Raw genomic sequence first — 110,439 nt, forward strand, 5'->3', positions numbered from 1 at the left:
AGGCTGCACATCCTGGGGGCTCACATCCAATCTCTTTTGCATCCTCATAATGCACATGCACGTGTAAATGCACATACCCAGGTTGCACACAAACACATTTACCTAAAGCCATGCAGTGAATTGGCTGTACAAAATGAGTGCGGATGCATGCTGAAGAGCTCACACACTGTACATCCCATGGCACTGTTTCCATTCTGTGAGTACATGCAGGCAGAAACTCATACGCATGCTAACACATATACAGGGTGTGCTCTTATACTGACATAAATCATGGTGTACCCAGTAAGACAGGAGGCTGTATAACTACGCATAACCAAACCGAAACACTTTCCTGGAGTTGATGGCTTTCCACATAACTCTCATTCCCTTGTTTCTGGCTTGCAGTTGATAAAAATAAACCCACATTGTTCTCCTAAAGACCATCTATGCCACAGATATGGTGGCTCATGGGGCATTCATTAGCCAGTTCCTCTCCCTTAGGATACAACTTACAGGTTCTGCACAGGAGGGACTTCTCAGAGGATGGAGACATGATCACAAGGTCCAGTTCACAATACAAAGTTTTAGGAACAAACAGTGGAGTAAAGGATGAAGATAAGAAAGAAGAGAAGAGCTGGCCTTATAATTTAGAGGGACTGAAGTGCTGAGAGTCAAAATCAAGAGATAAAAGGTCAGGTTGAACTGTCATCCTGGAAATTGCTGACCCTGATTGGGGAAGCAAGGGCTAGAAGGAGAAAGAGAGGACAAGGAGAGCGGGAAATAGGCAATGCAAGTCAAAAGACAGCTATCAAAAGAAAGAGGGAGTGAAGGAAGGAAGGAAAGAAAAAGTGAAAGAAGGAAAGCCCAAAAAATTGAAGTAAAAGAAATGATAAAAGCATCTGCCACTATGTTGAGAAATGTGCATGCTGACTCTGGGACAGAAGGTCTGCTCGCTTACTGTACAGGGAGGCCTCATGCAAGCCAGACTCCCCACGGGTGCTTGGGTCTGCTGGCTCCCATGTCTTTGGTAACAGGGACTACATGGCTGGCTTGTCACTTGGCTTCCTTGGTGAGAGAAGAGGCCGGCCACTGGGAAGCCTCCCTACACCACTCACCACAGCTCCCCAGCTCCCACCTCGGCTTTGGGGGCTACCACGGTGCCTCCCCAAGGGTCCTCTCTGCCGTAGCCCTGCCAGGGAGGCAGCGAGAAGGCCACTTACAGTACGGAGGTGTGCTGTGGCCAGGGCTACAGATGGATGATGGCAGATGGAGACAGTGAATAGTGATCCATGGCTGAGCATTAGCAAGGGACTTGCTGCCAAACTGGTATCACAATTGGCAGGAGATGAGCACCACTCAGACAAAAGTTGTGGTGGCAGACTCACACCAAGGCTCCGATGACTACCAGACACAGGCTGGGGTGTTCAAAGGTGCTGATATGGAGTTGTACCCCCAAACTGTCCTGTGCCTCACTGGTTCTGTGTGCAAAACTTGCCAGGGTAGGTAAAACCTGCAGCAACTCAACACTTGTCCTGCAAACCTCTTCCATGACCTCCCCCTGCTCCTAGCAGGGCCTGCCCGAAGCTCTGCACCCATCTCAGCACGCATCTCTCCTGGTTGCTGTGCTTGTGGCAGGTGAAACCCAGCCTCACAGTGACATCTAGTGAGGAGAGCCCTTGTGGCACCATGCATCCCCACTAGAAATGGCAGCCTGGCCTTCTCTCCCACTGGCGTTTGTTCCCCAGACTTCAGAATACAGAGGCAGAGCTGGACATGTGGCCTTGGAGGAGAAGGCAGCCTGGCCCAGGGGGACTCATGTGCTGGGTGCCTGGTACCCAGCACCTCCAGGGCTGCCCCTGCACCCCGAGAGAGTGGGGGTCCCCTGAGCACATGCCAGTGGATTTTCAGTATTTTCTAAAAAGACTGTGGAGAGGAGAGGAGAGAGGAGAGGAGAGGAGAGGAGAGGAGAGGAGAGGAGAGGAGAGGAGAGGAGAGGAGAGGAGAGGAGAGGAGAGGAGAGGAGAGGAGAGGAGAGGAGAGGAGCCAGCTGTATAATTTAGAGGAACTCAACTGCTGGGAGTTAAGAACAATGGTAAAAGGTCAGGTTGAACTGTCACCCTCCCACAGCCTCAAAAATTGCGGATCCTGGTTGGAGAAGAAAGGGCTACAGAGACAGCAGTCAAGGAAACAGGGACTAAGACAAGGAAAGACAAAATACAGCTATTACAGAGAAAGAGTAAAGGAAGGAAAGAAAAAAAAAAGAAAAAAAAAGAAAAAAAAAGAAGGGGAAAAATGAGAAGAGCGCAGGGAAAGAAGTCTGGCACCATGCTGATAAATGCAGCATGCCAGCCATGGGACAGAACATCTCCTTGATCTGGACAAGCCTCACATGCTATTTTCTGGGGTTCTGAGCAATTCTGGGAAAAAAAAAAAAAAAATCCCCAAAATTAGGAAATCACAAAATGTGCACTGTGGCAATAAGCATCCAGTCCCCTGCTGCTTACAGCTAAATCCACGATGCTGCCTTGCTCTCAATTCTCACATCAGAAACAACTGGGGAGGGGATCAGTTGATCTGACCCGCTTCCTTCCTATGCGTGCTGGTGGTCTGGCTCTCCCCTACCTGCAACACCTTCATGATCCCGACCTTCCTCCGCTTCCCCCCGTTCTTCCTACTGTCTCCAAATGGCTCCCTCCCAAGCTTGAAGGAACCGGGTAAGAGGAGCACACACGACGCACCTTTAGCCACTGAACCAGGGGATGTGACACACCTTTAGCCGTGGGAAGATGAGACCGGTGCCAGCACGGGATGGAGCAGGCAGGAGCTGCAGCAGCAGGCAATGCTGCCCCCAGCTCCACCAGCTCTGCTCTGTGCCCAGCAGCAGAGACATCCGCTAACAAGGCCTGCCTAAGGCAGCAAAAGCCCGTGACAGCCCCAGCCCATCTCCTGCCTGTCTCCAAACCCTTAATGGTTGGTGACAAGCATAACTAGCTAAACTTTGCTGCATCCAGAGCCAGCTCTGGGGCTTGTAAACATTTTAAGGCCCTGGAGCAGAGAGGCTGGGAACAAAACACAGCCTTCCACCTCTTTGTCACTGCTTTGAAAGCAGCCATGTTCACCAACAACTGATACTCCCTAATTTCACATCTGCACAGCATGAGGATACTTAAGCTCTCAGCTCTAATACAGCCGCTTCTCTGTGCATTACCAAGCTCTTTACCTGAGAAATCATTATTTCCATTGTAATCTTCTTCCTGGAAGAAATGAGACTCTATTTCATCAACTGCCACAATATTTCCAGAACTGAGAACCACCACAAATCCCTCCAGTTAAAAAATGTTATACTCAGAACCTTGTCTCAAAATCCCTATTTCAATTTCTGTCCATTTTCTGTGTATTTTGCAGGGGAATATTTTTAGAGGTGAATTTCTCAGATTCTGGCATGGAATACCTATAGTGCTGACTAAAACACAAAAGAAAGCTACAAAGAGCAAATCAAACAATGTAAGGGAGGAAATAAAGAGTTAAATTGAAAGCCAAAGGTGAAACAAAAGAAGAAGGTGAAGTGTCAAGTCAGGGAGGCCAGTCTGCAGTTGAAAAGGGACAAACCAAGTCTAGAAGCACAAAAAGAAAAAGAAAAGATAGGCTGAAATCCAGAGGGAAGTAAAGGAAAAAACCTAAAGTCAACAGGCAACAGTCCAGCTAGTTGAAGCTGATTTGAAAGGTAAACAAAGCTCCTGGTAAGCTTGGAGGCTCACACACTGGTAACTGAAGTGTAAGTCTCATCAAGCCCATCGCTAACTGTAAGCTTCCAAATTAACAAGGAAAGATGTGCTGGAAAATTATTCAAGGGCTTCCACCAAACAAGTCATAACTTCTGGAAGCTACGCTGATCCAGCACTGCCAGTGACACAAACGCACAAAAATTAACAAGTCAGATCCCCAAAAAGCAAGATATGGTCCCAAAGCTCTCAAGTGTTTTCAATAATCCCCAGTGTGTACATACGGCAGCAGGTGTTGTCCAGCCCCTGTACCAGTCCTGCCTTTGCCCCCCTCCTGTGTCTACCATGTTACATCTGTTCTCCAGCATTTAGCAGTTCGTGGTCCACAGCTCCCCCACATTTTGTTCACTCGGGCCCATTCCTGCTCCACCAAAGGATCTTTATCCTCTTTTCCCAGGGTTTTAGGGAAAAGGAAAAGCAACTACAGTGGGATACCTTTTAACCTTCTAGACTAGAGGGAACAGTGGCAGTAAGTTTTGCCACTTCCTCCCAGAGCCGATGCTGCAGGAATGAAGTGGGTGGGAAGGGAAGGAGGAAGACCCAGAAACCATCTCCATGGTCCACAAAAGTAACAGGGAAACGTCAATCACTCTGAGCCCTGGGATCCTTCTACTACTTCCTCCCTCTCCTGACATCTAAGGATAGTGGGGGGAAACAGAGAGAAATCATTCTCCAGCTGCAGACCTGTTTGCCTGTTCCACTCTAGGAGGCATGCAAGAGCTGCAGATGCCCTTTGGAAAAGATTTTTCCCTTCAGGCAAAGACAGAAGGTACTGGAAGTTCAGGCATTTTTGTGAGTCTGGATGCAAACCCCCATTATTTCTGGCCACAAAAAGCTTGAGAAACCAACTCTGCATTATATGCAAAATATTACTAGCAAAGTGCTTTCTTCTGGTATTCTAAGCCCTGAAGAAGGACTTATATGTATATGTTATAAATTTGGAGCCAAAAACCAGCAGGTGGAGAACATGGATGTGTTTTGGTCTGAGCCTCCACACTGTCATTGAGAAGATCTAGGTTGAACATTCCTCCTGTCTCAGCTACTTTGCGAATTGCTTAATCTTTGTGCCTCCTAATCTCATCTGTGTAAGAGGATAATAACTCTTGCCTTGCTCAGGGGCAGAGTTCATTTCTTACTACTGCATCTAGTATGGTGGGAAGCCGGTTTAATCTTAACCTGTGCCAACGTTATCTGCAGAAGCTGTGCAAGGCAGAGCCAGCTTCTTGGTGACCTGGAGCAGGCTGAAAAGTGCATGGAAGAGGGAGGTATCTGCACTAGACTTAAAAAAAAAAAAAAAAAAATTAAAATCAGAATAAAAGACTTTCTGTCAGTCTAAAGTAACTAGACACTTACCCATGCAAGTGTATGAATCAAGGCATTGTCCAGCCCTTGTTCAAATTCAGTAGGCCAGAAAGCCAAATTGCTTTTCAAAGGCATGTCACACAGTTACAGGACAAAGGTTCCTATGTACTTGAGGTACAGAGCAGGCAGTGATCCATGGTTCTTTGCAGGAACAGTGACCACAACACAAAGTGCTTCAAGTTGGCAAACACAGCTAAATATTAATGACAGCAGCTTTGAATACTGCTGTTCAAGAGAAAATACAGAATATGGGATGTGGTGAAACTGGACAGCTGTCTAAAGCAAAGATCCATAACCCACATGTGAAGAAACATGCAGAGGTGAAAATCTGTTACAAATCAGCTTAAAAATCGGTCTGATTCATTTTGGAAGAGAAAATACAGATAATATGTGTCAGTGTGGACAATACCAAGCGTTCAAACATGAGGATCCTATGTCCCATAATCATACGACTGTTTTTAAAAAAGCCCTAAACTAAATAAATGCTTGTGATTGTTGTATCTTACTTCTAATGCTGCCCTCAGCTTCTGTTTTCTAACATTCTTCACAATATTCCTTCAGACCAAGACTCCTACGTAACCCCCTGAATCCAGAAGCTGGAACATAAAGCAAGAGCAAACAAACAGCTATTATGAACTGCCACAGACAGCAGTATGATTAACCGTGAATATCATTAACGTCTCTGTTAGCACACAGTACAGAATAATAAGGTGGAACAGGCCAAATGTACGATACTCTCAGACATCTTCCAAAGCCTAGAGTTTTTTTTTTTTTAGCTGTGGATTTTGCCATCCGAAGTTAGATAATTCAGGCTCTAAGAGAGCGATTTATTTGGATGTTACACATTTAAATGAACATCATTTGACATTCATTCTGTCCCCACAGCACTTCAAAGAGCTAACTGCACTGATTTTTGAGGGATTACAAAGTGATGAAGTTTTCTCAGATGAAATTTTAATTTGAGGAGAGGCCTTCAAACACTACAATGAAATACTGATTATTTTTTTACTGACATAGACACAAAGTCTCCTAACATTAATTTTTTAATAGTACATACTAGTCTGGAAAAAGCTATTTTTAGGGTCTGCTCAGCTGCTTTCCACAGTGACTCAGGTAAAAGAAAGTGCTAGTTAAATGTATATATCATGATGAAATAAGGAGCGTATCATCACTGTGAGAGTGATAAAGCCATAGAAGCTGCTGCAAAGAGAAATACAGCATTTTATATGCTGTACTCAGCATAAAGCAGATTTATCAAAGACAGGTTAGTTGACTTAATCTAAGGTCAGCGGAGGATATTTTACAGTTTATAAGATGTAGAAGAAGAGATTATGTGATCCAAAGGCCTAAATTCTACATCTATACAGATCTAAAGTAACATACAATACACAGGCAAAATCCAGTTCATATTAAGAGATGCTCGTACATTCCTAATATAAGTCAATAACCTGATCTTGTTTAGCACTGCAGGGAGGAGATGTAAGCATAATTCTCTATTAAAATCAAAGAGCAAGGGAAGACTCTGCACTTGTGTCTGCAAGAGCGTGACAGGTATTAGTTGTACCAAAGTCATCCGGACAGAGACATGACAGACGCTATTATCACCATGTCTGGCAAGACCAAGCACAGATGAAGCCAGAACGCAGTTAGGAAAAACGTTAATGATCATGCCCCAAGAAAAGCTGCCATATCCTGTTAAAGGGAGCTGAAGATATATAATGTATTAATAATAGGTACATGATTTCACAAAGTGTTAAAAAATCCACAGCCCATGTTGGACTGCAATCTTTGGTAAGGGATCCAAACCTGGGGAACGCGCCACACCACGAAGCGCGCATCCATTTAACTTCTTGGTGCACTAACTAGCTCCAAGAGCCCGACCAGACTCTGAGGCAGGCGACTGTGAATAGAGTCAAAGAAAGTGCCTTGCCTTCCTTCTTTCCGTAAGTGACCCCTCTGTGCTCATTAAATTTTATTCTCCAGGTAATTGCTGACTAAAATCATAGCAAGTCTGCGCTCAACCTTGCTGGTCAAAGGAGGCGTTGCCTGTATTATGGTTTCTTGCTACTGAAGGTATTTACTAAGAATGGAGTCAGATTTTCTGAGAGACCTACCTAATTGAGAGCTTTATTAATTGGCGCAAGAGAAGTAGAAATAGGGTAGTATTGGTAATGGTTTACTTTTGAGGTAGAAAAGGGCATATATTTTCCATCAATGGGATAATAAATCAGTGCAGCCTGTACCACACTAATTTGTTAAACATGTTTTGTGGCGTTGGTAACGAAGATGTTTTTTGCATTGAGTGCTTTCATAAGGCATTTATGAGGTTGCACGATTCTGACACTAAGCATGTGTAACAATGTATTAGGTGATCCTAATAAAGTTAAATGATGCAAATGTAGTGTTGAACCAGTAGAATAAGCTATCTTGCATATACTATGCAATATGTAATCATGAACAGCTTACAAAGAACCTGTAAATTGTATTTTAGGGGCTAAAAGAAAGCATTTGACTGATGAGGTATTTTTGGAAATGCTTTCCTCATGGTAAGATCACTGGCAGCTATCATTTATCTCACTCTGACCAAGATAAAGATAATCTGAATACACAAACAATAACAAATCTTCTGCTGTCTAGAATGCTCTCTAGTGCTCTCTTCAATTTCAGCAATAGGCTATTAACTCGTTGTTTGTTCAGCTTCTCCTTTGCAAAACTACAACCTCCTCATAACTTGATTAGCTTTCACACAACTGGAGGGACAAACCTGCCAGGGAACTAAGAGTTGAGCAACCTCCGTCTTCCACTACCTACTAATAGAAAACAAGAAAATGGAGAAGTGCTCTGCATTACGCACCCAGTGACTCATCCCTCCAAATCCATCAAAAAACGGTTCTCGTTACTGTAAGAGGAAAATTAACAAGATGCAGTAAATGGTTAACGTTCCCTAGCCCTGAAGCCAGGAACGAGCACTGAGTAGCTCCTGTCCAGAAAAACGTATTCACCCCATCGCGCCGGCAGATACTGACACAGGATGCCAGGAACCATCCAGGGAGGGAGTCGAAAGAGAAGGAGTAACAAAGAGGCAGGCATTGAGGTGACATCTGCAGAGGCTGGAGAACAATTTCCAGAGCGTGAGTGTCTTTTAATGAACCAAGGTTTAACTGTTATCAGTCCCTGCTAGAGATTGTTACTATGAGAAATGAGAGCTGCTTGTATCGCTTCCTCCCTGCAGGACATGTCTGAGGGACAATAAACCTCTCTCCTCCTTCTCCAGTGTCAGCTTGTTACTGCCAGCACCGGCTATAATTGAGTAAGCTTTATTCAGATGATAGCTAAATTTAGTAGATATTAGCATCAAGTCTCTAGAGGGGTGAAAATGGGGGAGGAAAGCTTTAAATAAATAAAGTAATACTGAATAATAGATGCAATTTATGGTGGAGTGAACCTCTGTGCCTGAGGAGCCTGGCACAGAGTTAAATCTGGATTTTGGGGCCTCGCTGAGACAAAACATAACACCACTGCTGGCCCTGAGACAAAACATAACACCGCTGCTGGCCGTCCCCTTTCCTCCCGGCCTGTAATTATTATTATCCCTGTGATGGCAGGGGCCCCTCAGAGCCCATTGCAGTGGCTCCGTGAGGGTGTAACCCAGGCGGCCTGTGGGCTGCCGGACTACACACAGCAGAAGGAGGGAGGAGATGCGGTAAGGAAGGGCCACCCGCAAGAACACGGTACACTCGGTGCGGGCGACCCGAGCTCAGGACGAGCCTCAGAAAACCTCCACACAACATGGCGACACAACATGGCGGCACAGCCCTTCCCGCCCAAACCCACCACCCCCGCACTCCCTCTGCGCATGCGCGCCAGGTCGCGCACAGCGCCGGAAGTGTGGCACTGGGGAGACGGAAGCGCGTCACGTACGGGCGGAAGTGTGGCGACGAGACGGAAGTTGGCTGCCGGCTTGCGGGGGTGGGGGTGTGCGGTCATGTCGGCCTCCCTGTTGCGGCGCGGCCTGGAGCTGCTGGAGGCGCCGGGTGGGCCCGCGGGGACCGGGGGATGTGGGGGGGCGGGGAGATGGGTATTCCCGGAGCACGGCTTGAGTAATCCCGTTCCTCTTCCCGCTGCAGGCCGCGGAAAGGCCCCGCAGGGAGTCCAGCGGGGGCGGGACGGCCCCAGCGCGGCGGGAGCTGCGAGGCGGAGGAAAAGGGCGCCGGAGCTCGGCAGGAACAAGGCCACGATCAAGGGCAGAGTCGTGAAGTCGGCGATAGGTGAGTCCCGGCCCGCCTCTGAGGGAGGGGGAAGCAGCTTTGCCGCCCTTCACAGCCCTCGCTCCGGGTCCCCTGGCGGTGTCCTGCAGCCGTTCTCCATCCCCTTGTATCTATCCCTTCCCATCTTCCTGGGTGCCCTTCTGGTGTCCCCCACCGAAACACAGCATGAGCTGTGGAAGCACCTCTGTCCCTCAGTTGTAGCAGTGTTTCTTTCTCCCGGGGCCTTGCTGATTCCCCTGTGTCTCTCCTTGTGTGCTGCCTGGATGAGCAGCTGATGTGTTTTGTCCCACTCTGCTCTGACCTAGAGGAGTATCACAAGAAGAAGGCTGTGAATCACTTGAGAGCAAACTTGCAGTACATGCTGAAGGGACGATTTGTTGCAAACAAAGCCATCACAGAACAAGTAAGTCTGTCACTTCTTTGGGAGTCTGCTTCTGCTGAGGAACACGGGTGAATGGGAATCATCCCCACGTCTTCCAGCTTAGACCCTGTACAAAGAAGTTAAGTCCAGTTTTTGTCTGGAAGTGGCCTTGAGGAATTTCTGTGTGCACTGGCAAAGCAACTTACTAAGCTTTAAGCTCTTTTTGATATGTTGTCCCCTACGATGTTCTCTGATACTAGTTAAAATCCACTGACAACTGTTGGCTTTTCTTAATTACCAAAGATATTTCATAGCTTCATCTGGCAAAGAAGCCCTGGTTCAGACCTTCTCCTTACTGTTGATTGATTTCTCCTTCTCTGTAGCTGGAGGCTGTTTAGCAAGGAACCAGATGTGCTTCTGCCTCATGCCGTAGGAATTTCATAGCCTCTTGAATGATGTTTCTCATAACCTGAGAATTTAACCAGTGATCTTCCCCAGAAGGTAGTCCTGTGCCGGGATTTGAAGAGAATAGCTGGCAGAGCTAGAATCTTGGGCTATTTTTATGAGATACGGGCTTTTAACTTACATAAACAAACCAAGTGGTTTAGGCTAGTGTTTCTCAAGCTGGAGTTTGTGAAAGGAGGTGATGGTGTATTAGAAAATGCCAAGGGAATTCCACCAGCTTGGTGGGGTTTCAGGTTGTCTTGAGGAGAGACATGATAAGGTCACAGCTTCAGAAATGTCTGAATTGAAATCAGTGTTTCTATCTTTGTGACAATTACCAGAGAGTAGTTTTCATACTTGGCTCCAAAATAGTAGGTTGATATTTGCTGTTGTCCCAGTGACCTGCTTTGGTTAACATCAGTGATTGCCTCTCACTTTTCTTTGGTGGTGTTCCAGGATATAGCAGGGTACCAGCAGAATAACAGGGATGGTGCAGGTGAGCTTGAAAATCACCATTTTGTGGTTTGGTCTGGATAATAATGACTGTTGGGTTTTTCCTTTTTCATTGTCTGAAGGTTCTTGCTCAGAACAGAGGGAGGAAGTCCAAAGATCAGCCTCCAAAGAAGGCGGCAAAGAAGAAGCCCGAAGGCACTGTCTTTACTGAGGAAGATTTCCGTAAATTTGAGAGAGAATACTTTGGGAGACCATAAACAATGTGACAGGGATTCTCGCAGCTCCAGTCTCTCTGCGGCTGAGCATTCAGCACATAGGACTGGCCGTTTCCTCAGCGTGTTTGAGATGGGACATAGGAGATGTGCCTCTGTCAGCAAGTGCTTTAATGTCACACTTGCAGAGCAGCTCTGCATCTGTGCAGAACTTGTTACTGGCCAGTGAGAGCCATGGAGGTTCTCTTGGCTCTGACATGTGTTGTCCTTATCTCCAGCCAATGTGTCTTGCATTTTTAATGTAGAAGGGTGGACCAAGCCAAATATAAATCTTGTTCCCCTTCCTCAGGATGTAAGGCTTCTGCTACCTGTGTTATTTGGCAGGAAGCATTTAAGGTACTGTATCCGAATGGAGAAATGGTTTGGACCAGCAGTAATGAGTCATCGGAAGGGAAAGATGCTTTGAAAAGACTGTTAAACCTGAGTAGCCTTGCAGTTTCTGTTCTTATTACAGCCTCTGTCGCGTTTTTCAGTCATTCCAAAAACTTTGTATATGTCGTTTGATTAAATAACTGTTGCAGACACTACCTATCTTTGCCTTTGTAATAGTGATTGTTATGACAGGCTATGATTGAAGACAAACCGTGTCACTATTCTAATCCAAGCATCCCTCTCTTTAGAATGACTCAGTTGTGTGAATGGCCTCTCTCACTGATTCATGTTGACGTGTATTTAATCTGACATGCTCAGGCCTTCAAAGAGTGGAGGATGGAATGGAGATGACTCCTCTTTTTGCCTGTTCATGGTCTCCACTCTCCAAGGAAGAGCTTTTACATGGAGAAAGTTGTCCTTTGGATGTTCATACCCGAAGCCTCCCAGGGAGGTACCAGCCATGCTCGGAGGGCAGTGCTGCTGGGTGCTGCCAGCTCCTGTAGCCAGGAGGGGTTGTTACCCAGATGTTAGTCTTGGCATGAAGTTAAAATCTTCTGAGCCAGAGGTTGTGGTGCTGGGTTGAAGGGAATTACTTTTTTCTTAGACTACTGCTGCAACAAATAAAGGGCCCAGCAGGTGGGAGTGTTGTTCCAGACACTTCCTTGCTAAACTACTGTAAATATGCTTCTGGGGAGCTGCTGCCACTTCCCTTTCCTGCCCCTTACATAGGAAGAGGGGAAGTGTGTTCCCCTTGGGGAAAGAAACCGGTAGGGAGGACTAATGCCAAGCTTCGGTTGGACTCAGGAGTTGATTACAAGGGGCCAGACTGACCTGAGCGGCAGCTGTTTAGATGTCAGCACTGCAGGGAATTTGCTATCCTTTCCCTGCCCTCTGATTGTAATTTCTGGTGCCGTCCTCTTAAGTCTGCGCTGCCTCTGTTGTGTTCTTTCCCTCTTGTCTGCGTGGGAGGGAAGGTCACCCAGATGTACAAGGTCAAACCAGGGGAAATTGTGAACATACTGAAGTGTGTGTACCGGAAATTGTGTAATAGCATGTGGGAGGAGATTTCTTGTAATAGGGTCAAGTTCAACTATCTGCAGCCAAAAGTGGTAAATATAGAACAGTTCTGTGCTGGTTTTGGCTGGGGTAGGGTTAATGTTCTTCATATTAGCTAGTACTGGGCTGTTTTGGATTTGTGCTGAAAACAGTGTTGATAATACAGTGATGTTTTCGTTACTGCTGAACAGTGCTTACACAGGGTCAAGGCCTTTTCTGCTTCTCATACCACCCTGCCAGTGAGTAGGCTGGGGGTGCACAGGAAGTTGGGAGGGGACACAGCCAGGATATTCCATACCATATGATGTCGTGCTCAGCATATAAAGCTGGGGGAAGAAGGAGGAGGAAGGGGGGGGCATTCGGAGTGGAAGCATTTGTCTTCCCGAGTAGCAGTTACGTGTGATGGAGCCCTGCTTTCCTGGGGATGGCTGAACACCAGCCTGTTGATGGGAAGTGGTGAATGAATTCTTTGTTTTGCTTTGCTTATGTGTGCAACTTTTGCTTTACCTATTAAACTGTCTTTATCTGAACCCACGAGTTTTCTCACTTTCACTCTTCCAATTCTCTCCTTCCTCCTTTTGGGGGGGAGCAAGCGAGCAGCTGCATGGTGCTTAGTTGATGACTGGGATTAAACCATGACAAGTTCAAAGACCAATTCCCTTCTTTATCAGTTTGTTCTTGCTCCCAAAGTTAAAAAATATGTGTAAAAAAAAAAAAAAAGACTGTTTGCTTCTTGAAAGAATGGAAACACTATTGTTTGAAAAAGTAGTTGAGCAAAATATGTGTCCAGCACATGTCTCCCTACAACCTCTGCACTCTGCCTGCTGCAGAGTGTGTGTGTGTGCTGGTCCAACACACACAGCTCTATGTGAAGCTGTCATGGAGACAATTAACAGTGTCAAAAAGCTGGCTGTGCCACAAGGCTTTTGAAAGCGGTGTATTTCTGGGGTGTTGTTTTGTTTTAGCCCTCATCCTCGGTACTTGGCAGTTCCTTCGACCTTACAGAGGTCCTTCATGGCACACCCTGTGCCTCCTCTACTAGTTCCTCCTATGCACCCTTGTTTCTGTGGTTGTTCAGCTCCTGGGCCCTTCTTCTGCAGGCTGAGGAAAGCGAAACCATCCTTGTTGCTCCAGAAAGGATCACTAGGGTAATGTGGTTCACTCTCTCTGTACAAAACCCAGCTTGTTTGCTTGCAAATGTAAGCAAACACGAAAGCTGTTCTTTCGAAGTTAATGAGGAACTTTAAAGTGGGGCCCAGAGCAGTTTTCCCCAAGAATAACCCCCAATCTGTGGAGTTTTAAAGTTGGATGGGAGCTCTCACTACTGGCTGGAAAGACTATTAGGGCCAACACAAGTAATTGACGTACTTTTTGTGGCTATATGCAATGAGCCATTGTATTGTTGAAGAGGGTAAAGGTACCTGACAGGCTGGATTTTGCCATCTGAAATGAAACTTGGTTTTACAGCCAACAGAATCCTTAAATAAATTAAACTTTATCTTGCAGGAGGAAAGAAAACTGAGCAGAAGGGAATGAGTGGCTCTAGACAAACCATCTTTTGCAAGGGCAAAGATCTGACATGCTCTAGCCTTGATTTTCCACCTCTCTAGCAGAACTGGAGCTCCTATAAAAGAACAGCAGTGCCACCTGCATACTGGGTAGATAAGGACAGGGGCTGGCCCCTGAGAGGAATGTCTTCAAACTAGGGAGGTAAATAGGTACCAGCCTGTTGCATGTCCCTAGTGGTAAACTAAAGCTAAGCATCTTCTTACACTCCCACCTGCCTGTGTTATGGTCTAGCCATGCCTATAGCATGCCAGCTATAGGCATCCTCGGCCATGCGGGGACCCCAGGAGGAGGCCATCTTAGAGCAGCTTGTGCCGTTTCTCTGTTCCTTGCAGCCAGACTCTGATGCCCTATGGAAGAGCGAAAGGGGGTCAGGGAAGGAGCAGCTGCCATAGCTGCTTTTCCTACTTGGTCTCCGACCTCCGGTTCCCACGCTGGAAGCTAACATGCTGCAGCCCGCAACTCTCGGACCTGCCGGATGGCGTTTCTCTCCCACGCAGCTGCGAGCGGCGGTGCAAGGATGCATTTTGCCTCTGCGGGCCAAGGGCCGCGTGCTGGCTGAGCTCATCGGGCTGCTGGCTCTCTTCCCAGCTCTGCGACACTGGCTGAGCATCCTGCAGCAGAAAATAGAGGCAGCTGAGCTAGGGAAGAAGGAGGAGGGTGCCATCTTACAGTGCATCCCCACCCACATGCAGCAGGGAGTCAGAATGGGAGGCGGCAGCGGCTTTAATATAAATGCAAATAAAAGCTCTGGAGCGTTATTAATGTGGCAGAACTTTTCCAGGGAAATGGTTTAGAGGAGGTAGAATAGTTCCCAGATGCTCAGTGTTGAGCTAGCTTGTGAATAAGATTCATCAGGCCGGTTAATGACCTATTGCTCCCTCGTTATGTGAATGGAAAGCAAACAGGAAAATTTGTTCGGATGGGTACAAGGTAATGTAAGCTGATACAGCCTCTGCTGCATCAGCAGGTCTTTGCTTTTTTAGTGTAGAAAGCAACAACAGCTAATATCAGCATTATATGGGTATTGGGAGAGGGGAGGACTGCAAATGTAAATGAAGAAAACGTGTTTGCTCAGGACACTAACCAACTTCTTGCCTCTGAAATGACCTAGCAGTAACAAACCTGGCTGCGAATGAACAAAGACAGACTGTAAAACTTGCTCAGGCAAACAAGACTCGAAATGCTGAAAAAGCTGTGGGGGAAAACCAGGAGGGAAGAGTCCTAAAAGCCTTTGGGAATCTCAGTCTCTGGTTTCTTTTTCATGACTGATTTCCCTATCAGTCTTGCCAATGACCAATGTGACATCACCACCTACAACGCTGATGGGCTCCTGAACACCTTGGGTAAGGGGCTGGTTATTGTAGAAAGGGTGCACAGCAGCAGTGCTCTGAATAGCTCACAAATGAAAAGTTACAGCAAAAGGAAGTTTCTCATTTTGAGACAAGAAGACCCATCAATTCAATTAAAAATGAGGAGTGTAAAAGGCGGCAGGCTGCCTAGTGCCTGCTTACAGCTCAAAATGTGGAACTCCAGCCAAGCCAGGCTGAAGGGTTAGTAGGTTTGAGACAGATTAAAGGTTTGCATATCTATCCATAGTTATGTTAAATAGGATGAACGGTGCCAACCACTAACTGATGGGGGCAGGGGAAATAAAAAGCATGAAGGTTGCTCTGCAGCTGTCTACAGGGTTCCACGCACCTTTTTCTGAACGAATTAGCTGTTGGCAGGGCTAACCAGTAATCTAGCCAAGCTGGTCTGTCCTGAGCTGCGCCGTTTGCGTGCCAGCAAGTTCATTTATCTCCTTTAATGGGAGGCAAAGACAAGGTCTCTTTCTCCAACTGTCCGCGTGCTGCAATGGAGATGCAGAGGAGTTACAGAACTAGGAGATTCTTTGCTCTATATAAATTAAGCTGACGCATCTGCCGCGCTTGGAACTCACTCCCTGCCATTTTTTAAAAGGGCGTGTACGCGTAAAAGAGAGGAAAAGAGCAGCTGAAGGAGAAGTGAGAGGCGGCTAGCCATTACTTTAAGAACATGCACCTATGTAATAGGGAAATTGGAGCTTGTGGGTAGAGCCGGTTTCGTTCGGCGGTTTGTGACGCTGCGTGAGTGCACTGAAAATAATGCAAAGCCAGCATACCTGGGATGCCTGAGCAGCCAAAATAGTATCGCCTAGGTTGGAGGAGCGAACTCTGTTAATTCACAAGGTCCAACTAAATAGCCTGAAGCATTTCAATAGGAAAGTCAGCAAAGATGAGCTATTTTTTGGCCCAGCAAGGGATGCTTATGGTAAGATCCCAAGACTGTCTTTGCACTGGAAATGAAGTGTAACAGGAATATATGTGCTGGGCTGCACAGCAAGGCTGTGAATGCATCAGGAGAACGGAGGATGGTAGGTCTCCAGAAGCTACCTGAACTGTATGAAGAAAAAATTAGTATAGACAAGATGGAAATTATGCATATAGGAAGGACAATATAGATCCTTTTGTTTCTGAAGGCCTAAGCCTATGGAAGGATAAAGAAAACTGGTGTTATTCTGACCAAAAATGTATAGATTCCCACCCCAGAAAAAGGCTTTCTGAATTAGAAACAGGTTTAGTAAGTGGAGAAGAAGGATAGCTACACTGCAGTGGAGGGTTGAGAAAGCAAGGGACATCTCAAAACAGAGAAAGGATATGGATATGCCAAGGACAGAAGCTGAACCATACCTAAAAAAAAAAAAAAGGTGAGGCAATACTTAATGAGGCTATGGGAAATGCAGGCAAGACAAGGAGTGTATTTTTCTCAAGAGGCACATAACTCCTCGCTGGAGATGACATGGCTTTGGGGCCAGGGGCTGTGACTGGACTACCACTGTGTGAAATTGTTTCAATCAGAATAACCTACATTTTCTTTCTACCAGTCCAGTTCAGCAGCGCTGAGGGAGCATTCACCTCCCAAAGGACAGCCTGCCCTTGCAGCTATTTCTGGGCTTTCTGCCAGGGCAAAAGCTATTCGGAAGATTTTATCGTCATTCTTTCTTCATTCTCCAAAGCTGCAGCTGCGGATTTATTTTTGTAAGCGCCCTGCAAAGGTGCATCTGGTTCTCCACACAGGCATGCGAAGAAGTTGGCGGCGGTGGTGGTTTCCTCTTTTCGTTTGCAAAGAAGAGAAGTGCAACCACCTGGGTCTCTCTAAAGGCAGGGCGAAGAGGAAGGCAGTTATAAATATCGTGACAGCAGCAGAAACAAGCTCATGAGAAGACACTGTATGTTGTCAGAGCAGCTTTGCAAGCAGTGAACCGCCGGGGGGTTGTTTGGTTGTGTCTGGGAATACTGGACTCTGGTTTACCACACAGTACAAAATCAGCTAAGGGATCGGCAGCCTGGAGGTCATGCATGCTATGAGTGTAAAGTCCACTTCACCGCCCTTAATTCAAAGGAAAAAATAACCAAGACAGAAATCCCTTCAGCCATGCCAACTTCAGATTCAAATAGCTTTTATATAACGTAGATTTGGGGAATTCTGCTGTTTCCAAATATGCAGAAAAGAACTGGGCTTCTCCGGGGGTAGGTAAAGCCTGTATTTCATGCACTACTATCTATTTCTGGACATGGTATTCCGCTGTATGCAAGCCGCAAGGATTTGCTTGAAGGACATTTGTTCTGAGAGGCTGTGAGGGAAAAAAAAAGACAGCTCCTGCAGTTTGCAAAATGTAAAATCAGTCACCAGGCAGGAGGCTATCAGACTCTTTCTCCCATGGGCTGGGGTTTGTAATGTGACGGTGTCCTCCGTGTTCTCGTGGCAGGCTGGACAAGCTGCTATGCTGTGCCTAACACAAGCCTGGAGGAAAACGCTAAATGAAAAACGCAGAGGAAGAGTCAGCCCTAATCTCTAGCCAGTGTAAAATCTTAACTAAGTTACTAAGTATGGAAACACGGCGTCATTCCAGGAGGCGTTGTGTAAGGTTGCCATGTTGGCTGCCTCTGCAAAGCTGCAAGCTCGGAGGCTCAGCAAACAGTCACGCCGCCAACCGCTCTTCAAGGGCAGGTTTCTGGTTCTCCTGCAAGGAGTCCTATAAAACGCACACACAGACACAGGGCAGAGAGCAAAGCAGCACGGGTGCATCATGCATTCCTGGGCTCCTGTTCCAGCGCCGATCTTCCTTCCCTGGAGTGAGTGTAATTTGGTAAATCGGAGCTACATACTCTCTGGAGGGCTGTAGAAATCAGAATCATGTATTTACTGGCCAGCACAGACACTGCCTTGTCTGCCTGCGGAGCGTGGACTTAAAGGAAAATTGATTTTAGTCAGGGGTGGCTCACAGACGGCCCTGCCATGGGGTGGGATGGGGGATAAACGTGCTGACAATCTTTACAGGCTTTGGGTGAGCTGAGTAAGGGCTGCAAAATACACCCACTGCCCCCGCACCCTGGGCTGCTGCCAGGTTTAAGCAGAAGTTGCAAAGGCTCTAAGGGAAGCGGAGGTGGTCACCATGTGTTTGGAAAGGGGGATCAGTCTGGGGAGGAGAGGAGGGGTTGGCCCTGCACAGAGAAGCCACTTGCTCATACACTCATACCGGTTACCATGTTTTCTGTGGCTGAGCACATTAAGTGTCACCTCAGGTGCAGATTTCACCCATCAGGGCAAAACTGTCCTGCTTACTGGGCTTTCCTGCCTCTAATTATCTGTGTCCCCAGCCTTGCAGGTCCAGCTGATCTGAAAGAAACCTATTAGGTTGCTTTACCTCCCAAAACAGTAACAGTCCCTCATCCCTGCGTGCGGTCACCAATAAGCTCTGGAGAACAAAGCAGCACTTAAAGCAGGACCTCGGTGTGCGTGCCAATTTGCAGCACTTCACATTTGTATAGTACATAGTGGTCAGAGCACTTGCCCAGGAGGTGAGAGATGGGCAGATGCTTCCATGAAGGTGAGGAGTCCAGGCTGAGACTACTCAAACAACGGGGAACTCGCTGTCTCATGAAACCCAAGGTGAGGGTCTTGGTTACTCACACCGCTTTCGATGCAGCATGAGCCCCAACTCCTGACAGAGAGTCTTTTTGCTGTAATTTAAATAGGATCCATGTCACCCTGGCATCAGCTTTAAGCACAGACAGGTCAAGTCCTCACTCCAGCACTGGCTGAAGCCCAGCACCGGCTAAGGCCAGGCCTGAAGCCGCTGCACCACGTGTGCGCACCAGCCAGGCTGGGACGTGCTGGGCAGCTTTCTGGGTCGTGTCAGTGCGAGTAAGAAGGAATCTGAACTCCTCCTTGGGGAAGGATGTGCACATCCACATGCCAAAGCTGGCTCCTGCAGGCCAAGCAGGGATTAGGTGCTGCTAAATCTGGGTATCAGCGGCCAGAAAAAAAAAAAAAAAAAAAAAATCGCACACAAAATGACTAAAAATGGCACATCCCTAATCCTGAAGCTTCTGTTAGCAGAGTAGAGCCACACTGGATGTGGAACTTCACTGACATTCAGCACCTCGCAGCAGCAGAACCAACCACAAAAAAAAATTTCCTTGCATTGAGTGGCTAGACTGAAAACTTACCCACTAATAGAAGGGCACTAAACCACCCAGCTACACAGGCTCCTGTGTGTCATCTTTAAGTTCTCTGCAGCGTGTAATAGACAGACACCATCACGGCAGGGCTGGGTTTTTCCATCCCCATTACATCTTTTCTGTTGCCACACCCCAGCACCAGATCCTTAACTCTCCTACAGCAGCCCCACCGAAACGCTACTCAGGAGCCTGGCTGCAGCTCGCTGTATGCATCACTGTACACTGCAGCCCCCAGCCATATCCCCAACACACTAGCACCTCTCTGGCTGCCTCAGGACTAGAGCTGAACTTGCCAATGCATCTGCCCCCTCGTAGAAGTCAAATTTGTGTTTACCTTAAAATTTTGACTCTTCAGTGGCTGGCTGAAGCCTCCCAAGTCTTTCACACCACATCTTCCATCCTTATGAGTAATCCCTCATGTGACTGGGTTGACACTGCAGTGCGAGAACAGCCCCTAGCCCAAACCCCCCAGGTCAGGAACCACATCTCCCCACCTTTTGGGACACACTTGGGGACTCACAGGGAGACCAGAGACATCAGTGCAACACCAGCATTACTCACTCTGTACTTCTACCAAGGTGCTCATTTCTTGCACTTGTACCGGTTACACACTTCACTTCTATACTCTCCAATTTCAATCTTTAAAAGGGATTGACCTTGCTACAGAAAAGTTGGGGCACTTCCCTGCATTCCCACTCACCTTATTTATATCCAAGTTGCTGTGGGTGACAAGCCGCTCAATTACCCGAGCACTCAAAGCACTTTTTGTGCACTTGCACTGCATCCATTGCCCAGCAGTGGATTGCATCTCTCCGCAAGCCCAACAGCTGATGGCACTTCTATTTACACCTAGGCATGGTGCAAATTATGCATTTTACAGACACCCAGTTATCACACACCAGAAGTTTACTATAAAATAATTTATTAGACAACAATGCACAGCTTCAGCAGCAAGCTTATATACATGCACAGGAAAACTGCCGACTACCCTACTCAGGGACTCTAGCTCTTTTGCCCTTGGCCTTGCGGACCTCTTCAATCAGATCTTTTAAGTACTGAATTTCCTTACTAAGGGAATCTGCTTTCTCCTTCAGGGCCTGATTCTTCTGCTCCAACTCCCTGCACTCGCCGGACAGTGCCTCCTGTTCTGCTCTCTTCTTCTGCCGGTAACGTGTGGCAGCCGTCTTATTCTGCTCCATCTTTTTCAGTTTCTTATCTATTTTCTTTTCCCCTTTTATTTTTGCCGACACTACCTTCTCTGCAGGATGATCATAGGGTTTGGGCCGCACAGAGCCACAGTTGGCATCTGTAGGGAAGGGGTTGTCATTAGGGGATCCAAGTGAATTGGTAGGACTGTGTTGGGGTGTTCCCAGGTAGGAGTCTGGGCTCATGCATATCCCACTATCATCGGAATGGTTCTCCTCCTCTTTCTCAGACTTGGTGATCACTACTACAAAGGTGGGGCCCTCCTGTTTTCTTTCTCCTTCCAGAACATCCACTTCACTGCCTAGTTCTAAACTGAATGAATGGTCTGGAGTGGAAGTCAGAGACCCTGGGGAGAGGGGAAAAGACCAAAGGGAAGCCAATGGGGCCATTGGATCTGCTCCAATTGGAGATTCGGGGAGATGGGTGATTAAGTCAGTTATCAGTGGAGGTTCTTTGTGGTGAAATTCCTGGATGGTAGGGTTAAATAGGAGATCACACGTGTCTTCCAACGTGGCCATCAGCTCGTCTGGTGAGACGGTGGCTTCCAGATGTTCCATACCTAACAGGGCATCAAAATCAAATTCTTTCAGATCCATCTTCTCCACCATCCACTCCATGCCAGAGAAGGCATCCTCTGCACAGTAAAAAAAAAAATTACCATTTCAGTAAACCAGCAGCAAATGCAACTCAAGCTTCTGAAAACAAATCTAGAAACTCATCTTTTAATGTCTTCCCTTGTACATTGCTATGTAAAAATTCAATCAGAAAAAAATCCCCTGCCATTTAGCTGCAGGAGACTGCAGGGTACAACATAAGCCTTCAGCTGTTCAACATTCCATCCCTCTTACTCCAAGGCCAGAATTCAGGGCAATTTGAAACATACAGCCATGCTTGTTTCTTGTGACTTCTGCCAGTAGTAGTACTGTAACAGCTAGTATGTTATTAGAAGGACAAAGCGTCGCTTTACCAAACACCAGTCTAGTAACCAACAATTCTGTATTGTGTAAGCAGTGTAGTACACATGCTTTCCACACAGAGGTACGCATGTGAGGTTGCCTTCATGTTTATGAAAACCTACTAATTTAATTTTTAATCAGAATGTTACTAAATATATTATGTGCCATTGTAATTGATGTGCTTTATGCAAATAAATGATACCTTACCCTGGCTGCTATCTATGGTGTTGCCTAAACTGTCCACAGCAAGCCAATTGGAGGAGACTGCCTTAGCCTTGTCGCTGGAGAACCCATGCGAACCGAGGGGCTCGGCCACCTCCAGGTAGTCATCTAGGAGTCCCAGACTCTCCTCAGCCACCGAACACGGCTGGCTGAAGGGGGATAAGGAATCCCCCAACAGCATCTCGCTGTTCAAGAGGCTCATCTTCGTCAGTTTTTAATGCTTTGATGTCAAAGGATGTAGACAAGTAGAAGGTCTTTTTGTCGACTACAGCAATGCTGCTGTGCGGTGCCTTGAAAAACCTGCAAAGAGAACTTTAATTCATCAGTACCTGTTCGACCAGCACAACGGTTTTTTAAAAGCAATGCCCCTTCAGGAAGTACGGTGGTACCCTCTAGACTTGTATGACCTTTCTGGTTTTGGGACTGTTTGTCTCCAACATAACATCTTTGCTCTTTACATTTCTTGCTAAAGGCTCGCCAGAGCCAGCCACATGCTCCAGGTGCAAATACCCCACTGACGGCCACCCGACTTCCTCACACCCAAATATGGGCACGGCCTCCGCCGGCCCCACCCCTCCGCTGCCATGACTCACGCCCACGCCAGCAGCCGCAGCCATTTCGTGATCCTGCCGCGTCCCTCTCCCCAACCCCGGCAGCGGCCGCCATTTTGTATCCTGCCACGTTTCCACCGGGGCTGCAGCACCAGGCGTCGCCGGCTGCCGCCCAGGCTTTACGGGGCGGGGTCGTGCTCGATAGCGAGGATGTGGTGCTAGAGACGAGGTGGAAAAGCACAACGGACCTCTCGGAAATAAACCTACTTACAAAACAGGGCGTTTATGTGAGGAAACGAATCGATTGTCTCACACACCACCTTTTCCGGAGTTTCCAGGAGGTTATGAAACCCCTCCAGGCAATCAGGGCAGACTTATCGTATTAAAGGATTACAGTATAGCTGACAGTTTTTGCACAGCCTCCATTTATCGACTCGGGACGATATACCAAGTGGTACTTAGGCTCTCAGACCCCCGATGCCTCCAATACCCCATTTCCCCCCAGCGACAGCAGCATTCCCCCACACACGGTAAAGAAACCCTCCCTTGGAACGTGCTGCTCTGACTCCCATGAAAACCCCATTAAATGGAAAAAAACCCAAACTTTTGTGTTTCCAGCTTTCCTGAACGATATAAGCTACAGCGATTTCTCATTATTTCTTCCGAAATGGCATTTCCTGCCGTTTCTGACACCCGCCGCCCCGGGGAGGTTAAGCCCCACAAGGATGTGTGTGTCCTGTCGTCGTCCCCCCATCTTATTACCCAGGTACTTTTCACCCCCCACCCCCCCCCAGGAGATACCATCCATTACCACACGGGTGTTAACCCGCCCCCAAAGCCCACTTAAAGGGGAGAAGCGGGCGACTAGCATCACACAGGAGAGGGAATACCCGTCCCCCACACACAATACTCACGCCATGGTTGCAGATGCCGGGGGTGTGCTGAGGCCGCCGCCGCTGCTGCTGCGCCTGCTGCACTGGCCGATGCCGCCGCTGGCCCTGCCGCCCTTAAAGAGCCATGGCGGCCAGGGGAGGGGAGGCTGCTCCGGTCCGCGCGGCGCGGGAAGGCGATGCGCGCACAGACACTCACAATACCTCTGCTCCCAGTAACAGTCACACAATGAGGTGGCAGTGCCCGCGCGCTGTATTTATACAGGAGTCGTCGTCAGCAAAACAAGATCCGGCTGCGATGTCCTTCCGCCAAGCGTCACCTGCCGCTCGCCAGCGCCCGTCAGCCCGTAGCTTATCTTTCTGGACTTCTCTCCTGCCATGCTGCTACAGGTTAATCGCAGGAGACACCGTCAAAAGCTACCACTCCACGACAGAGCAGCAGTGGTAGGACTATATCGTCTACATCCGCGACCGCCGCGCCTCCCCGGCAGGCGAGGCCGCGTCACGTGATCGGAGCAGCTGAGGACGCTCCCCCCCCCCCTCCGGGAGCGTTGGCGGAGGACGGGGAGGGGGGGGCGGGGGGCTTAACCGCCAACAAAGACGAGGCGCTCGCATAGGAGGCATCACGCAGATCGCCACGTGGGAAGGGGGGCGCTCATTGGCTGGAGGGGAGTTGTTCACGTGCACTGTGAGCTGCCATTGGCCAGGACCTGAAGGAGGCCAGATGCTGAGGGGAACGGGGAGGGGGGCGAGAAGGAGCACCTGGGCGGGGAAATGGCGCCCGGCGGGAGCGGTGCCAGCGCCTCTCACCGTAGCCCTGCGCCTTCGTTGACCTGTCCTTCTCGAAGCAGAATGTGTTTCCCCCACCCTTAATTTCCAACAGCCCCTTTTGTTCTCTACACAAAGTCCTGCTGAGCTCACGCCGGAGCTGGCGGCTGCTGCTCAGGCCAAGGCACTGGCATGGCTCCCCTGAAGGAGGGAGGCCGCCGTGGGCTCCTGCTCCCTCAGATAACGTGTCTGCCCATGGCAGCGTCACCTTCCCTCCCTGCCTGGCCCCACACGTGCAGAGCTCAGATTACGGCAGCTTCAGGGCACGGGCTGTGTGTTTACGTGCATGACGGCACCTGCATCTCTGGAGCCTGCCAGTCTCACAGCGGCCATGGCGCAGTACCAACCTGGAGTGGTTCACATGGAGCTTCGCTGGAGAGCTGTACTGCTGAGCAGCAAAGAGCATGAGTCTAATTAGCGCCTCAAACCTATGCGAGAGCTGAAAATGAGGTTGGTTATTCCCTACTGAGGAACAAGAACTTCTTCTCCTGCCGTGCAGTTTCATGCTGACAGTTGCTTCTCTGTTCAGACATTACTCAGACTGATGTGAGCATGAATGGACCACCTACATAGCCTCACAGCTGTAAAGGGCAGCATCGCCTTGGAAAGTGTTAAAAGTGCAGTTTCACATTATGTATTATCTGATCTCAATCAATTTGCTGCTAGGAAAGATGGCAGCCCTCTTCCCCCACCCTATTCCTGGCTATACAGTCCCCACCAGCTGGTTTGGCCCTCAGTGAGCCAGCTCAGCCACCTAACCCAGCGGCAAACTCACAGGAGTCAACAGTTTTTTCCTGGTTTCAGTCCCTTCATCATTCATTCAGGTCAGACAAGCGTCAGCCAGCCCTGGTGAGCTGGGAGAATCAGTACCTGCGTGCTTCTTCACCGTGCCAGAGCAATCCAGCTTCAAGCAGTTGCTTTTCCACGTTGCTCTTAAAGCTGCGGTGAGTCCTTGCTTGCTCAAACATCATCATTCTGCAGGTCAAATTGCTCTCAGCTACTTCTGCAAAAGGCTCCACTGTTTTTCCAATTAGGGCCTCAGTAGTATTTGTGTAAAGCCATGGCCTTCACTCAGTTTGCTCAGGTGTAACTGCCTGGAACTTATTAAACAACTTGACTGATGATTTGCAAGGATGGGCGTGACAGGTTCTACTTTTAGCAGTCTGATGTTACCATCATCGCTACAAAGCAGAGTACGTCACTCCACGTCTGTAAACTGAACGCTAGCTGCTTAATGGAAAAGAATTTTTCCTCCATGTTGGTTTGTTGGGAGGTTTTTTTGTTTTGTTTTGTTTTAGAAGCGAGCACAGATATTTGAATGACTCATTAAAATGGAGGAGGCAGAGAAAAATGTCCTCCAATGCCAGAAAACACCACAAACAATTGAGCGATCTAAGATGATTGCTCTGATAAATACACCACGGAACAGGCAGATCTTGCTTCAAAGCAAAGTTTGGAGGATGCAGCAGCTTTTAAAGAAGCCAAGTGGGTGATGGGCTGGGTGGATGGACAGTATCTCCATGTCCTCACTGGCTAAGGGAGAGCTCTCGCATCCCCTGCCATTCCTGCTTGCCCCTCCTTTAAGTGAAAAGAAAAGGGTGATTGTACAACCGTAATCATAGCTAAATAAAAAGAAATGCTATACACACCCAATCCTTCATCTTAAAAAGATAATTATAGATTTCTCTGAAAGGACTCTGGGTATGTGTGAGCAAGAATCACGCAAGCAAAAATGCAATATGCGATGAGGAACTTAGCCCAGATCTGCCTGTTTCCTAGCTGCCCAGTTTCCATTTTGTGTGGAAATTTGTCTGTGTTACAAGTTCCAGACAGAAATTTTTTAACAATCCTCAATCCAGAAAGTGAAATCAAGTAAACAGAAGCCAGCCATTTAGTGAACAGCGTATTTTTCCCTGTTTCCTGAAGGACTGCAAAATTACTGTTGTTACATAATGTCATGAGCTACAGCCCCAATTCCTTTATAAATCATCTCTCTGCATTTGCACATATTACATCAGAGGTTCCTCCTTCATGGCTAGAGTTTATGACCAAGGTAGAAGACACTTCTTTAAGCCCAAGTAACAATTCCTTGGGAATTTTTGTACAAAAAAAACACACAAGTATTTTCTAAGCAGAGAACTACAAGCTACCTGCTACTAACTCAAAACTGTCTAAAAAGCATTCCTTTCCAGTATTACAGAATATATTTGTGGCTCAGAGATTGAGAAGTCTGGCAGCTCTGAAGAAAATTGAATTTACAGTGCAAAAAGGTGGCTTCTGAATGAAGATTAATTTGTGTGCATGGTCAATGAACTGCTGACACGTTAACAGCTTCAGCACCGTGGATGTTATTTTCCTGCCCTGGGTACCGTACCTCAGCAAAGAGAGCTCCTGGGATAAGTAAGATCTATCCCGAAGCAGGAGCGAGGGGCCAGGTGCAGGCGAAAGGAGCCGCTTGTGCAGCGCTCACTGCAGGAGAGAGGCCAAAGTGACCTTGCTGGCGAGTGATGAACTGCCCCGATAAATACAGCACTGCAGAAAGCCACCTCTGGCCAAACAGCAGCACCAGCAGGTGGAAAACTAATACTCCTGCATTCACCATCCTCCTTCATTAAGATGGAAGGTCAATATATGGGCTTTATTTATTTTTTCTTTTTTTTTAAGTTAACATTGCAAAGTAAAAGAGGTTTTCTTTTTCTACCAGCAAGCATACGGGAGATAAACATGCTGAATGCTATCTTATTAACTACACAAAAGCCAGGGAGGATGTAAATGTTTCCATAGTAACATCTCCTCACACAGTCTAGACCGTCTGTATAGGATGCTCTCAGGGACTGTCAGTGGGGGGGGGGAGTACTTGTGGGCCTCCATAGCAGGGAAGGAAGGTGGGGGGGTACACATTGCTGGGGCCAGGAGAGTATATCAGTGAAAGTAACGGAGACGGAGATGTTTGCTCTTTCCTGGAGTGCTGGGAGAGCCAGGGAGAAGGGCTGGCAGACGCTGCATCAGGCAGGTGCAGGACCCCCGTGGTGGCACCAGGCAGGCGGCTTTGGGCCCCCAGCGAGCCTCAGTGCAGTGGGAAGGGACAGATGGGCTTTTAGCTGGTCCTGGGCTCTGCTGGGGTTGCTGGGAAGGAGGGGGCATTGCCTGCTTTGCAGAAGGATGAGTGTGAGGGCAAGTCCCCGAGGGGATTCTTGTGATAATTTCTGTCCTTTGAACCTCCGATCAGAAGACACGGGAAGCCTTACCCCACACTTCAATGAGCAAAGCATTTCCAGAGACTAGCAGGAATTTTTCGTGGAGACAGAGTGCCGAGGGAAACACGATGGAGGAGTGAAGCAAAGCAGCTAGACATTTAGAGCAATTTTGAGGGAGAATTAGCTACAACCTCTACGGCACAGGCTAATTTGCAGTGCTTGGTTGCTTCTCTCCTCATGCATCACAAACAGATATCTGAAGGGTCTTTTCTGCCAGATTCTCATCGTAAGCTCTTTAGGGATTGCTTTATAGACGTTCCATTTTAAAACTAGATTGAAAAGCAAATATATGTGATTAAAGATCAGGCTGGGAGGTATTAGCGTCCATCTTTTATTACATACAAAAAGAAAATAAGTTAGCCATATGCTCTGTCTCATTTGTTTTGGACTAGTACACCAAATGGAATCTCTAATAAATCATTCATTGCTTACCCACCCCCTCACTGTCTTCTGTTTCCATCCTGTTATGTAAATATCACTGACATTTGAAATGAGACTAATAAAAAGGATTAAATCTGCAATTTACATTTGCAACTTACAGTTCAATTATTTTAGACAGACATGGAAACAATCCTGATTGTCCACCTACATTTTTCTTACTGTACAAATGTGGGCATGCCAAGCACATGCTGATAGCTCGCAAAATACGGCTCTCCAGTAATGACTTAGTTACTCAGAATCAGCCAGGCTATGGCCAGCAGCCACAAGTAAAAACATTGTGCAAATCTGGTAAGAGGGAGGTGAGTTTTAACTTGTAACTTGCCCAAGCATGAATTTCCTGAGCAAAGCTACAACTGGTTAAAAATGATGTTTAGCAAAAAATATGTGTGAAGGAGTGGGGGGGGGAGGAGGTGCTGACTTTTGTTCAGACCATCGGGGGATTTTTTCGGTTTTCTCATCATCCACCCTTATTTTATGATGATGAAAGGACTCGGGGGTCAAGAATAATCCCTCATGTGTATTAGCACATGTGGGAGCAGTTTAGCACACAAAGAAAAGCCTTCCAGTTGTCCAAGCAATAAAAGAACAGAAAAGTACCTCATGGCAACTGTTGTTCTTCATGAGGTTGTAGTTAATGTGGCCCCCAGCGCAGACTGTGAATTGAGTGCCTGTCAAAATGTACGTATCTGTACGTTATCAGCATCTGCTGGAGTCACACGTGTGCCAGGTGCCTTGTGCCTTTCTGTGCATGTTACTTCTTTTTCTAGCAGAGCAAAGTTAGCAAGAGCTGAGGCCTGACAAGCGGGTGCGGATTTATGAGACTGCAGCATCTCAGACAGCTACAGACACCAGCGGATGAGTTAACAGCCCGTCACCGCTTCAGTGGATTTGTCTTTCACTGTCTCAGTGCCCCTTAGACTTGCCAGGATGAGGACACCTTGCTGCATCACACTGCTCTCCTGAACCTGGCATCTGAACTAGCAGCTTTGTCTGAAGCATGTGGGAAAGTCATTTGAACTTGAGTTATCTCAGCCTCTCTCTTCAGTGAGAGGGGGATGCACAAGGAAAGGCTGGTAATACCAGACTATGCTCTGTGTGCTCCATCTGGGGATTTGTTTTTGACTTCATGTAACTTCAGAATGTCTTAGTATGGCCAGGAAGAGAGACTGTGAATGGGTATATCCTATTAATGAAACAAAACAGGATGCTGGGGATATCTCGTGTGCGTGTGAGATCTCTTTGTCTCTGATGCTGGCAGGCAGCTTCAGCAGGAGCACAGACAAACCAGGTAGATCAGATGAAGCTCTGAAACTCATTTGGGGATAAGTCACCATTGAGGATGTAGCTCCCCAGGTGCCTGGGGAGGAACACTGTGGACATTATTTCATAATATTTCTCCACTCTTCATAGGCAGCAGCTCCTTGGTGGCTGGAATTTACCAGCAGACTTTGATCTGTTTTAATATACAGTTGTTTACAGAGGAGGAGAGAGAAATTCCTGGCAGATGTTGACACAGTTGTAGTATCATTGAGTTTATGGCTTTTTCCTGAATGACTGTCATTTTCCCTTCTCAGGTCTCTGTGTTAGGAGACTTGGCAGAGGGTGCCAGAAAGAAGATTCTTTCAGAAGACTTTGAGACTGCCCTGCTCCCCACACCTGTGCATGGGCTTGTGGGTGGCCTCAGCAGAGCCTCCCCGGATGTGTTACAGGGGGACTGGCCATGGGCAAGCTGGACAATAGTCCCCAAAGAAGACTTTGTGGCCAAAGTATTGTATTGACAATACTTCTCAACCCACTGCCCCCCTGACTTGTACCACTGTGTGGTGCTTGGTGAGGGAGGTTTGCAATTCTCTTTGCAGGAGGAGGTTTCTGTGCCGCAGTGTGGAGAGAGCTGGTTTGAGACTAAAGCCAGGTCTGTCTGAGGAACCAGCCACGGTGACCCAGCTCTGCTGGGGAGGTCTGGCTGGCCTGCTCTTTTGGCACTCAGAGGGTGAAACTTTGTTGAGACGATGTTGTCCTGGGATCACAATGACGGTAGACATCTCCTCTGGGTCTGAGGCAACGTAGGCACTGCTCAGGAAGGTAACATTTGAGCCTTAGTTCACCTTAGTCATGCAGTCCCAGTGAGACTGATTTGGACACTGAGCATTTATCAGAAATATAGGTCTCCCCCAGGCAGGGCAGGCTCTGTCTGACCACAACACAGTGGAGCCTCTCCCAGGCCACAAGATTTGGGAGTCCAGTCTGCTGGTGACAACAAGCACCTTCCTTTGCAGTGCAAAGTGATGGACTAAAGATGCATCATTCCTCTTTTTATTAACTTTCTCTTCTTACATAAGAAAGAAATTAAGGTTCCTAATCCAAATCATTAGCAAATTGCTCAAGAAAAGGCACTGGACTATATGCTTTCTACTGTCTCTCTCGCAGCCACAGGCAGTGATTTGGAAAAGAGAAGGTCTGTGCCTTGGTCATGCGCTTGCCTCAGCAAAAAACCACCTCAATTTGAATGCCAGGAAGCTGGGACCCCTGCCAACATGTTCTCTAACGAGCAACGTGGGAGCTGCGGCTCTGTGGCCTGTGGGACTACTGCGTCTTGTACTACCTTTGCTTCAGTGTATCACCACTGCTATAAACAACCAGGAGATGAACGTAATTCAGATTATATTATCTATATAAGTGGCAGTAGTTATTATGTCCAAGGCCGTAACTATCCTCCGTGCTAAATAAATTCAAGAATTTGAAGGCAAAAATGTCTCTCTGCTGTACTGCTTCCAGGTGTGATTGCTTCTTGCCTTTCAGATGGGTTAAGGAGTCTGCCAGGGCTTTAGGAGTTCTGAAGTAATGTCTGTCGTGGGACAGGTAGAGCCAACACAGTCCATCATTTGCCATCTATGCCCTTGTGTCTGTTGCCTGTTAAGTCTCTGTCCCTTGCAATGCTGAGCAGAATGAGACAAGATAGTCTTATGGGACCGGGATCATTGTAGTACAACGTCTGATGGGACAGCATATCACGCCTGTGCTTCTGTGGAACAGTGACAATTCTACCACAGGGAGAGGCAGGGGAAGGGGTTTGTGCTGAACCAAGGGAACTGTTGCCTATAAAAAAGAGAATCCAAAACAAAACCAAAAACTCAAGCAAGCAACTTTTGCCCATTATTTGTATGGAGAAGGCTTTTCATGAAGAATGTGGTTAGAATTGATATATATATTTCCCCTGAGAAGCTTAGCGCTGAGTGTTAATAGACAGATCAAAGAGCTACTTAGCCACTGGAGCCAGGGAAATTGAACCAGGGCAATCAATCATCTGACTTTTAGTGTGTTTAAAGTGATTTTGTTCAGAACTGACTTCTGTGTGAGTACTTAGGAAAGCTTAAGATCATGAAAAGTTTGAGTTCCATGAGCCAAACTCTGTCTCCTGCTCTCCTGCTATTCGTAAAAGGACAAGAACACTTTCTATGTACAGAATGATCTTCCCTGCTTACTCGTTGGTCTGACCATCATCTTTTGCCTTTTTGCAAGATTATACCACAGGATCACATACTATAAAGATATTATTAGCCTGCTCACCACCACATTTCTAGTTCTGTGACTTTTGAATAATGCTATCCTTCTTCAGAGTATGCTAGTAAAACTTTTACAGCGTGCTAGCCCTGATTGTGTAGGGGACATACTGGTTACATGAGAGCTATTTTAAGAAGGTGTTGAATCTTGGAAAAAAAAAATAAAAAAGAGAGGGGAAGGACATTTCTTGAATCCCTCAGATCATAAACTCAGATAATAACTCAGCCTGACAAGGGTAAAGAAGATAAAATCCAGATACCTCAAACAGTTCCCCAAGTGTCTAGACTGCAGCAGTCCTCCTACGGCTGGAAGCCAATACTGGGTTTCACTGGTAGGAGGGAGAATCTCCCATTTCTTGCTTGCTGCATCTGTGAATAAAGCCCAACATTTCAAGATCCAGTCCCAGATTCAGTGAGCCATGCTGGAGCCATTGAATCATACCTTGTGCAGGTAGTGGGCCAACATATTTTATCTTATCTGGAGGAGAAACTCCTCGTTTGGAAGAGGCTCCTCTTTTTTCCATGAGACTAAATTTAAAAAGCAGCAGCTGTTTGCAGCTTTTCTGCAGTTCAGAATATTAAAATAAACCTTAAAAAAAAAGCACAGAGGTGATTAAGTATTTGGGGAAAAAAAGAAACATTCATCATACAGTTCAACACTTTAGCATGATAATCTCAAATTTGGGGTACAGTCACCCTCTCTCCCTCAGCCTAATAGTAGCTACAGAATAGTCAGGCTGGCATTTACTTATTTATTTTTAAAACGAAGAGATGCAAAAATAAGTAAGTAAAACGTAAGCTCAGCTACATTCATTTCCAGGACAGGACTGTGGTTATATAACAAAGCACGCAAAACATTTTGCTTTTTCCAAAATTCACCTTCCTCCTAAGCTGTTTATTCCTTAGGCTAGGAACAAAATTGACGCTGAGTCTTTGCAGCCTGGAGAACCATTTACGCTCTTCTTCTTTGTAGCAAACTTTTCCATACTTGAAATAATTACCATGACTCCCCTCAATTATTTCTCCTCTACATTAAACAAACCCGTATCTTTTGATCTTTCCTCCCTATTCATGCCGGGACAACTTTTATGCAATGGTGCAAACCACTGCATGTATTAAACATGTATTGCAAGCTCTAGGCTTTCCAGGGGCATTAACTTGCGGGGGGGCAGGTGGGGCAAAAATACCTGGCAGAGATTCCACAGAGCAACTCATTTTACTGTTCCCATAAGGCTCCATACAAGGTGAAACGTGCTTGATCGCATCTGGTCTGTTTCTACCACAGAACAGATTAAAAGTAAAAAAAAAGAAAACGACATAGGCAAGGGGTATCAGCAAAAAACGTTAGAGATGTAGACTCCCTTTGTATCAGAACATATCCTCCAAAAGAGTTAAATGTTAATTGCTGAGTCCTCATTAAAACAAGTCTCACAGGAGAACGCTGTCACCGCAGCATGTCTTCCCAGAATTAAGGAGCCCGGGATCCATCAAAAGCAGCATCAGTTTCATGCTTTACTCAGCATCCAATGCTTCTGCCCCACTTTCCCAAGTAGGCACATAAACCCAGGTCTTACTGTGAACAGACACAGGCCCCTGGCACAGCAGCTTCCTTGCTGCCTCAAGGCTGATGCTTGGACAAGAGAGGAGCACATTTGGCAGGGGAAGAGGATTGGCACATTGTGACTGAGCAAGGGTGGGGGAGCCTGCACAGGAAAGTTTAATATTAAAGAGGCACGGAAGCCTGTGAAGTCTAGGGGAGCCACATGAAAAGCAGGTGCCTGTCCGGGCACGCAGGCTATTGGAGAAAGGATGGGAGGCACGGCACCGCAATTACGCATCATCTTGTGACTGGTGTGAAGGCTGCCAGGAGCCAGCATGCTGCCGTACGAAGCTGATTGCTCTCTCAAGACAAGTTGCAGAGCGCTGAGCACCCAGGGCTGCAAAGGGAAAGCAAGCGAATCAGCAAGGGGCATGGCCGTCCCCAAGCACTGGTGTGGTGCAGAATTCTGTCAGCATAAAGGTGATGCACCGAGACAAAAGCAGAGAGATGCTCCTTTGTTTATAAACACACCATAAACAACCAGGTTACTGTGGAAAGTCATTTTATTTCAGAATTTCACGCACTCTGTCACAGACCATGCACTTAGACTTTCCCCTTTGCAAATCCACAGCCTCCAGGCCTGGGAGAGATGAGGCATCATCGCTTCACTTCTCTCTGCGAGTACCCACATGCTAAGAGTGAGGGCCTTGATGGCAGCTCACCAGGAGGCAGAAAGCAGCCTCTTGTTTCCATAATTGCTTTTAAACACGGGAAAAGAAATCCATTTAACTTGAAGGATTAGCGGTGGAGCAGTGAAACCCCACAGCTGAGCAAGTTGGTCCTCGCCCTGTGGTTACAGGGAATAAGATGATCTCATGGGAAGCTCGTGTGAGCTAAGCTATAGCAGAACACACCGAGGCATTCCTGGAGCCCAGGCAGCAACCAACCAAACGCACACTCTGGGCCTCTTACAATCAATTCGTCTCTGAGCCGCCCTGCCAGGAAGATGGCTGGGAGCTGCCCTTTTCACATTCAGCTTTAGGTCCTCCTGCTCTGTGCTACAGCTTTGACTAGGAAGGAGCCTACCTATAGGGAAGGCAGCCCTCCGGGCTGTACATCAACACATGTACTGCAGTTAATACTGAAAGGTGCCAGTTTGAAAGACTCTGCAACAGTATGCTTGACCCACAGGCTGGGTGCAGCGCTACTGTAAGCTTCCTCCATGCCTACTTTACCCCTCCTTCCCTGCCTCTGTTGCCCCTTATGCCTGACCCTGCTCTTGAAATACTCCTAGTTGCAGTGTCCCTGTGACCTATTACATCTTTGGCCTTTGCTGAGACTGCCACTGCCAGGGCAGCTATTGCCCGCTGTGGTGGCTGCCTGTAGGAAGTGAGCATTTGCCTCCCGAGAACGGGCTTGTGGCTAGCTCACAGGAGGGCAAAATTGAAGGGATGGAAGTGATTCAAGTGAAGTGGAGCAAAGTCTACACAAAAGGCAAAAAGGCAGCTTCAGTCTCCATTTGATACACAAACTGAGCTCAATAGCAGCAAGAAATGGCCATAAAATATTAATTCAGTAGGTTGCCAGGAAGAAGTAAAAGCATTCGTGTAAAAAATTCTATATACAGATATGTACGTGGCAACTGTTCTCAAGCCAGCTCAGACTGGCTTCCTCCTGTTTATGTCTCACCTTTCCTTGTATCTATAGTTTTGATCATTCCAAACCATGTTGCCGTGCAATTCTGTGTGAAGACCATGGTATTGGAGTCAGCACCAAGTAAGGGGTGAGATCACACTGAAGAAAAGAACTTACAGGGAACTCCTGACAACCCAGATATTTTAATATTTTTGTTGACCTTCAAGTAATTAAGAGAATGAGGAATTTCCCCCAGTTGCCTATAGGCTCCAAGTCTCATCTGTCTGCTTTTAGGGTAAGGGAGGCTGACATCAGAAAGGCAGTGGAGGGCAGGGAAAGGAAGAGGGGGAAAAAATCTGGGAACCAGAGTGAAGAGCAATCAACAGCTGACCAACACTGACTGCTGCAAAACTTACAAAACACAAAATCATACAATTTCTGTTAACCTTTTATAGACTACAGACTTTATATACACACACAAACTTCAAATTACGCATCTGGCAGTCCAGAAAATACCAGTACCCTAAGGATTAAATAATTTAAAATGTAACATTGTGTTACCACTGTATATGGAATACTATCTGACACATTGGCTAAAATGGACGGATTGTCCGAGAAAGATGTTCCCTCCCTCATCTCACCAGCACTGCCTCTAAAAAGAAAGCAAGGGCTAAAGACTCCCCTCAGTGGTTCCATTCCTGAAACTCACCTTGAAATTTCTCTGTCAAAAGGGGGGTGGGGGGGTGGAAGCCCTGAGAGGAAGGGAGGAGAAAAGGATTCTTGCTCCCTCCAAACTCTGCTGCTGCAGTACCCTCTCCATCGGCTGGGGAGGCTGGACAGCAAGGGGAAAAAATGGTGCTAAAGCTGGGGAAAGGCAAGTATGTTTCTACAAGGAGAGAGACAGCCCCAGACTCGAGAGGACACCCTCCCTCCCCTTTTCTGAAGGCAGGAGGCCAGAAGGCTGAATGCAGAGTATACAGAATCCATGTGGCTAGTGTAGGAGATACCGACCATGCAGCAGCTGCCCTCTGAAAGCCATACTGCAGTCCAGCAGCAGATGGGAGGGCAGCCAAGGGAGAATGGCCTGACAGCAGCCATTAACAGGAGTGGGCAGAACTGCGTTACCAATGGGTCCAGACAGAATGGGAAACTGTGCCCTCACCAGCTTTCTAAGAGTAATGACACACTGGGAGCACTGGAAAGTCAGTACATGAGAATGAGGAAGGGGACGGACAGCCTCAGTTCTGAGGTGGCTGGGGAGGGGACTAAAAACACACGCTGAGAGCAGATGGCAAAGCCAACGTATCTCTCAATGCCAGCTCTACATATGTATCCTAGTATGAGTGTATGGGACAGAAACTTGCTGATGACACCAGTTCAGTCCTATCACCTTCAGAGACTTATAGCCGGTGAGAATCTGGCTTACATGTCCTTATTACAAAGCCCTTTGAGACATGCAGTCTTGCTCCCACCTCCTGTAACAGAACAACCATAAGCTGTCAGGGAAAAGATGAAAAAAAAAATAACCCTCGTTCCCATGTGTGTCTCCCACCGCTCTCCCATAATCAGCCTCTCTTCCTCTAGGCCAGAGACATCTAAGGAGCCACCCTCTTCTCCATTCCTGGGGCCATTCCTACCAGCAACACCCAGCAGATCTAGCCAGGCAGGAATGGCAAGCCCTGCTCCTTCAGCCTCATCACACGGCCAGACCACAGAGGTTTCTTCCTCCCCTGCGACAGCTTCAGTGAGAATTGCCCATACTGGAGATTGTGTTTCAGCAGACTGGACCAGCTATAGCCCTTACTCCTGAACCCAGCTTGCAAAGGATGAGAAGGCTCCGTAGGAGCAGGAGCCATGGGCATGGGTGTTCTCCTCTTCCAAGCTCTATAGCCATAAAAACTTCCAGTGTAATCATTATCCGCTCAGAAATACAAAACCCAACCCTATCCAAAACATCTCAGTCTGCCCTACACAACTGGGTCAAAGGGACAAAAAAAAAAAAAAAGAAAAAAGAGAAAAGTGAGACAGTGTGGTACAGCAGAGAAAAAGAAACACGGGACAAAGTCAAATTGGAGGAAAGGAAAGGACCTCAATGCAAGTCTGCTAAAATCATCACTGGATTTAACCAGCCCAGTTCCACCTTCTTCAGACCAAAATGGACTCGCTGCAGTAAGCGTACTACAGGAGAAAGAAGTGCATAGCTTGGCTTATTTTTTTTGGTAGACACTTAAGATCTCTGCATAAATTCTGCTGATGTTTAAAAGCTGCAGTTTTAGCCTCTTTTCCCTAGCCAATGGGTACCTGTTGGGGCAGAGATGGTGGAAATGGACCAGTAGCACCAAGAAATTCAGTGGGAACACCAACTCCACAGCAGGAAATAATAATGAACCAAAAGGAGACAGAGAGAGAGAGGAGTGGAGGAGACATATTTCGCAGTAATCAAAGTCCACCTTGGCTAAACCCTATCAAGATATCCCTACGTAAGGCCCCATTATGTCTGCAGCAAGACCTCTGGCTCTGACAGAGAGCTGTAGAGGGTATAGCCCAACTCATCCACTTCCTCGGGGGTGAGCTCTGAAAACAAGTTCACCTTGGGGTTCAGAGCACTAGGGAGGACACCTGCCTCCAAGTAGCGGATCAACCCCTTCAGTGCCTGCAAGAAGCGATCAGCCAGCATGTCCTGGGACCAGTCGGACTCCTCTTGGGATAGGTGCAGGATGACATTGGTGAGCTGGCTGGCAGTGAGGTGACCCAGGGCTGGGTTTGACTTGCATACTGCTTTGAAGATCTTCAGGCACAAGCAACGGCAGCCAGAATCACACTGGTCCAGGGCCCGGAGGCGAGCAGTTTCTGCTGGCCGCAGGCTCAGTCGCCACAGGTTGTCATTCTGGGCCAATCGATGGGGTTTGGCCACAAGGATGATGTCACCCAGTGTCAAGGATGGTAGGAAGTCAATAAAAAGATGCCGTTCTGGATCATACTGGACTTCCAGTGTCAAATCTGCTGGGGGAGCTGCTGGACGGATCACATAATCCAAGAGAGTCCCAATTGCGGGCCAGTTGATGGAGCCAGCTACAACTTTCTCAAAGGTGTCTGCTACAGCTTTGGGGGAAAGGTAACCTCCCACCACACAGCGGTCCCAGTAGCTGCTCCCACGGGGAAAGTACTCTGGGTTTTCCCGACGCACCAAGTAGAAGCCAGGAATGTTCATGATAGTGTCCTCCCCGGGAATGCACGACCACAGGTTCTGCTCCAGCATCAGAGGCACAATGAGCTGGATGTGGTCAGCTGTCACTACCTTTCACAAGAGAGAAAAATGAGTAAGAACAAGCTTTCTCTCTCCACACTCAGTTTTATTCACCACCTTTAGATAGCCTTCTGCTCAAAGTAACTTTGAATAAGGATGCAGCTGTCTCACTCTCCTCTCTGTGTGGGATTCACAGCCTCCCGTTGTCAAAAGACATTCTGAAGGACTATTTCCCATTGTCAGTGGGATAACTCCAAGGTATAACCCAAGCTAGTGCTTATACAGCATGTACTATTTAGAGATCTTTAAATACTTCAGGACCTCACATGGACTGCATATAGACGAATCACTCTGCCTTCCTATTGCTCTAAGTCCACTCCTTGAATGTGAGATGCAGCTGGCCCAGAGCACAGCCACACCACATGATAATTTAAAACAGGAGGCAGAGTATTAAGTTTCTAGAAAAGCTTAAGTTGCCATGGTTTAACTATCCCATGCTACAACAAGGTACTGCCCTCACCCTGTCTGTCACATTGTTTGGAAAAAGGTCATTAAAAGATCCCTCTTCACCAATGTGATTAAGACCCCAGATCTAAGTTTCACTGGACACTCGACACTCCATTCCAGAGCTCTGACACAAACAAAAAAGTGTGCCTCTGAATCACTCACTATAGCCATGGGCATCTCGCCATCAGGGAGATATGCAGCAGGGACTGCTGTCCAATCCAGGTCTGTCATGCATTAAAAAACAAAGAGTAGGGAAGACCTACATGAATACACAGGAGTTCTAAGGGAAGATTGTGTATTTGGAAGGAGATAGAAGGGATAGAAAAACAAAGATCTACTAGAGAAACAGCAAGAAAAACAGCTAAAGGGAGAGACAGAGGGGAAGGGAAAGGAAGGAAAGAAGGGCTGAGATAATCCAGAGAAATAAAACAGCAAAAAGCAAATTCTTTGCTGACAAAGCCAGAGCAGCCTGGTCACGCCTGTTGAAACAGTATTGCAGAAATCAACGCCTGGCTCCACAGTGGGAAAGGCGACACCAAGAGCCTTATTACGGAGGAATGTTGTGCTGAGCCAGCACTGCCAAGAGGGAAGCCTGAAATGCCCCTGCCTAGTCAGCCTTCTGAATAATGACCCATCACGCGGCCCCAGGAATTACCTGCAGATCATCGTACAAGCTGCCACTGAGGTACATGTCACGCAGGGGCATGTCCGGCAGCTTGGCACGTAGGAAGCTGCGCAGCTCAGTACAAATATCCACAGCTGCTTGCTTGGCCCGGGCCTGCTCATCCGCTGGGATAGCTACCTTCCTCCGATAATAAGCAAAAAGCTTTTCTTGCAGAGACAGACGAAGGCGGGATTTTTTCAGCTCCACTTGACTCCTCTTGGCAGATGGCTTGGGCTTTGTGGGTCGGAAAAAGTCTGCAAGACAGAAGGAGAACTGTTGATCGTCTGCAGTGTTTCTCTGTGCATGAACTGATCTGCAGAAGAAAACTTGCAGCGTCAAAGTGCAGCCTCCTAGGTCTCAAAAAGCTTTCAGCAGACATTTTGCATGCATTACACAGGTACCAGTTAACAGGGAGGTGCTGAGAAACTTCAAAAGATACTACTACATGAATCACACCAGATGAAAACAAGTTACTAGATTTGGAATTTAGCCAGAACAAGACTAAGATTGTGTACAAGGAAGTCATTTTAATGACTACGTGGGCAGTACCTCAGTTCGATTTCATCAAAAATTCCGCACCGTTACCAGTTCAGAAGCTTTTAACATCATGCCAGACCAGCAGATAAAACGCTCTTGAACAGCCATCACTATCTCATTAACTTTTTAGCATCATAATGGACTCTTACAAATTATTAGGAAAACCCGGTCCTGACTAGGGTATGAGATCTGAGAAGCTCATGCCGCTTGGAAATGAAATAGTTGTCAGGACTCTGATCGACACTTACCAGGATGGTAAGCTGATAGATCTTGGGGCCAGCAGAACTCAGGCAATCATAGCCCCAGTAAAAACCTCCCTCAGACTTTCACTGGCCAAGGAACAGAGCATACTCTTAGGCACCTATCAGCAATACAACGCTTTACGCTGCAGCCTGCATTATTAAACAATGTCTAACCTGCACAGATTCTCCAAGTCTTTTTTTTTCTCACTGGTTTCCTAAAGTCAAAAGAAGTCTGAAAGATAGATGCATTAATACGGACCAAGATTTTCAGAGGTTATCAATGAGAATTAAGGAAGAATTACAGATCTCAGAGATCTTTGGAAGAGCTGTGGTACTTAATGGGTGCAGGAGAAACCCCCCAGGTCAGTGGCCCCATTAAGGCAGTCAGCTGTTGCACATTTGTTTGGCAACAGGCATTTGGCCATGCAGCACATGCAGAACGGCTGACCAAGATGCACACAAACCCATCTTGCCCAACCTCAGCAGCTGCTGTCTCTTGTCCCACTAGGGTCTTTTGGACAGATTTGAGGGTTTGTGTGAAAAGGAAATAGCCCACAAAATCACAAAGAACCAGACCTCATTGCCTGTTCGTGGAAAAAAACCAAACTTATTTTTCCATCTTAAGTTTTAATTTATTTTTAAGTCAAGAATGCAAGATGCCATCATCAATGGTTTTATTCCTCAGTCCTCATCTTTGGAGACTCCAATCAAATGATCTAGACCCCATTTAACACAGCTGTCTAATTATTTAACATTTCCTCAGCAGAAAATCCATTGCCATCCTTAAGCCGACTTTCTTGCAGACAATCTGGAAGTCAAGTTAAAAACTTGATCCTGATTTTTATTTTAAATCTCCAAGTGTAAATCTCCTGAAGTGACCAGGGACAGAAAGTAAAATCGATGAGAAAAACCAACCAAACACATACAGCAAACACTGACCAGCACTAAATTACTTATTACCCCACTCAGAAAGAGGAGTGCAGGTCACTTTTTATAGCCCGATGAAGACTAACTCAGCAATAAGCAGCACTAAACAGGCAAATAGCATTACAGAAATTGTTAGGAAAACAGTAGAAATAACATAGGAAATACTGTTATAAATTGCTAGTACCTTCACAATTTGAATATTCCCCTCTTGAAAAAACACAAACAAACTAGAACAAACAAAAGAAAGGCAACAAAGACCTTTAAAGAAATGGAATGGCTTTTCCTGAGGAAAGATTGCACAGGTAAGTATCGATCTTGAAAGAGAAAAGACTGAGGGACAATAAAGCTTAAGACCATGAAGTCATGAGAGGAATGAAGAATGCAAATAGATGACTATTATTCACTAGTTCCCAATGTGACTTCTAATTCTAGGAGTTACCAGCAGACCTGCTTAAAAGAAAAACATCAAAATCTGGGGCTAGGCAGAGTATTCTCTTTCCTGCATTCCTTTTAAGGAATACAGGGTTTATGGGCCTGGATGATTCTGCAATGCAGGAGTATCACCCTGCTCCTTACCTGTGTCTGCAGCCGAAGGATCAGTGGGAAGGGTCTGCAGGGAGCGGCTGAGGTTAGTCTTCATGTCCTGGGTCAGTAAGCGTGAGGAGGAGCCCAGCCAGTTTGGCTCTTCCCAGCTTCTCTTTCCCGACTGGCTCAAGCGAGTAGGGCTGCTGGGAGCACTGATTGCCCGGTCGTACATCTAAAGCAACATCACCAGGCACGGTTTGAGTCACTAAGAGCCCAACGTTTGCATTTTACCCAGCCTAGTGCCAGCATCCCGTGTCTTTTTGTTTCCCACTTCTCCTTTCCAGTGCCCCTGTGCTCAGGTCCCACCCCGCTGTCCTGCATCCTCACCCGTTTGACGGCCAGTGTGGCGATGCCCAGCATAGCGGCTCCACCCACGCCCAGCACAAGCCGGGCGTTGGACAGCACGAAGTCAATGGCTGTGCCGATGCCATTGTCGTCTTTTTTTCCTTTGCGCTGCCCAGCGCCTGCCATCTCACCTGGAAGGAGCAAGAGCATTAAACAGGTCAAAACATGCAGCCCTAACAGTTCACTCCCTTCTCTTCCACCTCACGCTCACAGCTCTTGGGGTCTTAGCACAGAGCCACGGGAAGGGACCACCTAACCCTGTCGCCTCTTTAATTATCTTCCCTCAGGGAGGTGCTTATTCCCAGACACACCAGAACAGTACTGACCAAGCTCTGCAATGACAGCATTTCTTTGGTTCCAGCTCTGACCTGGTTTCTGACCTGAAGAAAAAAATCCCAAATTTGATGTGGGGCTTCTAATCATTGAAGCAGGTTTAATTGTGCAATCACCTAATACTTCTTAAAAAAAGAAAGTAAGATTTACTTCAGCAATATTTTGAAAAAAAAATCCTGTATATTATATAAAACTCTATAACCATTCAGGTCTTTTAGTTGGTGTTTCTCAACCAAAGCACGGTACTTTTTATGCCAATTTATTTTCTTATTATCAATCTAATGTGTGTAACTTTGCTCACAGTCAAGGCAATGCAGGAATGGTCAACTGCTTGTCCATAACAAATTGGAATCTTCCTAAGACTTGACAAGCACTCTCAGAGCATCCACGCTCAGACTCATTTTTGGACAACGGCTGGTCCCAGACACTTCAAAGACACCCAAGAATCAATAGTAGAGACCACAACGGGAACAGCTCCCTTGCTTTCACTGGACATTTATTCCTGCTGTCAAGGCTGGTGGGTTTGACTCTCATACAAGCTGTATAATAAACATTAATATTTTCTTACACATGTGCTTTTGTTTTCTCCAACTTCCATTTAACCTGATCTTGATGTTTAAACTTAAGAGTCTCCCTGCCCAACTACAGGAGTAAAATGCACTTTGCCACTGCTATACCCGTAGGTGGATCCTCAGTGAACCTACATGAAAACACCAGGAAACTCTTCCAACCTGACTTGAAATCTGTTTTCCAACTCAGTTTCAAAGGTTCAGACCCTGCCTGACTTGGGTGGTTTAAAACTGCCCTTCAGTTTTTCTAAGGCCAAGTTACAATCTCAGGAGGAACATTCCTGCCTTGATGAACCAGGAATCCCATCACTTTTCGCAAAGCTAACTGTAATAGTAGCATGAAGAACATGGTTATATCTTTGTAAATGACCTACCTGTGACTTACTGCATTTGTAAAGAGAACAGGAGAGCCCTCCTGGAGTGCCTGTGGAAGCACCTTCTAGACTTCTTCAAGAGAGCGGTGGGCAGGGAGCTTTAACCATCTCTTTTGGTTGGTGAGGGGATTTTGGAAAGAAGAGGGAAGTAAATGGAGCCAAAAGGAGCTACAGGGAATCTTTAAACCAGGCCCCCGAGTTTGCTCTGCAGGAAAGCTTGCCCCTTCTCCAGCTGTCTTTCCTTGTCCTCTAGCCGCTGCAGCCCCCGGTTCTTGCGGAACTCACGGCGGATGAAAGCGAGGTAGAAATCCCGGTCGGTGTAGCGCAGCCCACGGCCCTGGCGCAGCAGAGCCCGATAAAGGGTCAGGACAGCCTCCCGGGACCACGCTGCCATGGGGGACGGTGCGTGGATGGGTGACCTAGAGAGGGGTGACGAAGTGTGGGATGTGAATCAGCTTTTCCCTCCCCCAGGGACGCACCGGCCGCCGCCTCCCCCTCCATGCCTGGCCCCACAGACCGCTGTCCTCCGCGACCCAGGAAGGGACGGGACAGCCTCTCTAACGGCGCACCGTGGATAACGGGCTCTCTAAGGGCACAAGGCCGCACGCCCTGTTGTGGGGGAACCGGCGGGCCCCGCGGCCTGGCCCTTCCCATGGGGGGCTGCCCCAGGGCCGCTCGCAGCTCCCGCTCCCTGCCGGGGTCCCGGGCTGGGGTCGAGCCCGTGGAGGTCCCGCGGGGACCGGGCGCCTCCCACTCACCGTGAAGGGTCGAGGAGGAAAGGAGAGGCGCTCCGGGTCCCTCACGACAACCGCTTCCCTTTGACAGACCCCGCCGCCGCCGCCGCCACCTCCTCCCTCCCAGCACCGCTCCCGGGGTCACCCGGCAACATGGCCGATCCGCTTCCGAGTCGTGACCCCGGCCCCGCCAATCATAGAGCGAACTCACCGAGGCCCAAACCGTCCCTCGGGCGGAGGACTTCCGGCTGGCGTGCGCCCGCGCGGGGGCGGGGGCGGCGCAGCTCTGTCTCCCCCTGCCGGCGGGGCGGGGCGGAGCGCCCGCCGCGGTACGGCCAGCGGGAGGGGACGCTCCGCGCCGGGAGGCTGCCCCCTGCCGGCGGGGAGGGGCACCGCCGCCCCCAGTTGCTCCCAGTTAGGATTGGGACGGGGCAGGCTGGGCCCGGCGCTGGTCTGAGGTTTGAGGAGGCCGTGACCATCAAGGGGTGACGACTTCGGTGATGAGCCGGTTTCCTCAGCGGAGATGGCCGTGGGGAAGAGGCCGGGGCAGGGTGGGAGTCGGGACACACCCTGAAGGGCTGTGGGGAAAAGGGCTGAGGGGAGCAGGGGGCGAGTGGGACCCCCACGGTGCGGCCTGGAGGGGCGGCCCAGAGTGGAGCAGCTGCTTCCCGCCTCGGCCTCAGCTGTCGCCCCGGTGGAGATGGGAATGTCCCCTTTCCTTGTCAGACTTGCAGCTGCCCTCAAGGCCGGGTTGGGCACCCGCGCTGAACCCACCTTGGGACACCGGGCTTGTTCCGCCATGGAAGGTCTTGTTAGCAGCCTGGGCTTTGTGTGCTGTGGCGAAATGGGCCGAGTTGTCGGCCTCGATGGCTCCACTGCATACCTGCGAGCACGCTCCCCAGGGCCCAGAATAGCTGGAGCACTAATAGGTATTTCCTTTTGTCATTCTGGCTTTGACAGGCCTAAATGCCATCAAACGGCTTCATGTGAGAAGGGGGGAGTTCAGCACGCCGCAGTGAGCTGACATCCACAGCGCAGGCTATCACGGCCGTCTCCAGCTGTGAGTGCTGGCTGCCTAGGGTAATGTGGGGGTAAACAGAGAAGGCTTCTTCAGTGCTTCAGGGTAGGCAGAGAGCAGGGGGTTAATGCTGCATGTCTGAAGGTACCTCCGACTACCCTGATGCTTTTTATGGAATAACATCAAATTCAAGCTCCTTTATCTCCAAGGAATGCCAGGGCCTGGTCTGGAAGTGCCAAGGGCTCTGGGAGAAGGGCAGTTGCTGGCAGCCTCTCCGGGGTCTGCCTGAGGAGATGGAAGGAGCCACCCAAAGTCAGGTCCTTCCACCTCTCTGTCCAGCTGCAAATCCCCCTTTTTCAGCCTTGCCTTCTCTACTGTATGCCTACTCTGGGAAGTTCCTCCTTAGCCATCTCCTCCTCAGCCATCTCCTCCTCAGCCATCTCCTCCTCCCCAGATCCTTCCAAAATATAAAACATGACCGCATGTGACGTGCCTCCCATGGGCGAGAGGGTGAGAGAAAGAGCAAACCGTGTGTGACAGAGGAGAGCCACATCACTTCATGCACTTCTCAGCGACACCAGATATGACAGCGATAGAATTGAGCAGGAAGAAAACCAGAAGCTCCGGACTGGCTCGCTCCATGCCAATCTTCTCTTGTTCATTTCCTTTCTGAGATAAACAACCCCAATCATTTCGATCTCTCTTTGTGAGTGAGTTTGCCATGCCCCTAATCAGCCCTTTCTGAGAAATGCTTACTTGAACTGCAGACAGTATTCCCAGAGAGGCCACGCTACTGATTTACATAATAGCATTATCATATTTTCCATATTATTCTCCTCTTCTTCCTTCTGCATGCTAATATTTTGTGTGTGCTTTTTTTTAACCTGCAGCTACTCACAGAGCCAGGGTTTGTGTGACATCCAGATCCTTTCCTGCATTGCTCGAGACTGTCTGGAGCTTTGTAATTCTTATGTGCAATTTGTTTTCTCTTTTCTGACTTTGCATGTGCCCAGTTAAACCTTGGCAAATGTGTGTTGTTACCCATTTGCCACATTTGCATTTTACTTACAGTCCTTTCTGATCTCCTCAAGAGGCAATAGCTTTGAGTCATCTCTTAAAAATGTTTGGTATATTGTTCATCTTTGTTTCCAGATCATCTTTTCATATACTGAGCTATCCAGGACCTCGGAGGCAGCATTCATATTCCCTACCGTTAACCTTCTGCCAAAATGAAAATCGATCTTTGAACCTTCGTCCTGGCTTCCCTGCCTCCTCCTTGGGTTGTTGATCCACAGAAATACTTCACTCCTCACAACAGGGCTCTGCCACTTCTGGGCAGGTGCACTCATGAGCCCAGTCCCTGAAACTCACAAGTCTGGATCAAAACTGGCAGAGTTACGTGCCGCAAACCCCAGATGCGCTACGAATGGAATCTGCTGGATCAGGCTATGCAGCGATGGCCTTTTGTTGCTGCCCTCCTGCCACGGCACCCAAGGACTATGCGATTCCATAGGTGCCCCATCCCCACCCTGGCCCCCTCGGGTTGTGCCTGTTTTAGTGTTTCTTTCTGTTTTTTTCCCCCAGGCTTGATGCCAGCTCCCGGGCCCCTCGCCAGCAGCTGCATGTGCGTGCTGTGGATTCCGGCCACGCCACACAGCGTGCCTCCAAACTGCATCGGCCCCTCAAGGGAGGCCGCTCGCTGGCTCGCCATGCCCGCTGCTTGCCATGGGCTCCTCACATCCACACTACACGGGCAGGTGTTCAACCTGCCCTTTCTGTCTTGCAAAGAGAAGAGCGAGCACAACAGCAGAGTGACCTGTGACCAACGCTGCCCCAGCTGCCATGTGAGCGCTGGACCTCTGGTGACGTGCTGGGAGTTGTAAACTTGAACTCTGCCTTGAGACAGTGAAGCAATATCCCCCCTCTTCCCAGTGTTTCCCAACCCGGCTGGCTCCTCTGCTGACCTGCCGCACGCAACCGCCCCAGCAGGGAGCCACCCCAAAGACTTGTGCTGCCCTGATGGGATGTGGCTAGGGCGCCCTGTTGCCCACAAAGCCCTGTGGCCTCATAACTTCTTTTCCCATGGACCCACTGGAATGGGATGCCCCCCGTGCCTCCAGCCTGCATCCCTGCAAGAAAGGGAATTTACTTGCCCCGACAGGGCGAGGTGCAGGTGGAGAGGAGGGAGCACACCTTAACTGTGCAGCTGGAGAACAATGACGACCTTTGTTTCCCCAAATGACTGAGCTTGCGAAATATCAAAGCCAGCATGGGTGATGGGGCACAATAACCCATGCTGTTACCCAGGATAAGGCACAGACGTCCCTCCGTCCCCCGTCTCCCTGGGAGTCTCCGGAGCTGCCACTCCTCTGCCGGTCTTTTCATGTTTGCAGCTGGTCCTCCCACTCAAGTGGCCGCTGCCACGGGCTCTGATGACCACCGAAAGCAGCGAACTGTTGCCTCTGAGCCCAGTGTGCAGCCTCTGCTCCCGGGAGTCGCGTGCCATCCCTGGGGCTTCCCATTTTGCAAGGCTAGGATGATTCCCAGCCAAGGAGACATCCCTGTGCTGCCCTTCACCAGCCAGCAAACCCTCCCAGGGAAGTGAATGTGACCTGCTGAGCTGCAGATGGCCTCTTGGAGGGGCTCTGCAGGGTCAGGAAAAGACCCGTGCTTGGAAACAGAAGGCTGGCCTCTAACAGGAGCCAGAAAACAATCCTGAAATGCAAGAGGGAAGATGGGTTGTGACCCACCAATGCCATTTGAACTTGGGCTTAATATTCTTAATATCTTCTATTATACATTACCTTGCAAGAGGCCTTTTGGCAGTCTAACTCCATTCAACAGCTCTTTTACCGCAGCCCTATTTCTTTACTTTTCTTGAGCAATCGCAAGGAATAGTGCCATTTGGGCTCCTGCTCTGCAGCTGCGATGAGCCAGGAGGGGCGGAGGGCAAAGGGTGGCACAGGTGGCTTCTTTCCTCAAACCCCCAGCAGCTTTGATGTTGAGCACATGTAGGAAGGAAGACGGGTGCTGAGGGAGGAGAGAATGCTGGTACGGGTGCTGAGGGAGGAGAGAATGCTGGTACGCAGCTGCCTTTCAAGGGGCATTCCTGATTTACAGCTGAGACTCAGATTTTCGTGACAGAGTAAACAGCCACTCCAGAGGGTAAAACTCAGGGTATGTTTTTGCCAGAAGGGGAAGAAAGGAAAAGTTCGCAGCCCAGCTGCTGCTGAAGTGGGGCTTTTCAGCTCCCCAACCTCCAGCCCTGCAGCCTGGGGGACGAGAGGTCTCCTGTGCAATGCAGAGCTGTTGCCTCTGTGAGGGTTTGCACTCATGGTCACTGAGGAAGCTCAGTTTTATTACCAAACAAGTTGAAAATGCTGCTGTAGTATTTTTGCAATTAGCCCGTGCACACCTTCATTCTCAGCATGACTCATGTTTCTTCAAATTTCCCTGTGGCTGGGTTTTTGGGGACTTTTTTTATTTCCTGGCTAGTAAGATTTGCTGCCCTTCCCTCTCCCCACCCCCCCATTTTTCACTTTGCATGCTGCAGATTTCCAGAGCCATTCAGAGACCCCGCTTTTGTGAGCGCTGTCATCCTTGCAATTTTGCATCATTCTGACAGTCTCGTGGGCTTTCCGCGGTAGAAGAGAGCTTGCAGCTGGTGGCACCAGTCCCCCAAGCAGGGCTGCACACGCTGAGTCCAGGCTTTTTGTACCCCACTGCATGCTGAGGTGAGGTCCTCCCAGCATGAACATGGGATTTTGGTTTGTGTAAGGGGAGTCTGGACTCCCAGCATGGTATGGAGTTTGGTCCCATGTACATATACAGAACCTAAGAAGGTCAGAGAAGCTGCTATATCCTCCTGCTTCTCTTCTTTTTCTAGGTGAAGGCACCTATTGCACATCTTGTCCTGTTAAGTCACAGGTCCTTAGATAGATTTATTTCTGTCCCATTTGGGCAAATCTCTCTGGCTTTGGTTTTGCAGTAGTTTGACGTTCACTTCTGGGTAACAGTTTGAGTCAAATGCTTTAAAAATACAGGGAACCAAACAGGAGTGGATAGATGTTTTCTACATTCTTTTATTTTTGCGTGTGCGCCTCGTTCTTAGTAAGTGTTGGGGGGGGGAAGATATGACTGATGATATGTTGCTCTCTCTTTGGAAAAGGTCCAGACTATACAACAGGGCTAAAATGCCAGGAAAGAGTTTGCTGCATGGAGGCAGGCTTATAATATTTGATTTTATACATTCTCTGGGTAATATATTTTCTTTTATTTGAGATCCTGGAGAAGTCATTTTAGGTTGTTATTCAGCACAGCTTAGTTGCTCATCTTCTCAGTTTTCCTTATTTTTAGAAAGGTGAAGTGTGGTTCCCAAATTAAATCGTTACTGAGATGGACTTTGGCCAAGAGGATCCATGGTTCAAGCCGTAAGGCACAGGAAACATAAGAGTAAAACAATGAAGTTTTATTCTGTATTTCATTTGGCAGGGTGAGGAGAGAGATGGCCTTGAAAGATTTGTATTCTTACATAGCTGTAATGTATTTCAACAGACAGTAAGGTCTATTTTCTCTTCTCACTTTGCTTAAAAACAAAAGCACACCCAGAAACACTGGAAATGTCAGGATTGCCAAATTTTCCTTCCTTCCAAGTAAAGGTTTGTGTTTGGGGTTCTTGGAGGTGCTTACAGTAACATCCCAAACATTAGCTGAAGCGGGCTGATCATTTAACCTTTTGCTGATGTGCTTGTTGCTGCTGCAGCCACAAAGGCAAAGCTTGTAGCAGCCTGGCCCCAAGCCAGGCTCCTCTCCCAAGCGTCCATGGGTTATAAACCTCATGTCAGCCTTTCACTTCAGTGAGCCAGAGCCCTTGCTCTGCATGAGATAGTTTTGCATGGCTCCTCTGAGGTTGTTTTTCAGCGACAGAGCAAAGCCCTGCAAAACTTGCTCCCAAGTGAAGGTTCGACACAGCTGGGGTATGAGCGTGTCTGTGGGCTGCAGAAACAACGTGCCACTGCCAGGAGCAAGAATATGCCTCCCTTCTGCCATGGCTGTGACCAAATCCTCCCCGTCGTGGTGCTCTGGAAAGCAGGGCAGCTGGCACCTGCAGCTGGGGGCACGTGAGCATGAAGCCATTTGCTGGTGACGCTCTCCAGGGCGAGGGCGATTCGCTCCCTGGCTGCTCCACGGGCTGCCTGCCGGCCAGCTGAGACCTCATCACTTCCCCAGCTGAGCCATTAAAGCAGCGACATTTAAAAAAATATATATAAAAAATTGGACTAATAATTAAAAATTAACTGTCCCCTAAACAGCATATTAAGCTGTGCCCTTACACAGGGAACAAATGTATCCAAGCAACAAAAACAAACAATCAGCAAGCCAGGCTCTTGATATCCCCCCTCCAGCTTTCTAAATGGTGCTGTAAGTTTATATTGAACTCGCTTTTGTTTCCAGGCTCCCCGGTGTTTGGAAACAGCATGTCCATCCCCCAGCCAGCAAACCTGCTGCAGGCATCTATCAGGAACCAGCCAGAGCAAGCCCCTCCGCGAGCCAGAGGGTCTGCCACAGCCTCAGTCCCCACCGAGCGGTGTTGCACAGCACCTGTGACAAGCACTGGGCATCCCTGACGTACAGTGAGAGCTTGGGGGAAACGGCTCATTTCCAGGCAGGTCATGCCAGAGCTCCTCTGTGGTGCGTTTTCCTATATAATGCCTGTTGGGATACTGAAACTCTGCAAAACACACGGGATTTACCTGGCGTCGGATGGCTTGCACGCTCCTGGTTCAATACGGTGCTTAAGGTTCCATGTCCATATCCAGGATGCATGCTGCACGTACCAAGATCCCTTTTGATGTCTTGAGGGACCCTCTGAGAGATGGTATTCAAGGCTCGTGGTGAAGCCACGTGTCCCCTACGCCCGGCTGACTGTCAGCGCTGCTCCTGCAAATGAGGGTCTCTGCTGGTTTGTGGAAGAGTAAACCCCTCGCTCACAGAGACGCTTCGAGCTCCCACAGGAGAGGCTTGTGCTTTCTGGGGAAAAAGGTCCTGGGTTCTGTCAATGCCTTCTTTTAAAACCTCATAAGAAACTGAAGAAATGCCATTTACATTACTTCTTAAAATAATATAAATGTCAGTAAAAGATTTTGTGTTGTAGGCAAGAAAAATACATGGGAGAACCTTTAACCTAGCCAACTCTCATTTCTTAAACTGTCTTGCTAAATTGCTATTGGCCTAAGCTTATATATTTATCTTCCCCTCTTGAAAAACTGAAAGTTTGGGCATTCTGGCAATGATCTATTTTTAGATTATCCCCTATTCGGGCGCAAAAATACAACGAACACTAAGAATACTAAAAATTCCTAATAGAAAATTTTAATTGTTAATTTTGAGTGGCATGTTTATTCCAGGCCCTTTGTTCAGGAGACAGAAGCAGCAGAAAGGCATTAAGCAATGCACAGCGTACACCTCCGGTTTGATGGAGACCCTTCCACAAGAGGAGAATTGAAAACATTAGAATGATGTGGAAGAGAGAAGAGGGAACATGCCAGATCTAGAGATCACGAGGAAACTAACCTATGATGTTTACAGTCAATATCTCTAAATGGGACCAGGAAGGAACCTGAAGCTCAGGACACTTAAAAAAGGCAAAAAGTGAAATGGCTGTAGATGGCACGTGGGCTTGCGAAAGTCCCTTGCCAAAGGCACTGCTGAGGCCAGATGCTTAGGAGGATTCACAGCAGGACCAGGCTTTGATAGTGAGTAATGGGAACAGCCAAAATTACATGAGACAGGTTTAAAAATAAGCTAAAACAAGGAGGTCACGTTCTCTCATGCAGCGTGCTGGAAGTCAGCCACCAGAGAGACATTTCTGTAGTGGGGAGGTTTAATTTGGGGCTCCAGGGTTTCCAGGGTTTTACATGAAAAAGCATATGCCTGCAAGGGGGGGGGAGATGGTGAGGTGAGACCATTTCATGGGCGGCAATGCTGGTTTCCCCCATCCACCAGCTCTTCTGAGCACCGTTTGGCGGCCATCATTCCCTGCTCATGCGCCTGTATGTGCTCATACCCACCTAACATATAGAAGATGAGGTCTGATCTGGGCCCACAAAATCAGGAATCATTCCCCAAACCAGCCAGGCTCCCCCAGTCTCCCTTTTTGGGAACATGGTCCTGCCAAGGTGGGAAGCAATTTCCCTCACACTCTTTTCCAGCAGCCCCTCTGCCATGTGATCAGAAATAAAAGCTGCCACACAGACACACCTTGGTTTCCTTTCATACTTTGTAAATTTTTTTATTTTTATTATTATCTCCTCCTTTTAAGCATCCCTTTAAGGGTGAAATGAAATCCAACCATTTACAGAGAAAATGATTTCAGAATGTACATTTGATTTATCCTTACAAAAAGTTCATTATTACTTGCTGTTTATAAATTACAGAGTGGAAAGGAGCTTTGCAGATGCTCTTTTTTTTTTTTTTTTTTTTATTTTTGGCAAGTCCACGCATTCTTTTGCCAAAGCAGGGTGTTCTGGGGCCACCCCAGGGGCAACACCACCAGTAGATCAAGGTGGACCCCAGGCTCAGAAGTGCTGCTGGACCACCTCCAGGATGATACTGCACCATCATCCGCACAGGAAGGAAAAAAACAGTGGTTTGAATTCTTAGTCTCAGAGTATTTCAGATCCCTTCTTAATTCATTATCTGTAGTCCCCAAAACTTTAAATGTCAGTGTATTGCATTAGAAACAGCTCACCTTTCTTGGTGCTGGATCCAAGCCCCTCCTGCCACCCCCTTACCTCCAGCTCCCCCTCTTTTTCCATAATAAGAACAAGTTTGCCCAATGTCTCAGAAATTAGAAGGGAAGGTTTTGGGGTTTTTTTTGGGGGGGGGGGGGGGGGGGGGGGGGGAGAACACAACCATGAAGGGATTCAGGATCCATTCTCCCGCTCACTTCCCTCCTTTATCACCAAGGTTTAAGGTCAGTGAAGCCAGGACGAGCCATCCCTTCCCTCTTCACCACCAGTGTTCACTATTCAGACCAGGAGTGACCCCGGACGGGTGTCTTCACAGTGCAGAGGCATAGCAGCCGCAGAGATTGCTGGCAGGGGCTGGGACACAGGGATAGAGCCTGGGGGACGTTTAGGAAGGGGAGAGACACTACCATCCCACAAGGATACACCAAGGGGGGCGGAAGGGAACAAATACCCATTCTGCTCTGACACTCTCCCTCCATCCCGACTCGTACATTACCTGCAGGCCACAAGGTCCCCTCATTTACCCGCCACAGAGACACAAAGAGCAGGTGGGCCTGAACTGCACAACAGCAAACACCTCAGCAGGACACAGGGATCGGAGAAAGCAACAGCGAGAGTGGACTTGAGCGTGTCATCCTTCATACCAACCACACAGGCACAAAACCACACGAGCTTTTCTGTCCGTCACTTGGGTACGGCATTACCCTCAGTCTTCCAGAGGGGCAAAGACAGCCGACCTGCCCTGTTCCCTCTGCTTTAGCAAGCTCACCTGCTGCAGGTCCACCAAAACCCATGTCCTTCCCTTTACTTGGGGTGAAGGAGGAAGATGAGTTCCCCACTCCAAAGCCATGCATGGGCACACAATCCCTTTTTGAGGTGGGAAGCACAAATAAAGGCAAGAACAGAGATGGGCAGACAGAAAGAGAAGAGCAAGGCTTGGGGATGCCACACACTGCTTCACCTACTACCTGTCCCTCCTTTGCACTGATTAATTTGAAGGTGGAAAGGTCTCGGGGAAGAAAAAGCAGAGAGCTGAAGAGGCTGCAGGAAAAGACTGGCAATGCTTTCCTTCCCTCCACCAGACAGCTTCACTCCCAGAGAGGCAGCGAGCACATGGCTTTGCTTCTCGTGGCTGCAACAACCAACAGACATCGGGCTCTGCTGGTCTGATCCCAGGGGTGGGACGAGATTTTTTTTAGTCCTTCCCTTCCCAAACTTCAGGATCTGGTTCAGACAAAATCAAGGAGCCTCAACACTCAGAGTTCAGCACTGGGAAATGAAGATCTGCTACAAACCTGCCTCCTCCTTTGCCTCTCCCACCAACCCATGCACCCACATGCTTTTGGGTTCCCTCTTGTGGAGGTTGTCTGGGAGGGTGGCTGTCCCATGTGCGCTGGCCCTGGCACCGCGGTACAGGCAAGGCTGGACAGGGGACAAGCCACCGCCTTGGGAAATCACTGTGCAAAAGTCATCTTGCTCGTCCCCGTCCCCTCCAGAGACAAGAAGGAAGATTTTTAATGACAAGCATTCTGGCTCCCTAAGGATAATAAACACAGGGTTAGCCAGACAAATTAGACAAACATTGACTGGTTTGGCCTTAAATCAAAAAATGTTTAAATGATTCTTGACAAAGAGAAACAAAAAAGAATGCATTTTATCTGTAAAGCCCCTTCCTCCCACCACAACAGAAGTCTGTTTTAAATTTAATTTCCTAAGAATAAGGAAGTAAGTCCAGGAGGAGGATAGGGCCAGAGTCCTGCAGAAGAGCCCCAGTGCTGCTATTCCAGCAGGACCTTCTCTTCCTGCCCAAGGGGGCAGAAGGGAGAGGCAACTTGGAGGGAGAGGTGGAACATGATGGAGCAAATAACGGAGGACAGGGGAGAGAAGGCAACAGGCTGTACTTCAGGAATAGGAGATCCATGTATTGCAGCTGTGGGCTCATCTGAAACTCCCAAGAGACAAGGGCCATACCTCAGCAATGAAAATGTGACTTGCAGTGCACTAAAAATCCCCAAGGATGCCCATGCACAGGAAGGGCTGGTATCAGAGGAGGGGCTGCTCCCAGTGTAGAAGATAACGAGGTGCAGCCCCAGCATGCGTGCACTTTAGCCCCTGCTCCACAGGGCTCTGGTGCTGCCAAAGCACCCATGCAAAGACTTTTTCTCTCCTGTCTTCAGCAAGGCCTGGCACTGGGCTTGTGGTGTTGTCAGCGAGATAAGGGAAAGCCAAAGGTCTGAGAGCAGATCTCGGGCTCCCTTCCAAGACTAAAAATGAGTAATAGCTTCTTCCTTCCGTACTTTTCTGCTACTGAATCCCATGAGCTAACACACCTGCTCTCTTCCGGCTGTCCCTGGGGAAAGCATATTCTCCTCATGCTGCAGCCTGAGTGCTACTGCTCTCATCTTGCTCAGCACAGGCACCTCCTTTCTCATCTGGGTCCCCATTTCTCTATAATCTCTCTGCGCCCAAGACCACCACGTACCCGCTTGGCACAAGGACCCTGTGACTGTGACAAGACTCCCTCCTGCTGCATCAACAAGTCTGGATTTAGGCAAGCCACAGCTTCCCTTTGGGGGAAGAGCATTCTGCCTACCAAAGCTTCTTCCTCCACTCAGTTCCCACAGGGGCTTTGCTACCTGTGGGGAAGACACAGAAGTGAGAACAGTGATTTAAAAAACAAACAAAAACAACAAAAAAAGAGGGCACTTCAGGTCTTCTAAGCAGGCATTATGGCATATGAGATGTGGAAATAGCTAAGATTAACTCCATCTCGGTTTGATCAGAAAAAGATGTTCATCTTCATTCTGTTCCAGTCTCAGTCTTGTTAGGCAATCAAGTTATTTTTGTTGATGCTTTTCACTTCTCTAGAGGGGGGAATAGGAGGGAAAATGAGAGAGATACAGAGATAGGAATGAGGCACAAAGGTGGGAATAGGCTGGGCAACACAGGAATACGGAGCCCTCATGGACTGAGTTAACAACAATGGAAACCCTCCTGCTTCAGCACAGCTGGCCTGATGTCAGGGTCACTCTTCCTTATGCCAACATTTTCCTCCTCTTCCATATGATCCTCACTTCTCTGCTTGGAACATGAGCCAGTCTTTCCACTTCAAGGCTAACAGAGCAAGTTCATCATGTTTTTCACCCTCTGCCCGCTACAGCCCAGGCTCTGGGCACCCTGACAAGCCATCTGCTAAGGAAGGGTGGTAAGGGTGGAGACATGGATCTGCCTCCTCAATGAGCTGAATGAATCCAATACAACGGCAGGCTGGATCCTGACCACCAATTCCCGTCAAACTCTGAGCAGACACCAGCCCAACCAGCTGCAACTAGTGCCCTCCTAGATCCCCTCTCCTCTGGAGAGTCTTGTCTGCATGGCCCAGGCTGTGTGTGGGGGCTGCACATGCGCTCTGGATTGCACGATGGTCCCCAAAGAGTCTCTTGGCCCCAGGGGGAGTCTGCCCATGGCCCATTTCTCCATGAGCTCCCTCACCTAAACCTAAAGCAGACAGATGGATCCTGTGCCTTGACAGGCTTTGTGTTTTCCCACAATACCCGTTGCTGGCTCAGAGCTTTGCCCTTTTCCTCTCCCTTTTACCCCATGGCAAGAAGGAGCAGGTAGCATGCGTAAGCAGCAACCCTGCAACAGGCACAGCCTGCAGGGCTGCACAGGCAGCCAGAGAGGCACGCAACAGTCCCACATGTGTGGCACTGCTAAGCAGAGCCAATGCTCTTCCTGGCCCTCTACTATGAATTCCCCAAAAAGTCATTCATGCTGAGACAGAGATCACAGCTTCTGGATCCCACCATTTCCTGAAAGCACATACCCCCAAGCCCAACTATGTCCCCTTCCCCCCCCAATACTGGTAACGAACGCCCACGTGCATACCAAAACCATGCATGTTAGTACTCATGCACATAGGAAACCATGCACTTGTAAACATACACTCCCACCATCTGATTAAGTCCCCTGCAGCTTATCCCAGCTCCAATACAAGCACGTGCTGCAGGGAAGATGCTTCAGCTTCTGTGGGCCAAACCAGTGCAGTGTTGTGGGGGCAGGGGTGAAAAGGAGTTTAAAAAAAAAAAAATCAGCTTTCTCCTCTGCTTCCCATCTGCCTGCTCCAGGATTGGTAGAGCATCAGGGCAAGACACAGCCCAAGACAGATGCATTAAGCCTGCGGGAGGAGGCTGCATCTTGAGGAGAACACCTTGGAAGCAAACGATTTCCCTTCCCCCAAATACTCTTTGAATATAGAGGTATACAAAAAATAAACGCATACTGAGATGCTTTTGCACATTCACTCATCCAAAAAAATGCCTGTGACACACATCTGCACACGTGACCGCTCGCATTGGTTTGTGCCTGCTGACTCACACACTCACTGAATAGCCCAGGCTCGCATCTGTGCTTGCTCCGATCCACAAAGGATGAGGGTGAACAGGAACAGCTGCCCTCTCTCCCCATGGGACCCTTCCAGCCTCCCCCAGAGGAAAATCTGCCAGCTGGCTGCAGAGATTCTCTCCAGCCAGCAGGAGAGGTCTGGAAGATGCAGGAAAGTCTTTATGCTACTGCCAGAGTAGGTCCCCAACATCTCTTCTCCTCCTGCCCTTCACACGACAGGAATTTGTGTCCCCAGGCATCACCCTGGGAAGGGAAGAGAAGGGAGGGAGGGAGAGAGGGCAGAGACCCTGGAGAAATGGCACACCCCATCCAGAACCAAAGAAAACAAACAAAAAAAAGAGAACAGACGAAAACACCCGACTCTCCTTTTGTTGTGAAGTTCTCATTTCCCACGCGAGCCCTGGTGGCCTCACCCAGCACCCTCCACTTTTCGGTAGGGGTTCTCCAGCAAGTAGCGGAACCGCTGGTAGTTCTTGAGCAGGTACTTGGGAGCGTACATCTGCTCCTTGGGGTCAGCGGGGGGATACTCCTGCGTAGTACCATCAAACCAGCCACCAGTCCGGATCAGCTCCCGGATATAATTGAGGTCTCTTTTATCTTCATAGTCACCCCAGCGGGGGAAATCCCCGTTCTGGGCTGACACCAGTTTGAAGTAGATCCCTTCTGGGGTGAAACACCAGGAGCAGTGCCAACCAGCAAAGTGAAGGGGGCTGCCCAGTGACCACTGCACCAAGATGTGTCCTGTGCTGTTCTCATACTGCCGAAAGCCAGGCATGGTGTAGTACTCACGGCGCCGCAGACGGATCCCGTCAGTAGCATAGACAGCCTGGAGCATTCCCATGGTGCAGCCCGAGACCACCTCCAAGGTGCCTGGTTGCTTCCAGAAGAAGCCGTAGAGCGACTTACGCATGTGAAAGGCAAAGGGCTCCGTCCAGCCGTCATAGAGCTTGAGGAAGAGCACACCATCACGGGCCGGGATCTCATCAGCATCATCAATGATGAAGACATCGTCCGGGCGCAGGTTGCGGAGGCGAGAGATGCCGTCCCGGGTGAGAAAGGTGCGCAGGTAGTCATCAGCAATCCAGCCGTCCTGGCGGCCACCGGCGGGGAAGTGGTCCAGGAAGACGTAGAGCACCTTGTGGCGGATGTAGTCGAAGGAGCCGTTGAGGAGCATCTCACGGAACTTGAGAGGCCGTGGCTCTCCGTAGGCTGTGAAGTTCGACTCACACACCACGAAGGCGTCCACCACGTCTCCCAGCTCGTGGAAGCGGACGTCCAGCAGGTCAAACTCATGGTTGACATTGATAGCATTGATGACCCGCCGGGGGATCTCCCGTGGCACAAGGCGATCCTTGGTGGGCAGGTTGGAGTACTGGACCACAGTGGGGACCCCACAGCTGGGGCCGTGCCAGCCTGGCAAGCACACGCACTCCACCCACTTGCGCCGCTTGGTCCCGCTGGCACTCAGCGGCTTGCGAGCTGGCCGCCCCAAGGCTGCACCGTCCACTCGCTCCTCTGGCCGCCCTCCCACTGGTGGCTTCTCCAACACCTTGGTGCCTGGTTTAAAGCAAACGCCGCCGGCTTTGGTACGGACAAAATATTCTGTTGTGTCTTCCGGCAGTGCAAACTCAACTTTGTGCAGCTCTTCGCTGGCTCTGCTGGGAGGCAGGGGCTGGAGCAAGGGGGAGTGGGAGTACAGGGGTGTGCGGAGGACCTCTGCACCCCCTGGCTCAGGGCTGACCTGAGGTGTGACGGGGGCATTGTTCCAGAAGAAGCTGGAGACGAGGTTGGGACTAAGCGAAGCCAGCTCCCGGGGGAAGGTGACATAGGAAAGGGCCTTGAGGAAGTGCAAGAAGGAGATGAGGCAGAGACCAGCCATGCAGAGAGTCAGAAAGAGCTTATGGCGTCTCATCTTCATCCTGTGGAAAAGCCATGAAAAGGAAAGTCACATTCAATAGTTACTGAGGTGTAAAAAGCTTACCACTGCTAGAAAGACAGGTTGGGGATGGCAGAAAGCTGGTCCAAATTCAGCATGCATCTTTTGCTACTTGAATACAAGAACTACTCCCCCCACCCCCTACCATTTTCAGTGGGGCTTTTGCCTTGGCTGGGTTACACCAAGCTGAACCTCTTGTAGATCAGTCACAGTCTTATAAACTCACAAAGACAAGAAAGGCACTGGTGACAGGGGAGAAAGATGGGAAATCCACAATAACAGGAATTCATGATCTAGTGAACTCACCACACTTGGCTGATTTGTCCCTATTAATTGATGGAAACAAAATGAACATAGGCCTCCTCAGGCCCTGCATCACCAGAGGGTTGGGGGAAGATGAAGAAAGAACAGAGAGCAGAAGGAATGAGAGGGAGTAGGGGGTACACAGTTGAAACATGACCAGTGTAAGAGAGGCAGTTTTAAAGGACCGAGATCATTAGCCAGGTTGCCAGAGCCAGAAAAACACCTACACTCCCCAGATCTTTTCAGTGTTTGCTCAACACACACCCTAAAACCCACCCTCGTTCCTAGGAAATGCTACCCCAGTTCACATGGGGAACATGAAAAAAAAAAAAAAAAAAAGGATTCTGTCACTTACTCTTCTCCTGTCCTTCTCAAGTCCACTGTATCTCCAAATGTTGCCCTTTACTTTTCATCTTCTGTGGACCAGATGCTGAGCATTTTTTGCATCTGGATCAAGGTGACTAAAATAAGCACCCAGCTGTCTCCACTGGTAATACTATACCATCATGATGGATCCATGTCATGCCAGCAAGAGGCCAGCGGTGCAGAGCCCTTCTCTCCAAACAACACAAAATATTGCCTTCATCCTCTCCCTACACCACCTCCCCTCCTCCAACCCAGGCAGGGAGTACAGATCTGCTGTCAGGCAGAGAAGTGACTGAAGGCTCTAATCCAGAAAAAAAGAAGAAAAAGCTAAGCTCACCCAAGGAAAGGCACTCACCTTCTGCTGTTTAGGGAATGGAAGGTTGGGGCAAAGGTAGGCAGGGGAACAAGGTCACCCAAAAGCCCTATGCAACACAGAGACTGTCCCCTCCTCCCTGGAGGATGAAACCCTCCGTGCAGCAGCAGGCAAAGAAGCAGAGACCCCCTCCGAGCCCCACGCACGCGACACGTACTGATGTGCCCTCTCCGCAACACGCTCCCCCATGGTGGCTCTCCGCCCCAGCGCCGCCGTCCTCCTCCCAGGGCCAAAGTTCCTGAGAGGCACCACACACATCCTGTACCATTGCTTATAAACCCTCACACCCAGTGTGCAATGGGGCCAGCAACACCTTCGCAGGTGGCGGTCCCCCCTCCTGGGGGGGCATGGGGGAGCCACCCCACACCACCAGCCCCATGCAGGGGCTGTTCTGGGGCTCCCCACAGCCGACATGGGGGGGGAAGAAGCACCCAGCCCACTCCCACTGCTTCAGAGGGTATTAAGTAAAATACAGCAAAGCGCGTTTACTGATTAACTTGGAGAGCATTTAATACTAAAGTGAAAAGCCATAAAGCATGTAGACAGATGGCAACTGCCCAAAGGAAAACATATCTGGCTCTCTACAGATGGCTCCGATACAGACTTTGGTAGAGGGGTTGTCTGCAGTTATACCTTACAGCTCAGTGACAAACATTTCTGGACGCTTTGTGGTCACCTTTTTAGTGAGAACCACCATCCACCAATGCTGTCCCCTGTGCTCGGATGGCAGGGTGAGGAGTCCCATGTCAAGCTCTGAAGGCGGGCCTGCAAGCTTGAAGCTGGCAGAAGAGTTACAGCATTGCCATGGGAGGAAAAAAAATTAAAAGAAAAAAAACAAAGAGATAGCATAATCTTATTTGTTAATTTTTTTTTTTTTTTTTTAATACTTTGACACAATACAGGTCAGTGGAGGGGCAGGGTCCAGGCTTTGTGCACCTCCAGGAAGCCATCTTTTCAGGTTGGGAAGGAGGAAATGTTGGCTCTTCTTAGGGGGCCACACCAGAGCAGGCCCTCACCTCCTGCACCCACCTGCCATGGCTCCACAGCCCAACCCCACATGCCTGGTCGTGGCCCAGCTGGTGGGAGGCCATCTTTGTGGTGGCCCAGAGATGAAGGGGATGGATGTTCTCCTGTTCAAAGCCATAAAGGACTATTTGGGACTTGCTGTCAAGCTTTCTTCATGGGGGCAAACAAGGGGCTGCAGAAGCCCCCAAGAGCATCTTGTTGTATCCAGGGTATTTATTTTTCTTTTTTTCTTGAAGCTCTGTTAATGTCTTGCTGGAGCAGCAGTGTCACTTGCTAGGTGGAAGAGTATCCAGTGCCTTTTCCTTGCATGTCACCAGTTTCTGCTCTGTCTTGAAGTCTGGGGAAGAGAAGGGCGCAAGGAACCTGAAAACACTAAATTAGCAGCAACTGGCTGTCAGAAGAAAATGTCCCTTGCTGGTAAATTAGTACAGTTTCTCCAATCAGGTGTCCTGCGCTCTCTCCAAGGCATTACCTCCAGACATCAGGTCGCGCTCTCAGACGTTGAAGCCCAGGCGAGATGAATGGCTGGCCTGCTCCAAAAAGGCAATCCCGATGGCTGCCAGATAACGCTGGTTTCACTCCAGTTCCTACAGGACACACAAATGCAGGGCAGCCAGCTCTCTCTGGGCCAGCCCAGGACAGAGGACAGGTGCTGAAGGAATCACATAAGGCACATCATCATCTTCCCAGATGGCTGTGATGCTCCACGTGCCACGGGAAGTTCCCAGATAAAAGGTTGTAACATTCAGTGAAGTGCTTCACTTTCTGGGATGTGGTGTGCCATGTCAATGCAGCAGGACACGTGGTTTTAGGAAGTAAAGCATATTTTCCTCACTTGACATTTACAGACATCAACATCTGTCAGGCTCAGCACACGGCTCTGCAGCTCTTCACCCACTGGCAAAACTGAGTCCGTGCGTGGCTGCGTTGCCTCCCCGTGATTGCAGTCTGCGCCTGGGCACGCAGCCCTCCCCTGCAGCTCTGCCCGAGCAGGCTGGCCCTGCAGTACCCTCTGCTGTTTTGCAGCTGACATGTCCCAGGAGGCAATTTTCACCATTCAGTTGCCTTTGTTAGGGAGTAGGAAGATGAATCTATTTCCTATCCCCTCCTAAAAGGAGGCGGGGGGGGGGGGGGGGGGGGGGGCAAAGAAGCAAGCTCTGTCCTCTTCAAAACCTCTTCCCTGGGAATCACCTCTGTTCTTACATGCCAGGAATTCCTCTGCCAGGGAGTGGAGAGAGCTCATGCACCCTTGGGTGGGCTGAGATGCTAAAAAAACCATAAGTCACATATCCCTTCCCATATCCTCTGATCAGCGCTGCAGTGAACGATGTGTCTTTGGGTGATAGCTAATTGGAGACAAAGGCCAGCAGGGGAGGAAGATGTTATTACCCACCTTCCCCATCCAGAACATTTATGTGTGGTAGAAATGAGAAAGGAGGTACCAGTCAGGGAGACATCTCAGCTTGTCATAAAAGAGCCCAGCTGCTCTGCCACAAAGCAGCCATCAGTTAACAGGAACACAGAAAACAGCAAGAAGAGATATTTCCCTTCTGACAATTTTGAATGAGGAGGGGAAAAAAGTCAACTTGATCTCAGGAAGAGTGATCGGGTTGCTGTCAGGTTAAAAACAACAGCAAGAAAAAAACTTTAATGCTCAAGCAGACAAAAAAGCCAGGAGTATGGACAGTCAGCTCCATTAAGACAAAGCTCTTTAGGGAACATGCAGTTATAAACTGCTTCAGCAACATTCAGTCTCAGCAAGAGAAGCTGAAAGCTTCTTTTTGTAAGGGATCCCTTTGATATTTCCTTGCTTGAAGAAGTTATGTCTCTACCATGCAGGGGGAAGGGCTTTCAGAGAAGGAGGAAAGCTAGAAGTGGTATTCATGTGAGTTATCCCCAGGCACCTGTTACCATTTTACTTTGCCATTATATCAAGTGACCAGTTGATTTATACCATCCTGAAATCATATCCTGATTTTCAAGGAGCCAGAAAGATATGCACCACTAAGAGCTGGCAATTCACCAGTCCTAATGTTCTCTTCTGGAGGACACTGGCAAAAGGCCATGCAACAGGCTGCTGGATGCACAACACCTTGCACTCCATCTCATTAGGGTACAGGACTTGAGACGCCCTAGACCTCTCCCTTGGTTACAGGAGAAAAGCTGCTGTGAAGGACAAGTTGGAGTAGAAGCTTCTGTTCCCCCCCCCAACATAGAGATGCTCATCTCCTCTGCCTAAAGTTATCCCATAACACCCATGCAGTAACATATTTCCCCATCACTCAAACTTCAACACAAAGCAACAATTCAAATTAGAATTGCTTTCACATGGCAGATTAAAATCCAGCATGACTTCCATCCCCCACTCCACACTGAGGGCCAAACTCTCTCTGCTCCAGCTAGAGACAAATGAACAGGCTCCACACTTCTGAAGTACTATGCCAACCTGCTATCCGCAGGGCACAGGCATCACACAACACATCAGGGTCACAGTACCTCAAAACACTCCAAGATCTCAAATTACTTCTCATGCAAACGCCCACAGAAGTAAGGAGAAACCATAAAACCTACTATTTGTCTACAACTGACATGTGACTAGCTCAGGGACAGCAGGACTGTGCTTTGCTTAAGGATAGGAGAAGATTATCCTACAAAGCTGGACAGCAGGGAAAGTGGAGAGAAGGAGGATGTACCAGACAGTAGCTAGGGCTCAGCATTTCTGTCACGTGAAGGATGCCCTAGTGTTTTCAGGGACTGCAAGCTAGGATGATGTCAGCAGGAAGTTCAGGCAAAGTCACAGTACAAGGTGATTTGAATGCAAGCAGGTCCTTATCGGCTTCCATTCAAGTTTCAAGGTTGGAATACAACCTTCTTCTGCGACCTTTATCAAGAGCTACTTCCTGCAGCGCTGATGCAAAACAGCAATACCTAACACTATGCGTTTCCTTTATGGCTTCAAGGCAACTGACCACAAGGTGCCACTGACTTGCTGCCAGTACCACCAGCTGGAGCAAGCCATCCAGCACAGTCAGTCTTCAAGTAAAGGTCAGGCTGAGGGACAGCCAGTCTCTGTTCTAAGCATCTTCCCTTTCCTTTCAACAGGGAGGTGAGCAGAGATACAAGGTGACCACTCTCAACAGGGTGCCACCACAGCGTCCATTTGACTTCCAGAGCTGCCATCCACACACTGTTAATGGGTGCCATCAAGCCAGGAAGAAAACTGAATGGAAGAGAAAAAAAAAAAAAAAGACAGCTAAAGGGTGAATCTGAACAGGGCTAAGGTGAGGTTGGCCAGGGAAGGGTGAGAGCACAGCTGAGAAGCCAAGGCATTGCCTTCCCACTAGAAGGCAGACACATGATGCGCATCATGTCAGCCACAAGTCCCAGGGTTGTGTGCAAGGCCTTGCTAGGTCTCAGCTGACCAGAAGCATCTGTGGTCAAAAAGGAAACAGGTGTCTTCTGCACACTCTTGTAGGAAACCAAAGTGCTCCATGTCAGTAGCTACCATCTGCTGCATACAGAAACCAAGACAGAGGCAACAAAAAGCTGGAGGCTTTTTAAGTACTGCAGGTGCTCACCTATCCAGCTCCTGGAAGCACAGTACCTTTGGACTCCATGCTTTCCACAGGCTTTCACTGTTTCTACTGTTCTCTTAATTGTCCCTTTGGTGGACTAAGCCTTGGTTATTTTAGATACCACACCTCCAGCCACAGCAAGATAGTTGTACACTCTGGGACAAAGCAGCTCTTAACCCTCTGTACAGAGCACATGGGACCTGGTGATAAAGCAGTCTTTGTTGATAGGATTTTGGCTCAAGACTGATCTTCCAGAAGTCAGCAGAAAAGACCAGCATCTCTGAAGGTGTTCAACACTTTCAGAGTCCATTATAAAACCCTCCACTTGAACAGATTGTTCTTACTGTAACTACCATAATACTAATAGCAGCATAATTATATAATTCTCCAGCCCCCGGTTTGAAAGATCTGCTCAGAGAAGACTAGAAAATTCTACTGAAATCCAATAATGGCCTGAGACACCAATTTAATTTTATCCAAGAAGTACTTGGACATCACAAGGGTACAGTACTGCATGCTAAAGAAAACTTCAAGCTGGGTTTCCAACTCCACTGGAATCTATCAAATTTTCTTCTCAGTATCCTTCAGCTGTACTGGGCTCCCTTGTAACTAATCTCCTCTCTCCAGCTAAAGCCAGTCTCACCATCAGTATTTCCATGGCTCCAAGAGATGTCTCAGCACACTCTGATCCTTCAGATGCTCTCAGAAGCCACAGTTTTAATTCCTTAGCACCACTAGTCTAAGCATTCTCTCTGCTGAAGGAGAAGCGGCACTTCTCCTATCTTTTTCTCTCCTTCACTTATGCCTGATATCCTGGAAGGACTCTTCCTCAAACCCTGCTTACTGCCTCCTCAAAACATCTGTTTCTAGGAAGACTGCTGTGATGGCCCTGGAGATTGCATCACCACTTGGCTCCAAGATCGGGTCTCTCAGGACATCAGAGGGTGAGCTGAGGCACTGCTCATTACACTCTGCAGTACACACACACACCCCAAGGATGCAAGGCCTTTCTCCCAGCCAAATACAGTACTACTGCTGCTCACCGCTTCAAGAGTACGGCGGTTACAGCTGAGCAGAATGGAGTTGGCTGGTTCTTTTGCTTCTTGACTTTGGTGTCTTACAGGGAACGAATGCTCCAGCGTGAGATGAGGAATAGGAAAAGAAAAAGGGACAAAACTACACAAAAAAGCAACTTATGTCCTCAGACAGGCCGTGGGGTAATCAAAGAAGTATGCAAGAACTCCCAACTAGTCTTGGTGTCTGGCAAAGAGGGGCAGGACAAAACCATTTTTTCTAAGGATGAAAAGAAAAATCACTCTTTCAGAGGCCTCAAGTGAGGTGTGTGGTAATACAGGCTGTTTCATAGGTTCTCTCCCCTCACTCACCACCTTCACAGCTCACCACCCCTCAGTTGTCAGTTATATGAATTCAAGTTGTCAATCGTATGAAAGTCTGCTTTGTAAAGCCAAATCAGCAGCAGATCTAACTGGGTTAAAAATAAACTTCAGGAAAAGTGCCTAGGCATAGGAACAAGCAGCTGACCAGCAGAAACTCTCTCAATTATTTCAGCAGTTCACTTTGCACCAAAACTGCAGTATCATGTAGATGCATCCTCAGACACTCAAAATTACAGGACTTTAAGCACTGCTCCACTACCGCGAGCTCGCTAACTCCTCCCAGCAGCATCAGGGAAGGTGCAGATCTCAAGGAGGGATCTGGAAGCATCCAGGTAACAGCACACCAGCAGTCTGTGTATGCCAAGCAAGCGGAGCACAAATCACAAGTCCTGAGAGCAGCACCAAAACAGGACATCAAGATTACTCTGACGGCCCATGGGTGAAGAAAACATGGCAGACACATGCCAGACCATTCAGATAAACCCTGGGCAAAGGAAAGCAGGAGAGTTCCTGAGGACAGGGTGACAGCCCAAGCAACAGGGAGATGCAGGTTGAACAACCTAGAAGGCGGCGAGGTGGGTGCCCCGTGGGCCCGGAGCGAGGCAGTTAAAGAAGGAAGGAGGCAAGAAGTGCTTGATGCCATGGTGATGGGTAGAGTGCACAGACCCACGCAGGCAGGCACCACGTTGCCTCCAGCTATTTTTGAAGCGGGTGGCAGTTGTTTGTGCATCCCCGGGATAAAAGCTCCCCAAGACAGATCGAGGAGGGGAGTAATTAAACCCCAGGAAGACAATAAATAAAGAGAGGCCATGGAACAGCAGCAAGATCCTAGTGGCCACGGAGAAGAGCTGGCCCTCCATCCCCGCCCTCTTTCCTCCCCCATCCATCACCAACCACTTGGGGTTTGGCAGTGTGCTCACTTTCCCACAGTAGCCAATCTATTACTGTTTGGAAGAGCATTCCCAGCCTCTTCCTTCCCCTCCTCCCCTCCTTTCAGGCCACAGGGGTCCCACTTGGCAGCCCCCAGATCCCCCTCTTCTCCGAATGTCTGGTGACCAGCCAATCCCATGCAAAGAGCATTAACCCCTCTTCACCAGGAACAGCCGGAGAAACCTGACTCCATGCTGAGAGGTTTCTCCAGGGTGTCTCTCCCTCCTTCTCTCCTCCCCATCCCCGACCGCCCCCCTCCTCGTTCTCTCGCCTCGTTCCCCTTTCCTTTTATTTCTCAAAAACTAACTCCAGCCCTGGGAGTGTCGCGTCTTCCCGAGAATGTTACACGAACCCATGGGAATTTTTCTTGGACCAAGAACAGACCCTTATTTATTTGTCTCTTCTGCCTTTGTTCTTCATTTCCTCTTTCAAGGCTGAGGCAAGACCTCGACACAGTGCCGCCTGGATCCCCCGCTGCCACTTCACTTTGTTATTATTTTCAGAAAGAAAGCGCTGATAGGCAGACAACTCTTCAATGCCTTGCCCCAAGGCAGGAGTAAATCAGCCCAGACTCCCACCTCCGAGGTGGACAAAGGGCAGGGGCTCAGGGGCTCTACAGAGGACCTCTGGCTCCGGCTTGCAGAGACAACCCCCTGCTTATGTAATCCTCCTGATTGCAGCATCACAGCCCCTCGGATTAAATCCACACGAACCAAATCTTCAGTAACGGCTCTATGCCGGTAACAGGCATATGGTACCACAAAAAGGGGCAGTTTCCCAGAATGAAATCAAAAGCCTCCTAATGCACTTAACTCAGGGTCACATAAATCTCTCTTCTGCCTCCCACAGACGGCTGGATCTTGTTTACAGGCATTGCAGCAGGCCTGGGTCTCAACAATATGTTTACTACTTCTGTACAAACATTCCCTTTCACTAAGCAAAGCAGTACCCTGATCTCCAGATTAAACCAGAAGGAAAGGACTGGGAGCAGGTCTATGGGGAAAGAAGGAGAGAGCTTGCCTTCATCAGTGAAATCAAATGCCATCCTGGACATCACACAGGCTTTGGTACCATTTATCTTCCCACTCTTCCCTGAAATTGCCTTATTTCTTGGGAAGGATGAGAAGGAATTTTGCAGTTAGCCAGTTGCCAATGTCCCTGACAAGCTAAAACCATTCCATGAAAGAACAGGTTTTGTTTCAGGCTGAAGAACCTGAGAACCAGGCCAGGGCCAGGTGGGACAGTGCAGCTGGTGATTGTCTTGGCCAGCTCTTCTCCAAATACAAAAGCCACAAACTGACACTGTGCAGATTAAAAACAGGGAAGCTGAACATTTCTGCTCAACAGTAGACAGAGTGGTTTACTGCCACAATCACCTGATTACAGGCCAAGTTCCTTTCCCTCAGCCCTCCCCACCCCCTTCAGGTCTTCAATAACACAAACATTTATATTCTGTTTCTGAGAAGTCAGCTGCCACAGCCAGGTCAAAAAGGAAGGAGAGGAGGAAGACAAAACTAATGTATAAGCACACCAGGAAAAGCAGTGGTGAACGAGAAGGGCGTGCAACACAGGGGGGAAACCACGGTCATGTTGATGCCATTAGGACAAGCAGGGCAGGAGCAGGACAGCCCATCTGCATGGTACAGCGACCTGACACAGTGAGCTTAGTGCCCTCTGCTTCACACATAGCTGGGGTGGGTGCTCAGCCCACCCAGCTCATCATCACAATGCTCCTCTGCTGCAAGAGCCTGTAAAAAAACCTGCCCCAGTCTCCCTCTGCCCTCAACTGGTTGCTCTTGAGGGCTTAATCACTGAGAAATGATGGGAATTTCAGCTGCACAGTTTGCTGCTCAACCACCTGATCTTTCAAGTCTTCAGGTCCTGATGATCTCTTGTAAAGTCCAATGGACCGTGTCATGCCAAAGCTAAAAAAACCACAACACCACTTTGGCAGGGCAAGACAGGCTTTCGAAAGAAAAAAAATGCTCTCAAGCATCTGAATATTTTAGAGAGCAGTCCCAGTGATCCCTGCCCCAGACCCACAGCATAGCTCTGTAATTGAGTAAGGGACCATATCCAAGCACAAGATTCACCACCTTCAGCTCAACACCATCTCTTTACTGCAAGGACGAGGCTCTGAACTCAGGAACCTCTCACACAGTCTGAAGCCATGGAGATGCTCTGCAGTACCACACATCTCAGTGATGTGGAAACCGGAACTGGATTTTCAGGGCAGTTCAGCTGCAGAGAGGCATATGTGAACAAACATGGACAGAAAGGAAACCCACAGCACTTCCTCATCTCTAAGTGATAGACTCTGGATGCCTGACAAACTCCCCTTCCCTCCCCCCTAGCGCTCATGGGAAGTGAGAAGACTCTGTTCCAAAGCACAACCACACTATAAATAATTCAAGAGACTGCTAAATTATGCAAAAGAAATCCCGTCGTCCCCTTGGCCAAGCTGAACACAGGTGTGGTCAACCCTTGCTCCAAAAATTGCTGCTAGATAGGGATTTCAAGGCCACAGAGGCTCTGTGCCAATAGCACGTATCTGAGAGCACACGGCCACTTGCTAAGGCAGGCCCGCACCAAACAGTGCGACAGGAGGTACTTGGGGACACAGGGCTGATGAGGAAATAGCAATTCCTTTAACCCACCTCCTCTTCAGAGACCTCACATGGCCCCAGGGAAGGAAAAAAAAAAAGGGCAAAAAAAAAGCAGCAGCAAATCATGTCCCCCTTCAAGCAAGGCTGCTTGGTACATCTTGCCTGTATCGATTGTGGTTAGCTGGCGAAAGCGGCAGCTGGACAGCACTAGCACAGCGAGGTGGGGAGGAGAGGACTGCTGGGGCAGGTGGGAAGGAGAAAAGGGACCTGAAAACACTCTGGAGGCAGTAAAGAACAGTTTTGCTAGCACAAATAGCGTACAGGGACAGCTGAGCTTAAGCAGAGAGAATGATGGTCTGCTTTTCTGCCCCACTCCTTTGCCTTCGGGAACCTTCCCGAATACCAGGGCCATCAAGGTTTCCCTTGGCAATGGGGTCATTAAACAAGAGCGTGCAGCTCACGCTGGTCACTCCAGGGCATGTTCTCCTGATTTACCCTGCCCTTTGCTCTGCCTCAGGGCTGGCCCTCGCACCACAAGCTCCACGAAAACAGGACTTCCTCTTACACAGCGAGCACCATCCGCTCTCAGCCCCTATGCGGGCAAACCCTTCTCTCAAAGCCCTACCTTTCCCGGCTCCCGCAGCCTCCGAGATCCGTCTGTGCCCAACGTGCTCAGTCAGCACAGGCCTCTATCCTCCTCTTTTTCCCTGCTGCCCAGGTAGAAGCATTCGTGCCAGGGGAAAGAGGAATTGAAAGCTATGGTAGACCATAGCCCTCTCTTCAGCCTCAGCACAACCAGCTTAAAATCTCAGGGCTCTAAGAAGGGGAAGGTAAACTAAAGGACTCAGCATCTAGGGGAGAGATTCCCGTTCATGTCTCTGTCACGCTGTCTCTCTTGCTTTCTGTTCAGTTCCAGTATCTGCAGGCCAAAACAGGGGATCCTAACACAGATAGAGTCAGCGTAGCAGATACCTGCGTTTAGATCACAGGTTTCACAGTTGCTGAAGCCGTTATGCAGCGGGTCTAATTTGCATTAGTCTTTTGGCATGCTTCAAATCTACTTGCTGCAGCTTTGGTATCATACAAGACAAATGCAGCAATATCCTGAGATAAAAATTACCCCAAAGCCTTAAAGAGATGACAGTCTGAGTCTGCTTGCTAACCCTGGCCCAATATGTAAGGATTTACACACCGAGGGGAAAACAGCACTCCTAGGGAAAGGCAGCAAGGAGCTGGGATTATAGATTAGGCAGCAGATCAAGAAGGAGGCAATATCTGCGGTGAAAAGGGCAGCAGGATCCAAGCAGTGACTAGAAAGTTATCGATAACCCCTGGCTCAGCACCCGCACCTGGCTGTCCTCCGGGATTTCCATGATGGCCAGCAGCAAAGCAGGTACGCTTCAGCCGCCGCTCTCCTGCTGAGCCCCTGCGCACACCCCAGCCTTGCTCCGTGCCTCAGTTTCCCTAGGTGGGAAATGGGAGAGACACTTTTCTACCTCCAGGTAAGGGGCTTGCCTAATTAAAAGAAGCTTACATGTTGCTTTGAGGCCCTTGGAGAAAAACTGCCATGAAGTGCAACACATTGAGATGATCCGCAGAAAGAAGAGCTGCCCCCGCTACCTCTCTCCCTCTGAACAGCCACATCCACCTCTTCTGCTGCTTGCTGGCTGTGCATTAGAGGCTGAAAAATGCTGCTGGCAGAGCTCAGTTTGGTCATATTCCACAGCCATTGCTGATATTTTTTGGGGAAAAAAAGCCTATTTAGACACAGGCCTAGCTGGGGAGACAGGGACCGTTAAGTGAGCTCATCAAGCTGCTTATTCAACCAGGGGGGGATCTCAGTATGAAAGGCCAAAGCCCCCACAGGGAGCAGCTCAGGTAGCTTTTGCTATGCTGAAGCAGGGAATAATCACTGTTTAAATCATGGCTCAAGAACAAGCCCTCGCTTTTTGTAAAGCAGCCAGTTCCCCTCATGCTGGTTCTTCCCTCAGCCTGCCTGATGAGAGCTCGGCGCGCAGCGCTACACTCCCTTCACCCATCAGCTCTACCAGGCAAGTTTCTGAGCACAAAAATACACCCGCCCTGTTCCAAGCGTTCAGAGGTTTGAAGAGCAGGAGGTACCTGTTGTGCTTCAGGAGGAGCTTGAGGGTACTAAAGGGTTTGCACTGCAGGCAGCACAAAGTCAGAGAAGGAAGGTTAAGAAACCGTGTTTCTGCCTTTCTGAGAGCTGCAACTAGAGTCCATTTCACATGGACAGAGGCACGAGTGCTCTTGTGCACCCTACACTGCTGCTCCAGCGCATGACATCTCTTCCCACCTCCTCCGGGAGAAGGTGGAACTCGACCGCTCTGTGACTGCAACCCTGCCCTAGCCCCAGCGACAAGCGCCTGGTCCTGGTACCCCGCACAGCGCTGCTACTGCGGCACAGCTCTGACCTCCACAGCTCAGTCCTAGCAACACACTCGCCTAACTATCAAAGCACCCCAAACCTGACCCGGAGCTGCCCACGATCCCAGGCTTGCTCCCTCCATGCAGCTCTGCCAAGGCCCCTCAAGGCCAGCCTGCAGCACTGACCTAACAGCACAGTCCACATGTGCACTACAGATGTGTCACCTCCTTTCCAAAAACATCCAGGATGGGGAACAGCGGGCATTCCTCAGACATACCCCCATGTCCCCTTGCATTGCACTGCCCCATGTGCCTAACTTCCCCGAATTTTACATTCCACTGTAATACATCATTGCAGTACCACAAGATGCCATCCTGTCATCAGGACAAATGCAATGCAGCCTGACCTTTTGTTGCAGACCTGATGGGTGACAGTATGGAAAAGCAGGTGGGGACAACTAGCCACACTCTTCTACAGTCAGGGCTGATAACGTGAACCAGTCCTTTCAAGCACCTTACACTGACCAAAAGATGTAAAGATGCCTCTTGTGCCAGCCAGTACCCCCTCCGCCTCCCTCTCTGCCAGAGTTATTGTCAGCTGTACCAGCCTTCGTTAGCACCACCTCCTCCAGCTACATCCCACTGATTGGGTCACAGACTCCAACAATGTACAAAGGGCTCATTTTAGAGCCACTAACCTCACCTAAAACCTAATCACCCTTTAGGAATGAATGCTGGCCCAGCTCGCCCCATCTATCCATCAAATCTCCCCACTTCCTTCCTCCACCTTTATGATCCAATGAAGGGGGGGTGGGGGGGGAAGATGTCAATTTGTGATAGCAAGTGCACCTCAAAGATGCTATTCTCAAGCTAGGAGGAAGCTCAGACACAGCAAGCTGAAAACTCAGCTATGAATCCTGGCATGAGACAGAGTTTATCTCTGCTTGCTGACAGGTCAAAGCAAGGGAGGAACAGAGAAAGAAACTTGTCTGTCGTAAGATGTCCTTCACACACCAAACGTGCACAATAACATCTACGTGCACTGTCCCGAACAACAGCTGTACTCGTGACTGCTTATACACACCACATTTATTGTGGGCATAAACTCTACAAAAGTGCATGTGTTCCGTGGTAGGCACACCCGGCAGGACCTGTGTGCATTGCTACACGCACCCAGCAAACACCCACCCATGTTTGGCATAACATGCTTATTGTATGTCTTTAAGGGATGCTTGTGTGACAATCTTGCAGACCAAAAGTCACACCGTACTTAACCAGTTGTGCGTGGGAGAAGGAGGAGAAAGGTAAACACAAGGCATACGGGAAACACATGAGCACACAAACTTCATAGGCACGGTCCCCAAGCAAACACACCGAGTATATCTGTGCTTGCTGCCGTGCACCTGGCCTAGGTTGAGCAGGCTCCGTGACCGCAGAGCAGCCCCAGCAGTCTTCCAGACCAGCTATCCCTGTCTCGTGTTGGGCACAAGTACTCTAGACAAATGGTTACAGTTGTGAGCATCCCCTGAAGCTAACGTCCGTGCAAATAAACACGCTATTTTCCACCTCCTCTTCTTGACCTCCTTTGCTAAGGCAACCCCTGCGTGCCACACAGGCAACTCTTTTTTCCAACGTTACCAACATTTGCAAGGAGGCAGACAGCAGCTCAGCCCCTGAACCCAGTTTGGAAACGGTCCCCATGCCCTGGGCACCTCTGATAGAGACAAGCATCAGCAGCACCTCAGACCAAAGGTGTGCTAGCACGAAAGGCAGCAGCTGGGCCACTGCATTAGGAGCAGGGCAGGAAAACTTACCTGCAGCTAGCCAGAATCCCTCCCATCTCCTAAGGATATAATTGCCATATCCAGGGCATCACTAAACAAGCTGCGCAGGTATAACCGAGAGTCCTCGCAGGGACAGAATGCTATAGCTTGCAGTAGATTTCTTACCACTACTGCAAAATCACCTGAGGGTGTAGAGGGGCTATAAATCTTCCAGGGACTTTTATGACATGCAGTGGCAGCGTCACAGCTTCACTCCTGTTCTGCAGTTTGCAATGGCTTTCATTCAAAGTCTGCTTTATATCGCTACAGGGAGGCTCCCCGGGAATAGCTCTCAGGACTGTTCTCCTCCCACCCCAGCTTGGAGTATTGTTACCAGAACTACTACTGAGACTGAAAAAACCCAGCACAGGTACTATGGCTGTGTTTAGGGGAGGCTTTGGAAACTGGAGGTCTGCTGGGGGGTTGAGGAGCCCATTGGTTTTTCCTCCCCTCCGAGATGGCTCTCCACTGTCTGAGGGTCAAGCAATAGCAGGTCCTGCTTGATTTCAGCTCTTCCCAGAGGAGCTAGCAGCAACCAGGCTTCAGCAAGAGGGACTTGCAAGTGATTCCTAAGTCACAGGCTCCACCTGGACTCAAACACCACTTCTGCAGGTGGGATCTACAGAGCATGAGGGCCAGCTTTTGGGGAGGGGGCCTGAAGAGTTCCTGCTGACTCACACCCTGCTGCGGTGAGTGAGACAGGGGCAGGAGTAGGCAGGAATTTGAAATTCAGTTTGCACAGGGCTGGGGGTTCCTGGTGACTCAAGTCATACTTGTTAGCAAATGGTGCCACTGAATGTTTTCACGGGCTTGAACTTCCCACTCAAGGGGAGGGATTTGGAGTTAACTGGAGGGCCATTCTCTGGGAGGGGAGGTGCTCGGCACCCACGACGGATGGGAACAGGGGCAGGCTCTCTCCTGACCCAAGCTCTGCCCTGGTGTGGGACACCAGCTTCAGCTCTGGGAAACAGGCAGGGCTCCAAGTGACCCAGGCGCAGCTCACAGAAACACAGCCTGTGGAAATCCCCAGAGGAAAACCACGGGCTGAAGCACGGAGAGGAGCCTCTCTCCATCCCGCTCCGCACTCCCTCCCTTGCTGAGCTGTCTGAGCAAGTCTAGAGCTGCAGCAGATGCTGTGTGCCCCATCACCCTTGTCACGCTCACCCAGTAAACGAAACTCTCACAAGGACAGAGCTACACCAGCCTGTGCCACTCCAGCAGGACATACAGCTATTTCCAGCCCACAAACAACCCAACATCCCTGCAGGAGCAGGGAGAACTTGGGTGCCCGCATCCCTTCGCGGCCAGCCCCCAACAGGGGGATTGTAGCGATCTGACACAGAGACGGAGCAGGGGGACAGGGGATGTTTGATGATGAACATACACATGTATTTGTATGTATGTTTTCCCTCCCACACACACACTCCTGTTACTCCTTCTCGCTTGCTGCAGGCTTGGCACACATCCCCAGCCCGTGCCCTCCTCGCAAGCCGAGCATGGGCAGCAGATGGGCCTTCGCTGCAGTGCCCTGGCCAGGGGGTGCCTCCATCCCCGGTGAGCCGGCATCTGCGGGCAGGGGGCTAGCAGCATCGCCTCCCTCCTCCCCATGGCCGATGCTCCCTAGCAGGGGATGCCGGGATTATGGGGGGAGCGTGGGGGGAAGAGAATAAAAAAAAAATAACACTAATATAAATAAATAAGGAGCGGGAAGGTGGGGGCTCCGCGGGGGAAGCCTCTCCGGCAGTGCCCGCAGGGGATGACGCCGCACCCCCGGGCCGAGGCACAACTTGCAGGTGGCGGCAGCGGCGGGGAAGGGGGGGACGGACCGAGGAGGGTCCCGCCGCCGCTGCCCACAGCCCCTGTCGCCCCGCGGCGGCTCCACCGGGCAGAGCGGGTGTGCGCTGCCCCCCCCGCCGCCCCCAGCCCCGCCGCCCTCCCGCTCGCTCGCTCACTCACCCCCGGCCGGCGCAGCGTCGGTGCCCGCCGGGCCCCCGGCGGGGCGAGGCTGCCGCTCGCCCCCGGCCCGCCCGCCGCCCCCCGGCATGGCTCGGCGCCGGCCGCGGCGAAGCGAGGCGAGGCGAGCTCGCAGCCCCCCGCCGCCTTCCTCCTCCTCCTCCTTATTCTTCTTCTCCGCGGGCCCGGCACCTCCTCCCGGCCGCGGGAAAGGATGCGATGCAGTACCGAGACGAGACGAGCCCCGCCGGCAGCGGCGGGCAGGGCTGCAGCAGCCCCTTTTGTGCCGCCCTCCCCGCCTGTCTCCTCCCCCGGCGCGCCCGCCCGCCCCCCCGGGCCGCCGCCGCCGCGGGCCGCCGCCGCCCGCCCCCCCGGGGCACGGCCCGGCCGCCCCCCGCCTCCCCGCACAAAGGAGCGCCTTGTAGGGGGGGTCCGGCGGGCGAGGGGGCCCCGGCGGTCCGTGGCAAGGCCGAGGGTGCTTTATTGAGCGGGCTGCGGTAGCGAGTGCTGGGCCAGGCGGTCCCCCCCCCCAAGGATGCTGCGGGGTCGAGGCAGAGCCGCGGTTCCGCCTCGCAGCCCTACGGCAGAGCCGGCCCCCTCCGCCGGCGCAGCAGCATCCCTCCCGGTGCCCCGGCGGGCGAGGGAGGGCAGGAGCATTCGTTGTTCGGCGGGAGGGAGGCAAGGCGAGGTGGAGATGTGCAAGCTGCCATGCCCAGCGACATCCAGGAAGTTTTACTGCGGTGCCAGAAATAGAACCTGCGCCTGCTGACTCTCGATCCTGCGCCCCAACCGCAAAAGCTGCCTTTTCTTAATTCAACTTTTCCCTGCCACCTTCTTCATCAAGCCCATCTTTGGAAAGGAAAACAAAGCCAAACCAAACCAAAACACCACCACCACCACCCCACCCGAATGGCACCGCTACAAACATGCTGAAACGCAAGCGTGGGACCTCACCCCTTGCAGCCAAGAGCTAACGAGAGGTCAAAAGGAAGCAGAACCAGAGTACACCCTTCCTCACGATTTAATGGGAATTTAGAAAACCAGCACATTAAAAACAAAGCGTCGGTGCCAACACCACTCCAACCTGCCGTTTATCAGATGGGCAAGCTGGGCAGCTTGCTGGGGAGACAGGAGAAGTGGCTCTGTTAAACTGCCGCCGCCTGTTCTCCCGAGCAGCACTTGCGGCAACCCAATGGGGATGCACAAGGGTCTGCCCTACGGACTGATCTGCCTGTTCTCCTCATTTTACCTAGCCAGCACCAGAGAGGGCTTCCTTGGGAAAGGGCTGTCCTAATTTTGAGTTTTAAGGCCAAGATGGAGACAGTGTCAGAGCTCAGGCAAAGAGCATAAGTGAAGAGGGAATTTTCCCCGCTGCAAACTCAGCTAGAAGGATGACTAAAGACAGCCAGAGGTCAGCTGGATTCAGAAATGCCTCGGGAATATTGCAGAAGTACCGAGGGAAAGGAATGAGGATGGAGGAGGAAGAAAACGATACAGAAAGTGAAGTTCTCACCATATGAGGGACATCATTTTGTGGCAAGAACACAATACCACACCAGCACAAGTCCTTGAGGACACTGGAAGGCTCCATCTCGATGACAGCAATAGCATATTGATGGGAACACGCTGGCAAGACAACAGCATCCCTATCTCTGTGGGTCCGGGATGAAATTGCTCACTCACGGGACAATGCTCTCCAGGACAGCCATGGGTCCCTAGCAGAAATCTGGGCTTGAAGGGAGCTCTCAGCGCCTGCATCTGCAGGGGAATTTGGCAGACGTGATTCAATTTGCATCGAGTCCATGACTGCTGGGGTTTTTTTGAGAGGGCTGGCAAGTGACGGCATTAGCCTTGCTTGTGCGGGTGATTTCAGCTCTGGGAGTATAAATCCTATTAGGTATGGGCAGCAATCACCAATTCATTTCCCCCAGCCAGCAGACACCCATCACAGGAGGAGTGGTTGGTGCTAATGGGAAGAAAGCATCACCATTTTGGACCTCCTTCGCTCGCAAAACATTATCTCTTTGCTTCACATATTATCCCTGGAGCGGTTTGAAGACCACCAGCACTTTTCCATGTTAATGTGATAAAACTAAAGGCTTATGGGCTCACCCAGAGATTGCAAATGTTCAGGAACATCAGACCACAAATCTAGAGGCAAAGTAACATCCCTGCGCATGGAGAGGCAGCTGCAATGCCACAGCTGCCCTGTCCTGTGACAAACAGCGTTTGCCACGCTGAGTACTCCTAACTAGAGAGACAGGCTCCCGCAGCCTCCCTGGAGGTGTTTGCCCCTCTATTACACCCTGCAAAGACTGAGGGGGAGATTTTAGCTTCGTCTTTCAGTTTCTGTGTGAGGAAACACAAGGTTTTGCTCTTCTTCCCCAGGCCAACCCCGGAGCAGAATGATGCGTAAGGTTGTTGTTTCAGCGTATGCTAGTATGTTACCAGATGCAATAGCATGCTGGTACCTCCTTCATCCTGGCGCAGGCATATCTGTACCTCCTCCCAGGTGGGACCTTGTTTCCAAACCCATAAGGTTCTGGGTTTGTGGGCCCAGACAGCAGAAGACTTTTTTTTATTATTTTTGTAATGGTATTATGTGCTTTGGTGGCACCAGACTGAGGCTGTAGGCTTAGATGTAGTATCCAAGCACCTCTTGATTTCTAATTTACTTAGCCATCATACCCTCTCCAAAAGGTAAACCCCTCAAGCCTTTGCCTCTGTTTTACACAAAAGAAAACAGAGGATTAGAAAAAATTCTATGATTTACTGGAGGCCAAACAGAGAGGCTGTGATAGGGAAGAAATTTGACTGGATCTCGAATTAGTACCCATTGCTGTCTGTGTAGCGTTTTTTCTCTGCTTTGCATACTTCAGTCTGAGACATGCTGGACAAGCTCCCTTGGGATAAGGAGTCATTTTTAGCCTGATTTCTTACAGAAATGAAGCTCTCGCAATCATGTTGTCTATCTGCCTGTCTATCAGCCACCCACGATACAGTTTGAATCCACCGGCCAATTTCAACCGAACCCAGCAGCAAGGAAGGGATCTTACAGCAAACCAATTCGGATGAGCTCCACGGTGAGCAGAAACAGGGGAGGGAAGACAGGGAGAAAGCAGAGCGTGCTTCTGTGTACCTGCGGGCCGTGGGGCGGCCGGACACCGCTCCTGGCATGGCGTGTGATGCTTCCTGCCCCTCTCTGGGGCAAGAGAGAGGGATTGAGCTCAGGGCGTGATGTGCGGGGCTGACGAGGCCGGGAAGGAGCTGAACACGCTGCAGGGATGTGCAGCGACCCTGGGCATGAATGTGGCAGAGACTGTTCATCCTGCCGCTGGCAGAGCAACTTCTGCTCTCTGCGCTCCCTAAACCCCGCCGGCTGCTCCTCCGGGAAAGCAGCCGATTAACATATTGCAATGAGTTAACCTTAAATGGTCTAAAAATCCAAACCTCTGCATGCAAATGAATTCTGATGGAAGAAGCGAGATAAAACACCACCCAGCCACAACCGAGCCCTCGGCTCAGCTTGTTTGCTAACCGAGGCACTTCTGTGTTTGCAGGTGAAGCCAAGGTGGACTCCATGGCGATGTGCTCAGCCCCGTGATGATTTGAACCTCCCCACCCCATGCTGTTGCCTTGCCAGGTGCAAGGCTTTGAAGAAAAACAATGTCTTGTGTGGTTTTTTAGGTTTCAGTGGCTGGGATCTGTGACATGGCCCTATTTTCTTCTGCTTGGGCAGTGCCAAATTGTGGGTGTCGTGGGCAAGAGCCTCCAGGCAGGGTGTCAGGCATGCGCTGGGCTTTACCAGCCCCAGCAGAGCTGGGTAGCTCCAACCCACCAGCCAAAGGCAGGAGGTGGAAAGGTGCTTCTCCATCACTTCTGGGTCAACCTGTTGCACATCCGAGGGGCTGTGCCTAACGGTTTGCTGCTACAGAAAAAGGTAACTCTGCCAGTCCCTTTACTAAGAGGAATTATAAACACCTCCCGCTCAGTCGCTATTATGCGATCTGTTTTTCACCGTGTGGCTATTGCTGATAAGTGAATCTGGGGCTCCCTGCATGCAAGTCGTTTGACATTTGGTTAACTCCTTCACACTGAGTTACAGGGCCGAGTTAATGGTCGCAGAGCTGAACTTTCACTGTCGCCCTTTCCCCAGAAGATCGCCAAAAGGTCACCTCTTTTCTCCCCCCTTTGGGACTACAGTCCTTTTAACGCCCTTTCGAGCTAGACTCGGCAAACAAAGTCCTCCTTTGAGCCAAACAGTCTTGAAATCCGATGCCCTTGTTCATTTTGCACTGCTGGTGGCAGGGAGGAAAGCAACCAAGTGACATTTCTATCCTCGGTCACAAGGCAAATGGCATAAGACAATGATACTTATCTTTTCCTTGAGCGCTCTGAGGCCTCAGATCTGAAAAAAAAAAAAAAATTACAGTCACTGGCAATCATAATTTCCAGCAATCAGGCTGTAGCAAGCAGGAAGATGAACAAGTGCTGGTACAAATATTCAGGGACTAACCCTAATAACAGGATCCACCCAGAAAAGATGCCTTGTGTGTAACAGCAACAAACAAATGCCTTTAAACTTGCACTGGTCTTAAGTAACCTAAAACTTTGCCAGATAAGGATTGTTTGCTCTCACTTAGGGGTTTCTGGCAGCTCTGCTCCTTGGATTATTTGCTGAAATGCATTTGGCTTTTTTTCAGTTTGCGATCTTAAAGGCAAAGCGATCAAGTTTCATCCTCATCTGCTACTACAGAGCGATTCTGGGTAGCATGAAAAATCTGATCTTTCCGCAGCTGGGAGGGCAAAGGAGGGTGGCAGCTGCGGCGTGGTTGCCCTGGGCGGTGGACACGGAGGTGAAGGTGCCTGCTGCCACCAGCGTCCTGCCTGGGCCAGGTGACGCCACTCGTACCTGCTAATGCCGTGCCTCTCCAGCCTGCAAAATCTTTAGCGTGGTGCTGTATTTTGCTGTATGGTTTTAGACTGCTTGATGTATTGGAGCTTCCATCACTTCCTCTAAGAACAACTGAAATAGAAATAATAGCAAGTCAGTGGTGGCTTGTTAGAAGAAGGCTAAAGGAAAAGTTGAGCAAAAATTTAGCCTGGCAGCAACAGAGTATGTTTCCACATATATTTGATAAAAACCCCACTGTGCAGTCAAGAAAAAGCACGTGCAGAAGTGGCTTCAGAGGCATTTTTGCGGCAAGGCAGACAAGGTCTCTAACAGCAATCGCATATAAGCAGTGGAGGGCACTGGGAGTCCTCGTGTCACTGGGTGCTCTTATTCTGAATCACCTGTTTTGAGTGTGACAGCAAACCCCTTCTTGCAGAAGAAATGCTGCCTGGCTGGGAGCTTTCTGGTATCTTCCCCTCAGGAGCAACGGCAAACAGAAAAGGAGAATGTTGCCTGCCTTCATTTCTCTAGTTCTTGTCACTGTTTGAGCTTAGGTTAGCCTGCACCATCCAGATTGCAAGGGGTCAGTACCCACCAGCTCTCCCAGTGATGGATGCATGAGCCAACAAACCGTCACCATTCAGCCTTGGAACCGAAATAAACCAGAGAATTTTATTTTTTTTTCCCAGTGTGCAGAATTGGCCAAAACAAAGATAATGGAGAAGTCAAAAGGAATGAATCTCTACAAGTGATGCAACAATGTGGGGTAGAAGGAAGGGAAGATGCTGGATGCACAGATTTGGGTGCAGCAGCTCTCCTTCGGGGGTGCACAGAGCTGCTGTTGTGGTCAAGGAGAAGCAGGTGTCCTCCTGGAGGGAGGCAGTTTTCTCCTGCCTTCCCAGGGCTGAGTTTTGCTCTTCACACTTAAGAGTGTTAATTTGATCTTGCAAACATAATTATCACAACACGAGGGGAAAAAAACAGAGAACCACGCTTCCCTCCTCCTCACGCACAGCACCCCTCAGCTATCACCTGTCAGCCCGCTCTGGACCCCAATTCGCGGTGTGGCAGACACCTACAATGTATTTCTCCCCATTTAACCAGGCTCAGGTCAGACTGACCCGCCTCCCCGCTTCTCTGAGCCCGCTGCCTCCCCATCTTGTGTGTCACTCGCATCTCGCCTTGCTGCGGTCCTGGCCCTCTGGGAGCTCCCGAGGGAGGGCTGAGAGGTACCGTGGGGATAGCAGGGGCAGCACGATGCAGCAAAGGGGTTTTTCTCATTTGCCACCTGGGTATAGTTTCCAAATCCCCTAAAATGGAGTGTGCCTACACATCAGAGAAGGAAGCCTGGTCCCACAGGGATGCTGAGGGGGAAGACAAGACCAGCGTGTGCTCTCCCCAGCCTTCCCGGCCTCAATACTCACGGCAGGACCTCTTCCAGACCTGAGTTTCAGCATCTCCATGTCACATTACTCACCAGACGCGGTGTCTCCAGGCACAGCATTCCTTCCCAGCAGTGTCCCAGGCAATAACCACAGCCAAAAGAAGGATATGTTGAGAAACACCACCTTCTTTCAAAGGCCCATCCAGTGCAGCAGCAGCCACGTGCTTGAGTGTATTGAGATGTGGCTTAGAGCCACTTTACCAGCATGGGAGGGAAGGAAAATGGCATGGTGGTATGTTTCGTCTGGTGGCCGCAATCTGGACGGGTTTTGTTTTGTTGTTTTAATTCACTCCAGATGAATCTTCACCTCCATCAGCCCCTAGGATGATGCCCGGTGCTGCTGATGCTGGCCACGTCCAGCACCCACAGCGGAGGAAAAGCCCCGGTGCTGCAGCACTGCAGTGCCACGTGGGTGTGAGCCCCAGGGCTCTGACCCGGGGCCGGGGGCTGATCTCAGTGTTTAACACAGTTGGTGGCTTCTGGGGCCGAAGGAGGAAACCTGGGAAAGTGTGGGAAGGTGCTGTCGGGCTGGACATGGCCAAATCCTGGAGCCCACGTGCTCCCTGTTACATGAAGCCCGAGTCATAGCAAAACAAAATGTGTGTACTTGCAGCTCAGCCGTTTAGCCGCAAAGCCACTCGGCGAGCAGCGTGCTCTCAGCATGCACTCAGGAGGGCATGCGGAGGGCAGCAAGCGGGTGAGAAAGCAGTGAAGGGATGAATGGCACACAGTGCAAGCAACCACAGGAAGCTCGCTGTGGCTATGGCGAAGCAGCACTTAAATCTTTGGTACATGCTATACGGGCTTAAAGTGCTCGCCAGCAGCACAGAGAGCGGGAGGGATTTGCCTTCAGGCACCCAGGAAGGGATTCTGGGCATTTTCGGCAGGAGTTGGTGCTGTTGGCCAGGAGCAGGTGGGCTCATCTCAGCCAGTGGATTTTCTCTGGCTGCCTGTTGCATGGGGATGGCCCCAACGCCTTCGAATTGTGACTTTTTCTCCCACGAGTCAAAGGTGGGGGAGCCACATTAAACCACAGCCATCCCCATCCACTTGCAGAATTGCTCCTGGGATGGCATTTTCCAGAGTTTGTTTTGAAATAATCCCCATGGAGTGATTCCCACCACAGCCTCCCTGAGACCACGTACTTGCCTTGGTGGTCTCGAGTAAGGCACCAGTCCAGCTATCCCTTCTGCTTTCCCTTGCCTTCCCCTCTTAGCCCTTGATGCTGATCTGAGGCTCCCTTGATTCAGCATCTTTTTCGGCATCTTTTCTTGTCTCATCAGGATTACATCTGTGGAAAAGCCACAGGCTGGACTTTAACCCACCCAGCCATGCGGAGACATGGCGAGTGGATTTGGGGAGGGGATGAGGGTAGGACTAGGAGCACTGTAACCCCCCATGAACACAGCCCCATGCAAGGAGAGGGAGGTTCGCATTGCGGCCGACCTCTCCCCGGAGCACAGCGGGCGCTGCTGCCCCTGCCTTCCCTCATCCAACCTCCGACACAGGCAAAGGAGTGATGGGATTTGCAGCCGAACGAGTTAAAATACTGCTGAATGAACACGCTTTGACTGGGGCTGGATTGATTTCCCCGGCCCCTGCGACTGATACAAGCATGTCCAGCCAGGGAATTGTAAAGAAAACAGGCTTGAAACCAATTTCATTGCAACCAGCACCAGCTGCATGCGTTGATAAGGCCTTTGATAACATTGCAGAGAGGAGTTATCGATGTTGGACAGGGCTGTCTCTCACTGCTGGCAAAGGGGAGCTGGAGGCAAGTATCAGTAAGTGCTTACAGCACCCGAAAAACATCCCTTGCAAGTAATGAGCAGCCAGGGGAGCCCCGTGCCCCGTGGCTGGGCTGGGGCAGTGGTCAGGACAAGGAGGGAGACCTCAGCCTGTCCCACACCGTGCTGGCGAGCTGCTTGCTTCATCCCTGCTTGCACCTGGGTCATGCTGACTCACTCAGGGCTCCTCCACCCCGGGAGAAGGTGGAGGCGTGGAACAGAGGGATATCCCAGAAGGACAACAGCTGCCCATCCCTTCAAAGGGGACCCCAAGGAGGGGGCTGTCATCTATGTGTGGCAACCGGCAACCACAACACGTGCGCCATTTGCTCTCCCCTTGCGTGCCTGTCCTGTCAGCCCCTCATCTTATTTTATTGCTCTTTTCTGAAGTACCTGTGAGATACAGAGGCTTATCAAAGCACCCCAGAGAGAAACATTCAGACCGTCTCGGGAGGGGTGACAGGCGCAGGCGGAAAGCCAGTCAGCAGGACTGCCCTGACCCCGCAGCCTCTTATTTGGCAAAATTTGGCTGCATTGGCTTAATCGTGATGCTCACCCTGGCTGCAGCAACTGAACCACATGGCTGGGGCATGAACCAGATCAGCTCTCCCAGGCTCATTAATCTAACTAAACTATTAAACCCTGCTTGGGGTGACAGCTTATTGCAGGGTTAATGTGGTTACGCTGCAGTGAGCTGCTCACTCTGCCTGGCCCGGCACGCTTTTGCGGAGACCCACGGTCTGTGTCTGCATGAGGGCTCCGCACCCCCCTCCAGCTCGCTGGGGAGCTGTGAGCGGGCACAGAGCCCTCGACAGAGGTTTCCTCATCTTCCAAGCCGGGACAGATTCCCAATGGCCCAGAAATGCAAAATTAGGAAAACACCCTGAAAGCAAAATGAGACCTGGAAAAGAGATGACACCTAAAGGTCTGATCGCATCTGAGCTGCCTGCAGCTGAGCGGGGTTAAAAGGTAACCGAGCCCGACTAGCTGTCACCACCAGCCTCCCCTCCAGCCAGCGGGCTCGGCCTCCTCCCGGGCACTTTCAAAATTCCTGGCTCAGCCTCTCCGTAACCCGTTTTGCTCAAGTGACTCAGGTTAACTGCGACCATTTCACCAGCCAGCCTTCACTCGCCCAGCTCGCGTTGCCTGTGCCGGTGCAGGCGTCAGACGGGCGACGAGGAGCAGCACCATCCCGGCCAGGGGAGAAGAAGGAAGCGGTGGCTTTTTGTCGGGGTGCAGCTGCCAACAGATCGAGTCCTGCAGGTCACCTAGGGGTGAGGAGGAGGCTTCGGTAGGTATGCATGTTCCAAAGTGCTACAGAGGGCTTGGTCCGTCTCACCCCTGCTAGATGTGGCACCAGAATTAAATGGCGTGATTGGGGGCACCTCGGTGGGAGCAGCACCTAAGAGGGTGCTGCGTGTTACCCCTCCAGCTAGTTCCCATGGGAGGGACACCTGGCTGGGAGCTGCCGGGTCCCCAGCCGGCTCCATGGTGGGGATGACCTGGGGGTCGGGACAGCAGAAAAGTGCTCCATGCAACCGCCGTCCCTCCGGGTGCGACATGCACTGGCACCGCCGGGCTGCCACAGGGCCAGGAGTACACTGGGGCAATTTCCAAAAAGGTCTAGTTGCCAAAAAACTCCTGAGTTTGCAGAGGGCTGCGTGCTCTCGGTGGTGGTGTTCCTGCCCTCCCCGGAGAAGGGCTTTGAGGTTCGAGGAGAAAGTGGTGGCAGCACCACATAGGCACATATTCGGGGAGCGGGGCCGGTGCCCTGACCGGGTGTCAGAGCAGAAGAGGGGGCTGGTATCGTCTCCGGATGCAGCGCCATGTAACTTTAGCTCCGGGCCATTCCTATTTGTCTTTGCTTCTTGCATGTTGTGAATAGATATTAGCTCAAGCTCAATGGGCTCCACACAGGTCTTGGAACTAGATGATTCAAGCTGGGATTTGTTCCATATCTCGGGTTTCACATGTTTTCTTTAGCTGCATTTTAATTGTGGGGTTTTCCTTGTCGTTTGGTGAGATGTTCTACCCAGGTGCCTTTCCTTTGCAGCTGTAAATATCCCAAATAAATCTCACTCCTGGATTATGCAAGGGTGAAGAGGAAATGCCCTACAACATAACAGGTTAGGTTTTTATCATAGCTCTTCGTCTGGAAAGCCATTGGGAATGTGTCCACAGAAAATGTCTGGCGCTAGTCCGGAAAACAATGTACAATGTCAGCAGAGCCCTAGAGAGAGGAGCGTAACATGGTTAAACAAAGCCTGGATTGGGTTTAGCTCACCTTTATTTCCACCTTGAACCAACAAACCTCTCCTCTGAATGCAGCTGAGCTCGGGCCTGCTGTGGATGGGAAACAAAATTCTCCTTGCTTTCCTAGCTGCCTGATTTTTTGTGGGTCAGTCCTGACAGGCTGCAGTAACCCCCTGGGCTGTTTTATACATCCTGAGCTGCGAGAGGCCGGGAAGAGGCTGGCGGCCAAAAATGAGGTGGTCTGGTCCTATGCGGACCTGTCAAACCTCATGTAATTAATTCCCATTTACTGCCGCTCCCTGCCCTGACAGCCGTTTGTCCCCACCAGCTGCAGTGGTTGTGTTTGGGTCATGGGACAGGAGCGGGGCTGGCAGGTACCTCCAAGGGGGATCCTGTACTTGGAGGACTCACCCCTCCAAAACAGCACCTTTTTCATCTGCAGGTTGGTGTTGGGAGCCCTCTTGCCCGGCGAGGGGTCTTGAGCCTGGGAGACAAGGGTGCTCAGGAGAGCTATTGACTCCTTCCCTCGGCTGTTTGCCCATGCCAGCACCAAAACTGCTCCGTCCCTGCTTGCCACAGGGTGGAAAAAGCAGTTATCCAAGTTGTGTGCATGCCCTGTAGGGAGACAGCGGCGTGTTTGGGCTGCCAGCCCCAGCTCCACATCGCTGCATGGGGTCTACGTCCCATCCCGGAGCCTGCTGAGGACTTGTCCTGGCACGTACAGGTGTTACCGGCACTGTAAGACCTTTAGGAGGGACTGGTTTGACAGGCCGCTCCTGCCTTTTGCTAACTCCCCCTCCCAAATTCATTTGGGGCAACTTGGCACGAGCTGGGTTACATACCGTCAGCCGAGGGCCAAACCACTCGACTCCTTGTCGCTGGGATGTTTTAACGCCATCCAACGGGATAGCAGAAATGTCACAGCCCGGGGGAGCGGAGGATGGTCCCATCCCCACGGGTTGCCCCAGCACCACCCATGCAATGGCATTCGGCTTGGGAAATCATGGCTGGAGTAAGAGGGCGATGCATTTCTGGGGTGCTGGGGGGTACATGGGCCCCTGCTTCGCCCGCCCTCGCTGCTGTGCCTCTGTGTGGGAGAGAACCCTCCCGAGGAAGGCGCTGAGCGAGGAGGGCTCTGCATCCCCCCGTGCCTGCGGTGCCCTTGTCAGCCCGCTGGATCCCAGCTGATGGATAGCTGCAGGCAGCAAATTTGAGCAGCGTCTCGATGCCAATTTAAATAAATAAATTAGTCCGAATGCTTCACCTTGCAGAATGGCATTTCATTCAGCCATTCAAGCATCAAATACCTCCGGGATTCTTTGGATCTCAATTTGCAGAACTATTTCCCTTTTGAGCCTTCTTTTATTTTTCTTTTTGCTTATTTAAACCTGTTTTTCCTGTAGCAAACGGTCCTTGCAAGTGAAAGGAGGCAGGTTTTAGATTTTGGCAGAGCTTTCCTCCAGATTTAAGAGGGATCAGCAGACTCTATTTACAAAGATCTTCCCTGGCCCCTGCTTCCCCGGTTGCAGCTGGTGGGGATGCAGAGGGACGTTCCCGTGGCTCGGTTTCAGTTTGGGTCCCCCCCAGGCTGTCGGATCACTCACATGGAGCCCGCTGCTCGCAGCCGGGGCCGGGCAGATGTGCTGGTGCCGAGGGGAAGCGCTCACCCACCCGGGGCCAAGCAGCAGCTGTGGGAGCTACTGCCTCCCACCCAGCCCCTTCGATGGGTCACGGGAAACGGAGGGTGGGAGGAACGTGCATGTGTCCAAAATACCACGGATGCCTTAAGGACAGAATAAGCTCAGGCTGGGTGAAGTTGCCTTTAGCATGGGGGAAATGGCCGAGCTTGGGAGGAGGGCGAGGAGGCAACATCGCCCGGCTGCATCCCCCCCTGCTCTGCCCCTGGCGCTTTTCTGGGAGCTTTGGGCCATGGGGGTTGCAAAGAACCGCCTGGAGAAATGACCCGAGGCACCTCAGAGGCTGCAAGAGCAGAACACAAATGGAAAGGGGCTGGTATTATTTTCTTTTTATTTTAAGCCAAACACAAGAATATTAAGGGATCTAATTCATGGTGTTTGAACACCTGGGAGTGATACACAGCAGAGCCTTCTCAGAAGCACGAAATTTTCCCTGCGTATAATCTAAAACAAATGTCTTCCTAGCCAATCTCTAATCAAGGCCTTATGGATCAGTGAACAAATATAGGGGATTAGTTAAATTAGCAAGATTCATGGTGGTGGTGGTGGTGGTGGTGGTTTTATGGCCACCTCATTCCACCCACGTACTGCCTTACATAGACCATCCTCTCCTGCCTTCAGGTCTGTGCTTAATGCAGTGGCCAGGTATGGTGTTTTGCAGGTATTTGGGAATAAGAAATGATGTTTCGGGGCAGGACGCGCACACAGGCTCGGGCTCCTGCAGAATAGCTGAGAACAATTCTCTGACCACAGTTTCCCTTTGCTGGCGCTTGCATCCTCGTGCGTTTGCACCGTGCTTTTGTGTGCAGCAGCGCTGCTCTTGTAAGGCTGTAGCGGCCTTTTGCACCCGTGTAGGAGGAATGTGGCAAGCAGAGGGCTTGCGCTGGCGGCCTTTATAAGGGCGTCTGGTCTCTCTCTAGCAGCAGTCACCACGGTCAAAATTTTGCATGTCAGCCAGACCGTAAATAAATGGTTTGGCCTCATGGTTTAGACACATTTAGTAAATGTAGTTCAAACTCTGCTGCATCTCTTCAGCTCCTCCATCCTCCTGCCAGCTCCCCGCCAGCCCCGGATGCCTTTCCTGTGCTGTGGATAATGGAGAATTGACTATCCGCACTGCCAGTCCTCCCCAGGAGCAGCAAGTCAATGCCAAGGGGAGGATACCCTCCCCACGGGGCCGATCTCCCCTGGCTTCTCTCATTTCCAGCCAGCCGGCGTGCTCAGCGCAGCTGGAGCAAGGGGGAGTGAAAGCATCTCTCTGACGTGCCTCGGTTAGTGACCGACGGCTCTTGCTCCCTTGTGGGAAGGCCACTGCTGCTGGAGTGATAAACTAGAGGTATTTGGGGATTGGAGAGGACAGCTAGGGAGCCAGGGATGAGTGAGATGTTGCTGTATGTCTCTGTGAACAGACACAGCCAGTGCACGGGAGCTGAGAAGTTCAGGAGACCACGCAGCCCGGTCCTTGGCTCTGCAGAAACAGGGATGCCACTGATGGGCTGGTCCGCACATCTTTCCTCAGGTCTCAGCTGTTAGAAGGGACTGGAATCCATTTTATAGACATCGACCTGCCAAACCCACGCTAGCACACTACAGCCCTCCACAGCTGCCGGGCAAGCACCAGCTCTTGGAGCCATTTGATGGCAGGAAGCCCTGGGCACCTTGGCCACGGCCACGAGTGGCCAGGACCAGGGCAAGCAGCGCAGGCAGTTAGTTACTCAGGCCCTCCTTTGCTCTCTGTGCCTACGCTATCCCTCTCTACCCTCCTCTCCTCAGCCCTTTCCTACCCTCAGGGCAGCAAAATCCAGTTTTGCCCGCGTCACCTCCCTGCTGTCACCTTGTGCTGGCTCCTCTCCAGTTCCCTCGGTCCTTGGAGATGGGTGTCTCACTCTGCCTCCTCCTGCAAGTGGTCCCTGCAAGGTACCAGCTCGGCAAAGCTGAGCAGTTCGCTGTCTGTGTCTTGCTTGTGTTTCCCAGGCCCCCCTTGCACCCCTCCGGCCTGCCGTCCTCAGTATAGCCCCCATGGAAGGAATGGCTCCAAAACTGAGCGCTGTGAGCAGCTCAGCTGCACTTGAGTCCATTCGCTGAACCCAGCTGGGGAACTGATCTGGCTGAAAAAAAATCCCTTTTTTAAAATTTATTTTTTCCCCTGAGTTATTTTTTAATCCAGCTCAGCTCCTCAACCTGGTTTCCTCTGGTTCCTCCAAAAGAACTGAAGGGCAGCCTGTGGGCAGGTGGGAGGACAAGGATGCTGCAGAGTTCAGCCCACCAGTGATAAAGCTGCAACATCAGCAGTCTGAGGCCAGTTCAAACACCAAATTCTGGAGCCATTTCCTTCACCACAGACCAGGAGCGGCACTTTCCCGCAGAAGGGCCGGTGCCCAGGGAGCACAGCCGCTGCTCCCAGCTAGCAGGAGCTGGCTTGGAGCGAAGATTCCATCCCCTCTGCCACTGCAGCCCTTCAAAATGTGTTTACATACCAGACGGGGATAAAAAGTCAAAATTTCGTTGGTGTTTGGCCAGAGAATTGTTTTGATTTGAAAACACTTCCGTGACTTGTTTTTTCGCTTGTGCTAGCAGAAATAAATGGAGGGATTGGAATGGGCATGGAGCGATTGATGGACGAGGCTGCTCGGACAGCCCAGCTCCGCAGGGCTTTCTCACTGGAGGCTTTCCGACGCAACGTGTCCCACCAAACCCTTTTGGTTTCGATGCCCATTATATTTTCCTAATGTTTCGGTGAGTTGTTCCCACCAAGTCCACACAGCACAGCCTGTCTTTGTACTACCTCCCGGCCACGTCCCTACCCAAGATGATCCGTTTAACGCTGTTCAGTGAACGTGCCTTCTAATGAGGCCGTCACGACCCCGGCGTTGCTGCCTGGGGAGTTTCTGCAGCAACACTGCTGCAGCTCGTGCCTCTCAGAGCTATTTTCCAGCACGAGGATTTCACCAGCCCCAGATAAGTAGGGAGCCTGGAGCAGCTCTCTTTGCCATCCTCCTTTGAACTCATTAGTGAAGATGCCAAGACTTGACTAGATATTTAGTTCTCTGGCACTTCCTTAGGCCTCTGTGCCCTAAATAGCACTCGGCAGTCATTTATCATTGCAGTCCGGGTCCTCCAGGCAGTGTGCTTTTGCATGGCCATATTTATAGCCATGACAATTTTCTTTGTTTTTCAGAAATATAGAAATACGTCTATTCTCTGCTGAAATTTCCTATTGAAGCTGCCACACTCCTGTGGTTCAGTAAATATCAGTGACCTCCCAAAGTTTGTCGCAACATATTCCTCTCTCATCCCTTGATCTCCTCTAGCTGTGGCTGCTTTTCTTCTGGAAACTACCCTCATTTCTCTGCTATGGGTACGAAACGCCTGGGCCACACAGTTGGCTTTCCCAGTGGATGCAGATCCCAGCTGACGCTTGGACCTCACACCTGTACCCCATCTTATGTCTTAGTTCGTGTCACGGGGTACTGGCCCCCCCGCGAACCACAACACCGGCACAACTCCAGCCCAGCCGTGGGGTGCAGGAGAGGCTGCAGCAAAGGGCTCGGTGCGGCAGCGCGCCTCCCAGCTCCTCTGCATGGTGGGGGTCTTGCTAAATCACATCCCTCCCTCCGCCTGCAGCGGGTTTGGCAAACAGTCTGGTGAGCCATCACTTTCTCCAGGAATCACAGCTCCCCGGTTCAAGAAATTGGTCTAATTAGAGGAGAGCGAGACGCTTCTCCTGCTTGGAGAGCAGCAGGTCCCCAGCCTACTTAAAGCGCCGCATACGACCATTAGCGCGACAGCGTGTCTCCCCAGAACTACGCGTTTGCTCGCACGCTTGGCAGGCGGCCGACCAGATGTAGCCAGGCTGTCCGGAGGTGCCAAGCATAACAATTAACAGCCGCTTTGTGGTGGGATTGGCAACGGCAGCTGCAAATCACAGGCACGTTCAGCCGCCCACCTTGCTTCCAGGGGCAGCGTAGTCCTCTTGCACCCCTCCAAAGTGCACTGCCGGGGGTCAAGGAGATGACAGTGAGGGTCCCTTGGTGCCAAACGCCTGCAGGACCTCAGTGACTTACTGAAAACGAAGTCCTGTGGTGAAGGGCACCAGCTGATATGCATCTCAGCTAAATCATTGAATATTGTACCTTATTTCTGTCAAGGTGCTGCATCTGTTTGGGGTTTTTTCATGCTGACTCAAGCTGCAGTTCTGCAAACACGGAGTAACTTTATCCAGGTGAACAGCCCTGCGGAGTTCGGGAGGGATGCTGCCACATTCCTCGCTTGCAGTGGCAGGCACAAGCTGCTTTATTAGGTCTTAATTACTTCCCTGCTATCCAAAATTCTTAAATTTGCCATTAAAGGCAGATAGAAATAAAAATGTCGCACTTTTGCAGCTCAGGTATTTGCAGCCATGAATAATACACTCACACACTCATTTACTAATGGATACACTTCTCCTCTAATTTCTTTCCCCCTCCAGACATTTGCAAAAGCTCTTTTCATTCCCATCACACCTTTAGCAAGCAGTAAGCCATTCTATGTTTTGTTGCTCTTATCTCTTCTCTGAAAGCTTTTATTGACTGCATGTTGGTTTTGTCTCCTCACCTTTTCCATTTCCCATCTAGCCTTTTTTTTTTTTTTTTTTTTTTTTTTAGCTGTTGCTGTTTCAAGGCTTCAGATCTCCGAGAAGTCCCTTGTGGAGCTATTTTGGATATTTCTCACCGCAGCAGCTGAGAACTCCTGGAAGAGCTAACAACAGGACCAATAAGGACAGAGTTGCCTCCAGAATACGTTGGGATTAGAGGGGGGAGTTCAGTCAATTATTGAACTACCTGGATGAAGAATTCATATCCAAAAGCTATTTTGCCTTAGTGCCTGACTCATATTTACATTTACGAGCTGTAAGTGGTTTAGGGATGAGCTCTGAAGCTGCTTCTCTACATATTTCTTGCATTAAACACAGGGAAGAGCCTCTTCCCTCTTCATACCGCACATGGCTGCAGGTAAAAAAACGCTGTGGGTCGTAGGAGGGCCAGCTGGGGTGAGCCTCCGTGCCGAACCGATGCACAACACCCAGCCTCCCTCGTACGGTCCCTGTCTGCATGATGGCGATGTGAAATCACCCTCCCCCAGGTCGCGGGAGGGGGACCCTGCCCAGCCACCTCGGAGTTGATGGATGCACCCGTCTTTCGGCTGTTTTGCTGAGCAGGTCTGCAGCCAGGACAGGGCTGGAGCGGCTCAGGCACTGAGGAGGGCAGGAGGAGCCCACGGCGCACAGGCAAACGAGAGCGGCTACCTGTTTTGCTTTGGCTGCCAGTTGCCTCTGGCTGGAGCAAGGGACTTTCCGAATCGCTGATGCATGAAACCACTAACAGCTTGGCTTTGATCCCCGTACTTTGAAAGGAGTCCTGAATTTTCCAAAGCAACCGACTCCCATCAGAGGTCGGAGGGGGCCAGGTTTGCCCGATCTCTCTTCGGTTGGGAACTCTGTGCTGTGTGTTCAGAAATGCCCAACTACCTCTAGGAACCTCAGTTTTGGATGACTGGGCTTGTGGCTGCTTTTGGAAGCAAACAACAGCAGCTTCCCGAGATGTTTTGGTGGCTGGTGGCTACCTTAGTGCCGTGGTAACCAGAAGGACTTTGGGCAGAAGAGTTTCCATAGCTCCCAAATGGAGAGGTGTAGGGCCGTCCACCCTCCCAGAGCCCTCTGGCTCTCCGATCCTGGCCTTCCCTGGCTTTGGACATCAAAGCAGGTGTTTTGCTGAGGACCTTGCTCTGCAGAAAGGGGTTGGTGTTGCTCCCCACTGTCGCTTGGTTTTTGTAAGGCAGAAAAAAGCTCTTTGCCCGGCTCAGGCAAAACCCGCAGAAGAAATGCAGAGTTTCTAGGTCACACTGTTCTTGAGAGAGGAGGCAAAAAGAGAAAACAGGTTAGGAGCCTCTCGAAACACCTAGCAGAGAGACGGCCAAGCCCAAGCATTGCATGGTCCAGAAGACTGAATCCTCTCTCATGCGCCTTGAAAACACCTCGTCCAACCTGCCTCCTGCTGCAGCCAGGTCCCGTCTCACAGGGCTCCTGCTGCTGGTGGCCCAGCGAGCCCACGGTTAAGCTGCTGCTTGTTTGGGGGAAGCAGAGAGGGGAAGATTCACCTCCAAGCAAGAAGCCGTAGTGCTGCATCCGTCCTATCCGCCCTGGCTCTCCGGAGCATTCCCAGGCTTTTTCTTTCCATGCTTGGCTAGAGTCTAATCCTGCATGCAGAAAATTCCTCATGCTTTTTGCTCTTATTCCTCCAGGGCATCTGTTTTCTCTTCCATTCTGTCTGGCTGTTCAACAGCCTGAACTCAGTTACTCTAATCCCTCCATCTTCAGTGATGTTCTCAGCTCCACATAATAAATATTAACAGCTTACATGTATCTTGGGGTTCTTATGCAAGGACTCCAAATAGCTTTATGGTTCATATGCACACGGGGCTCACTTTATTCGCCAGCAAAATACAGCCACCGATGAGACAGCAGTTGTTTAGCAACCTACAGCGACAACACACAATAGTTAAGATGGGAAGTGAAAATAAATATCGTATCCATTTGAAACTCCAGGAGGGGTTTGGAGTTGGCAGAATATAAGTACTCATGCTGAATTTTAGCCAGAATACTCTGAATAGCATTCCTATGCTTACGGAAAGAGCTATAGGATTTAAAATACCTAACCCATCCCTGGGGGTTTAGTTACAACTCACGTTAACAGCACTGATGTTTTAGGATGCCAGCGACGCTCTTAACCGGAGGGGAGTCGCTTGAGTAATGAACTATACAGGATTACTCTAAAGCCCTTCCTCAGAATTTCTAGGGAAGGAAAAATCAGACTATTATATATATGCAACTATCTATTAGCTATCAAATTAAAAATATTTATATATTTTAGGCACTTTCACCCTTCAGCTATAGCTGTCTCCGCCCCATGAGGACAGCAGGCCAGTTGCTGCATTTTTTTTCAGCGGTGACACAGCAGAGATGGTGAGGACCTCAGTGGCACCGAAGGGTCCCCCGTGGCTGCTGACCCCCATACCCCAAGGTGGTTTCCAGGTCTCCCTCTGATGGCTTATTTCCACCCCAGGCTGGGGTGGACATGACCCTGCCAAGCTTTTTTGTGAAGCCCCCCTTTCCCAGTGCTGGAGAGGCCCCTCTGCTTGTCCTGGGACCGCGAGATGTAGCGGGGCAGAGGCAGAAGGTGCAGACAGCTGTGAGCAAGGGCATCTCACCAACACACACCGAGCCCCCTCCACCAGCGCTGGGTGCTGCCCACTGGGCTGCCAAAAAGGTTTCTCAGGGGAGGAGAAGCAAGGAGGGACAGAAAATTAGGGATGGGAGGGACAATGTGGCACCTCTCTCCCACCCAGGCACATCCACCTGGTGAGGTGGATTGGGGAGGAGCAAGTGTGCAAGCCAGGAGAAGGCTTTTGGAGACGGCTTGGGATGGAGGCACTGCTTCGACTCCAGAGCAACGCAAGCTAACAACCCTCAGCCAGCTCCCGTGGCTCGAGGACATGCGGAGGAGCATTCCTGCTGCTCCCATTCCAGGGACAGGGCTTCTCATTTCTACCCTTGTCTCGCAGGGGGATAGTTCTTGAAAAATAAGATAAGCTGCCTTTACGGCAGACTTATTCTGCATATTCAGATCTTAATTTGCCAGCTCCTCTCCAGCAGTTTTGTGGTGCATAGCCACGCTGTTTTTCTCTCTTTCTGCCTAGGACTTCACGTTTCTAGTGGTTTTGAATTTCACTACACTGCAAAAAGGCCCCTGCTCTTGTTTCTCCAGATCTCTGGTTCTGTCCTCTTCCATCCACTCCTTCATTTTAAAGGGGCAGGGGAGAGGAGGTTTTTCCACTGTTGTTACAGCCTGCATCTTCCCATCGCTCCCTAAGGACAATATTAACACCAACGTTCACCCACGAGCCTCCTTTCCCCGTACACAACATTGTCTGCTTCTTTGACCTGGGCTCCTAAGCCATGGCTTACATAGCACGTACAGAAAACCTATTTTCCTCATCTTTTTTCCAGTGGCTGTACAGACACAGCTTAGTGTGATCCACCCGCTCCTACCCACTTTATTTTTTTGTACTTTGTAAACTGGTAATTACGCCAAAGGATGTGTGTTTCGTGTGATCTGCTTTATATAAGTGTGTTTGGCAATTCTTGAACTTTTATCTGGAGCAACCACATGCTGGAATATTTCCCACTGGAACTGTTCTCGGTATAAGTTAGCAAATACCATAGATAGATGGGATGGGGGAATAAGCAAGAAAGACTTGTTTATACAGCTATGGAAATCCATGCCAGGTTAAGGAACGCAGAATAGGATAAAACCTCTTCAACTCCATTTTAGTCCATACCAGGGTCACACCATCCTATTAAATAGCCACAGAACAACCTGGAGGAAAGGATACGATCCCCAGGTCAAACGACATTTCGGAGCAGTCCTGGACAACAAGGCCAGGCTGGGCTCAGACACCGGAATTCCCTGCTCCTCGCAGGGCAGAGGCAAGCATGGAGGACAGGGGTGAGGGACTGCCACCCCCTGCCTTGGTCAGTGTGGGGGACAAGGCACCAAACCTCACACAACTCCACTGATTTTCCCTCCCCGTCTCTGAACGCAACTTCCCTGGCAGGGTTGAAAGGGTCTCAACAGTAGGTGCCTGTGCTGGCACGTTCAGCACACCCAGCCTTCCTGGGAACTACAGGAGGGCAGGGAACAGGAGCTTCTGCAAGCAGCCCAGCAGCCCAGATCCCCACACAATTCACACGAAACCCCGCAGGGCGCAGCCGTGCCAGCGGGACCTGGAAGGGGCAGCGGTGGAGAGCCGCCCACCTACACGCAAGGGATGCCTGTTGTTCCTTCCGAGCAAACAGGTGTTTCTCACCGCTCCGATACTGCCCACGTATTTCTCAGTGAACTCGGATCTTGCCTCGGGGCACTCGGTGCTATTTGATTTATCCAAAGGGATAAATCCCCCTCCGCTCCTAAGCTGGTATGCACAAGTGCCTTGAACCTGCACACACCAGGGCTTGGCTACACACTGGCCTTGACTGCAGCATCCTCTGCTACTTTCACCCTGATTCCTTCCCGTTCCCCTTCTCCTTCCTAAGGTGACCAGCCTGGAAGCAAAAATAAATCTGTGAAGGATCCCAGGCCGGTTCCCTCACTTACCCTTTCCCCCGTCATCTCCTCTAACTCTCTCCTGGCTTTGCCCAGCGCCTTATCCCATCTCCTCACGGAGGCACCAGGCGCTGCGGCACAGCGGTCACCCCCGAGGCCTCCCCGTGTTTACTGTGGAAAGGCTCCTTCCCCAGGGAGCCAGGCTGCAGGGGAGGATGGAGCAGGGAAGGAAGAGGCTCGCTTGCCGCCTGCCGTCAGAAGCCTGAACTGAAGAGGATCACCACAATCCCAATGCCTCTGCCAGCTAGTCCAGGCCTTGGCTGACCCCCTCCTCACTGCCCCCCCCCCCCCCCCCCCCGCTCTGACACGAGGGTGCATATCTGCATCTTCAAGGCAGCCGCATCACGATGTAAGTTGTGGTTCTATCCACATAGAACTTCCTGCTGTGCACTACAGGAGCCTGTACAGGAAAACTGCATTACAAACTCCACCTGCCCTCTAAACCCTGCAGATAGCCTGCGCTAAGGGAAACGGCACGCATTTTGCATACAAAAACCAACAACTTGAATTTATGGCTTAACTCCAAGCCATAATCCAGTGCCAAAGCTCAGCAAACAAGTAAGCACAGGACAAAGACCTTACTCTTTTAAGTCACCTGCAAGGGCTCAGGCCACTTTTACAACAGCAGCTTGCCTGCTGCGAGGTGCAACCCCCTAGTCTGGTGGAATAGAGGGTTTCACCAGGAAGAGCTGTCACACCCACACACGACATTGTAAGGAGAGAGCAAGCCACACAGGTGCCAATGAGCGTAGCTATAAGTTATTTATTCTGCAAAATAGAGGTATCTTCTATGGAGTTGAACACTGGAATCACAGCATTATGAATCGAGTTGTGGAAACATTATGACAGCACGCACATACACGCAGGCACACACGCGTACACCTACACACGCGCACACACAGCCTTTATACAGGCCCCTACTCTTGCATTATCCAGAGGGAGCCCTCTCTGCAACTTTTATTTGCAAAAACCTGCAGTGAGGGTTGCATTCAAGACCCCTTCCCCTATTCACAGGGCTTCTGAGAGAAGGAGGTCGGTCAGGATTGGGTGCTGGCACAGGCAATGCGTGTGTAGAGCGCACTGTACACACTCCCCAGCCCAGTGTTCAGCACATCCTGTACAGGAGTTAACTTGTGGCAGAACACAGCCCTCGGTGGAGCGCGCTCATTCTTGCCTCAGTCTTTGCTCATGCAGCTGAGCGCAGGGTGTCTCGAGGAGGCACACTTCCATGTTAGGACACAGTCAGTGCTCCCTGCTCGCCATGGTCCATGTTCCAAAGCCGGTAAAACTCTGCAAAATCCACGTAGGGCTCCACGCGCCCATCTTCATCTGGCTGGAGCGAGTGGGTGGGTCGGGAGCGGAAGAGACCCCCGTCTGAACTTGAGCTGCTACTCTGCGTGTGAGTATTAGTGGACTGGAGCGTCACAGTTGGGCTTTGGCTACAGAGAGAAAAAGAGAGAGAGAACATAAGCATCTTTATTGTTCCCCATCTGATGCTTTGGACAAGAAAAGCACCAGAACAAGTGCTGGCTTCTACACTGATCAAGCTATCTGTAGCAAACAGGTAGAGGAAGTTGCAGTCTCTTGCTCTATCAGAGCACCAGAAGTGTTGAGAACTGCTTGGAATTGGTGAACGCCAAAGCTATCTGATGCACCTTTAACTGGAAGGCCTTAAATACAACCAGGCATCTGAGAAATAGAGGAAGCAAGAAAAAATGGAAAAAGTTAAAAAAAAAAAAAAAAAAAAAGGCATGCACTCTGCTGGCCTCGTCATACCCATACAGCATGAGCTTTACGGGAAGAGTCTGGCAGCAAGGAAAGCTATTCTTGCGTGACCTGCATTGCAGCCAAAGCAGCTCTAGTGCGTCAGCCTCATTGTTTCTGGACCCACCAGACCACAATAACCAGAGAGCTTCTTCACTTTGCAGTGCATACACAAACCACCCTGTGCCAAAGGCTGAACCTAAACCAGAGCCACTAACTAGTATGATCCTGCAAAACAGATCCATAGGATCCAGTTCTAACCTTTATCCTTTTTTCTACCCTGGCCTTTGCCCCTGAGCAAGCTAACTTGCGCAGCACAGCCTCTCCAGCAGCCTCACAGTGGACCTGCGTAGCCCCTCGTCCTTATTAAAATGAAGGGCACCCACACTCCCTCCAAGCACAGCACCCAACACACTTGGCACCCAAGATCCAAAGAGAAGGGCTGCTGGCTGCCAGAGCAGATGCTGCTCCTAAGGCACATTCCCAGAGCTGGCTTCAGAGCTGCTCGCTTTACTCATTCCCACTCCTCACACAATCACTTTCCAGCTAACATGTTATGCTGGCTGTCAATACTGCAGTCAGGAGGGCCAGGCTCCAGATAAGGGAATGATTGACAGGAAACTGACAGGTGTCTCTCTGCTTTTCAACCACTTCACACAGTGTGAGGTGCAGGGAAAAAAACTGCAGGTAGTGACAGAGTAGGACTTTTACTTAGTGAGGGTGGGGGTGGCTTCATCCAGAGTTGAGCTGCTGTGGGCACCATTGACCATCTGGCCTTGGGAAGGCATGACAAGAGACAGCGTGACGCTCGTCTTGCTCGTGCTTTGGGAGCTGGAATACGGCACAGAGACTGGGTAGACACGGCCTCCTGAGAAGGGAGAAAACAGAAGTTATAAAATGCAGCTGTGACATGAGTGACTGGGGATGCACAGCAGCAAAGAAAGGGCAAAGAACCCAAGGATTTATATTAAACTGCCTTAGATGCTGCACTGTGTTCTGTCAAATTGACACAGACTCTATGTCTCAGAAACCAATAATCCCTTTAATAAGAAAATTCCTTCTACACCGAGTATCTCCTCTCCCAATGTTAGGTCAGCACTAGATTGATCAAGAGATTTTATCTTCCATCCTCCATTTTGTTTCATTCTCTCCCCAACATACCTTGCGTTGGTGTCAGTGTGGGCTGGCTCATCTCACCCAGTGGGTACCCAAAATTCCTCACAAGCAGCGTCATGTCTTCATGCCGTGGACAGAATTTGGACCGTTCCCCACCACTGGCAAAAGTGTCACAGTGGATCCGCTTAACCCGGTCCACTACTGCTTGTGCCACAGCATCCAGTGATGTCTGCTTGGCAAACTCTGTGGCTATCATGGCTGCAATTTCCTGAGCAGAGGAGAAAGAAAAAAAAAAAAAGAGAGGAAAAAAAGGAAGGATGTTTAGGAGATTATGGAGGAAACCTTTTCCAGCCATCCGACCTCAGAGTTTTTATGGCAACTCATCCAACTGCAGTGCTTGCCAGTCCCAGTGCCTTGAATCATCCTATTCCCTTTAATGGGCTACTCCTGAGGGACGGGCAGCTGCCTAGAAGAACTGGCTTGGCAAAGCAGGTCCCATATTATTACAGACTGGAATGGGGTGGCACAGGCATTCAACTTGGCCAACACTCATGGGAAAGATGAGGAGGAAAGTCTGTATGAAAGCAGCTGACACTGCTGGAGTCAGTCAGTAGCCAAGGGAACGTTTCCCCTCTGAGCGGGCTCACCTGGTTGGCCTGCCCAGGCCCATGAGCTGCCTCCAGCGCTTTGTAAAGCCCTTCAGACATGAGCACCAAGAAGCCGGTCACCCCATCCAGTGAGTGCCCTCCGTGGATTTCAGGCTCTGCTATAATGGGCTTAGATTTAGCAGCACTGGAAAGAGACGGTGTTATTTAGTATTTCATGGTGAGGCAGGAGGTGAGAATGGAGGGGTCATGAAGAAAAGGAGGGCGTGAAACCACAAAGCTGAGTGTTTCTGACCTGAGCAATTCAATATCAGTATAGCCGTATTTGACTTTGTAATCTCCAATGCGCCGAGTGCTTTCCTGCCCACGAATAGTTCCCACTTGTTTTATTTTCCCTGCATCCAAGCCTGCCAGATTGAAAAACAAAAAAAGTTTAATTGACTTTGGGAAACTTGCAGGACTTCCTCTGGTTACACTGTCAGGAATGAGAAAAGAAATATCCACAGCTAAGAGAGAATTGTAAGACAAAACAAGATGCCAAAGAATCATCAGGAGCCCGACAGGAAGGAAAGGAAGAACAATTTGCTCTGTTCCAAGGGACACCTTCTCACTAGTTGTAATCTGGGAAGGAGAGAAATGCACGCAGCCCAACATTCGCACTCTGAATGCAACGGTTGGCCCTGAGACAAAGCCCACATTCTGGTCCAAAGCCACCAGCGGCAGCTGGCCTGGGCGCACAGGCATTCGCTGAAAGGCAGGGGAACATCTGTGCCTGTCAGCTCTGGATCATGCGACAGGAGGAGGAAGGCAGGAAGGGGGAAACACATGTGAAGGATTCTGCTTTTTCTCCCACCTATTACTGATCCCCGCTCCTGAACCTCACGTGATGGTTTCACTAAGATGCTTATTTGCAGAGGGACAAAAGGAGACCTACGAGAGGTACTGAATTTGCTCGAGTACTCAAATCGGTGTTGACTACTCCTAAAATAAGGATAATGATCAAACTAGTATTTATTTAAATAAATTTAAGAGTATATACCTCTGCTTCAGTGTACAACTCAAACCTGGCAGGGGCTAGGAAGGAACCCCATCTTGAAGAAGGTTCTAACAGGGAACGTCTGGGTGCGGCTACTATTTGAGGCAGGACTCAGAGCAGATGAGCCACTTACCTGGTCTGTTCTGGCAATTCCCCTTTCCTGGTAATACCTAGAGCTAGCAGGCAGAAAATATTATTTTGAGATTTTTATCTAGGGATGACTGTCCTCAGCACAAGGTGAAGGCAGGGGTCCAACTGAAACTCTCCCTCTGAGTCAAACCCAGCCTCACTGCACAGATGGCTCTACACCTACCCCAGCAGTAAGACACAACTCTGCCATCTGCTGCGGACCAAAGCTGACTCATCAACATGGCCCAGCTTATTTGCCAGCTCCTGGCAGGGGGATACACGCTGTCGACAGACACAAACACAGGGAGGCTCACAGCACGCCAGAGAGGTTGTGTCTAAATCACAGCAACTCTCCTGGAACACTGAACAAGCTGCAACATGCTGGGTAAAGAGCCACAAAGGCATAAGACCTCTCCCTCCCTTCCCCCAGGAGAGGTGTGACACAGGCACCATCACGACAAACACTAGCCCCACTATGCTTCAACCTAGCCCTACAACAACCTCCTCTGGGCCCCCAAAACTGCCTGTGCACACTGGCTTGTTCTGCAAGGTCTCTCTTCTGCTGGGACTGCTAGCAGGATAGCCACTGCTGTGCCAAGTTAAGGTCAGTATATCCAGCAGATCCCTGTTTTGCTACGGACTGCAGCTAAATTCTGCATTTTCAGCATGAGAAAGGCAGTCAAAGGGTCTCTTTCCCTGGATTCTTGTATTCAGTCTTCTGTTTCACAGCACATACTACTACTGCAGGAGTACAAACAAAAGAGGAAATGGAAGAGAAATGGAATGAAACAAGACCCAGCAGCAGAAAATTACCACATCAACAGCCTCACCAGGTAAGAATATATCTACCAGGTGAACCTAATGAAGAATGCCGAGTTAGATCGACCTAAACAAAGGTACAGAACACAGGTATCTCAATAAGAAGAATTCAGTACTAGCAATCACGCAAGCGGTCTGGGCTAGTTCTAGACAAAGAAAGTAAACATGTCAAACACTGTAAAGGAAAAGGGAAATTGCCTAGAGCAAAATGTCAGCATTAAGAGTTTAATAGTTACTGATGTGAGAGCAGTAAATGCCAGTGCTTGGCCTGGCTCTGTCTGAAGCGCAGCTGCTTTTTTTTTTGCAGCAGCTTGTACAAAGGCACATTGAAACGCACCATCCCGAGGGTGCGGCATCACACAGAACTTAACCCAGCATAACTGTGGTTTGCCTCCAAAGGAGTAGTCATATACTGTCCATCCTGCTTTTACCCTCTGGTTGCATGCTTCCACTCCTGCCTTCCTATCGACTCCAGCAATCACACAGCTAGAGGGCAAATCAATATCAGTTTGGCAGTCAGACATGAAACTAACTCTTAAAACTTGAAAAAAAATAGAGTTTTCTGCTGGTTCAGTGAGCTGAGCTTACTCACTCTGTAGCCTCACAATGGCTACATCTGCAGAAAAAAAGAAGGCACTAAACTTGTCATTTGAAACCACAGTAAGCTTCTTTTTGTGGTCATTTATCATTTCCAGTGGCTCGAGTCCTTTCTGGTGCCCCAGATAAAGGCATACAATGTTCTCAGATAAGAACGTGAAACCCAACACTCACCCAGCTGAGAGAAGCGAAAAAGTTCATCCTCATTCTCTGTCGTATGGTCCACGTTGAGTTGAGTCACCTGCAGCCCATCCACCGTGGACTTGCATAACAGTGCCCGATTGGTACCTGCAGTGGGAGCAGCGAGATGAGGCACCAGATAGCTCTGCCGTTAAGAGGGAGAACATAGTGAAACGAAAAAGGAGCAGGAGAGGGGAAATAAAAGACAGAAAAGAAGAGAAAGGCTCATGTACTGTCTCATCACGATCTCCAAAAAGTAGCCTTGCTAGCAGCATAGTAGGCCTGCTAGGCAGCTCTTCATCCAGGCCTGAGCCAGTACCTCATGAGCCCTCCACTTCTCAGTGAACCTGCACTACTGCCTCTCAACCTGTTTTTCTCTGTTCTTTGGTCATACACATTGCATCAGCCAACATCTGCAGAGATAAAGAGCCAGGCTGATTTCAAGTGCTCCTATAAGTAACAAGCATATCACTCCTTGGCCACAGACCAAAGAAACTGTCCCCCACATTCAAATTTCTTCCACTTCTAGAACCGCAGCCTTCCTCAGAACTGCCTAGACTACGGTACTGACAAAAACCAACTCACCCACATTGGCGATATAGAGCTTGTTGTTGAGAACAACAGCCACAATAGCCATGGCTCCTCCAGAGATCTCCTGCTCTACAGCCTTCAGTCTCTCCACAATCTTCTGGTACTGAGGCGGCAGCTGGTGCTGAGGGACACCCTGGAACCCAAAATGAGAGGGAAGCTTAAACACACAGCCCCACAACACAAAAACCACAGCTGGAATCAAAATTCTGTAGGGAAGGGACTCGTCTTGGCATGTCTTAGCCTCATGCCAAGACTGTGCAAGGCATACGATTATTTGTTCAATACAATATGATATATTTGTTCAATTCTAACAAATAATACAGCTCCAATAAAGTTCTGGAGATGACAGCCCAGTTCACCTGAAGAACAGAATCCACATCTGCCCAGAAGCCATGCAAATTTGAGGCCTTGCCTCTCATCTGCATCATATGGCTTTGTCCTGGGAGAGCCACACGTACAGGTTGAACTCCTCTCCACGATATATGTTGAGTTCCTTACTAAGATAACCATTGATGGGTCTAACTAGTGCCAGTATGAACAGTGGGAACTCTGGGAAATGGACTGAGATGCTTGCTTCACTTCACGCAAGCTCCCAGAAGAGAACTACAGAGAAATTACTTTCAATTACAGCCTCCTGTGGACCAGACTGACTAATATGCCTGAGCCTCATCCAGCAGTCTGGAAGGTGGGACCTCCAGCAATCTCTGTTCTTAAGGCTACATTACCTCTGGTAACTGGGACTGCAGGCTGGCCTTCTCTGCCAAGGCATCATCAATGGACTCCAGAAAACTTCTTTCTACCACATCGAAAGCCTAAAAAAGACCATAAAGAGAAACTAAGCTCTTCTTCAATGCCTACAGTCTACGCATCCGCACCTCCCTAAGACTGGCTCATAAGAGTGGATGATCACTGTACATACAGACATTCAAGGATCACTACATCACATCGAAACACAATTATTTCAGCGTAACCGTTTAATAGCTTGTAAAAACAACCTGCAACAATTCAAAACAGGAGACAAAACCACAAAAATTACATTCACAGCAAGGTCAGAGACCTATCTGATTTTGTGTGTTGATTGTAAGAACTTGCCTATCACTCAAGGAAGCACATTCACAAATCCATCTCCCCACACATTAACTTCCCCCCTTTAACTCATTGTCATCTGCCTTACAGGCTGACTTGTTCCTACATGTCCAGTGAAGACCAGCTGCAGCTTCCTGGAGAGCTCTCAGCACGGTGCTGACAGCCAGGGGGACAGATGGGTATGAGGTGGGAGTGAAACAAAGCACTACAGCTGCTCAGGATGAGCAATTGCAACCATGGCAGATGTTTCCAACCCCCACAGAAACCAGCTGCTGCTTCCCCTGGTGGCAAAAAGAGGAGGTGGGTAGTGTGAGAAGCAGGAGCAATTCCCAGCCAAAGCTTCTTTACCTGCAGCAGAACTCGACGCACATCAGCATCGCTGTGATCTACGTGTAGCTGGCCCAGCAGCAATTCTGCAGAGAGCCTCTGACCCACGAAGTTGGTGACTCGGTTGCCATCATAACCATTGAAGACGCCATAGAGGTAGCAGTTGTTCTCACTCCTGTCAAAGAGGGCAGAAGCAAAGAGGTCACAGATGTCTGTGAGACACAGACATATGTAACAAGTTCCTCCAGACACCTCCTGCATGCTGATGCCTCACCCTCTTCTTCTGAGTCCTGTGTGACAAACTAAATACCACTTTTACCTGCCCTTGCATCTGCAGGCATTTGTGTCCCAGGTGCAACCCACTTACCTGAATTTTAACCAGTTATCCTCCAAGGGGTGACACTCTGTCCCTTTGCCATCTGCACTGTAGGAACGGTTTGGAGCTGAGCCCACCCCAGAGAGATGGCAGGATGGCAAGTCATCTGTCCAACTAGGCTGCTGTTCCTGGGAGACAGAAAGGGGAAAGAGATTATGTAAACCCCAAGCAGCCTGAAGTGAGGATCCTTGTCCAGTATGGGTTACAAGTCCATCTCCACCCTCTTCTCAACCCTTCCCCCTTTGCTAACAGGGTAGCACACCACCCCAGCCAATAGCTTCATGTTCCCTGCTGCAGAACTGCATCACTTACTTCCTTTCCCTCTAAAGCTGAGTTCTGGCTGCACCTCTAGCTGTCGCTAACAAGAAACCAGAAGTGAAGTTTGCACCCGAGTTTTACACTCGATACAGCACAGCACTATCTATTAATTTGGTGAATCAAACCCTCACACACCCGTGGCATAGGAGTGAGTACAGGGCAGGCTCTGGTTCCCTGCTGGAGTACACTGACCCAGGACAAGGGGGCTGGGGCCGTGTTGCTGCCAGCAATGAGAAAGGCATCCCTGGGGCGGCCATCTCCCTGTACACACACACCGCCCGCCAACGCCGGCCGCCCCCTCACACAGCGGAGCACCCCGAAGCCCGCAGCACAGGCACGGTCCCCCCAGCCACCTGCCGCCCCCTCCCCCAGTCCCACAGCGCTGCAGAGCGGCAGGCCAGCCCAGGGTATGATCGATGACCACGCAGGGCTCCCCCCGCCAAGCTGGGACCCCCTGCCCTCAGGCGGCACAGGGGATGGGGGGCAGCAACCCACCTCCCCACTGAAGGGGGACGCTCCCCGCCCTCCCCGGGCCTCCCCCTTCCCACACGGCACTGCGAAGGGCGGACGAGGAGGAGGCCCGGTTCCCCCCTCGCACCCACCTGGGGGGTGCGTGTGCATGGAGGGGGGGAAGGTGCCACTCACACTCTGCAGCAGACTCCTCCTCTGCGCCGCCATCTTGGAGCAGGAGCGACCTCCTATCCCCGCCCCCCCGCCCTTCTCCTCCAGAGCAGCCGAGTGGGACGGATAGAGCGGCCACTCCCCAGGAACCCGCCTTTTCCCTTCCCCCCGCCTCCCGGCCGCAACCGGCTCCGCCCACCTCCCGAGATGGCCACGCCCCCACCTCACTCTCCCCGCCCAATGGGCGAGAGCGGCGGGGTGCGCTCGAGTCCAGGCGCATGCGCGGGCCTGCACCTCACTCCCCCCCCCCCCCCGGCTCCGCCCCCCGCACTGAGGCGGTTTAGTGCGGGCTGGGCTGAGGCTGTCGCGGCTGCTGCACCGTGGGTTTCCAGCCCTGGGGTATCGATGGCGCCTCGGCCGGCTCAGGCACTTGAAAACGTGACCTGAGCGATGCTGTGGAGCCCTCTGGGGCTCCCGAAATGATACCCTGGAGAAGCGCGCACCCCTCTGTTGTCTGAGATATCAAGGGAGTTAACATTTGGACTGTATATTCTGAGCTGCATGTTCGTTATTGTTTATTGCTTGAGAATAAGATAACTAGGGATTTGAGAACAGGAGGACCGTCCTTGGAACCGTCAAATGTATTTAATCAGAATGAGGTATACTTAGATAAGATGTAGCAAAATAATCTTGAACAGAGGAACACGTGTTAAAGATGAGGAGATGTATATCCTTGAGAGCCAAAAGTCAGCAAAAGTCCTTTAATTGGTGTCCTTAGAGTGAACTGTCTTGTTATAATATGAAAACCACACCTCCAGTGCTAAAAAGATAAAGACCCCTACTCACTGAATACATGTAGTTACTGTAGAAGGTACTGTGTCTTTAAATCGAAGCGAGGAAAGACTTAACCAATTGTAGTTTAGAAGGTGTGATTAGTAGGCAGAACTAACACCTTGGACTGTATAAATATACAATGGCACTGTAACCAATGTTCTAGCTTTGTGGGAAACTACCTAGCACCCGTCTTTGCGCAAATATGGAATAAAAAATATCTCATCTCTGTGCGTAAGATTGGCTTATTGCACACTGGGCTAACGAAGCCGACTTAAAGGGACAACCCCTCTGCAGGCCCCATGGTATAGGGGAGCCCACGGTGGTGCCCCAGCTGTATGGCTGGAGGAGAGAGTGCGGTCAGCTCACCCCGATGAGGAGAGAAACCCCACCAAAGCAATAGATAGTTTAAAATTTCCATGTTATCCCTTCTTCTTGTCTAGGGGGAATGGAGACATCTCTGTTTCTTACTGTGAGGCCTTCGGTCGTGAGAGAAAGCAGCACCATCTGGCCACCACAGGAAGTGTGTGGAGGGGAGGTGAAGGGGGGCAGCGTTGTGAGGATCCTGTGAAGTGGGGTTATCTTGGATGCCAGAGAGCCCTGAGGGAGTCTGGCATTGAAATTTTTTTTAGCACCACTGTGCAACCTCTACGAAGGGCCATGAAGACGACCAGAGGGCTGGAGCACCTCTCCTATGAGGACAGGCTGAGAGAGTTGGGGTTGCTCAGCCTGGAGAAGAGAAGGCTCCAAGGAGACCTTACGGCAGCCTTCCAGTACCTGAAGGGGCCTACAGGAAAGCTGGGGAGGGACTGTTTACTAGGGCATGTAGTGATAGGACGAGGGGTAATGGGTTTAAGCTGAAGGAGTCTAGATTTAGATTAGATATTAGGAAGAAATTCTTTACTGTGGGGGTGGTGAGGCACTGGAGCAGGTTGCCCAGAGAGGTTGTGGAGGCCCCCTCCCTGGAAGTGTTCAAGGCCAGGTTGGATGGGGCCTTGGGCAACCTGGTCTAGTGAAGGGTGTCCTTGCCCATGGCAGGGGGGTTGGAACTAGGGGGGCTTTGAGGTCCCTTCCAACTCAAACCATTCTATGAGTCTATGATTCTTTAGGGAAGGCCAAGCCTGGGAAAGCCCAAGATACCAGCTCTCAGCTGCACTGCTGTACCATAGACACCATGAGAGACCTGTGTTTATCTCAGCTTGCAGTTCATCTCCCACTGAGGTGCTCCACAGCCCTTTCCCACCCTCTTTTGCAGGCCATAACAGGGACGTAGTGGGACCATGCCCTCAGGCCAGCGATGGGAAGGTGACTGGAACAGCTGACAGGTGGTTCTCAATACCCACCGCCGTTTGGAGCAGTCTGTGGTCATCTGGAGTCAGGCACAACAGTAAAATTGCTTGTGTGCCTGCCTGAATGATACAAACAAAACCAGAGGTAACTGATACTGCTCTTTCAGAACCTTTTGAGGCTGACGTAGGCTGTTTCAGGAGGGACAGTTTCCACTGAACCAGCTCAGCTGGAGCAGGAGGGAAGACACAAGAATCATTCCCGCTGCTTTCTTACATTATAAGTCAGCTGAAGAGCGCTCCAGGTGTGTGAGTGACGGCCAGCAGACAGGCTGTGGCAGTGGGGGGCTTGGGGAAGAGCACGTTTCCCTGTGTGAATCGAGGCTGAAGGGGCTCCAACATGAGAGACGTGCAGTTTCAGTCATGTGTGGCTGTGCAGTTGTGGTGAGAGGGGGAGTGTTAAATAGTTTTGACTTCCAGCAGTGGCTAATACTCTTTTAATGACATCTTTGTGGCAAATATATTAGATTCCGATGCACTTCAGAAATAATTGCCAGTTAATTAACCTCATTCTATGGAATGATGGGTTTTGCTGCCGGGGATCCTGCCAGAGGATTCCAGCTCCTTTTCCTGTAAATCCTTTGTCTATTGTTTTGTTACATCTCTTTCTTCCAAATATTCAGAGATTACAGATCCTTCCCCTTCACACAAGGCTCACAAATATTCAGCCATTCAAGCAAACTTAGGTACACAGACAGAATTACTTTTTTTAAAGGTTATACTGGCCAAAAATAGAAGAAAATGCTACATTTAGAACCTCAGCCTACAAACAAGTTTCCACATGTTTAGCTCACCAATGTAATTTGGAGTATTCCTGTAGGTAAAGCTGTGAGTAGGTACATGTAATTATAGGAATGGATCTTGAGTCTGCGCTAAAATCAAAAGTAGGATGGACAGATTTAGTACTATTAAAGATTTGTTTTCTTACCGGCATTAAGAATTCCTGGTGCTGCAGAAATCTGTGTAGAACAGCATTGTCCGTGTCATTAAAAAGCAACAGGCGAGTTTATCAGCTCTAAAACACGATGTCACTTTTTCAGCATTGCAGCAGAAGCTTATGCTTATTTAATGACATTCAACGTTGCAGTCATGCACCTTGATGAGCACAGGCAGCCCCTGTCCTTGCTCAAAGCGTCACTGAAATCAGCAACGCTTTGGGTGTGCTCAGAGACTGCCAGCATGTATCGCATTGCAGGACTGGGAATTTAGGAGTCATTTCTGTCTTCTGATATCCATAAATGGGTCTGAGACTTAACAAGAGTGGAGTCTGTGTGTGGGTGTCATAGGGCAGAATGTGATCTCACTGAGAGAAGAAAACAACTTTCCTAAAGATGCAAGTTAGAAAAGCTGCCACTTGCCTTGTTTGTACAATGACTAGTTCACCTCTTGCAGTTAAACACGTGCCCTGTTCCTAGTTTAAATATCTTGCTTCAGCTCATAGTCACTAATCATTGTCATTCTGGTTTATTTTTTTGCTCCCCTTTTGGGCTGGAACATAGACCTGGTGCAAAACTTTTTCTTTTTCTTGGTGAAAATACTTGTGCCAGATTCTGCCTGGATATTCCTGTGGTTCTGTCACTGAGCCTCTGCCCTAACCTTGAGCGAGGCAATTAACTACTTGGTCTGCAAAAAATGAATTGTAAGATTTACCAAATGAGGCTGCATGTACTAAATGAATATTTGTCCAGCATTTCACAGTCCTCCAAAGGAAATTGCTACTGAAGCTGGTGTGCTGCGTCATGAGCATCTGCTCACAGAAACCAGTAGCTTTGTGCAGTACTTGCAAGATGAAATACTGCACCAACAGAGTTTTTGTTGGCTGTATTGATCAAGCTTGATTTATCCTTTGTTTTATTTATGCTTCTTACCTTCAGCAAATCCTCTCAGAAGTTACCACGCTGTATTCTCATGCAGCCAAGAATACAGGATATCGGTCACTGAACCTGATCATCCATGCACCAG

General features: G+C 49.9%; 6 protein-coding genes across 10 annotated transcripts; 1 reads left to right on the top strand and 5 right to left on the bottom strand.

Moving 5' to 3' along the window:
- Positions 1 to 9,034: 9,034 nt before the first annotated feature.
- RPS19BP1 (ribosomal protein S19 binding protein 1) lies at positions 9,035 to 11,448 on the top strand. Its single transcript, XM_054813162.1, has 4 exons — positions 9,035 to 9,157; positions 9,251 to 9,391; positions 9,697 to 9,794; positions 10,772 to 11,448. Exons 1-4 carry the CDS (start codon positions 9,109 to 9,111, stop codon positions 10,904 to 10,906), a joined length of 423 nt encoding a protein of 140 aa, XP_054669137.1. The 5' UTR covers positions 9,035 to 9,108; the 3' UTR covers positions 10,907 to 11,448.
- Positions 11,449 to 20,366: 8,918 nt separating this feature from the next.
- Positions 20,367 to 25,197, bottom strand: ATF4 (activating transcription factor 4). Of its 2 annotated transcripts, XM_054804494.1 has the most exons (4): positions 24,985 to 25,141; positions 23,311 to 24,553; positions 21,831 to 22,145; positions 20,367 to 21,301 (listed from the first exon to the last, which is right to left on the bottom strand). In XM_054804494.1, the coding sequence occupies exons 3-4, from the start codon at positions 22,045 to 22,047 to the stop codon at positions 20,451 to 20,453; spliced, it is 1,068 nt and encodes a 355-aa protein (XP_054660469.1). In that variant the 5' UTR covers positions 22,048 to 22,145; positions 23,311 to 24,553; positions 24,985 to 25,141; the 3' UTR covers positions 20,367 to 20,450. The 2 variants fall into 2 exon arrangements, with proteins under 2 accessions (XP_054660469.1, XP_054660462.1); XM_054804487.1 differs by having other exon boundaries at positions 23,311 to 25,197.
- An 8,263-nt stretch (positions 25,198 to 33,460) lies between these two features.
- MIEF1 (mitochondrial elongation factor 1) lies at positions 33,461 to 43,015 on the bottom strand. 2 transcript variants are annotated; one of them, XM_054804473.1, is made up of 5 exons: positions 42,878 to 43,015; positions 41,584 to 41,732; positions 41,248 to 41,428; positions 38,957 to 39,219; positions 33,461 to 37,845 (listed from the first exon to the last, which is right to left on the bottom strand). In XM_054804473.1, the coding sequence occupies exons 2-5, from the start codon at positions 41,725 to 41,727 to the stop codon at positions 37,039 to 37,041; spliced, it is 1,395 nt and encodes a 464-aa protein (XP_054660448.1). In that variant the 5' UTR covers positions 41,728 to 41,732; positions 42,878 to 43,015; the 3' UTR covers positions 33,461 to 37,038. The 2 variants fall into 2 exon arrangements, with proteins under 2 accessions (XP_054660448.1, XP_054660440.1); XM_054804465.1 differs by lacking the exon at positions 42,878 to 43,015 and adding an exon at positions 41,928 to 42,793.
- A 34-nt stretch (positions 43,016 to 43,049) lies between these two features.
- On the bottom strand, positions 43,050 to 44,079 carry LOC129196677 (MIEF1 upstream open reading frame protein). Its single transcript, XM_054804507.1, has 2 exons — positions 43,636 to 44,079; positions 43,050 to 43,296 (listed from the first exon to the last, which is right to left on the bottom strand). The coding sequence occupies exon 2, from the start codon at positions 43,269 to 43,271 to the stop codon at positions 43,059 to 43,061; it is 213 nt and encodes a 70-aa protein (XP_054660482.1). The 5' UTR covers positions 43,272 to 43,296; positions 43,636 to 44,079; the 3' UTR covers positions 43,050 to 43,058.
- Positions 44,080 to 51,907: 7,828 nt separating this feature from the next.
- Positions 51,908 to 75,715, bottom strand: MGAT3 (beta-1,4-mannosyl-glycoprotein 4-beta-N-acetylglucosaminyltransferase). 2 transcript variants are annotated; one of them, XM_054804452.1, is made up of 2 exons: positions 75,464 to 75,715; positions 51,908 to 58,703 (listed from the first exon to the last, which is right to left on the bottom strand). In XM_054804452.1, exon 2 carries the CDS (start codon positions 58,700 to 58,702, stop codon positions 57,194 to 57,196), a length of 1,509 nt encoding a protein of 502 aa, XP_054660427.1. In that variant the 5' UTR covers position 58,703; positions 75,464 to 75,715; the 3' UTR covers positions 51,908 to 57,193. The 2 variants fall into 2 exon arrangements, with proteins under 2 accessions (XP_054660427.1, XP_054660418.1); XM_054804443.1 differs by lacking the exon at positions 75,464 to 75,715 and adding an exon at positions 59,920 to 61,903.
- Positions 75,716 to 97,478: 21,763 nt separating this feature from the next.
- On the bottom strand, positions 97,479 to 109,426 carry TAB1 (TGF-beta activated kinase 1 (MAP3K7) binding protein 1). Of its 2 annotated transcripts, none has more exons than XM_054843688.1 (11): positions 109,406 to 109,426; positions 105,353 to 105,489; positions 105,007 to 105,160; positions 104,298 to 104,384; positions 103,567 to 103,705; positions 102,976 to 103,089; positions 100,516 to 100,627; positions 100,263 to 100,407; positions 99,661 to 99,883; positions 99,211 to 99,367; positions 97,479 to 98,174 (listed from the first exon to the last, which is right to left on the bottom strand). In XM_054843688.1, exons 1-11 carry the CDS (start codon positions 109,409 to 109,411, stop codon positions 97,967 to 97,969), a joined length of 1,482 nt encoding a protein of 493 aa, XP_054699663.1. In that variant the 5' UTR covers positions 109,412 to 109,426; the 3' UTR covers positions 97,479 to 97,966. The 2 variants fall into 2 exon arrangements, with proteins under 2 accessions (XP_054699663.1, XP_054699653.1); XM_054843678.1 differs by lacking the exon at positions 109,406 to 109,426 and adding an exon at positions 106,325 to 106,375.
- Between the last annotated feature and the right edge of the window lie 1,013 nt (positions 109,427 to 110,439).

This window comes from Grus americana, chromosome 1 (genome assembly GCF_028858705.1).
Source record: "Grus americana isolate bGruAme1 chromosome 1, bGruAme1.mat, whole genome shotgun sequence".
Lineage (NCBI taxonomy): Eukaryota > Metazoa > Chordata > Aves > Gruiformes > Gruidae > Grus > Grus americana.

Coding starts and splice junctions, on each gene's coding strand:
- RPS19BP1 (XM_054813162.1), top strand. CDS start 9,109: ATGTCGGCCTCCCTGTTGCGGCGCGGCCTGGAGCTGCTGGAGGCGCCG. Junction 9,392..9,696: donor AGTCGTGAAGTCGGCGATAG/GTGAGTCCCGGC, acceptor GCTCTGACCTAG/AGGAGTATCACAAGAAGAAG. Junction 9,795..10,771: donor ACAAAGCCATCACAGAACAA/GTAAGTCTGTCA, acceptor CATTGTCTGAAG/GTTCTTGCTCAGAACAGAGG.
- ATF4 (XM_054804487.1), bottom strand. CDS start 22,047: ATGAGCCTCTTGAACAGCGAGATGCTGTTGGGGGATTCCTTATCCCCC. Junction 21,302..21,830: donor CACCATAGATAGCAGCCAGG/GTAAGGTATCAT, acceptor TTTACTGTGCAG/AGGATGCCTTCTCTGGCATG.
- MIEF1 (XM_054804465.1), bottom strand. CDS start 42,024: ATGATTAGAAGCCCCACATCAAATTTGGGATTTTTTTCTTCAGGTCAG. Junction 39,220..41,247: donor TCCTTCGGCTGCAGACACAG/GTAAGGAGCAGG, acceptor TCTGTCTTGCAG/ACTTTTTCCGACCCACAAAG. Junction 37,846..38,956: donor GCTTGTACGATGATCTGCAG/GTAATTCCTGGG, acceptor CTCTTGTGAAAG/GTAGTGACAGCTGACCACAT.
- LOC129196677 (XM_054804507.1), bottom strand. CDS start 43,271: ATGGCAGCGTGGTCCCGGGAGGCTGTCCTGACCCTTTATCGGGCTCTG.
- MGAT3 (XM_054804443.1), bottom strand. CDS start 60,176: ATGTCGGCTGTGGGGAGCCCCAGAACAGCCCCTGCATGGGGCTGGTGG. Junction 58,704..59,919: donor GTTGCGGAGAGGGCACATCA/GTACGTGTCGCG, acceptor GCTTTTCCACAG/GATGAAGATGAGACGCCATA.
- TAB1 (XM_054843678.1), bottom strand. CDS start 106,357: ATGGCGGCGCAGAGGAGGAGTCTGCTGCAGAGT. Junction 100,408..100,515: donor ACTGATATTGAATTGCTCAG/GTCAGAAACACT, acceptor GTCTCTTTCCAG/TGCTGCTAAATCTAAGCCCA. Junction 99,368..99,660: donor CACACTGACACCAACGCAAG/GTATGTTGGGGA, acceptor CTCCCTTCTCAG/GAGGCCGTGTCTACCCAGTC.